This window comes from Anas acuta, chromosome 9 (assembly GCF_963932015.1).
Source record: "Anas acuta chromosome 9, bAnaAcu1.1, whole genome shotgun sequence".
Taxonomy (NCBI): domain Eukaryota; kingdom Metazoa; phylum Chordata; class Aves; order Anseriformes; family Anatidae; genus Anas; species Anas acuta.
Genome location: NC_088987.1, coordinates 23,468,592 through 23,599,786, shown reverse-complemented (window position 1 = coordinate 23,599,786; position 131,195 = coordinate 23,468,592). Strand labels below are relative to the sequence as shown.

General features: G+C 36.2%; 1 protein-coding gene across 1 annotated transcript; it reads left to right on the top strand.

The window, feature by feature from the left end:
- Window positions 1–9,839: 9,839 nt before the first annotated feature.
- On the top strand, window positions 9,840–130,497 carry DNER (delta/notch like EGF repeat containing). Its single transcript, XM_068692125.1, has 13 exons — window positions 9,840–10,222; window positions 55,975–56,271; window positions 67,107–67,201; window positions 69,438–69,604; window positions 82,922–83,067; window positions 90,878–91,031; window positions 94,536–94,649; window positions 103,854–104,078; window positions 113,572–113,694; window positions 115,719–115,832; window positions 117,001–117,132; window positions 122,054–122,300; window positions 129,369–130,497. The coding sequence occupies exons 1-13, from the start codon at window positions 9,980–9,982 to the stop codon at window positions 129,478–129,480; spliced, it is 2,169 nt and encodes a 722-aa protein (XP_068548226.1). The 5' UTR covers window positions 9,840–9,979; the 3' UTR covers window positions 129,481–130,497.
- The last annotated feature ends 698 nt before the right edge of the window (window positions 130,498–131,195 follow it).

The window sequence follows — 131,195 nt, the reverse complement described above, 5'->3', positions numbered from 1 at the left end:
GGGAATCATACTTCATTGCTTTGCAGAAGCCTGTCCTCCCATTCTGTGACTCCCCTTTCTTCCAGTTTTATCTCACAAGACTCCTGTGGCGACTTCACATGGTGGATGAGCTTAAATATTGAAAGGATTTGATGTAGTAGTTTCTGATAAAAATCAGGGTAAATATCTTAGATCTTCACTAAAGAAAAGTTTATTTCAGGGCAGATAGCAACCTTAGCATGCTTTGAAATCAGTTACGAAATAAGTCAAACGAGAAAAAAATAATTTATTTAAATTTTGTTTGGTGTAGGAAGGCCCTGACCTAGAATTGATGAGAAACAATATTTAAAGAAAATGTGTTTTGTTTTACTCTTCCTTCAGTTGTAGTTGCCATCCATGTGTTCTAGGCTGAATAGGCTAGGCTTGGTCTGACTGCAGCTGCTTTGTTCTTTGGACTTCTTGTATGCAGAAGCCTCTCTGGCAGGCAGGGGTGATGCAAAACGTGCTGCAGAAATAGTCTGTGAGGTGGCACTTTATTTCCCAGCTTTCCCCAACCTGATTCTTTCCTAAAACCAGCACTTCCCAGGAGCAAGCTATATTCTGGGATGCTAAAAACTACAGAAGTTCTTCAAAAGGCAGGAGGAAGGGGGAGAATACAGTGGGGAAAAGTAAAATCATCCCAACTTTAGTAGCGCTGACTTCTACGACTGGTAACTTCCAATTTAAGACCAGAAGCATCGTGTTCTTCTAGTAGACAAGGAATTAGAGACAAAAGGATTAACTATGTGGAGAGTAGCTCTGCTGAAAAAGGCTGAATTCAGGTCAGCATTGTGCCCTGGCAGCAAATAAAGGCAGTAACATCCTGTGCTGCGCTAACAGGAGCGTGGCTGGTAGACTGAGGGAAGGGCTTATCCCCGTTTCACATCCCCAGAGAGATTGTGCAGTCCCCATCCCTGGGTTTTTCAAGACCCAACTAGATAAATCAGTTTTAGTAAAACATGTTGCAGTTCCAAAATTAGCTGACTATATTTAGAATGTAAAATCAAAACTGCATGCATACATTTACTAATAGCTGAGAATCAGAAAGAAGTTGATATGCATCTTAAATAGTCTTGCTCTGTTTTGTGCTACTCTATCAATTTAAATAAGTTCAACAGAAGAAATTTATATGCAGAGAGGTTTGCTAAATTTTCCAATAAAATGAGTGGAAGTGACAAGGGTCTCTGCAGCTGCAGATCATGAGTAATCTTTGTCTTCATAGGACTCTGTTTCGACTGAAAGAAAATTACAGGCCTTAATTGCTTCTACTTCTCTTACTTAGAATGGGTTTTTATTTCAAAAATTTATTCTGGCATGTTATTTAATATTTAGTGAAGTGATATTTACCTGTGTCCAGGAGTTATGTTTCATAGTTTCTCTCTGTCCTAGCAGATGTCATCTCCAACTTCCTCCAGGATAAGTAGTTAACATGATTTGACAGCAATTATGGAGATGTCATAATTCCATATACAGGATTTTCTGGAAAGAGCAGTTTTTACAAGTATTAGCCAAAAATATCATCTAGACATTGCCTGAAATTTGAAAGATTAGGTAAAATGAAGACTGTGAAATGCAAAAGACTTACATATATGTATTTGTAACTCCTATCCCAAATGTGGAATCTGAATAGGTGAATGATGACAGTAATGGTTTGTATGTCCATAGTGGTGCTCAAGATGTTTCTGATGATGTTATGTAATTTAACCTTCTGTGTTATAGTGCTACTGGCTAACTTTTTAGTAACCTGCGCCTGCAAAATTCATCTTCTATATAGTCCCCTATGCAGTTTACAGATTATTTTAGATTTTATGCTATGGGTGAAGGAACAGAATGAGATGCTGCTTGATATGGGATGCATGTTTCTCTGAGAGAATTGTACATTCAAGCTCAATGACATCCGATACTAGTTTTGACAGCTGTGGGATGCCTGATCTTGAGCTGATACAGATCTTGCATGTCCATAATAGCATAAACAGAAAAAGGTGTAGAAAATTAGCAAATAGCTGAGATCAACTAGGATTTCCATGTGTATGGATCTTTTTTTTTTTTTTTTTGCATGTCTCTTAGCTCCCCTTTCTCCACCACATTAAACATAGTTATTGTCTTTCAGTGCTCCAGAAAGAACCTGTAGAACTTTGTTGAAGGGTGTGACTTCCCCTTCAGAGCAAGGACTAGGTATTTTCCATGTGCTGCTAGGCTGTAAGCAGCATGGATACGTATTGTGCTGCTGGTTTTCTAAACAACATGGTAGTCACGAAAGACTGCTACAGCACCTGTGCAAGTAGCTGAAACTGTCGTATGGATGAAAGATTATTTTTTCCCATGCATTTTTTTAATGTAGTAAAGAAATAATACCTTGCCTTTTGGACTACAGAGTGTAGAAAAAAAATCATGTGACAGTGGAAAATTTGGTCAATATGCATACATAAAAGTGCACTTTGGTTTTCAAGTTTACAATTTATGTATCTTTTTTGAAAAATCTTTAGTAAGCACGTTAATGTCAGTACTCAAACAAAGTTCCTTTGTTTTTAAATTGCTATGATAGATTTTTTATTTTTATTTATTTATTTATTTATTTTGTATAATTGGTAATGATGGAGGAAAGGAACTGTTTATTTTAAGGTAGGTGATCAATACCTTGACACGGTCATTTTCAAAAACCACCAGCCTTCCTCCCCAGAGTAAAACTTCATTTACAGAGGTATTACCTAATGGAAAAAATGCCTGCCTGGCTGATGAAGGCTATTTGTGACACTACAGCATATGCACACCAAAAATGTATGCATTTTGCTGAAATAACTAGACGCATCTTTGAGATAGCATGTTAAGTTTTTATTGCCTGGATTTCTCATTACTTGAACAAAACCCTATGCACTAGGGAATTCGGTATGTGGCCATGTACTCCAGAGAATCCTGTAAGTATACTTTCTTTCCTTCTAGTTAATAGGCATACATCCATTTTAAATTAAAAAAGTTAGAGCTGAATATAGAATAAAAATGAAAGAATAGTATTCCCTATTTTGAATCATTGACTTCTTAAACCATGTAAGAAATTTATAGACGCTTACTGAGCTACACAAGAAGACAAAGAAAATAAAAATTTGCTCATTGATGTTCTTAGTACTGCAGATTTCTATAATGTTCTAGTCATTTTCAGAAACATAAAATGTTAATATACAATTTACTCAGAACTAACAGTATAGGGAGTAATTCCACCTACTAATGTTACATAGGATCAGCTAGCTGAAAAAAGTTGGGCTGGCATATTCATGTCTCTCCCTAAGATTTTTGGGTTGAGTCATGATATGTCCTAAATCACTTTCTATCCAATTATCCCAAAGACTGAATTATTCTAGTAGTATTAAGGCACAGAATAAGGATGTCTGTATTTTGTGTGTCCAAGTCCCAAAAGATGTTCAGGGCCAAAGTGATACAGCCATATTTAAACCATACTGCAAACCATACTGCAGTTGACCTAAACACCTGCCTGACAACACCTGTCCTGCTATGATAAGTAAAAACAATAATAAGAGATGTTTGTCTAAAAGCATGTTAACAATTGCTTGATCTTAGTGTAGAATAACCTACAGAAGTAAAAACCTACAAAAAAGACTCTGATAGCATATAGCTCCTTAGTCTGTCAGGAAAAAAAAAGCAAAATGAGATCCAATGGATGACTGAAGAAACTAGATTGATGCAAATTAAAACTAAGATTGAGATTATTGAGGAAAATACACCTGAAGTCTTTTATTGCTTGCAGTCTCCAAGTAAGGACTGGATACTGTTATTCAAGCATACTTCTAGTCTTGGCATAATATAAATGAGGGAGGGTTTTTTATGTGGGAGGTCAAATGAAAATTGTCCCAGAAGTGTCTTAGAACATTACCATTTTGTTTTCAAAAGGTCTTAAGAAACACAATACAATATGTAACAGGCTGTCATTAACTCTGACCATTGACTGTGTGAAGTGCCCAGTGCACACCCACTCCCTCTGCAAAATGTGCTAGTACCTTGAATCCAGTAAGTCTCTGTTTCCTTAACTTTATTTGACATTAACAATGTATATATTAATTACACAGTGCCTCCTCTTTCGGTGTGTCAGTCAGACTGGCTGCATTTTTTTTCCCATAAATAGTGCACAAATGAAATCTATTCTTATTTTTTACAGAATTTAGGGCCTGGTTGTTTTATTTAGCAAAAGTTTTCATTGCTTAACTGAGCAGTTTAGAGCAATAGGATGAATTTTCTATTTACCACTGATTTCCTGTAGGATGCTAGGCAAGAATCCAACTTGTTGGTTAGGTGCCTAAATCGTTTAGAATCTGGCCTGGAGCTTCACCCGTAAAACTGCAATAGTAGTACTTCCACATCTCAGGGGAGGGTGGTGAGGATGTGGTGAGTTGTGATCAGCACTGAATAAGTTAGTTGGGAGCCTGATGATTCAAGGTATGAAGGTGTCGAGGTATTTTGTGGATCCCCATTGACTGAAATAGAGGTATACATCTCTCAATTGAAAGAAATGCCTAGGGAGAGAAGGAAATTGAAAAGAAAGTTTGAACTAAGGCATAATCTAGTACTTTAAAATGAGGTGTAAGAGAACATGGATAGAAAAGGCAATATCTATCTATGAATTCTAAATCTAGTGAGGGTAGTGTTACTGAGGAATAAATAAAAAAAAAAAAGGAAAAAAGCAGCTAGAAATAGTAACAAAGGAAAACAAAACAACACACCACCAATTAAGTTCTGTATTTGCTCTCAGATTTTGTGTTGAAATAAAAATGTTAATAGCTGCTCTCTTTAAGATGTTTTACCTTCCAGCTGCTGCCTTTAAAATCACAGGTGCTGTCCCTTTCCAACCACAAACCTTGAAACCTGTAGCACCACCTTTTTGTTTATTGCTCAGGAAGAATATCAAAGAGAAAAGTTAAGGCTTAATATTTTTCACTAGAACACCTTGTGATTTGCTTTTGTTTCAGTAAAAGGTCTTTCAGAATTTTATTTGTCCTTCTCTTCTCCTCTGTACAGCTTCTGATGTGGAAGTTTTTCCACTCAACAAGAATACAGACATCATGTCCTCTGACACATGCACCTTGAAATTCATATAAATAAAAAAGTCATTATTGACTATAAAAATAGCTCTTCAGATCTAGTACTTCAAATTCTCATGGTCAAATACTTATTCTGATAACTGTCATTAATCTGAGTTGTTGAAACATCTATGCAAATTGTAAAAGATCTAAGATCATTCTGACATTAAGATTGTGCTTTCCATTTGCTCTGTTTCTGACTGGAAAAAAAATAGTCTATGAATGATGCCTTAAATTATTTATCTCTATTGAAATTTTGGTCACATTGTCATCTTTTCAGAGCTAAAGACGTGGCTGAAAGAACAGAGGAAAGACTTGTAAATGCCAAAACCCATACATTCTCTCAATTATTTTATACCTATATTATAGGACTTAAATGTCTTAAGCTACAGTTCTGTGAATAGCACAAAACAAATGTTGAAACTAATTTGAGAGATTTTTCAAACAAGCTCCTTGGAAGTTGATTCAAGCCCAGTATAAATATGCATGATTTTACCCACCTGTAGCTTTATTTACTTAGACATGGGTCCAGATCAATCATGTCTTCTAAGTTTACTGTACTTCATGAAATAAGAAATTAATACTCCCTGTAATACCACACAACATGACACTAAAAACCATTAAAAGAGCATAAAGCACAGCTTTGCTGTGAAAGTCTCTAGTTTCAAATTACATATACAGCTTACTAGAGAAAGGTAGGGTAGCTAGTGAGACATTCATTTTTTCTGGTGACTTCCAGAGAAAGACTTTAAATTGCTGACAGTCATTTTGTTTGTAAAACAACTACGCTGTTTAGAGGTGTGGATTAATTTCAGTCCATTGCTCTAAATCTATAAACCAATACTCAGGATGATGAAAGTTTTTGTGAGTCAAAGAGATGAATATATGGGGAATGCTGCTGACTGTCACACTGATAAAAAACAGGTGTCAGGGATTTCCATTGCACAGTGTTTTTGTGCTCCCCAGTCTAAAAGCTTAACTTCTGCCATATGGATGCCCTCTTAGAACGTGGCAATCTCCCAAGACCTTGTGCTTCCCACAGCGAGGAATGTTTCTGTACCTGGGCTGGCAACTCTCTTGATAGTAGTTGCATTACTGTCTCTCTTTGTATTACAGATCCCCCTAAACTGCAAATGTTAAATAACAATAGATACTTTCACTATTGACAGTGGTAAACACATCATTATCACCAGTTTCCAAAATCAAAGTTAACAAACAAAAAAAACTTGCATGTTTCAAGCAGCTTAATAATACAGTGCAGAAAAATAAATGGAAATGTAAGGGCTGGGGAGGAAAGCAGATAAAACCATACACATTGTCATGGTGCAGGGTGTTTTCCAATCTCTGTCAAGATAAAAGAAAAATAGCAATTGTTCAGTTGTGTATAAAAATAAACCAATATTTCCCTCTCATCCAGCTATAGCAGTAAAGTATTTTTTTTTTTTTTTATAATTTTGTCTCTGTTCAGAGCCTTAAGCTAATCTCCTATTGTCACCAAAAATTCCCTTGGCAACGCAAACTCACGACCATCAGCCAAAATAAGTTCCAATGTGAAGCACTTGGTTATGCAACTTGAAAGGTCACTGGATTCTGTGGGCTGCTTATATGCTTAAGCAGATACTTTAGTACTTTGATAGACTGAAGCATGGGTCATTCAAATAGTTATAGTAATAGAATGTGCCTGAATAGAAGGCACATACTTAGGAAGGAAAATTAAAGGCATGTAGAAAACATTTTGAATGGCATTATAAGCCCTACAAAACACAACATTAAAAACCCACTAATAGTTTCAGTGACTGAGGCAATGATTTTCAAAAGGATTTTAGCTTTAGCAGCTATTGGATATGGGATTGGGAACATGATGAGCAATTTGGGGAATTTGACTCCAGTTGCATTAGTGGGACACTTTTGAAGTGTCTCATATAAAATTAAAACCCTAGTCCTTTTGATAAGTCCTTTTGATAAATTGGAAGTGAAGCACCTGAGATATTTAAGGTAGGCACAAGCTGAGGGAGAGATGAGGAAAATATCAGTTCTGTGCTCTGACAACCAATATCATAAAGACAGGATTGCAGCTTGACCTAAAACATGAAACAGAAAAGAATTAGTCCAGGTACTATTCAGAGAAGTCTCAACACAGTGACTATCTCATCTAAATAAGTCCTATACTATTAAAATAAAATTTAATTAAGGTAGGTGGTTTTAAAAGATTTCATCAATATTAAAAAAAGATCATTGTTGTTATGGGGAGCATTCCCCTTGGGAAATCAGAGATTTTTGTTCCTCACTAAATATTTGATCATAACAGATTAAAAAAAAAAAAAAAAAAAGGCAAAATCTCTTTTAAGTCACTAGAGGGTGAGCGCTTCTACATCAAAATAAGTAGTTAAGCTGCAGTGTAGCTTAGCTTATTAGCGTGTCTTAAATATTAGACGTAATACAATTCACATTCTAGCAAGTGTAAATGAGGCAGACAGCTTGCAATCCTTACTGAATATTTCAATTAGTAATTTGTTTGTAGAAAGCTGACTAAAATTATTTAAACTATGCATATTGGAATGTTAAAATGCATCAAAATACAAAAAAAAATCACTAGCTAATCACTAGATAGGCATAATATGTTGTGTTGCACAGTTAAATATTTTCTTATGAAAACGGCATGTATAATGCAAATGCTGCTTATATAATCTGTAAAACACAAAAGGAACATGTGATATAGTTATGTCCTGCTCAGGTGGGATGTGTTGACTAGCTTAATTTTTAAGTTGTTCTCTTTTCTGCAAATACCACATTCCTATGTGAACAGAATTCAGTATCTTATCTAGCTGTCAGTCTTGAAACCTCACTTCACAACACTTATTTAATTATATTAAGTATAAGGCCACTTAAAAGCCTTAGACATAGGTCAGAATTCCATCAGAATTAGTAAAACCTTTGGGGGTACAAAGACCAATTAAAAAATAGGGGCACTCCCTACCTAGCCTATTCAGGCATCCCGTTCATTACAAAGGTCCACCAGGAGCTCAAGCAAAAAAGAAAGATCAGGTTAGAGAGCAGAACATCTCAACTTGTCCTGATGATTTGCTCTAGAAGATGTTTAGAGAACAGCATGAAACTCTTTATAAACAGCTATCTTTGAAAACCACTGTGGAAGGGTGAAGTCCTAGGAGACTGGAACACAGCAAACATTTTTACTGAAAAGGTGGAAATGAAGAATTACAGCCTAGCTGCTTTAACATCAAATGCCCTAGAATTCCGGGCTATATGTACATTATTTCAGAGCATTTAGAAGATAACAAGGTGACAAGTAGAAACCTCTGTGGACTTATTGGGAATAAATCATGTCAAGCCAAATAATTTTCTTGTAGAACATGGCAACAGATCTCATGAATGGAATAGAAAAAAAAAAAGGTTATAACTTAATATGGGCATGGCCTTTGGGATTGTTTTCTATGACATTATTAAGAACAAACGGCAAATTAAGAACTTTTTGTTTTCTCATGGTGCACAATGGTTGTAAAAAATGCTTGGAAAAAAAAAAAAAAAAAAAACACCCAAAAACCAAACAACAACAAAAAACACAAACCCACCATACTTAAAGAACAGTAAGTCATAGTTCAGTTTCAAAGTAGAAGAATTCCTTCCAAGTTCCTGTTGTTTTGCAGAGATGCGACATTTGACAATGATCAGTAAGGAAGGGATGATGAACTCATCTGATAAAAGTACAGCAGTTTTTGTGTGAAGAGCTCTGATATTGAGAGAAAAAGTATCCCGAAGGAGAAGATAGTTGTAATAAAAAGAAGCAACTTGATTTGAGTTATGTGCATATATATTTAAAATTTACATTACCGTGGTACCATCAGGACCCACCGTTACCTGGGGTGAGAGGAGCTGAATCAGAGCCACTGGAACGAGCTGCTCCAAGGAGTTAGGGACGCAGTGGGAGCAGGGCCAGCAGAGGGAGCCAGTGTGGCACAGAACATGGGCCTGAAGGGCAGGGGAAGCGACCCAGAGCAAGGCAGGTCAGGGAACAGAAAGCAGGGACGCTTCAGCCTAGCAGCGGGGCTGCAGCAGTGCCTCCAGCCCGAGGGACGCGGCTCAGTCAGCGTTGCCAGGTGTTTCTGGCCAGGACACAGGTTTCAGCCTTCTTTGCACGGGAAGCTGAAGGGTTTCTAAAAATTGAGAGCTACTGCTGCTGCCCCCTCTCCTGCAACCCGCGGACAGAGATACGAAAGCCCATGAGTTACTGGAGGCTTCAATGCTCCTCTGCTGTGGGAGTGGCAGCGCGGAGGGCCAGGGGCCGTTCGTACATCACTCGGCTCTGCTCAGGGGCAGGGGCACAGAGACAGAGACGGGTTTAAAAAAACGGACTTAGCTAAACGCAAACGTGCAATTTCTCAAGTTTTTTCCCCCCGCTGTGAGCAAGCGCAGGGGTCGTTTCTATGCCCTTTGCCTCCTTTGTTCTTGACACACTTCCAGCCCCAGCTCCTCACTGAGCGGCACTCCCAGGCTCAGGGGCTGCTGCCCACGGCCTCAGCCGAAGCCAGTGGCCGGGGGGGAGCGGGACGGCGCCCCCGCCCCCTGTCCCCCTGTCCCCTCGTCCCCGTCCCCGTCCCCGTCCCTCAGCCCCCCATCCCCTCAGGCCGCCTGACGCGGGGGGCCGGCGGCTGCCCCCTGCCGGGCCGGCGGAGCGCGGCCGGCTCCTCCCCGCCCAGTCCCCGCCCGCGGGTTGCCCGGGGAACGAGGGCAGGGAGCTGCCGGGCGGCCGCTGCCTCCTCCCTCCCTGCTTCCACCCTTCCCTCCATCCATCCCTCCATCCCTCCATCCCCTCCTTCTCTCTCTCCCAGGCGGAGCGGCGCCCCGACCCAGCCGCCATGCCCCGAGCCGCCCCGCTGCTCCTGCTCCTCCTGCTGGCCCTGGCGCAGCGCCGCGCCTGCCTCCCGGGGCCGGCCACCGCCGCGCCCCCCGGCGCGGACCCCTGCCTCAGCCAGCCCTGCCAAAACAACGGCACCTGCTCCTCGGGGCCGGCCCGCGGCCCCGCCGCGCCCCGCCGCCCCCAGCCCCCGGCCGCCTACCGCTGCTCCTGCCCCCCGGGGGTCACCGGCGCCTCCTGCCAGGTAAGGGCTGTCCCCCCCGAGCTCCCCCGGGGGTCGCGGGGAGCCCACCGAGCCCACCGAGCCCACCGAGCCGGCCGCCGCCCTTCCCGGGGGGAGATCCGGCCCCGGAGCGCCGGGCGGCAAATCGCGGCCCCCCCCCGGGCATCGCCCCGCCAAGGGGGGGCCCGGTCCCTGCCGTGGGGGGGTCCCGGCACGGCCCGCTCCGGGTTGCCGGAGGGCAAAGCGCCCGGGAGCTGGGACCCGAGGCACCGCCACCGACGTCCTTCTGACTTGCTTGGTCATATCAGGGCTCCGTGACATCGGGATTAATTCTCACCGTCGTGTGGAGACGTCTTCTTGTTTGCCTCTGTCAGTGAGGATGAAAAATCCCCGTTATCGTGCTCGGAAATGCCCAAGTTCATCTTCTGTGTCCTCAGATGAGGAAAAGCGGGTGCAGGGACAAAGAGGTTTGGTTCCCGCACGCATACATGGTGCCTCGGGTTACCTTGTGGCAGCAGCGCAGGAGAGGCGGTGTGGGCTGCCTTCCATTTCCACGGACAGTGCCCTCTGTTTTACGTGGATTTGATGTAAAAGCAGATGAATTCAAGTAAAAGCAGTCAGTTTGACTATTTATTCATTTATTTATTCACCGCTCCCTGGTTGGGTAGTACCCAAACTATGCTGCTGAACAGATGAAAGGGATAATGCCTTTACTGGAGACTTCAGGTGAATTTGGAAGGCATTGTGAGGTACGAGTGCTTTGCTCCGAGCTCTGTGCCGGCCTTGAAGCATCTCGGATGAGTCAGTGTAACAGGGAAAGTGAAAATATTAACGCTAATGAGATTCTGCAAAATCAGAGAGATTAAAGAGGATTAAATAGAATTCTCTCTGGCTAATTTTAGCTGTTGGTCTCTCAAGAGTTTACTACATTTCTATTGCTACAAAGAGAGGGAGAGCGCGCTGAATGCTTGCCTCTGCTTGCTGCTGTTAGACTTGGTGCCTGCGATCCAGGACTGAAGGATTAATGACCCTTCTAAAGACTTAGTGAAATGTAACGCTTGCTGGCATCGTACCTCCTGTGAAGTGTTGTGTCTGGGGCATGGGGTTTAATTGTTTCTCTAATACAAGAGAGGCGATATTCTCACAGCAGTTACGCTTTTTATTAAGTAATAAGAGGAGGCTTTGAGTGTCATGCATTTTGTTTCTTTTTATGAAATACCGAGTAATGACCCTTGAAACAGAATCTGATAAACAAGTGAATGCCACTTCTGGCTGTTATGTCAGCAGCTGAAGTATGGATCTTAGTTAGCTGTGGAAAGTTAATATGGTTTTGAAATGCAACTTTAACTGTAGAGCAGGTGGGTGGTTTAGAATTTAAAGGGATAAAGACATCGCTTTTATCCACAGCTGAGGTTTTGCTCTTTCTATCAAAATAGGAATTTAATAAATATTGTGCAAATGCATTAATTCTTGTGTTTCGCTATTGTATTATTCAGTGAAAATAAATAAGTAAAAGGATTGTAACCCTTAGAGGATAGGAGGAAAACTATAGGCTAGATCAGGGGGACCATGGGGATATATTTAGCCAGGAGGTTTCCAACTTACTGCTGAGGTTGTTATGGAGGTTGGGCTTGGAGAAGTGACTACCAACAGGGAAATAAGAGCAGTAATTGTTTCACTTAAACACCCAGATCATACATGTAGAAGGTAAGTTTGAGGTTATACAGGTTGTGATGAAACTGGAGTTCTCTGGAACTACACTTGCCTAAAGGTATACAATCACTTTTGTGGTACTTCTTGTAGCAAAGGCAATATTTCTCTCCTTCTGCTCAGATGCATTAAGGCATGGAATGAGGGAAAAATGTTCCAAATATACCTGCAAGTCAACTGGGTGCAGTGAAGTTGATAATGTAGAAGGACTAATAACAAAATTGGAGATTGCCACAGATTGTGTTGCTGAAGTTTTTACTGTACCTTGCTTTGATGCACTTGGTGGAGCTGGTGCTGGCACAGGCAAAGTGGCAAAGAATAAAACTGTCATCACATGTGTGAGATGCTTTTAGAGGTCTAGAGCTTTCCTATCACCAAGTGAAGTATTTAACTTGGACTTAATCCAGTTCTATGATCTTATGTTATAGTTGTTTCAGGAACTCATTATTTATTCAACAAAAGCTATCTCAGTATATCCATGCCATGCATTATGCATGTCTATATGTATCACGTTACTTAGGGTTTGAGTGTACTTTGCTCTGCAGACTTCAAGATTGTGTTGTTATGGATTGTTTGGCTTCACGCTGTGGGACATTGCTGTACTTTAACTCCACTTCTTTTCATGGATATGAATTTTTTCCACTTCTCTGTGCCATGTTTCTAGCTTGTATAGGGAATAAATAGAATCACTGTATCTTAAACTTTAGTCTGAGCAGAGAAATTACACACATTATTTGTGAAATTGTACAAAAATTATAGTGAATTTGGGTGCCTTTCTGCAGGAATTTTAAGTTGTCCTATTCTCAGCTTTATTCTGAGAAAATTTGATGAAATAAATTGAAATAAACTGAGTGACAGATGTTAAAGTTATGCTGACACACACCTATTTTTTTTTTACCTATGTTTTACTCTGAAAAGCAATCTTTAACCTTTATTTCTAACCACTAGTCTAATGACTACTCTGTTATTTCCAATGACACGTATAACCTAATAAAATTATTTTATTGTTCAGGAAGGTTTTATGTAAAAATTGTTTTATCTGTGCCTTTTGAAATAATTTTAGAGACCTAAGGTACAGAATAACTAAATAAAAATTAAAAAAAAAAAAAAATCATGACAGACTTGATTGTTTGCTTAAAAAATGCCAAATCTGAACACAGTTAATTTCATTCAATCGTATTGTTTATTTGCTTCAACGCTAGTGCTAATTTCATTAAAAGACTATTGTGTGAAGAAACATTGATTTATTAATGATTTTTACCTACTATCATACATGCTTGATTTGGTTTTGATTTTTGTTTCTTCCTTTTCTTTTTTTCTTTTTTTCCTTTTTTCCTTTCTTTTTCCCCCCTTTTTCTCCTTTTGTTGACAATTTTCCCCACTGCTTATTTCTTCAGTAATTTTAATGTACTTTTAGTTACTTTATAGTTTCTGTCAGCAATTAAAGCTAGGAATCAGGTAGTATCTCTGAGCTGGCACGCACAGCTTGGAACCAGCCTTCTCGCTTGGCTGCCATCTCCAGCTCCCTGCTGTATGGTCTGCAGTGGTGGCACGACCTCCGTGTACTTCTCGGGGTGATGTGGTGGCCCCTGATGTAGCTGGTTTTTGAGTTAGTATTGAAAGTAGTATTTTAGTAGCCAAAAAATCTCATTAGTCTTGAGGAGAATTTGTTGTGTTCATTCTTATGGTTATCTTCCTGCGGCTACAGTGGAAAATATTATATATAATATTTTTAAATGTAATTGTGGACAGTTTAATTCAAATGGAATTTTAGAAAGGTGAAAGCTGAGCTTAAAACTGTCAGGGAAGGAACTCATAACAACTAATGCAGATGGACTGCAGGTTATTTTTAAATTTTCTTCCCAGAGTGACTTGTTGTTGTTGGTCATTCAGCTACATTAAGATAGTGCCTTCATTTAAATATAGATTTTTTTTTTTCAAAGCACCCTGGGAAAAATGTTTTTTTTTTTTTTTTTTTCATATTTTAGTCATCTTCTAAGTTAGAAATAATGGCAGGTTGTGCTCTTTTTCCTAAACTTTACTAGAAATAAACTTCTTGCTGTTTTATTTGGATTCCAGGTACTGTGCATTTCCATTATTTCCTTGGGGAAGTTCTGTTGTATGCTATTTTTCTTTTTCCTTGAGTTTCAGCCTGATTATGTTTGCCTTCGTTCTCTCCTTTTTTTTTTTTTTTTTTTTTTTTGTGCTTTTGAATACAAGGTGAATTTATTTTTGTCTTTTGATCATAGTATTTGAATACTTGTAGACTGTAATACAATAACTTCAGATTTTTACTCTGTGCCCCCTACTTCTATTCTTTAAATCTCCCGTTGGGTTTTTGTTACTTTTTCTTTGAATTCGTTCCTCTTCTCAGTATACTTCTGATAATGTGCTCTTTAATGCTAGATGTAGAAATCCAAGGCTAGCAAACTGAGAAGGATTATCATTTCTTGACTCAGTGGTCTACTTCTGAGCAAGCAGTAGGACTTTCATTGGCCAGGTTACTTCAGGTTGCAGTGGTAAAGGGACATCCTTTAATCTAACTGCTAATTCACCTTCATGTCACTATCCTGATTAATTCTTCACAAGTTCCTGTTTTCTATTAAGTGCTGACATCTGTACGGAAAGGTCTCTAAGTAATCCTTCACAATGAGTTCTCTAGCATATTAAAATGCTATTACTTTTTTGTTCTCTACTCATTATTCAAGGACATATTCTTAGATTATATGGCTACTGTGATGCAAGTGTTTTGCTATGTGACCATTCTGTTCTCTCTTTTATGAAATTGCGTAGCTATTAAGAGGAAATTGTATAGTTAGCAAGTGCCCTGGTGTTTTGTTGTTTTATTTGAATGTAGTTTAGCTGAGTTCTGAGGCACCATGTCATGTCCCGCTGACTAACTGTGCTAATGCTTGCAATGCCTTAAAGTTACCAACTTTAAATATTTGTATTGATGCATGAGAAGAGGCTCTGAGAGCTCAGTTTGCTCTCCTTGAAGAGGAAACTAAGTGACATCTCTGGCTACCTAATGGATGGCCGTAGGGAAGATGGAACAAGACTTCTCTGACATGCAGCCAGTGAAAGGATGAGAGGTGGCAGACAAACGTTACAGTAGGGGAAGTTTCCGTGAAATTTAAGAAAAACGTCGCAATGATGGTGATCAAACACTGGAACAGGTACTCAGAATGGTTTTGGGATCTTCATCCTTGGAGATGTGAAGGCGCTGAGTACCATGGCCTAGTGTCAGACTTGGCCTGAGCAGGGGTTGGACCCTCCCGACCTAAATCCTTCCGTCATTCTGTTCTGTGATCCCATATAAACATGTGTGTATGGTTTTTTGTTACTCTTGTCCTGTTCCTGTCTCCCCCTTTCCTGGATATTCTACTAAATGATTTCTATATTATTATACGAACGCATATTACTTGCATCAAGTCTAGACTATACCTTGATGGACTTGTGTGCAGTGCAGACAGGAGTTTTTACACTGCAATATTAATATTAGATAAGACATCTGAAAAATCTTTAATATTAATTTCAAATCACTGTGTCTACAGCCACTTTAGTCACAAATTATTATACTCATGTTTCTACCCACTTTATTTTAGCTATTTTAAAGTGTTTTCTGTAACTGTAGTAAAAACATATTTCCATTCAGAAACTTAAGCTTTTCAAATTAGCATTTTGCCTTGAAGCATATCATGTGAAAATTTGTAAGAGAACTGTAATTCAACAGTTCCTGAATCAGTTGATAAAGAATTGTGCTGTGATATTTTGCCATGGGATCTAAACAAATTATTCTAAATTTCTGTAGAATAGAACTGAAGTGATTTAATAATCCAAACTTTCTCAATTATATGCCCATTTCAATCTGTTGAAATAGTCACTTTAAATCTGTTCAAAATAGTTCCTCATAAATGCTAGGAAGGTCATTTAAGAACCAAGTAATATGTGCTTTGTAAAATTCCATCATATAAGTCAAGGTTTTAAGTGTTGGTTTTACTTATGTTTTTGTAAGTAAAGGTTGCAAAGAAACAGATCAGATATAGAGTAATTGAATAATAGTAGAAGATATGCCATACTAAGATGCTTCAGCTTTTTCATAGATCATATTTCATTGTATTTCAGTTTCATTTCATTGCATTTCTTATTTATTTATTTATTTTTTTCCTGAAAGAACTGCTTTGCAATGCTATCTGGTTAAAAACTACAATTGCTTTACCTTCTTTTGAAATACTAAAATCGATGTTACTGTTTGTATATATGTAGCTCTGGAAATGCTCTTTAATGGAGTAGACTCACAATGTATTAGGAGAATAACAGGAGAATGCCTTATCTTGAATACAAGATAAGAATGCAAGAGAAGAAATTGGATATGGACGGTGAAACACATAAACAAAACTATTGTTCAAAATAGTGGACCTGTCTGATGATTCACTATTGCAGGAGGCAGTTAGCCTCTCCTGAAGGGCTCTTGTAGAATCTTCTGCATATTGCCTTCCTGAGAAGAAGTATGAGTTTGAGGTTATTAATTTCAGAGGTGACATTTAGCAGAATTTCAGCTTCATCATGTCATTGGGAGACCAGAAATCTTAGAAGATGACGCAAGAAATTCCATTTTAATAGGCAGGCATGAGTCTGTGGAAAACACTGCCTGCTTAACCCTAATAAGAGTTAAATTAAAGTCTTAATTGGCATGGCACTTTCTCTCATAGCTCACTCTGTTCTTATCAAGGCCCTCATTTATTCCTAGTAACTTTTATGGCTGTGGTACTTTTGTGTTCCAATGAATCCCACACATTAACTGCATGGAAAAATTATTTTATTAGGTTTTATTTTCTGTCTTTCAATTTAATTGAATTTCCCTGTTTTTTCTTTTTTTTTTTTCTTTTTTTTTTCTTTTTTTTTTTCCCCCCTGTTAAAAGTGATTTATTCCATTCTTCTCTCCCTGTCCCAATAATGAATATTGGATACTGCAGTTTCCTTTCTGAGCTGAGTGAATTGAGTTAATAACAATACTCCTGTTGGTTACTGCTCGATCTTAATGTGATCTGCTTTGTATAATGCTGAATCTCATTCTTTATTTATGCTGAAAGATAACCTGTTCTTTTGACTACTGCATTTGAGAGTAGTCTTCAATAACCACACCCTTCACCTCCCTGCTTTTTTTCTCGTGTTATTATTTTTCATTGATATTGGTGAATAGAGCTCAATAACCTAGAAGTGTCTGCTTGTGGAGCAATGATCCCAAAACAAAAGCATCTATATTTAAAGTACATCCATGTCGACTGAAAGCACTGCGTTTGGTGAGGGTAGAGTTAACTTCATTAAAAATAACTTATTGGCATGTAGGTCAAAATCTGAAGGGAAAAGCAGTCCAGTATGTGCATTTGACATTGTAGAGCAGCGTTTATTAAGTCTTAAATTAGCTCTCTACTTTTTAAGCGAAAAAATAATTTTGTTCAACTTCTCGTTTCAATACGTTTTTGTAAATTTATACACAAGTAGTGTGAATGCTGAAATATATACTGTCTGGTCAGAAACTTGTAACTCATCAATATGAGCTGTATAAAACATAATTTTGAATTGGATCATTAGGAAAACAAATCTTAAAGAACAATACAATTGTTGCAGTTTCCCAAGAGTTTCGAACAGCGGAAATGTACATAAAGATAAAAATTAAGAAAAGAAATGTTTGCTTGATAGGAAAATTCATTATTTTTTTCTATTGGCAAGGTGTAATCTCTCTTGCAGAAGCACTCTTGCACTCAAAAGCTGATTTGTAGGCTGCAGATAAGCTGTTAGAGTTCAGCAATACATATTACTGCCCTGTATTGTTCTTCAGCTTTGCCTTGGCTTGGTTTACAGTTACACAGGTTGTATTAAGTGTTACAATTGTACTGTATTATTTTGCATTACATTCTGCTGTAAACCTGAAAAAAAAACAACAAAACACAAACATCTCTAAACCTCCTAGGGAAAGGTTTGAAGTGAAATATCATGGGTAGGAATTGGAGTATCAGGGCTTGGTGTTTGGACTTCTCACTGCCTGTCTGGGCCATACTGGGCAAAACTCTTACTTTTTTACTTAAATTTCTCCTCTATAAATTAAGATAATTTTGGATGTTCAAATGGTTCGTTTGTGAACGTGTTCAAAAGCTTTAAGAAAGTACAGTGAAAAACACTTAATTTAGTGCTTTAATACACTTATTCTGAATTACATGTCGGGGCCTATCAGACTATATTCAAGTTGTAAGGGGGAAAAAAGACCTTATTTAAAAAAAGTCAACCATTTATATTACTTTGTCTGGCAAAGTATTCAGGCTAGCAGTCTACTGATTAATTCAGTTCTGTAATTTTCTTTCCCTCTATCAGGGGCAATAGATCAGTGATCAGTATTTCAAAGACTTTTGTAGCAAAGGTGTCTATGAACAAGGTGTTCTTGAATAAGGTAAGAATAGGATTCAATTTGGCTGTGAAAGTAGGATTGCTACACTGAGTTCAGGACACTGAATTTTAATGATTTTGGGAACTTTGTTGTACTTGATGTATTAGTTACAGCAGCAACCATGTTACCAATTTGAGAAGATGTTTTTTGAGCATGTCAATGAATAGGAGCTGTAAAAAGGGTAACCAGATACAATTCCTTTTATTTACAACAAACTTCATTTTTCAGTCCAGGTTGCCTTTACGTGATCCTTTGTACTGTACGTAATAAAGTTGAAACTTGTCAAGAAATGCACAAGACAAGGAATCATTTCAGCTAACCACACATATTCTAAACAATGATTATCTGGGAGGAAGACCTATATGTTCTTGGTTTTATGTTAATAATAATCCTTAGTGAGCATTAGTGCTCAAAATGCAAATAATTTAAAGATGTGCAGATAATGCCAAGAGAAGCTGTTTAAGAATGCTGTTCTCTTCTAAGCTGAGTAGTACTTAATCCCTTGAAATCAACTCCAGGTGACTTCACTTACAAGATAAAGAGGGCAGAAATAGATAGGACCCAGCCAGAAGGGCAGCAAAAGTGATTAGTAGATGTGGAAGGAGTTGAATAATCTGGGAGAAACAACTCATTCACTTTCATGTTGAGAAAATCAAGATTTTGAATAAAAGGTATTTTTGGCCAATGCGTTAAAAAGCAAACTATGGGAATTGGAAATTCTTCAGGGCATCAGCTAGTCACTGACTAACATGGCTAAAGGAAGAATATGGACAATTTTTGGTGATTTCCACACCTGGTATGTTACTCTGATCTCCCTTTCAAGTGTTTGCTAGTGGCTTTTATCATTAATGGCAGTAGCTGTGACCTTGAATAACTGTAGCAATTCCTATATTTCTTGTTCAGCCCTAATGATTCGTGCTTAAAATTTATCGAATGTGTAAATTTGATTTTTATTTTTGTTACAAAGGTTTAATTTTTGTAATGGTTATGATGTATGGTTTCATCTGCCTAAGAAATTAGGTAAATTATTAAATACTATTAATCAAAAATAACTTTATAAATGAATCTCAGTAATGCCAAACCAAAATATATGGCTTAGGTTTCATATAGACTTAGCAGTCTGTTAACAACTTGTGAGAGTCTTACTTATACATGTACTTCTTTTGTAATCTATTTTTCAGGCAGGCTTAAATGAACATTAATAAATTAAAGGGGGTAAAGCTGGCCTTGTAGATATCTCAAAATTTGTGAAATAAGTACCTCCTGCATTGAGAGACTTAATTCCATAGTGTTCTGTTACTATGGAACATCAAAAAACCTTTCATGTATGTGGATCTGAGAAACTTTCTCATTTGAGTATACCTTTGAATTTCAGTAAGTTGAGTTACAAGAAGATTGTTGATATAGGTAGGATCTGTAAGACCAAATACTCGATGGTCATTTTCAAGGCTACAGCATACTGCATGATGATGCTGTATGTGACAATGAAAGGAAACGGTGTTGAGTCCTCAGGGAAATTAACATGCTTAATTGAGGGAGGGACAAATTAAAACTTAATTTACGTAACTGTAATAGGACTCTAATGTTAAAGTTTGGCTAGTTATTACCTCTTAAAAGGAGTAGAAAGGTACTGGGTTAAAGTTGTAGAAATGTCTGAGGGTGCAGGCTGGTAGAGAATATAAGAATGTGGAGCATTTTCTTTAAAGGGCTGCTTGAGGATTCATTTTGACATCTCTAAAAAGTGAAGTAAACTCACAGTCATTACATTTATTCCTTTTAAAGACCAAGAAAATTTAGAACTAATTATTTCAGTAACCATTGGAGCTTTGTTTTCTCTGTGCGAAGTGTACCAAAGAAATTTTCTAAGGTGAATGAAAGCTGGAGCAAGGTCAGCTCTGCCACTTGCTTACAAGGTGCTTTCCTCCCTAGTTAAACATCACCCCTTGCAACACCAAATTTTCACTCTTTTTGTAGACAAATGTGATAGATTAATAATTATAGTGGGTCTGCCTTTTCATGATCCCCTGATCAAAAACTGGGTAATTTATCACTTGAGGGTAAAGCCTGTGATTATTAAGTCCTGCTATTAGCAGCAAGGAGCAAACCCATGTATGGACCAAAGCTCACTGTATTTAATTTAGGGATATAGAGGGTTTTCTGTTATGGTTAAATTACTCATTAATATGTTGCACTGTTGTACATTTATATGAGATAGTCCATTGAAGGACACTCTGAAATGACACCTGTGCTAGTAAATCTTACTGTGTAAATGACATACAGGAAACTTAAGAACAGTATCTCAGTTGCCTTCTGCATGATATAAATGCTTTTCACTTTGTGAAAACTACTGCAGCAGCTTCCAACTTGAGGTTTCTAGTTCTGAGGTTAGTTTTCTTTTTAAAATTGAGTTTCCAGTTCTATTTTGTATTTTCAGGTGTTCTAGGCTCCTTGCCTAGGACATGAATGTAAACCCTGCTTGAAGGTGGGGCCTTTACTGCAAGCACCTGCTGGCTGATAGAAGTTCTGCCCAGTGTCAGGAGGCTTAGGGCTCTTCTGTGATGCTGGGAAGTCTTGAAAGCTTTAAGTTATCCTGGAAGTCTTTTGGCTTTTAAACTCTTTCTGGGACTTGGAGAGCAGAGCTTCAGGGTGTTGTTTCCAGGTCTTTGAGCAGAGCACAGGCAAGGTGTCACCAGAAAGCTTCCATCAGGTTCAGGTCTGTGGTTTGGCTTCCTGAAATGAGATGTGTTGGCACAGAACACTGTATTCAATGAAATGGTGTTTTCTGTTGAGCACAGTGTTCAGTCAGAACTTTCTACTGAATTTAAGAAGCATGGTGCGGTGGTGTCTAGTGGGAAAAATTCTCTAATATTTCCTTGTGTGCATTTAGAAGTTGATGCTGCCATTATCTAATCTAATTTTGGAGGTGATTAGAGCATCACTTGCAGATCTTCACATAGTATTTTTCTCTAATATTTTGAAGTAGTTGATGTTCTCTGTGTTTTTCAAGGGAATTACATCCACATGTTCAGCAGTGCTCCTGAACCACCAAGCTGCCCTTGTCTTTGACCTTCACAGTGTTTGCAACAATTTTCAATACTAGTTAGATGAGTAAACAGATAGAAGTGGCTATTAAAAGGCAATTTTATAAAAGGCAATTTTACTTTAAATAATTTCTATATACATTTTCCTGGTTTTATTCTATATACATTTTCCTAGTTTCATTCTACCTTGATAAGAATGACTTCACTTCAATGCCTGGTTCTCACAAGGCCCCTAGGGCTGAAAAAGCCTGATGGCTTCTTTTCTTGCTTGAATGCATTGCAGTGGCATTGTGGGATTTTCATTTCAGTACCAACAATTCTTTAGGTATAAGTAGAAATGATTGTTGGTTTGAATCTTCTGTGTATGTATAAGATGTGTATTCACATATCTTATTTCAGAGAATTTGACTGTTGGCCTTTTCTTCAGCACCTGCCTGTATTCCAGGTCTGGAAAAAAAAAAAAGTACTAATAATACTGCATAGTGTTCCAGGTTCCTTTATCTTACTCACACTCATGGATATAAAAAGACCAAATTTCTGTATTCCTATTATATGTTATGTACCATTGTTCAAGTGGATTCAGCAATCCAAATTATTTTTAATAGTTGTCTGTATGGCTTTCTAAATTTTACTGTCTCTTAAAACAGCCTGGGTTTATAATATAGGGTCAGACAGATATTTAGACATCTGTCATAGGATACATGTACAAGAATAGAAATAAGAGGAATAAAGTAATAATAAGAATTAATTTTGTCACTAGTGTATGAGTCTGAATATACAAGGAGTAGATTTGTGACTAAGATGATGCCATTTATTAACATACAGCATAAGGTATGAGGTAAGTGTTTATTCATTCAGGAGGCCATTTGGATATTCTCATGTTACTTCCCTTTAGAATTAGGTACAGGTAGAATTAGTTGAGTCTACAGATTGTCAGTGTAAGCGTAAAGAAATGTCTTTCAAGACAAAGGTAAATGCAAAACATATAATCATTTTAATAGTTACTCTTAGCTTTTAGGTAAGAGAGGGGAAAAAAAGTCATTTTTCATTGCTGATGATTCTCCAACAGTAATAATAGTTAATTCTTGCTCTCTTTCCCCCCCTCCCCCCCCCCCCAGCAAATATGATTTCCATTTTTATAGGGAATGCCAGAGAACTAACTAGAATGATCCAGTTAGTTTTCATTAACTCTTATTATATGCATCATGTACGTTTCATAGGTAAAATGATATTGTTCAGCAATAGTAATTACAACAATGGCTTAAAACAGTTAGAAGTATTTTACTGCATTGCAGATCTGAAGAATTTAGTAAAATTTGCTACACACTTGACAAATTTATAGAATTTCCATAAGTTTGCATAACTTAACCATGCTCAATTTTAAGCAATGCAGTTATTTATTTTCACTTCAACAGACAGCATCAAGATCTTATTTCCACTTTGGCCAATAACCATGCAGAAGTTGCATACTAAGGGCACAGTGCACAGTCACCTACATCAATCTGGAAGAGGGAGTGCATTGCTTCTGTTCTTATTCCAGATGTAATGAGATGATTCTTCAGGAAAAGTTTCTCTGAAATACAGTTTTGTATTTTTATTCCAGGGTACATTCTGTACCATTCTTCTCTGCAAATCTCTTGAGGGGTTCAACAGCTCTTCCTAATTTATTTTCATCTACGAATTTACTTACTATGCATTCAACTCCTGTGTCCAGTATTTTTAGAAAAAGACTGAAGAGAACTGGCTCTAAAGTGGAGCCCTGGTGAACCTCACTAGTAGCTGGCTGCCAGCTTGATGTAACCCCACTTACTATCACCCTTTGAGTACAGTTTTTCAGCCAGTTGTTCGCCCATCATATTATGTACTTCCTGGACTCCTTCCTGATCTGTTAACGTTTGCTTTTTCATCCAAAGGTTTGGAAACTTGATTTTGTAAAGCTTGACTTTTAGTCTGGCCTTAGGAAGTTTCTCAAAAGATTCTTCACCACCAGAAGTTTTTTTTTTTTTTTTAATCTCTATAGTGTTGAGAAAAAATGTATTCATGCTTCATTCTGCACACTGGTGAGGGGCCTGGAGAACAAGTCCTACGAGGAGCGGCTGAAGGAGCTGGGCTTGTTCAGCCTGGAGAAGAGGAGGCTCAGGGGCAACCTTGTTGCTCTTTACAGATACCTTAAAGGAGGCTGTAGTGAGGTGGGGGTTGGTCTGTTCTCCCACGTGCCTGGTGACCGGACGAGGGGGAATGGGCTTAAGTTGCACCAGGGGAATTTTAGGTTAGATTTTAGGAAGAACTTCTTTACCGAAAGGGTTGTGAGGCACTGGAACAGGCTGCCCAGGGAGGTGGTGGAGTCACCATCCCTGGAAGTCTTTAAAAGACGTTTAGATGTAGAGCTTAGGGATATGGTTTAGTGGGGACTGTTAGTGTTAGGTCAGAGGTTGGACTCGATGATCTTGAGGTCTCTTCCAACCTAGAAATTCTGTGATTCTGTGATATTATGAAGAAAAGGAGATCTTCAGACCACAAAGTGGTCTATGTAATTTTAATTTCAAAGAGTACAAACTATCTGGTACAGTCTCACAATCTGGTGAACCTTCACAGGTAAAGGCACTGCAGATCTGGTAATTACTGTAGCTTCTTTCTTCAGTCTGATACTAATTTACTTTCATTATAGCCCATTTCACATTTTCCTATAAGTTTTTTAGTATGTGATCAAACAGGATTTTGGTCCTGTATTTAGTTATGGCAAGGTCTTAATTTGATCCTTCTTTTATTTTTACTTTTCCTACTTTGCCTTGTCACAGGATGCTATTCTAGTAAATCGTTCATCTAATTTGTCTTAATTTCTGGGGATTTGTTCTGTGTCACTGGAAATGTTCCCCCCGTGTAGACTAAACTTCTGAAATGCTCAGTAAACTCTTCCCATTATAATGAAACATTTCCCCTCTATAGTAAGTAGCAAGTGCACTAAATGCACGTTTTATTTTTAATGATATTGCAGGTTTTATTTGTGCACCTGTAACAATGCTAAGGGCCTGCCTTCTTCTACAGGTTAATTTGGTTGACCTTCTCACTTGTATGTGTTTTTGGGGAAAGGAAGTGTATATAAGTGCACGGTTGAAATGAGTGGAACAGTTATGGCAAAAATCTTCTGCTCATAGACTACTTTCCATTGCCTTTGTTATTGGGGAAATAGAATACTCCACATGGAAGAAAGTCCCACGGTACTGATGAGGGTCATGTGGAGTCACCTACATTTGTCTATGTAGAGCTGAGCTTTATTTAGAAGGGCTAATGCTGATCAGGAGCTAACAAAGCTCCTGACTCCCTGCCAACTCTATGCACAATTACTCTGGTCCCTGGAGTGTGGTGCTGAGGCACTGCAGCTGACTGGTAATGCAGCATCCTGCCAGAATTAACCCTGCTGAGCCAGCTCCAGTGTTTTCCCCTTCCATGGTCTGGTTCATTTCCACACTGAAAAATCTGCTAGCAAGCAAAAATTGAATGGAGCCATAACAGGAGGAATTTTGTGTGGACAATTTACAATTTTATGTATGAATATGGTCTAGTTCTAATGCTATGTCCTAGGAGATTTCATAGTGTGCTCCTTACTAATTACAGTAACCTACAGATGCAGAAATATTTTTCTGTTCATTGCTCCTTGGCTGCCAGGTCGACTCATGATGGAGTTTGATTCACCTCCAGCTTTCTCCCAGCTGATTGCCTACTAATTACAAAAGTCAATATTTTAATGTCAGCAAATCACATTTTTTTTTGGACTTGGTTAAAGTTAAGAAGTCTTCCTTGTGAGTTGGCTTTTGCAAATAAGTTTTGGAAGTAAACTCATCGTTTCTGAGGAATCCATATTTGTGTCTGTTTCTTCTCCCCTCCCTGGCTATTATACCACCAATGACTTCTGTAAGTGCTGCACAGAACGAGCCTTCTCTGGGAGAGCCACCTTACAGTTCACGTGCTTATCACCTGAAAAGAAGCCAGTCTTGGTGCGCAACTGCTTGAACAGCTTTTCTGTTTGTAGATTAGAGACAGAGTGTTCATGGAAAAGGTAGATTTTGCTCAATTAATTGTTCAGTTTCTCTTGACCCATAATTAAACTGTTTCTTAGGAATTCAAAATCTTATTCCTATAAGATATATAAGATCTTATATATAGGAATATATATCTTATATTCCTATAAGGTATATATAAACGTCCTATTTTGTTCATCAACTTTTCCTTTTGTCTGTATATGTAATTCTGAAAAACAATTTTTTCTTTTGCTGTTAGGAATAGATGCACATGGTAATAGAAAGTGTCAAAAACAATTGGATTCCTCTAAAGAAAGATTAAAACATCAAAAAAATGGACATTGTGTATTCTTGTTGTACACCAATGGTCTTTGGACAAATTGTTGGTACTGGCTTAACTGAATAAAAAAGTCAGCTAAGAATTCAGCCATTATTATTATTTTTATTTTTAGGAATGAAATAAACTTTCTCAGATGTAATTCATTCTGTGGGAGAAGTTATTTTAAAAGTTCTGATTATATTGCCATCTGTATGCTAACTGTCCTTGTAGTCTTAAAATATAATTGAAAATATTAATTTCATTTTGGTAGTCCTCAAGTATAAATGTGTTGCCTTTCAATAGGGGAATGTTAAACCCTTTGAGCAAATGAATGTTGAAAACTAAGTTTTACGTGCCTTCTTTATTTCAGAAGACAGACTGCATGATTTTATGTTGCATGAGCTTAGTTGAGAATCATTGCTTTATATCACTCGATTTCCTTGGCTTCTTAATGAATGGAAAGTAATCAGCATCTCTGGGTCTTAATTGTTGAAATTGTCCGAGTATTACCCAAAGCACATGCAAAGCATTTAAACGATAGTGTAAAGTTGGTACAGCTGCGTTGCAAGTTCCTGGGGAGAAACTAAAATTGTAAAATTGAATAATAGGGAACCTGTAATAGGAAGACCTAATAATGTGGAACAATTCTTTACAAGGAGGGATTTCCACACCGTGCAAGGATCTTTTGATGTTGCATAAGATGGCTGCTAAAAACTAATCATGTACTGTGAGTCTTTTTGTAGACTCCCCTTTATTACAAAATTTACTTAGGCTGTGGTCCTTGATGAGGAGGATATGGCAGGAGGACCAATCCTACCTGAGCTCTCTGAAATAAAGCTGTTAGCAGCTTGCTTAGCAGCAGACCCTTCATTGATTCAACAGCACATTAATTTCCATGCTAGAATCTGTCACCTATCAGCAAAGATGATCCGTGACAAAAATGCCACTGATAATGGTTGGAAAATGAACGCTTCCCATGAGAGATTTCTGGCAGGGGAAGTGTTCATGTTTCCGCAGCTTTGAGCGTGCTGGTGTCCGTCGGGCTGCCCCATCCTGCTCTCCTTGTCCTTCAGCCTGGCCAAGGCTGCTTATTGCCACGGGATGAAGTTTTCCACCCTCTCCAGGGGACAGGAGGTAAGCAGGGGTGAGGGTACCTTGTTGGTCATGACAATGCAGCGAGCATCAAAACATTTCAGCCCAGGGCGCTCCGTCATCACTAGATGCTTTCTTGTCATATTGCAATGCTGTCTGCACCCAGTCTTTCCCATCTCCTGAAATATCCTTACCACATTATTTGCACTTTTTGTGGGGATGGGCTCACTTAATAAAGGAAATATCATGTGACCTTTTATGTTAAAATAAAATGGAAAAGGTCTATGAAACAAAGAAATTTGGAGCCAGAAGTTTTCTAACTTGTCTATAAGTAAGAGGAAACTTTTTTTTTTTTGCCAAATTTCTTTAATCTGGGATTGTAAAAACAGTAACAATAGGGCATTCTGTTATTGCTGCGTGCAAGGGGAGAAATGATTTTTATTCAGCTTACTTTTATGAAATGAAACAAATAGTTCTGGCAAATGGACACTAGAGTCTGCTTTGGGCTAGAATGCTACTTCAGCTGTCCGGCTTCATTGTTGTATTGTCTGACTTCTGTGGTCCCACTAAGAGTATGAGATATTTTACTGGGTTGCACAATTTCAGATAATAGTATTAGTCTGAGAATACCATCAACCATGCCAGACTATAGTGTTCTTTACCAATAAAATGACTTTCCAAGCTTGCACATTCCTTGCGTGTGCCTAGGATTGTCCAGATGCAGCTATGTCAGTGAATTGGTTCATTAATGTTGTAAAAAAAAACCAGCTTATTTCTTAGACGCTTTTAAAAATATGAAATCTTTGGAGTTCTATCCTAGCCAAAAGTACAAATTTAGGATTGCTTTTGTCATGAAACATGCAGTTCTTGAAATTGTGTGATTTTTTTTTCTTTCCTTTATTTTTCTTTTCTTTTTGGAACTGCAGAAAACCCAGTCTTTTTGATTCAAAACATACTGTTAATATTTTTTGAGTTCTAAAATGTGCTTTTCTATCTTGATGTCTAATAAGGATTTCAACATTTGCCTCATTGGCAAATTATTATTTATTTTTGGCCTCCACTAAAAGTATGTATGTAACTATGCTCTATATTATCTTAAAAAAAAAATAAATCATTTGTATCTTGCCTATCTTCTGACGCTTATTCTGTGCCCCATTGTTTTTTGTTCATCTGACAGATATGTACTTCTTAGTCTTTTGACTGGAGTGCTGGGCTGTCACTTTTTTTAACTCTACTCCTTGATTATGTATAAGGCATGCTAAAGGGATAGGATAGACAGTTCGAGCAAAGAAGTTAGTCTTAATGATAAGCAATATTAACAATTAATAAGTAATGTACAAAATGAGAAATGAAGGGTGAGGGTGGGAAGAAACTGTTACTTCTGCTTATAGTTTCCAGATATTATAAATAACGTGCATTATAGCTGTCTCCTCTTTTGAGCCAGTGTGGTGTCATGGAATAATGTCAGTTCTGGCATCTTCTACATTACGTGGTTTTTAAGATTCCACTTGTTCCATAACAGTGGTGGCATTTGGTGGTATCTCCTAATAATTCTCAGTTTATTTCTGGATTTGCTTATCGTCATTAATAATACTTAAACTCACTCCATGATAAGTAAAAAAAAATGCTAAGAAACATTCCTTGGTTAGTATTAATGACAAAATTTCTGTTGATTGTAAAAATAAATGTTAGTGCTCTTCCTGTCCCAGAATTATTTAACTCTATGGTGTTTTATGTTTGTTTGATTTTTAACTGCATACTTCCTCAGTATTTGAGGTAGTAAGCCTCCCAGTTTTATTGCAGTTCTGGCTGACTATCGCTGTTATCGATTGCTTCAGGCTTCTAGTAACAATGTGCTATTTTTCCATTTATCTCTTTGCTTTCTGCTTTTGAATAGTTAGGCACAGCATTAAATTTTAATGTTCCTAATAGCATGACAAGTTTGACAAGCACAGTGGTTAATGAAATCACAGCAAATATTTTCAATAACTTTTCAAGAAGGTATTTATTTACATAGGATTTGAGATCTTGCCAGTTCACATTAGGTCTGATTTTAGCATCATATTTCTAAATAAAAATGGCAAAATTGAAAGTTTATGAAGGTGCCTGTGTAAACTATGGAACAATTTCTAGAACAATTTCAACACTTTTTGGTTTAATTTAAAAAGTAAATCACCCTACACAGAACGTTCAATAGATAATGAATTCACAATTATACATAGTAACATGAATAGACATGGAGAGGTCTGGCATTATGCAGAAATTGAATCCAAATGTATCAGTGACCACTGGCACATACTCTGTTTAGTAAAATGTAAATAGTTACCCTTAATTATTTGTAGCTAAAGAAATGAAAAAGAATTTTTCTAGTTTTTAATCATCAATGTGCTTCAGAGCTCATTATTGAAAAGAAACTTTGTCTGACTAAAATACTGCCTGTTAGATGATTTTTTTTTTCTTCTTACATAATACTTTAGTACCAGGGAGTATTGTTTCACATTGAAATCTGGATAATTTCAATGGCATGCATTTTTTTTCATACTTGTAAAAAAGAATGTAAGTGTATTTTTCTTGTTTTAAGAGCCTTTGAACAGAAAAAAGTTGTGCTGTAGTGAAAACAGAAATAATTTTATTGACATAATGCAAATGGGAAAATTCATACTCACTTTTTATTCTTTTTATTCCTTTATTTGACCATCATATAGGTTTAAATATTGGGAGAATTCATAATAAATTACATAAAAAATTTGAATCATTTTTTTTCAAAAATTTTTGGGTCTTTTTATTTATAGGAGAAACTAATGGGATGCTAATTTAAATAAAGGATTTAAAAAGACAGCCTTCTATGTTGCTTTGTGTGCCAGAAGGGGTAAAAGCGAGTGTATGAAGATATTTCTCACATATTTTTCTTCTGTAAGTCATACTATTCCAACAAGAAACTAAAAACACTTTCAGCCAGTGAATTGATATTGTGGAGGGGACCAGGAACATGAAGTAGTATCCTGATTTCAACTCAGACACGTGACACTGAAAAGACATCTCATGGTTAATGAGTAAACCTTGTACAACAAGCCTCGAAAAATGTACTATTATTGGGTTGGTGAAAACTTAATTTAGAATATTAATCTAATAAACACTGTGAAGACCAATAATATTAAATGTTTGGATAAGAGTACGTAATCTTGTTTTATGTTATCATAATAAATCTATTTTCATTTTTGTTTCAGAAAGTGTATGCGTATTTTAATATTTTTTAAAAATAATGTAGTAGTGTCTTGTAACATAGCGTGTTTTCTGAAAAACCGAGTTCCTCCTGTGGGGGAAAAGTTAAAGAGAAATTTCTGAAGCTGCTAAATGCACAACCAAAGGCTGTTAAATACAATGTAGTCTTGCTCATGCTCACAGAGCATGCAGAGTCTATTAGGAAAAGTGTGTCTTCAGTTACCTCTTCTATCAGACTATCAGGATTTGATTTCTCCCAGACGTATTGGTTCATATATCAGGATCTAACTAATTAACAGAATGGTCTAAAACTGGAAAAGCAAACTCTCAGAGTAATATTAACCAACCTTGGGTAACGTTGGCTGGAGCTGTGGTTGTTATCCTGTATAGCTGGAGAGCAGCAAACACTGAAATATAGGTCTCTCTATAGAAACAACTAAATGTGACAGCAAAACTTCTGGACTTTTTTTCTTTCCACCCCCCTCTGCAGCATGCATTAGTATTCATCTCTATCTCTTTCGCTTTCCATCAGCTAGCTGTTCATTCTGGACAACAATTTAAGGGTTGAACACTATTTAATATAAACAGAGAAATAATTTTAGTCAGGTAAACTATTAGCTGTAAAAGGTATGCTTTAACTGCTTTGTTACTTTTCCACTTCATGTAGGCTGTGCGATTCTGGTTTCAAAATACAATGTTTTCCTCTGCAGGTTTTTCTTAGGCTATCTGAGGTAATTCTTGAGGCATCTGAGCTCCAAATATAGCATGGCCACAATAGAATTCCAAATGAAAGCTTCAAGTCTGTTCCTGCATGTTTTATTTAACAGCTTTTCAATTTAGGGTCACATGTTTTGGATTCCAGCTAGTTAAATTTTTAGCAGACTTTAAGGACAACATGAGGTACTACGCTCTTGCATCTAGGCTCTACGTAGATAGTCTCATGTGCAGTAGCTGAAAAGTGAAGTGTAATTTTTCCGAAGCCACCTCAGATAAAACTTTTGAGTTATTTAACTGCTTCTCCTGGATGTAGACTCCTTGCTAGATAACCGCAATCAGCAAAGGAAAGTATATCCTTCTTGGGCACATAATTTTAAGCAGAGTGTATAAAATATTCGCTAAAATGCTTACGCTTATGTTGAGAGGTGTTCAAGCTGATTATCTTCTGGAGAGACGGAGTTTGCATAGCCGTCAAATTTGGGTCACTTTAAGCCTGCTGCAAAAACCTCCCAAACTAAGAACATGAATTTGCAGCACTGATATCAACCAAGACCACCACCTGGTACTCTCCTGCTGTAGTAATTTGTGTGTGTCATTATAGCATCTAGAAAATAAGCCATGAATGAGGAACCTGTAGTACTTGTACAAACAAAGATGGAACGAATGACTCCTGTGTGAGAAATATTCCAGTTTGTCACAAATGAAAATGGATGGCTTGACATGGAGACTGATCAGTGTTTGCTCCATGACTGGTTTATCATCATTGTTGAAAAACATACAACATAGAGTTGAAGCATACAGCTTTCAACATACACTTGAAAGCTAGGTTCATAGGACACAAAAACAAAATATTTTGCTTTCTACTATCTACTGAAGGTACTAGGAAAGCTGCCTGACTCCAGTCTAATAACCTTGATCTGTGTGCCTACTGCCTTGAATCTGCCCAATAATAAAAGCAGAGGACTTTGAAGGTGAAAGTTGTCTTTACTAGGATTATGTACAATTCTCATGTGATGACAATAGCACAGCCTTACAGACGCAGTTTACATTGTGTCCTATCACACTTCTATGTCCTTACACAAAGAGTATCAGTTCAACCAAACCAATTTCAGTTAATGTGGTGTGATTTCTGCGTGTGGCCATCAACCAGATTCTGTGGTGAGTGCATGCATTCTGCAAGGCTGTGCCTGCCAGTGACTCATGTTTTCTGTTTAAATGCTGTTTTCTGGTTCATGTATTCTTCTTGAGTTCTCAGAGTTGAAGTTGCTATTTCTGGTGTTGCTAAAATACTAATAGAAGCTTACCTTTATCCCTTTCTGTCTGACATGTGCTAACCCAGCCGGATACAGCAGCACTTTGCAGGTGCTTTATCTGCATTTTTACCACTTTACTGAAGTAAAACAAGACCTGGTTGCCAGATTTATCACCCATCTTAATTCAGACAATAAATTTTTACAGACTCTAGAATTTTTCCTAAAATAAGTACCAAAGGTTGCAGGGTCCCAAACTACTTGCTTACTTTGCACTCTTCCAAAGGCTAACAGTCTGACTTGCAGTTTATCACTAAAATGCAAGGCTAAACGTGGGAGTGTGTGTTAAGAAAACATGGGGTGAAGGAGGCTTTCCACTGTCAGTCAGCACTATTTTCTACTTGTTTTCTGTGTTGGTGAGGTTTCAGGTCCATGCTTACACACACAGAGAAGTATGTTAGATTAGTTGCATTAATGAGTTAGTTATTAAAACTGTAGGGTTAGGGTTAGTTATTAAAAAATTCAATTTCTTCCCAGATGTTCTACATGTTTATCTACAGTATATTTGTTTAACTACATGGAATACTACCTTAGCATCTCACTTTGTACTTTATGTTGTGAAGATCCATTTCAGATTGGGAAGGGAAAAGACTGTTGATACCCAGTGAAGAAAGCATTTTGCAGGTTACTGTGTGTCCCCAGAGCATCCTGGGCTTCAGTTAGAGTCCAGTTTCTTATTCAGAATACTTACCCAACTCAGCTTGTAATGTGAACTGACATTACAGTGACAGAGCCCTGAACTGGTTGCCAAAACATGACCTTATATGCCAAAACAAGTCTTTACTGTAGACTTTTTATTTAAAGATTTTTATTGTTGCTGTCCATGTTTTTCCTTCCAAGTAGCTGTCCCACTGTGAATGGATAACCTCTCTCATTTCATTATTCACCTCATTGCTTCTTTCAGTACTTATCCTCAAAAGACTCTTTTTTGGAAGCATCTTAAAATCTTGCTTTGGTTAAAATATCTAACATATTTAAAAACATCAACAGTCTTTTTCTTCCCTACGTTTACAAAGTGTAGGGACATGACTGCTTTGGTTAGCCTTGGAATATGACAAGACAGACATTTCTATTGTAGTAGCAAGGTAAGTTTTTTTAAAAAAAAAAAAAAAAAAAAAGGCAAAATAATCACACACACACACACACACACACAGAGAATTTCTAGGTTGGAAGAGACCTCAAGATCATCGAGTCCAACCTCTAACCTAACACTAACAGTCCCCACTAAACCATATCCCTAAGCTCTACATCTAAACATCTTTTAAAGACCTCCAGGGATGGTGACTCCACCACTTCCCTGGGCAGCCCGTTCCAGTGCCTCACAACCCTTTCAGTAAAGAAGTTCTTCCTAACATCCAGCCTAAAACTCCCCTGGCGCAACTTTAGCCCACTCCCCCTCGTCCTGTCACCAGGCATGTGGGAGAACAAACCAACCCCCACCTCGCTACAGCCTCCTTTAATTGTTTCAGAGGTAAAAAAAGTAATACTATTAGTTTGGTAAATACTTAAACTTTTCAACTATTTTAGGAAAATTCTTTAAACACTTTAAGCTTTTATAAATTACAGAAAATAATCTGTTTTTTATGGGTACAGCTGTGGCTTGTGAGATTTTTTTCTTATTGCTTTTATCTCATGTTTTTTACTCTCATAAACCTTTGAAAATATTTTATGGTTTTGGATCATCTTTGTTTTAGCCACTGCTCTTGAGCAAATGTATGTCCTTTCTGGAAAGTACAGCACTCCTAGCACACTACTGTAATATGAAACATAGTTTTTCTGCTTTGGAAGAAAGAAATAGTTCAATAAAAATTACTTATGATTTTTGTTCCATTACTGAAAAAGAGTTGAGATGAGATCTTCAGAAATGTGCCATTAACACAAGAAAATGGGAGAGAAAATTATTAAAATTACTGAAATATGGTAGAAAAAATAAAATTATTTTTCAAATACAAATATGACTACAGGAATACGACTTGTACAGTAGGAATCAATCTGCATGCTGTCAGTAAGGGAGCTCTTCTGGAAAACAATGCATAGTTAGGAGCAGTGGTCTGAACTTACAGCATCTGCCCCTTCTGTTGTCTTATATTCACTTCCCACTTTCAGTTAAAAGATGAGAAACCCCAAAAGAATCACTTGTGGTCACTATTGTTAATCTTGAGCTGTTGCATCTTCAGGTTTCTGCATGGGAACCTAATGAACTGCATGCAAACTGCAGTATTGTTCACTAAATTTTAGGAGTGTTCATTTCTTATGATAAACATGCATATTTATGATAAGTAGTTCCTGTTTATAATACCTAAGTGTCATCCTCAATGTGATGATATGAAGCAACATAGAAATCAGCAGTTCATATTCTGAAAACACAAAAATACACTTGAGAAGTCTTCTGCTGAATATGATTTAGGAAGAGTAGTCTGGAATAAAATTGCTGCTGAACTCAGTGGAATTGGATCACATACCCAGGAAGGCATGTGCATATTTTCCTGAACTAAAGCTCTGACATTTTTTGCTAAACAGGTCATTGTAGTCCAAATTTTTTGAAGGGCTTTACACTTTCAGGAGTCTTGTTAGGGAAGAATCACTTCTTGTTTGCAGAGAATAAAGATTATATCATTTTATTAAAATATAATTTCTGAAAGGTTATTTTCTGGACCAAGCGATACCTCTCAGAAGCAGTAACTGTATCTAGAACAATTCTAGGATTTTATTTTCTAAAAAAAAAAACAAACCGTAAAACTATAGTGTTATGAATCCTTTGCTTCAGTACAACGTGCAATTCAAACTGAAAAAATTTTGTGGGCCAGCTCACTAATATTTTACACATAAAAAAGTATTTAAGTGGGAAAATATAGATAAAATTAATCTAATTTGATATACATATTGTGAGGCACAAAAGCTTTGTTTTAAATGATCTGTGACAGTGCATAGGTAGATGACATTTGTCTTATGATCTAAGGCTATGAAGCAAAATACGTCATGTGCCTGTTCTGACTGAAGTTTGATATTTTTATGTTGTTACTGTCACTACTGTTTTGTTTCAAAACAGTGAACATGTCAACATATCCTTTATTTTTCTTTTAACTCCAGTTATTGTATTAGTTACATGATTTAAAAACAAAACAAAGATATGAAATGAGTACATTTAAACCAGTGATGTAATCCTTTAGTACAGATTAAAGAAAACTTGAACAGTTCTACCTAAGTCAGTGTCAGCTAACAAAACCCCTGCTATTTCACTTTTTTACTTACTGATAACCCCAACAGTTTTGACATGAATGAGTTTGTGATGGCTCCAGGATGGAAATGTTTGCATAGCTGGAGGTTTTGGTGTCAGGTGTAGTCAGTTCGTATTGATGCCCGAGTAAGACAGCTCGTGTGTGTAGCTGCCTGAAGTACCACTGGGAAGACTGGGAAATTCTCACAAGCTGGTCACAACAACAGCTCTTCAAAGACCTGGAGGCCCATTTGACTTGCCAGTGCTGGTAGTACATGGACTTTGAAACTATAAAAGTTAATTCTAAAAGATAACAAACAAACCTCTTAAAACTGTAATATCAGCTTCTGTGGTGAAGTTGTGTTACTGCACCCATCTTAGCACAAAAATACCACGAAGTGTGGGCAGGGACCACTGGTTCCTTTACCCTGCAGCTATCATAGGAGTGCTCTGTGACACAAAAGTAAAAAGCTCAGCCTACAATTGTCAGTTTGGAGTGAAATTAGGAATTAAAGCTAAGCATTGAAAAAGGAAGTAGAACTAAATTGAAAAAAAAAAAAAGAGGTAGTAATAATAGGAAGACATTTAGTGATCTTTTTCTCTTTATCTCAGGTATGCTTAAAACTCAGAAGCTTGGAGAGGTTGCATCAGGTGTTCCTAAATTTTCTTCACTGAATTACACCCAGAGGAAAATTTTCTTTGGGGCGTAATACAGAACTCTTATAGAAGTGCAGTCAGGATGGAGAGAAAATGTAGGCACCAAATACTTGAAGACCAGCATGTTAGATACATCCAGGAGAACAGCTTTTGCACAATGCAGGTCCCAAGGGGGCTATAGATCTCAAGAGAATGAGGCAGGATGCCCGGATGACCGAACATTTGACCTCTCACTTTACAGTCAGTTAATGAGATAAAAGTAACTCTCCCATTTTAGTCTTGCTGAAATTTTTGTTCTCTCAGGCTTAAAATACTTTTTATTTTCTTATTTTTTATTTATTTATTATTCTTCTAGGCTGTGTTGGGCCACTGTGTTGTAAGCCCTTATGATTAACTATTTTTTATTGGATGATGCCTGTGTATATCCTTTATGGAGTTCTGTGAATTCCATTGCTGTTCTGTGATTACACTTAATCATTAAGGTTTTTATATGGCAAAAGACAGTATACGTCCGTGTTTGTGTGGCCAACCCTTGAACCATCTAAGCCAATTGTATCTTCTCCTAATCTTCTCCTAAGTGATAGCAAACACCTAGTTCAGTATGGAGCAACCCCTCCTTTATGCTGCACAATCAATGTAAAGAGAAATTGTTTTCTGTTTTTTTTTTTTTTTTTTGTTGTTTGTTTGTTTAGCCTTCCTCCCCTCCCCACAGGAGAAATTCCTTTCTGTTGTTGTAAATATATGAAATATATGAAATCCATAAAGAATGGTGATCCTGAATGACTGCCTGAACTCTGAGTTGCCCATATTTGTATGGATAGAACAGATTAGGATGATAAAAGTGTCAGTCCCCTAAATCCTCCTTATTTCTCTGTAGTAGAACTTCACATTTTTACCAAGCCTTGTTTTCAAAGCTGTGGTTTTTGGAATAACCTGTTTCAGTCTTATTCTGAAGGAATGGATTCCTGCTTGGCTTTGGAAATACAGGTCACTGTCACAGCTGTGGTTTCAGTTCATCCACTACAGCTAGTTCTGGGTGCTGTAGAATTCTGACAATGAGGTGTTATCATTTTCTATAGGTCACCTTGAGGATCCAAGAACAGAAATCAGATAAGAAGAAGCAGCTGGAAAGAAAATGTGAAAAGTGTATCTTTTAATAGCAATCTAATTGGGTAAAACCTCTACTGCAGAGGTAGCAAAGCCTCAATTTCAATTAAAGGCATAGTCTATGCCCTTCCATTTCTGGATATAAGATAATTTGTGAGGTTCATAAATTTGCATATCTTCATCAGAAGAATATCAGTCTGTTAAGCAGTGTAGGCTAACCATGTGTGCCTTTTTTTTTTTTTTTGTTGGGTGTAATCTTGGTGAAAATGAATTCTAGTGGATATGTATGTATTTATTTTTTTTCAGGGATAAACACCATGCAGGAGATTGCATATTGGAAAGGTTCTTTCCTCCTGCCTCTAATTTAAAGCATCTTCTAGTTAACTTAGAAATGTAGTACTTAGCAGCCGAGAATATCCTGCAGTATATGAAATCTCTTTTTCAAACAGCTCCAGCTGCAGCTCATTGTACAACTACAGATTTCTGAACTTGTTCTTGAATTACAGAAGCCTTTGCTTGAGAGTGACATGTTCCCTAACTACCAAAACACACTCTCATGTATTCTGTTGATATTAAAGGATTGTGAGTGGAGTAAATTCCTACTTAGTTAAACAAGCACTACAGTGAAATGTAATATTCTCCCATTTGATCAAGGTGAAAACACAGCTTGAATGTAGTACATGGAGAAAGATGTTGGAACAAAGAATGGAGCAGGTACAGTAAAAAGGTGGCTGTAAAATGGAGGCATATCTTCTCCAAGTTATGTCTCAACTACTCTTGATCCTGGAAGTGTAGAAAGAGCATATCTGAGATTTACATGATTCACCACTTTTTTCCCCTCTTGTGTAAAGATAACACCACCTTTCTAAAACAGTGACCCAGATTTTCACTATCTGTGTATGAGAGCATTTACAGGATGGGACCTACAACTTAAACCACAGGAATTTGCACTTTAGTGATGACCATGCATACCCTCTGTGCCTGGCTTTTTGTTTGTGGTTGTAGTGGGTTTACGTGGCAAGGTTTTGGTAGCAGGGGGCCATAGGGGTGGTTTCTGTGAGAAGGATCTAGAAGCTGCCCCATGCTTGGTATGGGCCCCACTGTTGACCTGAGCCAAGCCAATAAGCGATGTTGTTTTGCGCCTCTGTGAGAGCATATTTAAGACAGGGAAAAAAACGCTGCACCACACAGCAGCTGGGAGAGTGAGAGGAGTGAGGAACAGCCTTGAAGGTGCCAAGGTCAGTGTAGAAGGAGGGGGAGAAGTGCTCCAGGCACCGGAGCAGAAGTCCCCAGTGGCCTGTGGTGAGGCCCATGGTGAAGCAGGATGTCCCCCTGCAGCCCATGGAGTACCCTCCACCATGGTCTCCTCCACGGGCTGCAGCGTGGAACCCTGCTCCACCGTGGTACTCCATGGGCTGCAGGGGGACATCCTGCTTCAACATGGGCCTCACCACAGGCCGCAGGAGGAGAGGTGCTCCAGGAACCGAAAAGGAAATATTCCAAAAAGGACTGTCTTGGTTCCGCTTGAGTGGGCAGCCGAGCTCCACCACAGCCACTCTCTCATTACCCCTCCTCAAAGAGGAATGGGGAGAAAATATGATGAAAAGGGCTCAAAGGTTGAGATAAGGACGAGAAGATCACGCAGTAATTATTGTAACAGGCAAAAACAGACTCTGCATAGGGAGATAGTACGATTTATTGCTTCTACCATGGTAAGTATGTAACTTTTACCTTGGCGGGTTTGTAGAAGTGGTCTGATGTAGTCAATCTGCCAGGCCTCACCATATCGAAATCCAAGCCATCTCCCCCTATTCCAGGGAGACTTTACCCTCATGGCTTGTTTGATTGCAGCACAGGTGTCACACTGATGGGTAACCTGTGTAATGGCTTCAATGGTTAGGTCCACGGCTCGATCACGAGCCCATCTGTATGTGGCATCCCTCCCCAGATGTCCTGGTGTTTCATGGGCCCATCAAGCTACAAACAGCTCACCCTTACGTCTCCAGTTCAGGTCCACCTTCTCCTGCGTGGTCTCCTCTCCACGGGCTACAGGTCCGGCCTGGAATCTGCTCCAGCAGGGGTCTTCCACAGGCGGCAGCCTCCATCGGTGCAGGGCCACCTGCTCCACCGTGGTCTCCTCCACGGGCTGCAGCGTGGAACCCTGCTCCACCGTGGTACTCCCTGGGCTGCAGGGGGACATCCTGCTTCACCATGGGCCTCACCACAGGCCGCAGGGGACTTCTGCTCCGGTGCCTGGAGCACCTCTCCCCCTCCTTCTACACTGACCTTGGCACCTGCAAGGCTGTTTCTCACTCCCTTGACTCTCCCGGCTGCTGTGTGGTGCAGCGTTTTTTTTTTTTTTCCCTGTCTTAAATATGCTCTCACAGAGGCGCAGAACAACATCGCTTATTGGCTTGGCTCAGGTCAACAGTGGGGCCCATACCAAGCATGGGGCAGCTTCTAGATCCTTCTCACAGAAACCACCCCTATGGCCCCCTGCTACCAAAACCTTGCCATGCAAACCCACTACAGTGGTAAATATTGATTGTAAGAAAAACATTGAGGATGATCGTTTGATATTGGTATTTCATTTGATAGAACAAAGGGTAGTGGCTTTAAACCAAAGAAGGGTAGATTTAGACTAAATATAAGAAATTCTTTACTCTGAGGGTGGTGAGGCCCAGGCTGCCCGGAGAAGCTGTGGATGCCCCATCCCTGGAGGTGTTCAAGGTTGAATGGGGCTTTGGGCTTTTTTATTATTATTATCTTAATAATAAGCAGAACAGGGACTTATAAGATTAGAGGAAAAAAAAAAAAGTACTCAGTGCACTGGATTTGCTGATGTGTGGTAATGTAGCCTGGCTGTAGGAAGACCGATGGAGATACAGGATGTGTCTACTGGGATGGAAATAAAAAGATAATTCTGTTTTGGTAATACTTCTAAAATAATAAGAGAAAGGTAAATAGGTGGAACAGATTTAGTAATATGGTGAACTTCATAAAAAAAAAAAAAAAAAGGAGGGGATGGGTAGGGGGGAAACAAAACCAACCCTGGTAAAACAGCTAGTGCTTTGTTTTGGAAGGTCATTGCAGTTTGAAATCTAATAAGAGTTGATGATGAAGAACAGTAATAAATTTTCAAGCAGAATTTCCTATGTTAAATAAAAGAACAAGTATGGTTGCAGTAGGGTATTTCCTAATTGTGAGTATAATTTTGATTTCTGCACTCCTGCATGCATTTTTAGTTCCAAACTAATTGTATTATGGGACAAGAAAATGCGGTTAGTTACCAACATATGGAAAGTTATTCTAAAGGAAACAATAATTATTTTAGGCATTTTACCATATGGTTTGTCAAAAGCTGCTTTGCTTTACTTTTTTTTTTCTTTTTTTTTTTTTTTTCCCTCTAACTTTTGTCAGTGCAGACCTGAGGAGGAAGGGATCCTAAAGAAATTTAGGATGGGATAGTGCCATGCTTCAATTTGCCCCAAATACTTGCCGTCTACTCTCTACGCACTTATCTGGCAGATTTTCTTCCACGCTTATAGTGGAGTATGGCTGTTTTCCACAGTGCCCATGACACACCAAGGAACATTGCATGTGCTTACAACACGACTTGCTGTAATTCAGCTGGTTTTGTGAAGGGGAAGGTTTCTGTGGTTAGTTATGCAGTTAAGATCCCCCCCAAAATTTTTAGTTTTATTTCTGACATAAATAATACTGACCAATCTCCCCATGTGACTAAAATAAGTAGTTTGCATTGTGATATTTTGCTGTAGAGTGAGGAGGTATGTAAATATTTCAGTATTATATTTAAACAAATCACAGTGTGAGGAATTCATAAATCAGCCAGTCTAAAGGTGGTTTTTTTTTTTTTTCTTTCATTTTTAGGTTTTCTGGAGAAGTATTCTATGGCTTATCAACATTCAAATCTTGTTTTAGATCATTAATTAAAATGAAATTGCTAATTATTTTGTCCTTACTTGGCATTTTTCTGTGTAAGAAATTATTATTGAAAGTCTTTATGAAATATACAGTCTGTTCCATTAAACGTTAATAGAAAAATAACAGAGGTGTGACAAATCAAGCTGGAAATACATTGGCAAAGCTCTGTAGCAAAGCTTGAGCAAGAGCCACCTGCTTTTTTCTTATCTTTCAGTTTCTCACTTTTTCCAAATTCAATACTGACATAGAAGCCTAGAAAGACAAAGATCCCATAAAAATTTCTATGACTGTCTCAATCTGATAGAACCAGTGTGGCTGGCCAGAACTGGACTAGTAATAACCTGGCTACACGTAGTCACTCAACTCCAGTCAAACTGTCTTAGGCACCAGTTCATGGTATGCTTTTTTTTTTTTTAATTATTATTTCAAAATAGTTAAACGGAAGTGAAGTTAGAGAAATGATAGCTCTGAGTATAATTATTAGACGTTGTATATACCTGTATTTTAAATAGATTTGTTCTGGCTAATTATTTATGGAGTTGTTGATACTGGTTTGAGGCTGACTTCTTGTGTTAGGCTTTCCTGTGATCCATCCCTATTATCTGTTTGGTATGGTGAAAGCAGATAATGAGCCAAATTCAATCTTGCTGAAAGCAGTAATGAGCACAATGGTTTATCTGATTTCAATGGGAATTTAACGTTTTATTTGTCCTTTTATTGCCGTTGTTGTCACAGAAAGTCAGTGATTTGCCAGAGGAGGCCATAAGAATAGAAGTAACTTTTTATGTACACTTGACCCACTAATTTTAAGAACCAAGACCATGAAGGCTTAGTATGTGTCTGGTTGTCATAAAAATTGAAAGGAAAATACTATGAGACTAAGACCATTAATGATTTTTGTTTTCTGTCTTTCTTTCTTTCTGTCTTTTTTCTAGTCCCCTATGTGGTCCTGGAATTTCAGGAATTATTAACTGTGGATGCATATACAGAGCAAATAATTAAAACTGACTTGAGTTTCTCATAATCAAATGCAGGAAAAGTACCATAAAGAATTGGTTACTTCCAAGAGGTATTGATCCTTCCAGACAAGATTGTAATTAAACATCAGATCATTTGAGAAAAAGATTACATTGGTCTGGTAAGATAGCAAAGGTTGTAAAGAGAATGCTTTTTCTTCAGCCATTTTAGAGGGGAGAGTAGATTTTACAAACATAAGTGCAGTAAGAAGGCTTCAGGACTGCCTTGTAACCCAGGCTTCCTAGGATAGCCTGCAGAGTTGATGAGGAATTTTGCTCAGATGTTGTTGTTTCTCACCCAGCTGTACTTTTCTATCATTTTCTCCTGGTAAAGTAAGGGCATGTAATCTCAGTGCCTGAGTGTTAATTGACTTCACTGTCATTTCTTTGTTGGTTGCAAACGATGAGCTGAGCAAGTCCAGAGTGAAACAGCTTTTGAAGATACGAGAGAGTTTCTCCTGAAACAAAGTGCTTGGACAATTGGATGATAGTGTCCACCAAATGAGACTGAGAGGTTGGGGTCGCACTTGGATGTGTGCCTAAGAATTTTGACAGAGAGACAATATTAAAACTTGTACCAGCAAATCAAATGATCAAATGCTGCTGAAATCCAGGCTTCATTATGAAGGTCTGCATGTTTGTGAATATCCACCAGAACTTTGTGGGAGACATCAGAGTTGTTGACCACTTAATTCCTAATACCTTCTAGGTAGAGTAACAGTACTCTAGGATGGATATATATATGTATACAATATATATATTGGATGGAGATATATATACATATATGACACCTCCTTACTATGGGGTGATTAAGTCAATAGCTTATTAGCAGCTAAGTTATAATGTATGTTAGACTATCCATTGGATAATAAAAATAAAAGTAAAAAAAAGGAGGGTCTAAAGACCTGTAGTCTTCAAGGATGTTATTGGAGTAGGTGTCCTCTGATGGCACTGCAATCATAATATATTTCAGCTTTTATAGACACCTTACAAAACATTTGAACAAGAAGTAGTAGTGGAGTGTTGAAGATCATCACAAGAAAGCCTTTCGGAAGCTGAACAAGAGCCTGATTTTTTCCAGAAGAGGGGAAAGATGGGACTAGACCAGCCCCCCAGACTAGTTATTTCTGTTGCAAACAGGATGTCTCAATAATTCTAAAAAGACTTTCTGCTGTGTGCCCTGCAATAGATGGATTTCTTAATTCTTTCTAGTGTTAACCTTGTAAATAAAAGCAATGATGTGGATTATTTATACATGTATGGTATGTACGTATAAATAACTTTTTTGTCTTCAACTGGTTTAGAATTTAACTAGTTTTCCTCTGCATTCAGTGTCCAGCTGCCTCTTTATTCCAATGTTTCAGAAAGTAATACTCGTATTACAGTTCTTTCTTAGTTTTTCATTTTTAATGGTAGTAATTCATATTCTATGAGTGTCTTGCAGCTGAATGCTTCAAGGACGTGTCCTTAGGTGGAGATTTCAGGTTAAAGATACAGCACAAAGCCTAGCGAGTATTTAGTGCTGACTCATTTTTCATGATTTTACATGGGAATATGAAAACATAGAGTAATAGTTCTTTAATTCTATGATTTTACATGAGAATGTTAGCAAGCATAAAAATATACATAAATACTTGTATTTAAATACAAAAAATACTTGTATTCTTCTGTCTTTGCATCACAAATCGATTTCTTTGTGCTGAAAGCTGTACTGGCCATGTTTCTCCCTCTGTTTCATCTGTAACTGTCTTGTTGCTATAAAGAACTGAAACCCATGATTCATCTTCTTCAATGTTAGAAAGTCAAACAGATCCTGTGACTAGATGTTTTGATTAACATAATACTTCTTTCTCTTGTGTTGTCAAAATATATTTTAGCTCTCCCGATTAACTGCTCTGAGCTTCTTTTGTTCTTGTTCTAGAATCAGCATTTCTTTCCTGTCTGATTTCAGACTTGTCCCTGTCCCACACTATGAAATTTTTTTTTGAGAAATAAGGAATTACTAAACAGAACCTTTTATGAAGATAATTTTGTCTTAAATCTTATATCTCAGAAAAATATCTTAAACATCTTTAATTCAAAAAATTTCCTGTAAGGAAATTTGTCAGCTTTTAACCATTCATATGAATTAAAAGAATTTTTGAAGCAACTAACAATTCAGGAATAGGGACTAAATAATAATAATAATAATAATAAAAGCATAATGAGGTTATGTTGTTGATTGTCATTTTGCAGATACAGCATTAAGAATCTTTTCCTACCCCATTGTACTTTCTATCCTCAGAGGGAATAGCAGTTGTGTAGTATCTTAAAATATAATGTAACCTGACACAATAAGGTATGTAGGATATGGCACATCAGGGATTTAATGAATCATTTTTTTTCCTATCATCTGAAGCTTCCTATATGGCATGCCTGTAACAGAGGTTTAAAATACTTATGTTTCTTTTCCAGTTTTCCCAATTTTTTATTTAGTTTGTTTCAGTATTTATATGTTTGCTGAAGGTGAAGAATGAAATACTGTTGTAAGATGTAGAAGTGTAGTTTTCAATGATTTTCAAGACTATTTAACATGCATCAAAAGATTCTGTCTCATCCTGTGATGTAAATCCATGCATGTCCAAACTGAATTTTACCAAGTTGAGTGGGCCACTAGAGAGATAATTTTGTGCAAAACAAACTATACTGCTTTGCTATTTGTAGACTCAGTGCTTGGCTGCCTCTTCAAATGTTTCCTAAACCACCAGCTTTCAATGCAGTTACAACAGGAAATGTAGCATTTTTAATATTGTGATTAACATGAGAGAGAAACCTTGAGAGACATGAGGCATGCAAGTGCCTCATGAATGCATGTGACCAGGAGGCAATAGGCTGGCTGAAAACTACAGGAACAACCTGGGTTTCTTTTACAGTAGCAGGGAAAATTCCCTTGAATTCTTGCAGCTGTTTCAGAAGGAGATAAGGGCTTCAGCCTCTAAATGCCTGATGATCTGGAAGAAAAGAACATCTCTAAACATTTCTCCATATATTTTAACCTCTCTCAAGCACTCCTGTACAAGTCTCTTGCTGTCCATTATCATAAATTGTTATGGTAGTGTACCTTTCAGAAGCCCTGATGTTTGCCACCAAAAAATGATTGTTGTGCCAGAAGAATTAATGAAATCCTGGGAAAACAAACAAAATAAACCCACTACCAAACCCAACCAGAACAAGCAAATGTACAAAATCCAGAAAAATTAATAAAAAAAAAAAAAATGCAAACATGCATACTGGACTCCAGTTAACAAAAAGCTGTTAAATCCATCTTCAGGAGACAGCATCCTGCTGCTGTTGTCTCTGTAGTACATATAAAGCTTTCCAGCATAATCATGATCAGATTTGTAAATCCTTACCTTTTTGATTCATGTGGTAATTGTCATGGTGTATCCTACATGTGTGCAGGAGAATAATGTACAGAACCTCATAAAGTTTGTGCCTAACCCGGTAAAGGCAAAGAATATTTAATAAATCTCATGGAATAAGGGGTAGGGATATATAATGAAATTACCAGGCAGAAAATTTAAATCAGACAAAAGGAGTATTTCCTCATTCAGCACAAAAGTTCTACAATTTAGTTATTGCCATCAGTTTTTAGACGCAATGAAGTATTGTTGAGTTCAAAAAGTGATGAACATAATTCATAGCATCAAAACAATAAGGGACTGTGTGATTTGCATAACAGAGACATAAATTAGTATAGGGATTATTAGCTAAGATTGCAGGTTTGAAATCATACGAAGAAAATTTGGTGAAATCAAACCAAAAAACACATGGGGAATGACCCATGACATGTTTCAGCTCAGTTGCAATTAGTCTTTACTAATTAGTGAGGGTAATCGACCAAAAGGTAAATTTGTAGAAGTGATAGAAGCTCTAGAACAGTATTGTTTAAAAATAAAACAAAAACAACCCTCCCTTCCCCCCCCCAAAAAAAACAACAAACAAACAAACAAAACAAACAAAAAAACCCACAACTCTTTTCCCTTGGGCTTGTAGTGGACAGCAAAGTGTGCACACTGTGTAATTTGGTGACAATTTGATGACAGATATGAGTTTTTTTTTTTTTTTTTTTTTTTTGTAATATAGTGAATTCATAGAAGGGCTTGTTTAGGTCACAGACCTGCCTTCTATAGTCCTAGGAAAATGGGCTGTATTTTATCTGATTTTGTGTATTCCAAAGATTCCTAAGAGAGAGTTTAGCACAAAAGACCCCACTATAATAACTACGAACAAAGGGGAACATCTTCATCTAGAGGGGAGATAAGTCCTTTCCAGGCAGTGTTCATTAATATTGTAATGCGTTTGGTAACAGCTACATTCTTTAGGGCAGATTTGAAATGATAGATGATGAGTTTGGTTGCTTGGCACTACTTTACTGAAAGTCATCTTACCTTTTCTAGATGTATCTTTCATCGTGTTGAACAATGAGTATAAATGGTACCTTGGGCACGCCAGAAGGAAGATCTTATGATAAACAGCTTTCTGCTTGTTATCTCTGATGTGATCAAGAGGAACAAATGAATAAATAAAAGCACACTGAGGAGTAATTCTGTTATTTGTAATGACAGGTTCCCTGTAACTTGCTACAGGAGCCTTGAGAATGGATGCCACTGTTCCAGAGGCATGGGCTAAATTCAAAATTTCCATTTCCCTCAACCTGAGATTTTTGAGGTAGATTCCAGTCTGAATTTTCCTAGCGTGAAGACTGGGCCTCTGCACTAAAGAAATGAAAAGTCTGTAATTATAAATAGAAGACATGGGAGTGATCTAGAGACTGAAATTATGAGAAAATAATCAAAACCTGACATTAGAAACAATATATTGGCACTGACTAGAAAGATAAAACCCTAAACAATTGTTACTGTGTATGTTATGTAAATCATCAAGTTTATTCCTAATGAAAATTTAGAAGGTCTTTTGGAGTGCCAGATAAATTTGGTTTAAAAAAATATTCCACAAAAGGTTGTTCTACTGACTTTAATGATGACACAAAGAAATACTCTTTGGGCAAAATAACTATTTCAATTGAGGATAAAAAGGCACTACCTCTAGCCAGCAAATATAGAAACCTATTTTATGCATCTGAAGATTGTCTTATTCTCAAGGTGCAGGCATATGCTGCTGCTGTCATCTCTTAACAAGTTACTGTGTGTTAGCTGCCAGGAAGTAACCAAGTTCACTCAGCCTGTCACAAAATGTGAGATAAAATTTTGTAGTTCAAACTGCTTTCACAGAGCAAGAATCACAGGGCCACAGTGAGTGAGGATGGGAAGGAGCGTCAGCGGGACTGAGTGATGGAGTGCGAGCAAGGAGGAGGGGAGAAATTTTGGGCTCTTATCTCTGTTCAAATATTTAACCAATTACTTTTGCATTAAATGATAAATTCTTAGGGGATGTTGGTTTGAAACTCTTTGGCAATTGTTCTTTATGTGCAGACAGGCACTTTGGTTATGACACAAAGACACTGATTTTCTACATTGCCTCCGACCCTGATTTAAAGAAAAAACAAGTGAGTTAATCACTTGTAACCAGAAAATCTGTTTAGGTTCCCAATTCAAGAAAGAAGGCTGCAAATCCTACTTTCTGTGATGACCAAACTGAGAACTGAAGGCAACTACTTCAGATTGGCATCTCTCTTCTCTGGTTCCCTTTAAGATGTCAGTTCTGCTGAACTTGAAGTATTTACCCCCAATAACTACGTGCAAAATTTAGCTGGGTTATGCAGTTCTAATCCAGGGCCCAAATGATTAAAACCAAAATAATATGCACAGGAAAAAGTTTTAAAAATAGCAATAATGGGAAGTAACACAGCACTACAGCAATGCAGAGAATGCTGAGAGAACATGTTCATGTGTTGGCATGTGTTGACATACCTGAATAGAGGCTATATCATACTGTTGATGTTTATGTTGATTCATGATGTTTAATTTCAAAGTTAAGTTCATTTGAATTGGTTTATCTTTTGTTTTAAAAAATCTTCTAAAATCTTTGCATATGAGTTGGAATATTTGCTTGCTTCTTCTATAGAATGCTACATATTAAGATCAATTAATGACTTCTAGAACAACATGAGGAAGTATATTCTAGGAATGGCCTTTACTTAATTTCAGTGTGTCACAAGTGAATGATGTGTTTGAAACTAGTAGAAAGGTCATTCTAGAAGCAAATATGTTATGAATTTTCATATCATCGCATATTACAATTTCCTAGCATAAAAATATTTTGTGCACCCCGCTGTTACACAAGAAAAAAACACTTCTGAAAATGGAAACAATATTAAGAAAAAAGACACCATTGATGATTCTTTCACTGTTTGATGTTTTCATAATGAAATAATAGCATAAGATATAAACAAAACAATGTGTTGTGTTACTGTAATGAAGTTAATGGTTTCTGTTCAGAATTACCCGTCAGTTTTACCAGCAGTAATGTGAGTGCCACTGGGGTCCTGTTCAACAACGACACCGTAGGTTGCCAATACTTACTGAGAGTAAAATGAGATGATGCTGAGGTAAAAAAACTTCACCGCTAATCTTTACAGATCTATAGGTACTTCCTATATTCTTTCTGCCAGGTAGTTGACCTATTTTATCTTCAGAACGGATACTCTGACTTCATTTTCTTTTTAAAAAGCCATCTTGGCTACATGTAAGTGCAGGAATTGCTGAAAAACAGGGTAAGTTGGTTTAGCTTGTCTACTGGAAGTGTAATATTGAATCCATTGTATCTACAGAAATAGCAAACAATTTGAATGGCCTTTCCCAGCAGGATATAGGAAAATATACCAAAAACCAGTACTAACAATAATCTGATGAGAAAAGCTGAGGAAAAACTATAAAGTGCCTCTCAATAATTATTTATGTGTATGCTCACATCTAGCAGTACTCCATGGTTACTGTGAAGTAGATATTTTCCTTTCGTTGAGGCAGGCAGAAAGCGATCTCAATTTATTTTGTAGTTATTTCAGTATGCCTCAAGGTTAGACTGTGCCTGAGGATAGGTATAGCAAAGCAGCTGATGTATGGGAACTTATTATGCAAGGGTAGCTTACCCATTTGCTGGCACTCTGCTTTTAAAATCTATCATGTTGTTTAAAATTTGCCTTGTTATGTTTGCTGGTTTTCCGAATAGATTTGGGCAGCCATGCTTTTGGTCTCAATTAGACAGACAATTTCTTTAGGCATTTTTTTGCTGCTTCACTGAAGTAAAGAAAATGTTTTCTATCCATTTATTACATTCACTGGCAGTTTCATTACTCTGGGTATTCAAAACTCATAGGATGAGAATGGCAGCTTGGAAGCAATCCAGAATACTCACAGTTAACGGTGTTTCAAAGAATCATGTTCTGAGTTATCTGATAAAGGTTTCTCTTCTTTATTGCACTTATTGATGTCTTTCCTGATGGGCTGGGGCATTGAATGGAACTGCTGAGGGAAAATAGTAAATGTTTATTTCTAGAAGAATGTTGCTTACATTGTCACTTCAGCAGGATACTGTTTTTGACATTAGCTTTCTAAATTTTGATTAATTCCCACTGTGCCGCAGCTTGTAGTGAGTTTCTAATAAATGAAACTGATGTAGTTGCCATATTAATGTTTTATGCAATATATAAGGTGTTTTTTTTTTTTTTATTTTATTTTTTTATTTTTGTTCTCCTTGCCTACATGGTGTTCCAGGATGGGAAAAAACGCCCTGATTGTTCTGACTTCCAGGACTTTATTATAAAGCACTTTCCAATACTTTGTGGCCTGCCTATTCTTTAAAGTTGCAGATACCCAAGGCTCAGACTGATGTAGTTCACAGCAGGCAATAGCTACTTCTAGTTAGAAATAGTACCATACAGACATCTTTTATTTATGTATTTATTTATTTATTTTTAATCTGACACACTGTGACATTCTCATTCCTGTATGGACATGGTGGTACCTGATCAAGTTGCAAGTCATCACTGTGCCCTGTCAGGCAATGTTTCACCATGACTTAGTACTATATTTTTCCACATATGGTAGGAGAACTACTTTAATGTAGGTAGCCAGACTGTTCTTAAACACATGCAAAAGTGTTTGAAGGTAACTTTTCAGGAACAATTAAGGTGGAGAAGTCTGTGTGTGCCAAGGTGCTGATACTGGTTAATTTTTACATTCTTATGAGATGATCTTATTCATCCTAACTTTCTGAGTCCAGGGCATAAACCACTCTTTTATTTATGTATTTATTATTGTCATTATTATTAATTTGTTCATAATTGGAAAATTAATGTACTTTTCAAGCTGCTTGTTTTCAAGCAGACCTTGTTTTGATGATAAGCATAGTGTCTAAGCATGCAGTATTGATAGGATTTTGCTGTCTTTCAAGGATTAATTAGAAAAGAACATATAAACTATACATATTTACTGTAAAGTTTTTTTTTTTTTTTTTCTGGATATTTCTCTGAACACCTCTGTTTGTCTAAGCATACAAGTGTTCAGAAGAAACCTGAATAGCCATAGAAAGAAACAAGAAAGATGGAATAAGAAATAAACAAACGTGAATAGCCACAGGTCACAGGTTTAGCCTTGCTGTGTTTCCCTGTTCTATTTATTTGTATTTCACTCCCACCAGAGATTTCCTATCTGCGTTGGCCCTGTGCTTCTCATTGTGAAAAAAAATTGTTCTGTTCAAATAACACAGGGGATGTGAGGAAAGAAATGTAATCTCCATTTTAGCTAGAAAAGAGGTGGAGGTAATCTGACTGTTTGTTCCCTGGTCACGCAGGATGTCTCAGGGAGTCGGAAATTGAACCCACATTGCTTGCTTGAAGCCCACTAAGTCCCAAAAATGTATTTCCCTAAAATAGAATGGAATCATTAGTTTAACTTACTAATTTCCATACTTCTGTGGACACTCTTTGGAACATCTGATTTTTTTTTTTTCTATTTCAATTAATCCTGTTTTCTTGTCTTCCATTTCCTAGTTTGCATTAATGATTATTGTGGGATTTAAAAATTCAATGGACTGAAGGTTTGAAAAAGACTAACTTTAAATAATAGTTTGAACATAAACCATTTTTTCAAAGAGATTGCATTTCTAGATAATCTTTATTGTCATTGCTATATAAAAGATTTAAATCTGTTTCCATTTTTTTCAAAAATTGCTGCATATGCAAATATGGTAGGATATTTCAGATGTGCATATAAGAATAAAACAGTTGCAAGTTTTTATCTGCTTAAAGTATTAGAAAAAAATTGATAATATCTTAAGAGTGTAGGTTTTAATTATTTTCTTACTAAAGTATTCAGAATTTGGTAGCTTTTAATGTATAGTGCATAGATTGAAGTTGGTGCATTCAATCCTTTTTCTGGGCTGGTAGTACAGGGTGGATCTTCCCATGATCTATTCCTGTAGAGCAGTTGTCTGCTTTTGTATCAGGGCATTTCTTCAACAATGTAGGTGCCAGTTTCTTCTGCTGATTTAAATTTCTCTTAAGATCTGTTTTTAGCTGAACACATGAAGGTGAACATATTTAGTTTAAATCACAACCAGCTCAAATCAATTTATGTATTTGAAAACCATAACTTTCATCCTTTATGTAGAAAAAACATCTCAGGGATCCAAAGCCAGTGGCTTTTGGCCTCTGTTGGCTTTTAATCTGAAGATGGTTTTGGAGGTTTCGAGTGCTGCTGAACACAAATGTAAAATGCCAGCCTTTGACATTGTTGTGGCAGCTTGGCTTTGTTAGCAGATTAGAAATCAGAACATAGAATGATTTTAAACAATTAGCTGAATACCTAACCTGAGTACTTTTTTTTTTTTTTTCTTCCCTATGTTTCTTTCCATATTTTACCAAAGCTAAGTTAGAAATTGGTATAAGGTAATCTGTGATTGTAAGAAATGGTTATAAGAACTGAACCAAAATTTAGTTCTTACAAACGTATCTGAGAGGAGGCTTGCAAATGGGAGACAGGTTTTGCATAGTGTTTAGCAGCTCATTTTAGCCTTCTCTTTAGGTTTATTATTTTATTTTTTCGAAGCTCTCCCAAGAGTCCTTTCTGACCATGTTCAGGTAGAACAAGTGCAACCACCCTGGGGAGATACTGAGTGAGCATTAAATGACAAATCAGTGTCACCACAAAGAGTACTGGTGAAAAGATCTTGCGGATATACATCTTGCTGTGTTTTATCTGAAACTAAAACCTTAGGAAACAATTGGACTGACTTGCAAACAATCCATGTTTGTGAATGTGATTCTTAAACAAGCCTCGTTTTTGTACAGTACCTGTGTTAATATTCTATCTGCCTTTGGAAAAAGAACTGCAATATCAAGGTCACCTTGAGGTGTATCAATCTTAGGACTTTATTGGAAGAATACTCTAAAAATTACATCTGTTCACATAGAGATAGCAATTACATGAGCATAGATATTATGATTTTTAATTTAGCTTTGTCAGCTAACTACTGAAATGCTGAATGTACCTAATTAGTTAATGCATATATTATGAAAACAGACTATTAAACAGAGAAATTAGGATAAAACCAACAAGAGACTTACATACAAAATATACTTTATCAAGATTATTGAAATTCTACATCTTAACATCTGGATTTTTTGGTAGTCACTATATTACATTCTTATTTAATTAGTAGCTATGTTGATACCTGTTACTTGTGTCCTCCTTTTCTCTGTGCAGCAATATTTCAAAATGCTGTGAACTTCACAAGGAATGAAAAAAAAAAAAAAAAGATCAAGGAAGTTTTTTACTCTTTTTCTGTGGACTTCAAAAGTTCTTTGAAGGTTTAGCCCTGAAATTTTGCTACCTTTTTTTTTGTTCTGCTGTAGGTGTGTTGTCCACTGTGTCCTGTTGTTTCTCAGAGCCCTCCATAACCATTGCTGCCACCTAAGACAGGGCCACAGAAAGTCCATAACCAACACCAATTAATCAGTTTTGTTTCGTCATCTCTTTGTAACCACCAATCAAAATAAACATTATTTGGTTCAACAGAGAATCGGCATGGAAAATGAACATTTGTTCATTTTGACAAGCTTCCTGAAAGGAAAAAGAGCTTTAGAATTGACAGTAGCTAGAAAAAAGAGGAAAGGTATCTTAAAAATGCTTATGAAGTACTTCATAAAACTCAATTCTGAGAAAGCATGTAGTGAAGTTCTCTACCTATGCTCAACAATTTTAATTCTTCGTACAAACCAAGCAGTCTTAACTGTATTCACTGCGGTGTGTGGGGAATGTTAGTGGCAGCTCCCAAGGCTGGTGGTGTTCGGTGTGTGGCACGGGCAGCAAGGAGCAGTGCTTGTTGGTAAGCACATCTCCTCCTGCTCAGTGCTTGGCCAAGCTCAAAAACATTTACAGCAAGGAACATCCGTCACAGCACACTTCTGATTATTTTGCTTGTAAAATGAATGGATATATTGACTTGAGAGGAAAAAAGTGCCCTTTGTGACTGTTTGAAAAGATTTTTTGCTTTTGCGTTCCTAGGGTTTTCCAGTAATAACATTAACATTTCACGTGTGACAAAAACAATTAAATTTCCTCAGAGCAGAATGAATGTTGATTCATTAATCAAAACGAGTTAAGATGAATTTGGATTAATTGTGAAAGAATGAGTAAAGAGCTTATCTAACAATAGGAGAGCTGCATGCCTTTGAAACTCAGATCCAGTCCAAGCCACCAGAACATGAAAAACTGTTGCAAACAATAGTTGAACTGGGCTTTGTTCGCACTTGAACAATTTTATCTTCAACACTCTAAAAGGAAAAGAAAATTGCCACAAAAAATTATTCTACTTGGAACTGAAAGCAAGCTTAAAATATAGTTAAACTATAGAACAAGCTGGGTTTTGTCCCTTGCCCTTGTCCTTGTCCTTTCTCTCACTGAGAGGTGGTCTAGAAAGTGGTCTCTGACAACATTGATATTCTATTGATTTGAAGGACAAAGAGACTTTAAGGAGATAAGCCAACTTTACCACAAAAGTCAATGCTTCTTTGATTCTTGATATATTAAGTATATATAAACTCAATATACAGTTGGATTTTAAAAATTAAGAAGTCAGAGTTTGTGCCTGATGTCGGATATATCATTCAATATGTATGAGATGTGTCCCCATGCAAAGCAAATAACATTCAGAGCTATAACCGAGTGACAAGATAAGCAAGGATACTGTATATTTTGGACTGTCTTGCATGGCCTGTAACTCTCCTGCCTCAGTCAGTGCAAAATCTAACATTCATGATTAACTATTTCCAAAATTAACTTTTATAATAAAATTTCCTCTGTTTTCTGTCTAAAAAATATTACAGAGGCTGGGGTATACAAAGATTCTAGTCAAAGAGGTTCCAACCAAGGTCAATATTAGTACTGTTTCAGATACATGTAAAAAATGTAACGTTAGGATTTGTTACCCCTGATACGTGGCCTTTGAACCGGTAGAAAGGTAAAGTTCCTAAGGTAGTTTCAATACCTGTTTTTATCTCTGAGGATTCTGAGTTGGACTTGATGATCCTTAAGGGTCCCTTCCAACTCAGGATATTCTATGATTCTATGATTCTATGAAATTAGGGACTTTAAGTGACTGTTATGTTTTGCTATAAGTAAAGTTATCCCAGGTCATTTCTAGAGGGATGGCAATTTTCAAATTAATGATATATAAAGCTTCTGCAATTCCTATTTATTATTAAATACTTGTTAAGACTATCATAACTGTGGTGTTTTAGAGAAATATATTAAGAAGCAGCATTGCCTATGCAGGAAAGGACTGAAATACTGGACAGGAAAGAACTAGGTACCTTACAGTACTGGAACACTTGCATGAAATTTGCATGTAAAGACTGAAAATGTCTGTTTCCACTGATGGACTGATTATCATTTAATGTGAGGACAAACCAAGGGAACTGCCAGGCTGTATTGGTTGCTCAGATGGTGACAGTGAATCAGCAGTGTGATGTAGCTCTGACTAAGGCAAAAATTTCTTAGGTGGTATCAGGAAGCTATCTGCAGGACAGACAGAAGTGTTGATGCATTGGAAAGGCAGTGCTAGGCCTCGGAGTGCAAGTTGTGCGAACAGCCCCCTTAACACAGGGCTTGTCCTGCACTGGGAGACTGAGCAAGCCTGGCTCATATAGTCTATCAGGTGAAACTTGATATGAGTTTGTAAGCATATTCTGTAAATACCTTGTGAATGTGAACACTGGTGTGGAAGAGGGAAGAGACATTTCACCTAGAAGTCAATGATGATGTAAGAAACTGAGTTCAAGCTAGCTGGTAGATAAGGCAGAAATCAGAGGAAAGCAGGTGAGCATAAGACAGAATTTTTCTCACATCACTGAGCTCCCATTCTAATCTGTTACAAATGCTGTCTTAAAAATAATATTTTTTACCCCCTAATCATTCATGTTAGGAATTTTTCAGCACCAGAATGAGTAAGATTCTGAAGCTGTTGTCCTCTAACTGAAGTGCAGGCAAAAGACCTGGCTGTTATAAAACAGAATTTATGTCCGTAAACATGGCTGCATGATGAGGTGAACTCTGACAACACACAGCTACATCCTGAGCTGCTGACCTCTATGAGGTCAATGTCCCATTCCTACTTCTGTTACTGCCTTAAATTTCTAGGTTTTGGTCTTTTCCCTAGACAAGTTACTCTGCAGATTGTTTTGAAAATTACTGGTTATGAGCAGTGGCCAGGCTATTTCATGTTCATTGCTTTGCTCGCAATATTTTGAGAGCAGTGGTGAATCTAGATTAATTTATATTTTTTAATCCTTTAAATTTACTTTCTTTAAGATGTATCAAAAATGAGCTTTATTCATAAATATGTTTAGAAGACAAATACAGAAGGGGAAAAGAATCTTGTTTTATGGTATTTGTGAAGCATACGCACATCTTTTATATGCAGTAATTGACCCATATGATGTTTTTTTTCCTGCAGTTCGTTTCCGACCCTTGTGCCAGCAACCCCTGTCACCATGGCAACTGCAGCACGAGCGGTGATGGCTACCTCTGCATCTGCAGTGAAGGCTATGAAGGAACAAACTGTGAGCATTCATTTCGCAGCCTTCCGGCCTCTGAGCCAATGGAACCATTGCCACCAAGCCAAAGCAGGCCAGTCTCATCCACACTGGAGCCCGACATCGTTCTTCCGCACTCAAGAGCAACGGTGACGTTACCAACGTGGCAGCCGAAAGCAGGACAGAAAGTTGTAGATCTGAAATGGGATGAAATAGAGGTGAGAGTATTCTGTTTAAGTAAAAATGCACAGAAAGGAACTTCTGAGTGTTATCGTTGTTGGGTTGTCATTTGTGCATGACGTCATGGAAGTCTACATGAGAAGGGCTGAAGATACGGACTCTGCCTTGAGTTAATTTTCTGGTAAAATTAAATACACAAAAAACGTTATTTATTAAAGGTAATGGGCTTTTAATCTTGGCCTTTTTAAGATGTATTTTATTAGATAATTCTTCAAAATCAGATTTTTATTTTATTTATCTTTTATTCCAGTTATTCATATGACCCCATATCTCCAATTATATAAATTTAGGGAAATCAGAAGTTTAAAACAATACCTTTGACAAATATATATATATATTATAATCCCATGGTGTTTTGAAAACTGTCCCTGTAGTGTTAAGAAAACATAGCTACTTGAGGATTAAAAATGGCAGTCAGTCACTATATCCCACATCACATAACTGCAGAGATCCAATGGTGTTGAAGGAATAACTGAAAATTTTAAAAGTTTGTTGTACCTCTTAGTAAAACCATAATCTTACAATATTTAGCAAAACTACAACTAGAAAGCACAGAACATAACAATCCTTAAGAAGAAATGATCTTTATTTTCTACTGTTTCTGTGCACTCTTTGTTTTAAGAGCAGTTTTTAGATGTCTTACATAGACATCTGTAGAAGTAAAACAAAATTACAGACTTACCCAGTTACTCTTTAATATTTGTCTTTACATGTGCAAATCACGTGTAGGTGGGAAGTACATTTGTTCACCAACATGACTGAGAAGAATCAATTATTTATTTCTTGATACCTTTTCTGTGTGTATATTGAATTCATTCTGTCACATGACCATTCTTCTCCCTGCTGCTTTCACGTCTGTCACTGCAAGGATTTAGAACTGCATTTCTGTTCTCTTACTTGAAGATGTGAGGCCAGTGCTAATGCATATGTTGTTCCTACAGCAGTTGGTACTGGAAGTCTCCACCTGATCTGGAGATCAGCTATAATGTGCAAACTGCATCCCAAAGAACAGTCTCTGCCATAGATATGAACATATGTTTTGGGGCAGTGGGGCTGCAGGGAAGCTTGTTTGTGAAGAAATATTTTAATTTCAGTAGACAAAGAATTAAAACCCTTGTGCCATCTTTTTCTTAACGAAGAACGCATTGTAGAAGAAAGTCACTTCAATTGTGTTTATTCAGGATTAAATAAGTGAAATGTCAGCTGTCTCTGTTTCTAACGTTTCATGAAGCATGATACTTCCGAGGTGTATTGACACTCTACCTAATGAAAAAGTGAACAAGTTTGAGTTTAATTCCTGAAAATGTTAAATTTTTCATTATTCTTTGCTAGCCCAAACAAATATATTCCTGTGTCTACTTTAACATTTATTTAAATCAGCTTTTGAAAATAAAATCAACCTGTGTAAAATATATATTGGATATGTTATGACTCTCATTTTAAATTTGAGGTACAAGTAGTTATAGGGCTGTATCACATTTTGGTGAGAGTTTGGGTCACCAATATCTGGAGAACAGAGCTTTATTTCTTGAAATGCCTTTACCCATATCTATTATTTTACAGTAGAATATATGTCAGGTACTGAGGATGGGTTTTGGAGAGAAAGCACTGAAGCAGAAACAAATACTGATCTGCTTTTATTAGTTAGTTTAAATGCAGTGTCATCTCTGCGTGGGTGCTTTGTATGTCCTGATCAATTAAGGGCAAGCCATTCCCTGTGCCTGTCTTGCCTCGTGTGTCTTCCTCAGTCTGTGGTCTGGTATTGTATAAGTAACATTTCTGCCTGGTTTATGTTTTCAGATAGATTCACTAAGCATTTCAGCCAAACACATAGTTCACAAGTAGATATTTTAATAGCTGAAATTCATCAGTTCACAAGTAGGTATTTTAATAGCTGAAATTCATCCTTCTTCATGTCTTCTCTTACCTTCAATTCTTAAAATTGAATTTATCAATCACATTAGTAACTCTAATATGGAGATTAGTTGTCATACTATTAGAAATTACTTGCCCTGATATGTTTTTAATTCATTGTGATAGATCTTGTATTTATTTCAGTCTTTCTTATGTAACATAGTGATCTTGTGTTCTTTGGAATTCACAGTAAGGGAGAGGAACCTCTGCAGAAGAAAACTATTCCAGTTGCTAATACAGGACCTTTTCTCTGATCTATATTAAACCAAGGGGAGAACTGATATGCGTGAGGGTCTATATTCCAAAACCTCTTCGGAGGAGGCTTCAAGAGTAAAGGGTTAAATGTTAAGCAGGAAAATACTACCTTTCCTAGTAGCTTTAAAAGATTTGCAAAGCTTGATCCTTTCTTGCCCTCTCTTAAAAGAAGAAGAAAAAAAGTAACTGTAGGTTTTGTATTGCAAAAATCTACTCCTTTGATCTTCCTGGAGATTAAGAGGCCACAAAGGCTGTTTTTGTTTTTTGGTCTTCCAAGTCAGCCTGTTTTTCACCTTTATCTGTACTGATGCCACAAATGAGCCAATGTTCTTCAAACTCTTTTGTTTGTCTGTCTGCACAGAGAGAAATTTTGTCAGAATCTCTCCAAATGAAAGCCCTCTCAATACTGCAAGGATGAATTTTCCATGGTAGGTGTCTCAGGAAGGACTCCTGAGAGAAGTATATCTTCTAAGAGAGGCATGACATATGGTTAGAGTTGGAAAGTTTTCTTCATTCCTTAGATACTAGGATCATACTTTTCAATGCATACTTGACCAAGGTGTCTCAATAAGGCCTGAAGGAGTAAACAACATACAGAAGTCTTTGGATACAGTTTAATTTTCTAACAGAGTTCTAGCTATAACAAAATAATCTTTTCTTCATATGCAAATTTGCTAAAACTACAAACCATTAAGAGAAAAAAAAATCGTCTGTTGTTTGCTTTAATAGAACAGGGATTTATCTTTGTACTCAGATACTGAGAGATATTTTTTTCCCCACTTCAGGCAAGAGAGATACAAATAGCAGCCCAAATTTCTCCAGTCAAATGATCTTTCAGGTTACAATGTAGAAAAGATAGATATTAGCCAATAATAGAAGGAAAAAAAAAAAAGTTTTTTTTTTTCCATTAATACTAATCAAATAATAGATTCAACAAAGGCTGCAGTGTAAAAATCAACTGTAAGAATACCAGTATCCTCCTCCCGTATATTACTTTTCCTTAATAGTGGTCATTTTTTTTTCAAAGGAAATCAGCAGTATTATTCACATTTTACAGATGGAAACACTGAAGCACAGAGCAGTAAAGTGATTTTGCCACGTGCGCAGCCAGGAATTAGAATGCTAAGCATGTGAGTCCTAGTCTAACATTCATTTATACTGCAATACTACCGCTCAGTTTCTAGGTTTTGGAACCAGTGATTAGGGGCTACAGTAAACGTATAATTCCCCCTGTAATGGGGACAACATTTGTTTTACATGTGTTTCCAGTCAGTAAACTCTATACCTTTTAAAGATTTGTGGCTGGGCCACGTGGAAGCTCCTGAAAGAGGGTGCTCCTGCTCTTCGGCAACTGAATATGCTTAAGGAATAATTGTGCTTGAAACAGAGACCCTTGAATCTTTGAGTGCTTTCTGTGTTGCTAAATGTTCATTCGTCTTCCTCCCTTCCTTCCTTCCTGCCTTCTGTGGGTAGAGGAGGAGACCAAACAGAGTCATGGAGGAGAGATCCATTTAAGGTTAATAAACACATAGAAACTCCATCCTTAGAAATGAAAATTTGGGAAAACCTTCGGCTTGCAAATGAGTGGAGGCTAGTGGAAACATGCTTGCCCTTTTCTTAACCAGTTTTCTTGGCATTCCTTCTTATAACTGCTATTGGAGTTAAAGTATTGGAATATGTAGACTTTTAGTTTGACTTTGGACCTGTTCTCATACCTGTGTGTAAGATTTGTTTCAGAAGTCTGTATTACTTTTCTTATACCTTTAGAAAAAATTATCTTAGGAACAAAGGAGACTGGCAGAAACAAAGATTTCATTAGAATAATCTTAACTTTTTTAATAATCTGTAATTTCATCAAATTTTTCCTCTACAATATATGTGTATGGAACTTTTTATACAAATGCCATTCTAATAGACGACTTGGTATATGCATTGCTTTATAAGTGATACCCTTAACATTATTAAAAAACAAAAAAACAAAACAAACAAACCCAATGACTCCAAAACATCTGTAAAAGTATAGTATCCTCAAACAAAACTGAAGAGAAGCTCACAGAATTAATATTTTAATATACTCCATTGCTGAAAGATGTTTAATAGATAGTCATAAATACTAGCTTTCTTAACATCAAAATCCTCCTATCCCCTTGCAGAACAAAACTACCATATAGAAAATTCTTGAGAGTGTAATTATGACAAGATATTGAAGCCCTGCCGGTTTGGATCTATATTGATGGGTGGGGGGCTCAGGACTTATTTTTTTGATAGCATGATGCTGTCTTTAAGAAGTATCTGGATTCTTAGCTACTCTTGCTAAGTCTCTCTTAGCAAGAGTAGCTAAGAGAGACTTAACTTAACTCTCTTAACTCTCTTAACTCTCTCCAAAACTTTGAAGTTTTGGAGAGTCTGAGTGAAAGAACACCTGAAAGTTTTTTTTTTTTTTCTTTTTTTCATTGCTTTGATGTAAAAGCACATGGAGTAGAAGTATCTCTGGCTGACCTGACAGACTTCGGTGAAGTTTACTTCCTAGCTTTTACTCCAATGACCTGAGCTTGTAGTCTTCATGTAAAGGTTTGACGGTGTGGAGTTTTTGCTTTAAGAGCTTGTTTTCACAGTGCTTACCTCTATTATTCAGAACAGCTCCATATGCTCTGGTGTAAGAAATGACCATTACTTGTTCAAGGAAATAATATCGATCTAATGATTTACAGTAAGATTTTATGAAGGTGGCATTCATTTTGGTGTCCAGCTTGAGACAAGAAGGCATCTGACTAATATGATTACCCAGGTAATTTATCTGAGAAACTGTCATTGTTTAAGATAACCTACTATGCTTTCTAAAGCACCTACCGCTTCATGTAATATTGACATTAATAACCTTTGTCAGTGATACAAAGGTTTAGTAATGTTATCTAGAAGATTGCTGCACATCAGAATCTTCTGTTCCTGCATCTTCTTGGCAATGTGACTGCTGACTCTACAAAGTAGCTTTAGCTCATCTGAGCAAAGAAACACAAACTGTCTGTGACAGAATTTGCTGGGTAGATATGTAGACTTCCTTCCATTAAATTTCAGTGCTACAATAACTGGCAAGCCTTCTTCATCTGATACTGTTTTTGGATGCAGTCTGTCAGCCTTCCCTTGGTGCTCTTCAGGGAGGCACTACTCCTACTCTAAACACTTCTGCTTTTCTCTCCCACTGGTGAGATATGTTAGAAGGAAGCCTTTATTTTCTTTCTGTTCTGGTTTTCTTTCAGGCATCATCCCATATGAGGCTCTTGAGGGTAGAGGCAAATACACTTGTGTGGGGTTTAAGCTGTATAACACTAGCTTTCTGGAAGCAGTAGCTTTTTCATGCTGCAGGACAAAGGAACTGCTTTTCTTTTATAATTTTGTTCTGAATGAGGTTTCTGTGCCAGAAATGATCCTGGATTATTGCTTGGCATCGTGTTTAAAATAAGATAGTAATTGATCCCTCTCTTCTCATTCTATTATGTTGGCTTTTCCTACATCCCTTTTCCTTTTTAATTTTCTGCAGACAGCAGTTCAAGATCTTGTAGTCAATATCTAACCTGTTTAAATTCTCTACAGTACTTTTTCCCTTGCGTAAATGACAGCTGACAGACATGTTATATTTCTCAGAAAATAAAAGGTATTTCTTGTCACCCTTTGAGATTTGGAAAAGAAGAAATCCTGCAGGCTTTACCCTGATGGAAAAGTAGTTATATGTTTAGAAGAGGCAAATCTGGAAGTTATGAAACTTACTTTATTGAATTAAAAGTTAATATGCAATCCCTTGGAAAAAGATTTGAAAGAGTATTTGCAAGAACACTCTTCATAATGCATTCATCACGACTGTTTTTGTGCTTCTGAAGAAAGGAAAGGTTGTTTTTCTTAATGACCACATCAGTTTTCATGGGAGACCACCTTAATACAGTCTTGTTTTTCTCAAAGAACTAATATTCATACTTTCTTTATTAACATGATGTCTTTTCAAATATGCTTAAGCACATGTTTAAATTTTTAAGCCTAGAGCATTCTTTCCTTGTAAGTACTACTTTTTTCTTGACAATTTTATTGAAGATAAGTGTATATACAGCTCTTTTATTTAGTTCAAGAACAATGCATGGGAACGATGTGTTTGTTCATGTATTCTGTTTAATTCCAGACCAGTTTGCCCAACTTCACTTTGGCTGCAAGGCTGTGCAGGTTTCTTTCTTGCCTCATTAGGAGTAATAGCTGGAGAATGGTTTTTGAGACGGAAAGATAAGAGAATAACCAAAGAAGAGAACTTTCAGAGCTAATAGAGAAGGAAAGTGCCACTTCACATTGCATGATTGTTTGCACATGTCTATAAGTTTCTTTATTTGTGTAACCCTTGGGAATGTTTTCAAAATGAAAAGCACCTGTTTTGTATGCTGGAGTGGGGTTTTGTGAAAGCTGAGATATCACTGAAGTTACAATGACAATTTACAGGAAAGAGTTAGTAGACAGTTGGCTCATGAAGAGAATTTTTATTCACAGAATCACAGCATAGGTGAGATTGGAAGAGAACTCTGAAGACCACCTAGTCCAACTCCCTTGCTCAAAGCAGGGTCAACTAGAACAGGTTGCTCAGAACTGTGTTCAGCCAAGTCTTGGAATACCTCCAAGGATAGGGAGTCTTCAAAATTCCTGGTCAAAACGTTCTATGATTGGAAATATTCATTACTATTCAGAAATATTCATCACTATCTTATTAACAGGGTATTGTGAAACCACTAAGGCTAATGTGTTTGGTCATTACTTTTAAGTTTGAGGACAGTGTGGTGTGTTTTGCAGGAAGTAGAAGCTTTCTGCAGTCCTTTAAGCTTGGAGAGTTGAGATACAGAAGACGTGAACATTTATCACTGTAGCAGAATGACTGTGTTTTTGCATTGTTCAGGATTAGCCTACCAGTGGTGATAAGGCTTTGTAAAATTGCAAATGTCAGTGTGGTCAGCTTTCCAAGAAACATGCTTTGAAATTTAATTTACAACAAATATCTTCAGAGAACTATTATCAGTAGTGAAAGACTGCGTATATGTATGCTCTGTGGTCTTAGAATCTGTATGTTACTTTTTTTAGCCTCATCGAGTTAAAGATCAGTACGGTTAATCTACCAAAGTAATAAAAGGACCAATGTAAAAATATTCCCTTGGGATCTCTGTCCGTATTCCAGGACATGTTGAATTATGTGTGTTTATGGAGGTTGTTACGTGACTGTGTCCACAATTCACATTATTTAATTTTTTAGAAAAGGTATAATATGGAAGAGAGAATCTGTTGATCTCTTTCTAGGTAGTGCAGCTGATTTCCTTTTCAATCTCATCTATGCTAGTACTATGGACTGATGAGGTAATCACCTAGTCAAGTCACTGCTGTCTTTTTAATGTCCAGGGAGATGCTGTAGTACTAGATGTTCTTCTGGAGACTCCCCTCTTGCTTTCTCAGACAACGCTCTTCTTTTACTCATGTAAAGACTCAAAAAATTAACACTATTAAAACTGTTGAAACAGAAATGTAGTTTTTGTATATTGTGTTCTCTTTAAAAACAAAACAAAAACACAAAAACATGATTAAGACACAAATTTATGGAATATATATATACAAAGAGGAATGCTATATTTCCTGTCAGAAATTTGGTATTCAAAAAGTCTAAACTGTAAGTAATATATTGAAGAGCATAAGCTCTGTGCTGATGTGGGAGCTTATCTTTGTAAACACCTCCTAACCATACCTCAGGCTCTGGCAGGTGCATGAAGATTTAGTTTTCTTTGGTGACTATTTTTAAAATAGCTGCATCATTTGTGTTGTATCTGTAAGTCTGTTCCCCAAGGACCTTCCTTGCTGGCTTAACAGATCTGTACTACTGGATGCAGCAGGGGAGTATTGGAAGAGTTTGATCTCATTGAAGGCATATGTGTTCTTCTTTTGTTTTGTTTGTTTGTTTTTGAAAATTTATTTTTAAATGACTAAGTGGTCTGTTTGTATTTTTAACTATAACCATCTCACTTTAAAATTCTGGATAGTGATTAGAATAGGAAGTTGGAGTTTATCGTATGCTCTTCATTCTACCTTCTCTAAATTATTTCACTCTGTTCACTCTGTCTTCCAGTAAGTTCTGTTTTAGGCCTCCACTGGTTCTTTCAGTGCAATTTTTTTTTTTTTTTTGAATGAGACCCACACATTGTTGTAATCATTTGGAGTCCTTTATTATTGTAATGTATTTGTCTTCTTTGCCCTTATTCTTCAGTCTTTCAGTATTGCAGGTTGTTCTGTTAAGATGGGAGAGACATGCTTAAAAATCTTTATACGGATATCCCACAGATACAAAAAAAAAAAAACAAAAACAAACAAAAAAAATAATTTATTTGCTAATTCAGGTGTCAAAACTGTCATTTTTGTCTCCATAGTATTTGTCTGAAATAGAGTACTGCTGGCACCATTTTTTTGACTTTATGAGTGCCACTGTTTCTTCATTTTTTATTTTTTTATTTTTTTTGTCTGATCCAAGTACCATTATAGTAGTAGAAAAAAGTCAATTTTCAGCTGTTGTAAAATTCCTACATTTAGCACATTTAGCATCCTACTGGTTTGGATAATTATTTTATCAGATTCATAACAAATGACATCAGGGCCAATTACAAGGTGTTTCTACTTGGAGAAGGACACCAAACGTTACAGGTATTCCTAGCAGAGGAGTCAAACCCCTGTATTTTGCTTTTTGCTCTGCTGGTTACCAATAAAATATTTTCTACTTGGGCTTTTTATGCTGAATAATCCTTAATTCTGATTGCTTTGCAAACCATATTTTTTCCCCATTTTCACAGGGTTAACTCAGCTCTCATTATGAAGCCAATTTTTTTCAATTCTTGCTTTATAATTATTGTTGTTTTTGTTATTATAGTTTCAAAGATAGATCTACCTTTTACTTTACAAACTTCTAATATAGAATAGTAAAGTAAATGAAGAGCTTAAATTACTTTTTTTTTCCTCCTTGTATTCCAAGGTAAAAGATGCATGAAAATGTGGAACTATATAAATATTCTAATGAGTATATTTTTGGATATACTATGAGACTGTGTAAAAATAAAGATACTGATTTTTTTTTCTTTTCTTTGTTCCAGTAGGCATTAGATTCTCAAAGAAAATGAAAGTATAAATGTTGGCAAATTTAAGAAGAAGAGTGTTAACCAAACTCCTTTTTGTTTCATCATGCTTTGAAATTTTTACTTCCAGGATTCAGAAATTTTAATGGGTATATTACCCTTTAAAACTATTATTATTTCTTTAAGAAAAGAATAAAATTGCATCTCATTTTATTTTCATAAAGTATATGTATTCATATTATATAAACAAGAGAATTAAGTAAGGAAGAAGTAAGTCGAGTAATGTGTATATTTGTGGAGATGTGAATAATGAGCATTTGTCTTGCCTTGCCTGAATCAAAATCAACTAAGCCCCCTAAAAACAGTTACTTCCTTCATATTCTGGACTTCTATTTTTTGTGTTTTCACAGGTGTTCCACAGTAACATTTAAAATATGAATTTGAATTATAAATATAACTACAAATTAGATTCTGGCTTTTTTGTTAGTGGATGATTAATTCATGGAAGTGTGTCAGGTATAAGTTTTCACTTCGCTAATAAGGCTAATGTAAAAAGGTTGTACACACATTCCAGGTAACTAAAAAATAGCATGGCAAAATCTGCCTAATAATTTTATGATGAGATTGACTGATTTTTTTTTTTTTTTTCAATATAATGTGTTATTTCATAGCTGATGAAGATACCGGAGAACTACTTAATAGAAATAGAAAGAGGCAATTATCCTATATAAAATATTACTTATTTGAAATAAAGGTGTAATTGGAAATGGTAATGGTTCTCAAACTGCCTTTATGAAATTACTATTCCACAAGATGTGGAGGTCTCTGTGATTTCTCAGTGTTGTATGCCATCCTGCATGGTGTCCTGATCCAGCTCATGCAGTAGCTGATTTCCATGCCTACTAGTTGCTGGAGACTTGGCAAATAAGTCCCTTCACTCTTAACTGTACTCATCATTTTTCTCCATCTGAAAGCTCCATTTATTGAAGCAACTTGTATTTGGAAATAATATTAGCATGTTTTGTTAGAGCAAATGGGAAAATATTTTTAGAAGTAACCAGTCTGGAAAAAAAAAAAAAAAAAGAAAAAACACAAACATTTCAATATAGTAGAAAGACAGTATCAGTATCTGCTGTTATAAATCTTCCAGAAACGCCTATATTAATGATGCAACATTTTTTTGGATGTGGCAAATGTTAGAGCTTTATTTAATATTTCAAAAGACTAGAAGCCCATTTATCTTTTTCTAATGATGTGATCACTTTAAAAGGAAGATACCTTTAGAAGTCCACAGTTGTATGCAAGAAGGTTTTGTTAGAACAAAAAATTAAAAGGTTACTTAAATTAATTTTCATATTGTTTGCTTCTAACGTAAATATTTTGGTGAATGATTTTGCCCATCTTGAAAAGGTAGTTGCGGTACCATTGGTGCTTTTTTTTTTTTTTTTTTTTTTTTTTTTTTTTTTTGTCAGATTTTGTGGTTTAGTGTTAAATAAAGCTATTTTTATTTTCAGGTAACCCCAGATATGGCTTGTGGAAATGCCAGTTCCAATACCTCTGCTGGAGGCCGGCTTGTCTCCTTTGAAGTTCCACAGAACACATCAGTAAAGTAAGAATATTTGTCCTATGTGATGGAATTTAAAAATGCTTTTATTTTAATTCACTTTGCTATATTAGACAACTGTTTTTTGGATACACAGGTTTGTCAAATGGTTTAAAGTATATGAAAGAACTTCAGACAGCCTTCAGGCATCTAGCAGTGCCATGAAAGCTCTTTGCTTGATATAACTTTTCCCACATATTTAATGTTTTAGGAGATGCAAGCATGTAAACTGTCTCTGGGCCATCAGAATGTGTTAGGAATTAGGGCAGGCATGCTGAAGATGTCAGTTTGGAGAAGATGCAATGTTTCCTTTCTCCTTCATGCAGTGAACACATTTTTTCTTTAACCCCCAAATGCATTTCCTTATGGAAAGTGATTATCAATAATTATATAAATACACTTATTTCATGCATTTTTATTCAATTTCTGGAATATTGCTTTGGGTGTTATCAGTCAGCCATAACATTTTTGATGTGAATGTTCTACAAATAACATTTAAAAAAAATCTGAATTTCTTTTGTTAATCACTTTTAAAATTCATGCTTTTTTCAATAAAATGCTTGGTTTGTAACTTTTAATTAACAGAACCTGACTTCCTAGAAATATCTGATTCTATAAGCTGGTATAAAGCATTTCCTATTGAAAATATTATTTCAAATAAAAATCTGCCAACATAGTTCTTCTCTGGCTCACAGCTTTACTGCAATTTTAGACTTAGATTTTCCCAAAATAGCCTACTTTTCTCATACTGTCATCTTATCTTTCAGAATGCCAGCTTTCAGTTAAAAAAGGCCACGGTTACAGGAAAAAACAAACTGCTGCGAGCAGACAAGCTGCAGACAGTTTGGAGCAGTAACTGTAAACGTAGGAGCTGTCCTGTGCTTCCCACAGGACTTTGAATCATTCTCATTCATGAGCATTTAAGCCTAAGTAAGGAAGAGACCTGTGAGTGTGGATGCTCTAGCTGACTAGAATCTGTAAGCAAATGAGATTTATTATTATTTTTTTTTTTATTAGGAATAAACTGAAGTTTGTAGATTCTATAACTGTAAGACTCATGACGGAATGACCCCAATTTAAAAAGGTTTGCAGAGTATACAGGGTTGGTTTTGGTCATTTTTTATACAATGTACTTTCAATAGTGTTTTATTTTGTCAGTTAATCTGGACAGATAAATGCAGGTTGATATCCATCTTCATGACATTGTATTTCCTTTGTTAAGCAACAAAGTAGGACCTCTGGTGAAAAGGCTGCACTCATGACAAATATAATTGGAACACTTTGCATTTCTTGTTTTGAACTGTAATAATAATAATAATAATATAAAAAAATGAGAGAGACCACCCTGTATTCTCAGTAGGATTGAAACAATTTCATTATAGGAAATTGTGCAACAGAATTTCATCTCCTGGTATTTGGAGTCTTCTTTTTGGCAAGTGAGAATTAGCAGTTCTCAGCAGTGTGATGGTGTTGCGATTGAACTTTTGTGGGATTGTTCAAACTCATTTGTGATATCAGATGAAATTAGTGCAAATGTTTGGATTCTTGCCAGAAATACTACAGATTTTTATTTTGTCTTTATGAGTTTAGTGGAAGAAAGTATCCTGAGAGGGAAGCAACACCAACATAGATACAGTGCTCCCTAGTGGAGCCAGCAGTATATATGCAGTTGTAGATGCTTATCCAACCTGTCAATATTTAGGAAGGCACCACTGACTCAGTGACCTTGGGAGCATTACATGACTCATTTGATTTGCAGGAATAAATTGTTCTGAACCTTCGATCTGGTATATCAAACAAATGAGTGTTTCTACCAGGATCTATCTCCCTGTATTGAATGAACATTGAATGCTCTTCAGTAGGCAAGAGAAGAAAATGATAGTGTTGTAGTTGTAGAATGGTGGTACTATTCAAAAGCCATAATTTCAGCCAGTGAAGAAGGCTGCTGTACTATTATGTACTGTTTTTATATAAAACACTTATTGGACACTAAGATGGTGTCCTTCAAATAGTAGAAACTGAGACTCTGTACGATTAAATCTGCTTTTATGTATACTGTTATACAAATCTTACTGTTGAAGCATTTATTTATTTTATGGACACGATGAAAGCCTTCAGGCCTTTTTCTGGTTCCAAATTTGCTACATTTAAGTTCTTCTCTGATGATAAGCTTTTGTTTGATGTACTTGCTGATAACACCAATTTTCCTCGCAGTAAATATTCTTATTGTTTATTTTCTTAGAATAAGACAAGATGCTGCTGCTTCTCTTATCCTGCTGTGGAAGGTGACAACCACTGGGTTTAAGCAGTGTTCGCTTATTGATGGCAGAAGTGTCACTCTCCTCCAGGCACTGGGTGGACTTGTTCTTTCTGAAGAAATGCTTGCATTAGGAAACAACTACTTTATTGGTGAGTAGCAAACTGACTTTTTATCACTTCTACGTGACAGTCAGTAGCTTACCCAACATTTAGAGAAACAAAGAGATAATTGTCCTAATTTAAGTACTGCTGAAAAATCCAGACTTGATAGCATGGCCATGTTTTAGACATTGTTTCATTCAGAGCAGACAAGGTACACTAATTTCTTAACAAGTGGCACTATTCAGTTGAAATCTAGATGATGAATGATTTTGTATATGCTCTTTTATAATAAACTGTAAAATTTTTGGTAAATGATAAAGCAAAAAACTCCAACTATTCAAAGTGTACAAGGTATTCAAGCTTAAGCCTGTACACAGTAAAAAATATAATGGGAGATCTGATCTTCTGACAGCATTTATTTCCACCATTTTTAGTCATCAAGTTTTGCCTTTGTAAATATGACTTCAGATATACTGCATGTTTCATTGGGCAATTAAATGTGAAGTATCTTTGTAAAAGGGGTAGAATGAAAATAGGCTGATATGGTATTTTTAAGTGTATGGGAAATAATATTGATTTAAATGCGTTCTTTGTGCTAGACATAATAGACTTAATTAAATTGAGCTTTCTGGGTATATTGTTTGTTGTACCAATGACATGAAACGAAAGACACTGCAGTAACAGCATTTGTTGTAATGTTCTTGAAATGCTGTCTCTCTTTAAATGAAGCGTAAGCTGCCACAAATTGTTATTTAGCAACTTGTCATGCTAATAAATGTGAAATAAAATGCATTCTGATGCAGAAGTATTGGGACAAATTCTGTGTGTGTGTCTAATACAGAGAGAAACCCAAATGCAGTAGTGCCATGTTCTCTCATTTATGAGTTGTCACTTAACACAGACATTGCTTGAGGGTTGTTAGTGTAATCATTTATTAACTATCAGCTGTGGTTTCTTTAACAATTTTTTTTTCCTGCAAATAATTTTCTAGTTCCTTATGTTTTCATTATCCTTTACTTCTTTCCAAGAAGTAAAAGATTAATAATATTTTTTTTTTCTCCCTCCCTTTTTTTCCTTTTATTCTAGTTTTGATTTTATTTTATCAGAGTTAAAAGTGCCTTCCTCAGGGATAAATTTTTGCTTTGGCTTTGGGGTAGTTAATGTTTAGTAAAAATAAATAAAAGCTTGCCTGACATAGAATAATTTGTAACTTTCCTGCACTCACAAAGACATGTAGCTAAATGTATGTTTTAGTTAATATGCCCCCAGACAGAGGGCCTAAGATGCTCTGTGAATGTTCCACTGGGCTATAGCATAGGCTATTGATTTAGATACCTAAAATGAATATTGTCTTACTCTGTCATATTGTTTGCCTTGTCCTAGTTGCCCTTCTGTCCTGGGGGTTTTTGCTTTGAATAGTTTACTGTATGCTAGCTAACATGAGCAGAAAAGACACCTTTTCCTTAATTAATATAAAATCAAGTTTAGTTCATAAGCAAGACCATTAGTACAATTCTTATCTGATGCAGTACAAGTTTTCTGAGGCATCTTATTTTACTTTCACCTACTTTCTGGTATTTCTGTGGTCTCAATTTCCTGGTACTGAAATTCTTTGTAGTTTTTTTTTCCAGTCATTGTAGTGTAATTTGATTTATGTAAAGAACATGAATCATAAATGTGTATACAGGAACAGCAGGGAGACTCCAATAATACAGTGATACATTCATGAATGGGAGCATCTGAGTGCTTAGTGAAGATAAGTGCAGATACAGTGCATTTGAATTTTTAAAAATCTTAAATTTATTTTGTCAAATGGATTGATTACCCATAGTGCTTTTGATAGAAAATGAATATGAAATATTTTGTCTGCACACCTTTTAGTTCTGAGAAATTGTGACTCCATTCTATGAGATAATCAAGTAGTGAGATAACTCATCAGTTTTCTGGACTAGATTATTTTATGTGGCCTTAGTTTAGCTATAGGTCTTCCCAGAATTAACTTGTTTTAATAAAACACTTGAAAAGAAAAGGAGTGAAATGCTAAAGTGATAAGGAAACTGAAATATTCATTTGTTAGTTTAAAAGTGTTTGTGACCTATCACCATTTATTGTAAGAAAGAGAAAACAAAGCATCCTATAGATTTGTTTCTTGTTCATATAGAAATACTCTGCTTGCTTTCCATCACTAATTCTCATCCAATAAATTGTATGTCTTGGGTGTATAGCTTGCAAGCAAACTTAGTCAATTGGTGTAAAAAATGACGAATTTTATCTGAACTCCACTGAAATCCATAATTCAGGTAAGGTTTACATAATTAAGTTAAAATGGATGCTTTTATAAAACAAACGCAGAACAACAGTAATGTAGCATGTGTTTTTATTGATGATACTTAAGACAGAACAATTGAAGTGCTGTGGGATGCTGTAAGCAGAGCAATGCTTTACTCCTGGGACCATGCCAACCAATATATTTACTTTATATACTTAAAAAAACCAAACATTTTCCTTCTGTTTTCAAAGGATTTTTAAAGGGATTCTTCTATTAATTGGCAAATTCTGTACAATGCAACTTTGTTACCTCCTACAAATCTTTCTGAATAAGATGGTTATGTCAAAAATTGTGGGAAATATTGTGGGAAATATTACTTGGTTTGTGTGTTACCTTATGGCAACCAATGAAAAGAAACAACATTCATTTAAAGATGCTTTGACAAGATTGAAAAGAATTAGAAGCTGGAAATAACGTATGGATTTGTTGATCGTGTGATCTAGGACACAATTTTGGAGACTGGAAATAATGCCATCTCTGAGATACAGAAATAGAGAATTTGATTATCCTGGAGACAGTCGAAATGCCTGTACTGTGAGGTGGAAGGGCTTGAGGGAAGGAGAAGAGTTTAAGCACAATTAAACCAAAAACTTTGGTCTGTTTTCCATGATGTGATCTATGAAATGGCTGCTGCAACTGAACAGACTTAGGCAGAGCAGGAAAGGACCTGTGATGCTAAGAGTGTGCAGTATGATTATGTTGTTAAATTACAACACTTGTCCCCATTAACATCAGCCCCTGCAGATGGGAAAGGATACTGAGCTGAATGAAGCCCATGCTTTCTCACTCTGCCTGCTTTGCATAGAGTACTTATTAATGCATTTCTGGCCACAAATTGGGCAGTCTTCTGAAATAATGTATTAATTTTTATTAGAAAGTTTACTTATCAGCCAGTGCAAAAAAAAAAATGCCCAATATGGTTTAGGTCGTGAAGTGAAAAAGACCCTGAGAATACTGATTCACTCAGGAGGCTAATTGGGTTAGGTGGAGGATGAAGCATAGAGTATATCCCAAGGTGCCAATGACATTTAAAACCACACTAATGCTAGACAAAAGTAATCTGTAGTAAAGGCCAGGTGAACTGTCCATCTCTGCCCATCTGTTTGCAAGAAAAATGCTTCATTTGATGCCATGAAAATTAAAAAAGTTTTGTCCCCAAATTCAGGACTTTTTTTTAAAAAAAAAAAAAAAAAAAGTGTTATTAAAGGCATTTTGGATTCTCAGAATAGCACCCAAAATAACTATTGTGTAAAGTGAAATGCTAAGGGTGGATATCAAGATTTGGAAAAGAGATAGCTGGGAAGCGAACGAGAAGGTAGAATTCATTTTTAAATAAGAGATGAAGAGATGGTAATAAAAGAATCAAAATTTAAACATAGTCACTCATGGAAAGTCTGCCTTTTACAGAAGTTAACAGCTTCACACTATTTGTCCCAATATTCTTTGAAGGTAATGAGTCATTATTTGTAAGCTATTTGTCATGTTTACAAAATGTATCATCCATATTGCTTTTAATTCAGAATCTTTGTATCAACATTTGTACTAGAATATATGAAAATGACTAATTGCAAAACCTAGTCTTGTTACAGTGGCATACCTATTCTTTATTGCAATGTATCACAAAAAATGAAAATCAGATGAAAGGCATTTTACAAGTCTGAAAAAATGAGATAAGAGTGCCCTGATGCACTGTCAGTCTGTGCATCAGTCTTTCAGACTGAAGTTATCCTGAATATTATTAGGTTACAGCCAGGGTTCTCCATAGTTGAAAGTGTTGCTTGCTATATGTTTGATGGGGGTCTAATACACCTAAAATTATGCACTTCTCTCTTTCAGGGAATATATACTGCATCTTGGAATAACTACAGGAACATGTATATCTTTTTCTATTCAAGTTTGTTGCAAGTGCATAAGATTTACTAAATTGATTAAATAATATCTCTCATGAGAAAATAATGCATTAATGATTTCCTTTCAAAAATATAAAAAGGCCTTGTTAATGGATGATGAAGGATATTTTCAGCTTTTATAGCAACTCTATTGTAATATTCTATAATTTCTTGCATGCATCTTATTTATCCAAACATGCAATCACCCTCTAATTGAAAACTAGAACATTTATTCTGGAAATACGGTCTGCTATCCAAATGGTCGAAAAGCAAAACCAACTCCCCAAAAGCTTTAAACTCTTTATTCTCTTAATGCTGAGTTATTTAGAAGTTCTATAGAAACTGTATACCATCTATTACATATCTTAGTCTGTTAATTTACTCTGGCAATAAATTCACATAATGGTTCACTACATGAACAACTCCGTCCTTCATGACTAAAGATGCTTCAAGTCTAACATCCACAGGTGTCAGTTGTCATTTTCCATTTTCAAATTTATCTTGTAGTCTGGTACAGGTAAACCTGTATTGGTATACGTTTAGCAATTGTATGATTTGCTATTGAGTTTTTGCATTAGAAAATGATATTTAATGCTAGTTATATGATACTTAACAGTCCTATTCTACTAATAATCAAAGCCATTGTTGCTAATATTTTTTGGTGAATTTGGGTATTAAAATTACATATGTGATAATCACTTAAGTTTTAAGAAGTATGTATTTTGAGGTTTTGGGCATAAGGTTAGAACAGGGAGTTGGCATTACTGACTGCGCAGCAACAGTGTCCTTCCTTTCTCCCCCTCCCAAATGAAAAAAAACCACAATTATTGTTTCACTAGGAAAATATTTTCTACGCTTTCAGGTCTTCAGTATGCTTATTATGATATTGACAGTGTTGACAAAATGTGTTCCTCATCAGGTTCTATGATAAAATGTTGAAAAGACTGCTTTTCTGCCTTGTTGTGCCTGCTGCTGAAGATACAGTGAGGGGACATGTTTCAGAAAAATAGCAAAGCAAGGACAGATTGGTTGGTGTTAGTGTTTAGCCTCCATTTCCCCATAATTAATACACTAGAAAAGTTTGTATATCTATATCTACCTATAATTGTTTAAAGAGAGAAAAAAAACATGTAAATAACTTGAAATTATTTGCTTTGCAAATTTTTGCTCTATGTAGCATTTCCACGGTGCAGCATAAAAGCAGTGTTCATGTCATATTGCTACATTAGCTTTTAGATTGTCTGGTTATAAAACGAGGAAGAAATTAATAAGCAAAATTGCTATTTGTCTGTTAAGACATTGCAAATAATAAGGCAGAAGGTTTAACATGTAATATGCATGAAAACAACATATTTTTATATGAACAGCAAATAGATTCTCCAGAAAAATCTTTAAATTATAATGTTTATTTTAAACTGCTATTTCCACTGCAGCAAAGAAGTCTGATGCAGACCTATAGTAGATCTGTAATCTGTTTTCCTGCAAGATGCCAAGTCTTTTTTGATAATACAATTTAACTAGTTTAAACTGTAACTACAAAGGGTTTGAAAAGTGGTCACTGCACAAACTCACTTGAAAGTGGATGCTATAGCATCTTTATGGTGTAATGAAAAACACTGATTATTTTCAAATGCTGTCATCAATAAGGCAGCTTGCTTAAATCACTTTTAAAAGTATTTCTTAGAAAGGAAAATTAATGCTTGGATACTCAACAGAAGCGATCTGGTGAATTTGTAAAAGAATGGGATCCATATGTACATATGTACAGAGATGTTTTGCTATCTGAAATGCTGTCCTGCCTCTCTAATCGAGCAAAGTCCTGTCTTTAATATTTTTTACACTGAGCAGTAGGGCATCTCTCTTTTTACATTTCAATTATTTGCTCTTTTGATGCACTTTAGTTCACTTCATGAATCTCCTTGCAACATCTCATCATACATCAACAAATGGTCACCACTAATACAGACTGCAGGGATACGAATAGCCAAAATGAAAGTTAGTGTACAAAATAATTAAAATAAAGAATCTAAAGAGATATTTTGAAAAAAAAATCTTTTACCTGTTTTTATAGTTTTTATCTGTTTTTATAGGGATTCAGATTAGGATGCAAATTTTACTTCTGTCTTTTAGATGGTAAGTTTTGTGTAGTATATGTTTAAAACATGCATTTTTTTCCACCAAAAGAGAACAATTTGCTGCATATTGAAATTGTATTTGCTTAAGCAAAACTGAAATAGGACAAATTTATTTCGTAATAGGAATGTGTGAAATGAATTCACTGAAAACTACGTAGTCAAGTTACTCCAGCTTTAGCAAGTTACCATGTGCCGGCTGAGCGTCTGTGTGAGCTCTCAGCCCATGGCAGATGTGCGGTCATTTGACTGAACTCTCTTTCACTCTGGACTAAATTAAATCCCATTGCCTTGCACGTGCCACAGCTGGAGTGTTTGTGCTGCTGTACCAATGTGCAGCTACCTGAGCTTCTGTGACTGGAGAAGAGGAGGCTCAGGGGCGACCTTATCGCTCTCTACAGATACCTTAAAGGAGGCTGTAGTGAGGTGGGGGTTGGCCTGTTCTCCCACGTGCCTGGTGACAGGACGAGGGGGAATGGGCTTAAGTTGCGCCAGGGGAGGTTTAGGTTGGATGTTAGGAAGAACTTCTTTACTGAAAGGGTTGTTAGACACTGGAACAGGCTGCCCAGGGAGGTGGTGGAGTCACCATCCCTGGAAGTCTTCAAAAGACGTTTAGATGTAGAGCTTAGGGATATGGTTTAGTGGGGACTGTTAGTGTTAGGTCAGAGGTTGGACTCGATGATCTTGAGGTCTCTTCCAACCTAGAAATTCTGTGATTCTGTGACTGTTTAGTTATTTAGTGCAAGTCAGCATTACTAGTGGGAAATTTGAAAACAACTACTCCAGTTAATGGGATTTTCATTTTCATGTGCACAATTTGCCTGTAATGGCCCTACTGCAGGCTGTATTGAGTATTGTCCTTAGCTGTGAACATTTCCCTGGGGTTCTGGGCATAAGAGCTAACCTCATGGAAAATGGCCTTTTGATAAACAGTAGCAGCAGCAGCAGCGTGAGCAGCACAAACAGTTCAATGAAGTGTTGATTTTAGTGACTTTTTCAAAGGATGGCCTTACACCTTATACAGCAAGAAGTTAAGCATCTAGCTAAAAAAAAAAAAATAAATCTGAAAAATGCTGTTATGCTATACAAGAAAGGGTATTTTAAAAAGTATATAAAAAATCAGTATCCTGTCCTGCCCATCATGATTGAGTTATATGTGTCTTGTCTAAACATACACAGGTGTAAACATATGGCTATTCACTTTTTTTTTTTTGGTAGATCGTTTTAAGCTAATATCCAAATAACTTTTACTCTTTAATTAATAACTAATTTAATTTAAATTAAATTAACTAAATAACTTTAACTTCTTTAATTAATTACTAAATTTTTAGTATTTTTATCCACTGCTGCTTTTACCAAATAATGGTGGGAAATATTTCTTCTAGTCTATATCTGGAGGTTTATATGCTCAAATTGGTAATACTTGGCAAAATACCTTCAGTTTTCTTGTTGTTGAAGATTTCTCTTTATTCAAATACAACTCTTATGACCAGTTCACAGATAATTACATTCAGTTGATCATGTGGTTGTTTGCATTATGAGACCTTGGACAGATTGTTTACCATGATCTATAAAATGAGGATACTAATGCATAATGTAAAAGAAAATGTGAGACATATTCTAATAAAATGTGTAAAGTGCTTTGAGATCTTCAGCTGGTAGTGTAACAGTAAGTGCAGTGTATTTAAATATAGGGTAGCTACTCTTCTGTTTTTAAGTTGAGACAGTTGCTATAGATAAATCCTAGCTGACTATGCCACCCATGCAATCTACTGCAGCTCCTCTTTTTGCAGTCCTAGCTATGTCATTTGTATTCCATCACTTACTGCTTTTGTTAAGTGTGATATCAGAAATTCTGGTGGTCTACATTTGTGCCCAAAATAGTTCGCTGCCAGCTTGGCAGCACTGTGGAGATACTGATAAATAAGCACATAATGGGGAAATTGTGATACAGGAAATCTATTAGTGGATTAGTCTTGTCACTCTTCCCTGTGCTTTCACCATTATCTTGGACAGTAAGCAGAGTCCTTGAAGCCATGATAGGTCACACTCTAAACTAGTGCCACATCTCTTTAATAAGCTGTATGCAAGTGGTTTTGTAAGTGTAAGCATACTCTTGCTAACTGACTATTTCATAATCCCATCATGGGTTTTGGTCCAGCCAAAAAAAATTGGTTATTTTATTTTATTTTGTTTTATTTTATTTTATTGTTTAGGAATAATGAAATTTTGAAATTGCTGTTTGTTATAGAGGAGACGCAGCAGATCATGTATTTGAGAATTTTTGTATGGTACGTGTATCCAACTAACTTGCTGAGTTCATAAATGTACTTTAACTCCCAGTCCTGCATTACTCAGCTCCAGCTTGAAAGTCAAGCTGTGTGCTGTTTCTTCCCAAAGTTTTGCTAACAATTTTCTGACAACCAATTTTTGCTTTCTGTTACACCCGCATATGCCTACCATTGTCAATCTGGTTCTTATGGCACTGCAGAAATGTTACTGAGAATATCACTTGACCAACACAATGCTTATCTTTATCATTGTAACGGTGATTGCGAACAAAGTGTATGTTTGTTTTTTCAGAGTCCAGGATGACTTTTCAGTGCTGGTAGTGAAAGAAGAAAGTATACCTATTTTTAAACAGAATGTGACTATGATATCAATTGGGGTGAGGGGAAAGCAATGAGAAGTTTTGCAGTCCCTTGTCAGTGAAGAAAATACTCTTTAAATGGCTGTGTTTCATGTGATGCTTTGAAAAATAAAGTATTAAAAAACCATCTCTTGCACTGATTCTCACTGAAGCCTATTTATCGCAATGGGGATCAGATACAATACTTTTAAAAGCAGTATCTGACCAAGGCTTTAGTGACAAAACACAGTAAGCATGCTGGTTTGTATTGAAGTTGGGATATTTGATTAGTTGTATCACTTTTAAGTAACACTATTTGTGGCCAAAATAGCAGTTCTGTTATTGCAGCTGTATTTTTGAATCCCCAGATGCTGTGTATCATTAGTATCATTAGAGAATGATTTTAGATGTTCTGTACAATCATCCTATGGCACTGATGTCCCAGAAGTACTGCATCAAAGATTATCAATGTCATTGTCTACCTGTTTCTCACTTCTGCTTAATCATTTGGAGTGGGCAAGTGCAGAGGGAAAAAAGAAAGGACAGATAGAAACTGATAGACATTCCACTGCTGTCTTATTTCCTTAGGAAACCAGACTAAAAATACTTTGAAATCTTGTGACTGATGCTTCATAAGTGTCCTAACGCCTTGGCAATCACTCTTTCTCATTCAAAGAATCTTTAGGTGGAGTTAAAGACCTATTCCCTAAGTGTGACTTAAAAGACTTGCATACTTTTGTGAATCAGAACCTTGGTGAAAGGAACTATTGCTGTATTTCTGAAGTAAAATTATAATCTATTATTTAGCAGTAGGTAAATATCTATTAAAATTGCAATAGAGAAAATACATTTGAGCCAATTACAATAGGAGATTGGTTACGATTTGTAGTACGATCTTATGTGTCACATTATCATAATATGCAATAAGATAAGAATAAATGCATTGCAGGAAGATATTGTTCAGAAATGGATGCTGCTAAGGAAGCAAATCAGTTTGTGTAGCACAGCAAAATCCACAGTCAATCAGTACATGAGTACTTTTGTAAAATAAATAAATAAATGAATAAATCCTTCATGTAGTTGAAGTGAAATTCAAAATCTACAAATGTACTACTGGTGATCATAAGTATGGAGGGGGTGGGGCATTCTGCATGTAAATAGTAGCACAAGAAAGTAGTCACTCCTTATTTACTTTGTTGTGCATATGGATGCTAACTTAATCTACAGTCTTGACTAAATACAGGTGTAAGGAAATCATATGTGACTGGGACAAAAGATATAGCAGTAATCTGAATGGCATAATATGATCTTGTTGAAAGTAGCTGAATACAAATAATATTGTCAGCTTTTATTTTACTTTATTTTATTTTATTTTATTTTATTTTATTTTATTTTATTTTATTTTATTTTATTTTATTTTATTTTATTTTATTTTATTTTATTTTATTTTATTTTATTTTATTTTATTTTATTTTTTCCTTATTTTTCATTCTCACCTTGTTGACAGTGAGAATCTTGGAGAAACAGGAGTATTCATGCTTTGTGCTTGTGGGTTTAAGTAGGTGAATCTACCAGGATGGAAGGAATTGTAGCATATTTTACCATGAATACTGCCAATGAAATCATTCAGGCACTTCTCAGACTATCAGCTTTGTGTGCAGAAAGCTTGAAAATGCCTCCTCTGCAACATAAATGACTTGTCACATCATATTCTGATTTATTAGGTTTTAATAATTTCTGTAATGGTACTGTAAGTAGTTCAACCCTGAATTCTTCAACTTAAGATACCCTGATGTCATTGTTTTAAGTAGATTTAGAAAACCAGTAAGATTTAACTGAACTTTTGCTATGAAAAACTGTAATATTTTTCTCCAGACCTGAGATGAAGGGAGCTCTAAATATGCTTCTGAAAATGTTCTCCTAGCTAGAAGTTAAAAATAAGCTTAAAACTCACTCTAGTTTAGTCACTGTTACAGAAATTGGAGAAGGAATTAGTTAACCTGCATTAAGCAGGGAGTCACATTTAGATGAGCAAACAAACTTCTTCTAGCCTTAAAACTTATAGATTTCAGAAAGTTGTGTGCAACTTCCATAGAAGGAAAATAGATAGTCATATTTTTATCTTTTTGTATTTAGAAATTAGGTGAGATAATTAGAAATTACAGGAAACTGTTTGGCTTTCCGGTGAGAATAATGATTTCTTCAGTGTTTTGCCTAAGGGGTGTTGATACCAAAATAGTAACAAGACTCAAAGTAGAAGGTTGATTTAATACTCCTTTAGGGAACTGTCCTGAAGAATACATAACAACCTGCTTCAGACAAGCAAATGTGAACCCAAAGACATTTTCTAAATATCACATTCTTCTGAGCATTCACATATAATTGCATGACTGTCTGTGACAATCACATTCAATTGTTAAAGGAAACAATTCTGGCTGCATGTTTGAACAGATGGGTAAAAATGGGGTGTGTAGTGAGGCCAGAATTAAATGGCTGTCTTAGAAGAGTTCAACAGATTACAATAATCTCTGCTAGCCAAAATGGACCATTAGATGTGCAACTGTACCTTATACAGTTTTAATCTTATTTTCTTGAATATTTAGATTTAGCTAACTTGTGGCAGCTGTACTCAAGCCGCTGATAATTGTATTGGACATGTGATTTTCCTGGTTTGAAGATATGATTTAGTGTTTCTAATATAGACAACTCTTTGTTCAAAGGATGCAGCATTTTAAAAAGCAAAATCTAAAAATGAAGAACAGAGAATGAAAGTCTTCCATACAATTTTCTTTGGAATTTGTAGAATTATTCATGCTCGACACTTTTATATGCAGAATGTGAGTAATTTTTAACAGCTGTTCTGGAAAGAAAATTCACTTGGAGTTCAGACTATTTCCTGAAACATTGTTCATTGTAAATATTATATTGTACTCTTTTTTCTATTTGACCAAGTATTGTTCCATCTCTAGTCTATAGCACAAGAAGCTGGACTGCATCCTGAATGCTTCTTTGAGGTTTATGCCATAAATGTATCCTAGAATTTAAAGAAGAAAATATGAGAAAAAAAGTCATACGCTTCCTGCATGCATTTGCTGTCATACTTTATGAAATTACAGCTATTCGGATTAAGAAAAAGCATCTATTTTTCCTTAAGTTCTCTCTATTAATTTCTGAAGTATAATCCTGCATTCATTCTCTGTCTGCAACTTTCCAAACAGATACTGAAACAATCTTAGAACATTACAAGTCTCCCTACGTTAAGAGTAGTGAAATAAAATAAGGTTCAACATAAGGTTATAGAAGGATTTTTTTTTTTTAATTAATTTATTTTTTTTTTTAATGCATGTATTCTGCATAAAATATACACTGTAACCACACTCGTTATGTCACTTCACATATATTCTGCTACAAGTTCCCAGGTCAAAGCAGAAACAGCTAACTGATGCCACAAGCAGACGGCTGTAACCCAGGAGTCTAATCACAGTGGTGGAATGGTGCAGTTTGAGCACAAGTGAAATGGACTTTATGTATTTCTGACTTAACTGTGTATGTTATGGGCTGTGTATTTCCTTGTTTTGTCTTTCCTGTTCTTGACTTTTTATTTTACAGATATTTCTATTAGAAATATAGGTGAAAATGATGTTGTTATGCTCCAGTGCATTTTAATAGCTTCCAATTTTTTTTTAAAACTTTCATACAACTGCAGATGCTAGCCAGAAATTCATGAATTTTCCTTATCAAATGTTATCACTTCCGTGTTTTGTTCACCTTTATCACCTATGCCTAGAATCACCTTCTACAGTGATAAGATCTGACATTCAGTAATACTTGTACTGCAAATATTCAAAATAATGCCGTCAAACTGAGCATGTATGTATTTACATACCCCATGAGAAACACAGCAAAGAAACTGTCCATCTTTTACTGTAATGCTGTTTATGATCCGTGTGCTTTCTAGTTCTATCTAAAGTAACTGTTGAAAATTCAGGTAAACGTTTTTCTCCACTGAGTATGTTTTTAATATTCCTTGCCATTAAAACTTAGGGAAATATAAACGATCAAAAAGCAAATAAAAGTGGTTAATTATTAGAGACCTAAGAAATTATAGCAGATTACAGTCCGGGAGGTAGATCTGTTTCACCAGCTTGTCTGCCTTTTGTTAATCAATATGATGACCGGTTCTTTCCAGACTCCATTCCAATTTGCATTTACATGCCTTAAATTTTGGTAGGTCTGTATGAAATATGAGCAATGATCTTATTTGATAGTTTCTTTCAATTCTATTTTATTTGTTTGTCTAGCATCAACATATATTAGCATAACTTCTTGTATTTTCTCATATATTAAGATTATTTTTTTTTTATTGTATGTTTTTTATTTTTAAAGGTTTTTTAAATGATTCAGTTACAAAGTGCATCGTGGCTTTACGCTTGACTGTGATAGTGAAAGTCAGTACCTGCATGCCTGTGGGAAGCCATTCAGATAAATTCCCATGTTCGGGGAAGGGAAAATGCATCACCAAACCAGACAAGGTAAGGTGAACTTATCAAGATCTTTGGGTAATGTGGAAAGTCCATGCCAATATAAATACAGGGGTCCTCTGAGTGTGCATATACCTTGATGTTATGAAATAGGCTTCAAATGATCACTGATGTTACTAAATAATAACAGTGTATTAATTACCTATTCATAAAACTGAAGCGGTTAAAAAAAAGGACTGATAAGAAATGCAAAGAGTCAGACACTGACCTGACAATAAAAAAACAATTATTCAAAGCAGGTATATAAGGTAATGTATACTGCATCTGCCTGTTGTTACACAAGCATAATTCTTTTTGAGATGAGAAGATGTGGTGGGCACTTCGTATCCCCAGTCTCCAGAGTGGTGTGCTCCAGTTTGTGAATCTTCAGCCTTTGTTCTTCAGGTCTGATTTACTCTAAACTTACCTCTCCACACCTCAGTTGTTCACAAATCAGTGAACAGTATCATGGAATTCTCTGAGCATTATAATGAGAAGTAATAGAATGGAGTAATTTGGTAATGTCTGAAAGTTTTCCTGTATAGTTCTTTCCTTAAACTAACACTATTGGGAGACTACAATGGTGACAGGAATTCCACTGGCCACTTTGTGGTTTTTGATTGTTTGTTTGTTGTACAATCTAGTAACACGAAAAAAATAAGAATCAGATGTGTTAAATTTGCATTCTATGTACCGCTTTGGCAAAACCAGAACCTGTATGCTCTGCCACATTCTATATGTGTTGATTTTATTTCTTGGATTAAAAGTCATTTGCAGCACAAATATGTGCAGTTAATCTTTGGTTTTATTAATATTCATTTGGGAGATAAAAGCAATAGTAAGTGTTGAGTAAATATTAACAGCTGTGAGCCTGCTGCGAGCACAGAAAATTTGGCATATTTAGGGAATTCACTGATAGTTCATCTGCTACCATTTTCTGATTTAAATTCTCAATAAGCGTGTTTGATAGAAAAATGACAATTTGAATTGTAACAACAATAATTAAATTGCTGCAGTAATCTATATATGCATGGCAATGCTAACATCTGGAAGACAAGAAAATCTTTATTTCTTAAAGATAAAAATTTAAATTGCTTGAGGTAATGTGTGAACACAATTACTGCAAGATGCAGTTAGAAGTAAATGATACTCTACCATAACAGTTGACTGATATCCCCAGAATTTATTCATTCATAGTGTACTATTTCATAGTTCAGTTTATTTCTTCCTACTTTACTGTATTTAATGTTTTTCTTCACGCATTTTGAATTTGCATTTCAGCATTTTGAATTTGATTAATGTAAGTAATATGTTCAAACATATTATATGTAATGGCATATCACAATGTCTTCCCTTCTTTCATTTTTTTTATCAGGTCGTGAGTTAAAGGCTTTGATAAATAGTCTTATTTTCTGTTTTTTGTGTTAGTCCTTTATTATGTCTCTAATTTCTTTCTTTTACTGCAGGCTATATATCACAAAGAGAAAATCTGTTAATTCTTGTATGTATGCAGAAGAACTAATACATTTTTATACTAAGGAAAATGCATATATTGCTTTTAATAATCACTTATGTTTTAAAAATCTCTGAGACATGGCATTTGACTTACAAGGAAAATAAAATAATCTTTAAAAAGACAGACAAACTAGCTTCTTGGCCGCAAAGGGGAGCTGTTATTTCACTCAAAAAAAAAAAAAAAAAAAAAAAAAGAGAACTCAGTACCTGTACTTCCCCACCTTTTATCATCACATTGAAAGTATTATAGGTTACAACTAGAACTGTTAGTGACAAAAGAACTCTCTCATGTGCATGCAGTGTGTTCCTTTCCATGGAAAATTAACAGGAAATTTTTTCCTGTGTTTCCACCTACTTTTCTCCTGAGGATTAATAACAGCAAACTTTATAAGGTAGTATTTTTGACATAACATCCACAAGGTTGTAGTTGATGGACACCCCTGTAGCTGAAGCTATGAGATGTAGAAATCATGCTGAAGTCCATTTCTGAAGAGGCATCTACCAGTTCATAGTAGTCAGTGAATTGGTTTTTGTGGGATTCTTTAAATCTTGTCTCTTCAAATAAATTATTAACTTCAGAAGTATATTTTTTCTCACTGCTCCTGATTTTCCAGACCTTCAACACATGAAGAATGCCCCCAGTGATCCTCTGCAGTGTCATCAAACCTATGCCAGGTAGTGATCTGGCTGGGGGTAACTCAGTAAAACTTCAGTGTTTCCAAATGTTGCTAATTTATGACCAGACTCCTACTCCAGGGAAAGTAAAAATCTTACGTTGTCTGTCCAGCCATAATGATTTTTCAAATCTGTCAGTTTTCCTTACTCTTCAGCTTATTAGTTGCATAATAGAATTTCAGCCAGGAAACTAATTCAGGCCCAGCATAAGCATCATAGTTAAAAATAGAAGGTGAATGTTTTGTTAAGCAGGATGGTTTTGCTATTGTTTAACTCATTTTAGGTGAGATATACCCTAAAATGTATTAGTCATTTCCCTAATGACAGTGCAAACAACTGCCAAAACTACATGCTTGACATGTACCAACTGCTGTATTGGTTTACCCCAAGACGCGTCCTCTGCATCTCTTTTTTCAGAACTGAAACTTTATTTTTCTTTAGATTTCCAACATGCCCTTTGTGATTTGGTGTTTGTTTTTATCTGCAACTCACTCTGTTTGCACAATTTAGTCATGCAGGATGAAAAACAACTTCTTAGAAGAATACATAAAAGTCCTAATGTGGTGAATGGGCTCGGAGCTGTGCTGGCTGTAGTCATTTTGTTTCCAATGCCAAGAAGATTAATGACTGTCTTTGTGTTTTTATGTACTTCATAGTTTTATTCCATATCGAGTTTAATGTAATAGAATGTAGTAACACATCTGTTTAATGGGAAAGTTAAATGTAATTAAAAATCTGCAGTTATATAAGTGCAGTGGCATACAGTCATCTGTGGAGTGCATAAAACCTGTAAACAAATGAATTCTAGTCTCACCTGGAAGTTCTGGCCAGTTTTCACTCATTCCTTACTGAGAGTTAAATGTGTTTTTTTTTTTTTTTTTTTTTTTTTTTTTTAATATAGAATGTGGACATGCAATTACATAAGGACAGTTTCTTTTTTCTATAGTAGTTGTCATTGAACATAAAATTCACAGCTTTGAACTATGAACTTCTGTGAAGTGAGGTGATGCTGAACCAAAGTGACACCTTTTCCTTCTTTTGTACAAACGTACCACAGCTTTGCTGCCATACTTGCTGTTTTTCCACAATGGAAGAATGAATGTGTCAAAAAAATAAAAGATCTTGGCATCATCACCATATAAATATCAGATATGAAATTATATACTCAACTTTCATCCAAAATAAGTTGTCCACAAACAAGTTAGCTGTGAATAGAAGAGAGAAATCTTAGTACAAATCTAAAGTGAGATATATTTAGTGTGAATTTCTGATTCGGTGCAGGTTTTTAAAGTGAACTGTGGGCATCCATTGGATTTGAGAGCCAAAATTTTGCTAACATATAGAGATATAATGATTTCTTTCACAGATTGCTCTGGTCCATAACTTCAGCTCTCCTGTGTAAAATATAGAAGAGCAGATTGTGTAAATATGAAATTTTATTGCTAGAATTAGAACCCTTGAGATTTATACAAAAATAACTGGCCTCTGCCTAAATTAAGAAATAACAGATTGAACTGAATAGTGATTGTTTCCATGTACTCCATATGGGTTATGAGTTCACGGGGTAAGTCCACTTGATTATATTTGCAGAAAGGTGTGGTGGTTTTACAGTGCTAGGCAGCTAAACGGCACAACCACGCGCTCACTCCCCCTCCTTAGATGAAGAGGGGAAGAGAAGTAAAGTAAAGAACAATTCACGGGTTGAGATAAGGATAATTTAATTAAAGGGAAAAATAACAATTATTATTACTATTATTAAGGAAAGGTTATTATTAACTAAACAATTTAACTAAAGGGGAAAAAAAAAGGAAAGGGGAAGGGAGGTGGGAAAGGGAAAAAAAGGAAAAACAAACAAACAAAACAAATAAAGGCTATGTGGAAGTGCAGAGGAAATAAATTACTCTCTACTTCCCACAAATGAGTAATGGTTGACCACGTCCTTGCAGCAGGGCCTCAATGCATGTAGCTGGTATTTGGGAGGACGACCAAGGTTTTCATGAGAGCCCACCCCTCCCCTCTTCTTCCTGTTTCCACCTTTTATTGCTGAGTGTGACATCATGTGGTATGGAATAGCCCTTTGGTTGGTTTAGGTCAGTTGCCCTAGTGATGTTTCTTTTCTCACTTTTTTGCCCACCCCCTAGGAGGGTTAGAGAGTCCTGATGCTGTGCCAGCACTGCTCAGCAGCAGACACAACCCTGGTGTGCTACCACTGCTGTTCTAGCTACAAATGCAGACCACAGGCTTGGATGGGCTGCTGCAGGAAAAGTTAACATCCCAGCCAGACCCAGTACAAAAGGCTGATTATTAAATACCCCGCTGCATGTCTAAAGGCAATTTCTCCTGCATATGAACTTAGTTTCCAGGATATTCCTAAATACAAAATATTTATCACAGTTATGTTTTGCCCGGACAACTTACTGTAATGGTTCAACGAATGCTGAAAGTCTTTCTCAATGAGAGAAAGCCTAGACATTCATTTTGTTCTAGTCCACTTACAAGCTTCTTTGCAACAGAAGAAGGAAAAAAAAAAAAAAAAAGTTGCGGTCTTATGGTCTCTCTTCAGTCTGAAATTTCTGAATCTGATGAGCACAGTATTTCACAGTATTTATAAATCTGCTTACTTATAATAGAGAAAAATACACTGTATTCCAACTACATTTCTAATATTGTGTCTTAGACACAATTGGCTTGGGTAAAAGCAAATTATTTTAAATAATTTATGTTACCATCCAAAATAATACACATCTTCAATATGATAGATCTGTAATTCCATAATCAAGTAAAATACACAGATGAGCTGTCTACTGATGGACAGTCATGGAATTATCAGATAGTGACTTCAATAGTAGCATTACAGCAATGTGTAGTTTCTCCTTGACATAGTTTTCCTGAGTTTGCTAGTACATGTCATCTAGTCAAGAGAAAAAATAATAGTATAATTTGGAAAAAGTGAAGATGACATGCCTAATAAAACCAATGACACCTAATCTTATCTACAGAATAACTTGTCTGCATCTCATAACTATTATATGTCATTAGGAATTTCAGTTTGAAGTGTTACAACGCTTTTCTTGTGCTGCCTTCAAAACCCATTTTGTTAACTACTTTTTAGGGTAAGTTGATCCTTATATCATGCTCTTAGAGAGATACCAGTATTATCTGAGCTTTTTAAAAACTTTTTATTTCATTAATATTGTTGAGGCAATGACATCACTGCACTATTTAAATATGTTGTTAATACTTACAATATTAGCTACTGTTGCTTTGAGATGAGATTTTAGTGAAGGCTGAGCCATGCTGTTTGTGTCTGAGTGGACAGTCCAGACATCTGTCATCATCCTCCTCTCTGATGAACTTTTCACATAGTGAAGTACTTTGTATTTTACTCTCAGACTTAACATAAAGCAGCCATAAATTGAACCTTCCAAACAAACAGGTACCAAACTCGCTGTTTTGATGGAGTTAACTCTGATGGGATGTTACACTTGGATGTCTTGCCAAAGTGTGTCTCTAGTGACAGATGTGGATCAGCCCATTCTAATTTTCAGTGCATATGCAAGGATGAGACACACATTTAAATAGGATCAAGACTCTGATCTCTGAAGAGGGCACAGAATCTAGGCACAGTGCATGTATCTTTACTGGTACTCTCTTCATGTCCATTTTAAGCTTTAACAATTCTTTCAATAGCACAAAGACAGTAGTAGCACCAACACAATGTCTTCAGTGTATTTGTATTTTTTATCTCTATTAATGAAAAGATCCCAACAAGCTCAGAATGTTAACTGTTTAAATGAAGGTATTAGTCTAAGAAAAACTGAATGCATATGGCTACGTGAATGCAGAGAGAATCTGTATTTCAGTGAGAAATATGGGATACTTAGAATAAATATTCACAACAGATCATGGCTAGATATTTGAATATAAGGTGAAACTGCAGGTGGTATCTAAAAATTATTAGAAATAAGGTTTTAACTTTATAATGAATTACTATTTTCTGATGCAGAATTTCCCATTTTAATCATACTCCTGGTTATACTCTCAAGAGTATATTTGTTTAGATTTATTTTCATTTTTAGATGTTGCTATTCTAGGTTTCAGTACTGTATTTATCAGATATGAGATTTGTACTACCTGAAATACTATTTTTGATAGGAAAGATAGTTCTATAATTCAGACCTGGCCTTTATTTCTATAGGGTGAAAAGCAAAATTATTGTATACATATTTGCTTCCAGCAAATTCATAATCAGTGGCAAAAATAAATAAATAAATAAATAAAATAAAATGCATCAACTAGGAATAATCTTTAAAGGTATAAAAAACATACTAGATTAATAATGATTTTCAGAGAAATAGATACAATTGAGACTGGAGTTAAAAACTGGAGGTTTATTCCTCTCAGCTCCTCTATTTGATTCCTTTGACATGACATTGACGGTAAGGAAGGCACACAGTGTAGGACTGGTGTCCTACAGTAATTGTTTCCACTGTAAAAGGAAGTCAGGCTAGGTGATTCTTATGTGTTTGATGATGAATTGATAATGGGGATTATCTTTATAATAATTTTTTGTTTGATTGTTTTTATCCAGGTTGTCTAGTTTATACTTCTAGCTGCCTAATGTCTATATTCCACGGCCATTATCAATATTGATGTAGAAAAACATGTCATTTTTGAAACTATTTATTTCTACTTCCATTAGCATTAGTCTAGCCATCTGTATCTGTCTCCAAGTGCTTCATAAAGGGGAGAAGGGGAAACAGGACTTAAGATGCATCATGCCATGGAGCACAATTTTACCTGCTGTGGTATGATGTACATACATTGGAAACACAACCCAATAGCCTGGAATAACAGCAATGCTGCCTTGGTGGCCAGTGCAAATCTTCAACTGTTTGCCCATCTTTCCTTTCTGTTGAATTACAGCCTCATAGGGAAACCTGGTACTGATAACATGAGAGATTCAGAGCACTTTTGTGAACAGGCTTGGGTAAATATCATAACATGCATAGGGCATGTGCCTAGCCGGTACTTTCGGTGCTCCTTATAAATACACATGTCGTTTTGAGTTTTGGAAATGTATAATGTTAATCCTTGTTTAGATTCTACCAGTGTGGTATTTTTAAGGAAAAATGAAATCTGTGTTTTACTGAGAACATTTTTTTTTCTATGAAGATTTTCTTTTCTCCTTAAGACACAGCTTTATTTCTATGAAGCAAACAGAAGTAAAAATAGAAGATAAAATACTAACCCCATCTCTTTGTTCCATGCACATCCTGTACTTTGCATTACAATGTTTGTGCATGAGACAGCTGCATGTTTCTAGCCTAAATGATCTGGCTTGCAAATGTGTAAGAGAGTGAATGGGGTTGCCATCTAGTGTTTAATGAACAAAGAAAGTAAGGTATTTAATCTAAATGGATAGAACAGATGAGAACTTTTCTTGCTTCTGTCTTTTGAGACAACCTTAACAATCTCAGCAATATAAAGATTTTTCAAATCTAATATTAATTATTGTACTACTAACTAAGATGATGAATGACACACTATGCCTACAACAGGCCTTTTAGATTCATTGTCAAGTATAGATTCTGTTTTTTTTTTTTTTTTTTTTTTTTTTTTTTTTTTTTAGGCAACCTTTTTCTGTGACTGCGAGGATGAGTACCAAGGCTCCCAGTGTGAGGAATTTGATGCTTGTCAAAGCCAGCCCTGTCAGAACAATGCAACCTGCACCGACCTAGCACAGAAACACGATGGGAACAATTTCACCTGCAGTTGCCTGGCTGGTGGGTATCGTATTGTGCTGTGAATAATGCATTTTGTTTTAACATTTGGTGCATATCTTCTGCAGAGCAGTCAACTGTGTGTCTTCAGATAGCGGAGAGGAGGAAAATAAAACCACATAAAGGCAGTTTTAAAAGGCTGGAAGACTCTTCACATGTGAATAGTGCCACAAAAGCACACCACCACACAGCCAAGCCATAATGTAATGAGGGAATTGTTCATAGCTGATAGAACTTTACCTAGTAAGAAAAGATGACCAAAATTAGTAGTTGGTTTGCTGCCTAACATCAGCTTTCTCTTAATCTTTCTCTTATTTTTTTTTTTTTTTGCAAATTTAGGTTTTAAGTATGCGTTGTAGCTAACCCTTCAATAAAGATGCCTTAATTATTACTAGTAAACTCTTTTCTTCAGTTACACTGGTGACACAGAACAATGTTTCTCCAAACTATGCAGCTGTTAAATTACCTTAAATTTTTGAAAACTTTTTTAAAATTCAGAAACTAAACTGAGTAACTTGTGGATTTGATTAATGATCAAGTGCCTGAGTTCTCTGAAGTTATTTTAAGAACATTTGCCATTAAAATTTGATCAAATGAACATAGACATCTTAATTGAAATTAAAATTAAACTAAATATGATGGTCATAGTTGAATGCTGGAGGATAAATTAATGTTACATGCTGATGGAAAAACTTTACAACATGACTGTTACAGAAAACTCAGTGCTATCTCAAATCTTACATTTCAAAGATAAGCTCTATTATTGTAATAGAATGTTTACTTTATTTCTAAATAATTTTAGAAAATTAAAGTACAATAAAAGTTGTATAAGATTAAGATAAATATCAGGTAATTTATTTTGCCTCCTACAAACATTTTACTGTACATTTTTATTTCTGTCAAAAAACTGAGCAATTTACTGGCTAATGAGTTATGAAATCACTTACTGGTCACTTGACATAAGAGAGAAAGGGGTCTTATCTGGGAAAAATGAAAATGGAAGATGCTTCTGGAACAGATCATCAGCTCTGCAGAATATAAAAGCCATTTAATAAAAAGCAGATGGAGAAATGAATAATTTGGTCAGGCTTCCAGTGGTTGTCTCTAAATGGTTGTCTAAAGATACACATTAATGCTGGGTGGCTATTTATTTGTATGAATTAAAAATAAATAAATATGAAATATATGGTAACAACACTTTATTCTGACCTAAGGTGAGATCATGGAGTGGGCATTCTTACAGTCTCTTAGAGATGGATATATTCTTATTTCTTACCCCTATAAAAATAAAAACAAACATGAACAACAATAACAACAACAAAACACTATTTTTTTTGTGTGTGCTTGTTTGTTTGTTAATAGTGAACAATAGTCTATTCAGGTGGCCTACTCATTGTTAACTTGTGTTTCTACCCATTAAAAATAATGCATATAGAAAAATATTAAAGATGGGAAAATAAGAGTTTAATCGTACCAACAGTAGTTTAATTATTGTTTTCTTTTGCAAAATTCAGAACCATTCACTGTATGAACAGTATTTTGTTTTCCAAATCTTGCTAGAAGGAAATGATATGAAAATCTATAACAGCACAAAATGAATAGGTGTAATGATTCTTTAAGTATTTGACCAGCAAACATTTTTTTTCCTACAATGATTGCTTAGCACCTCTAAATTTGTAGCACTTGCAACATACTTAGTATTAAACTCCCTAATTGTATTCTCTTGCAGATGGACAAAACATGCCCTATAGATAATATTAAGATGGAACATATTTATTTTCATAAGGCTGACATAAAATATTATCTCTGATGAGTTTTGCCTCAAGCTATAGTGACATTCACAAGAAGCCAGAAAATTCATTCAGCAAGCTTCAGAGCAACAAAACCTGTTATGCTTTTCTGTGCTAACATTCTTTTGGATGCACACTGAATTCCTGTGTAATTCTTAGCTCTCACATACTTATAATGATTTGAAGATGGAAAAATGTTTTAATGATTTAAGTGCATTAAACACTTCATTATGATTCATAAAAATAATCAGCTGAATGTGAGAACTGGGAAGCATATAGATGAAACAAATCAGTTGATGTAGTCTCTAGTATTTCATTTCTGGTTTTGTAAATGTTATGTTAATTTAAGACCAATTAGAATTAGATAAAATCCCTGACTAAGAATAAGGCTGAGGTCTCTCCACATGCCCCCTGGTCCAGAGGAGCTATCTCACAAGAGCACAGTTCTGGTTTTCAACCTTATTCCTCTTGAGTTTAGGTTACTTATGGGCATTAATCTAGACACAACAGAGTTTCTTTTTCCAGGTTTCACATTGCAGAAAGTAGGATCATAATGTAGTTCTCAATAGCATATAAAAGCGGTAAGGTACACAGAGAAGAAAGTCTTAGAGATTCTTTTCTATAGTAGTGCTCTAGCAACTCCAAATATAACAATCTGTGTTGAGACCTACTTTCTGGTGATATGAATAGATTTGAAAAGACAACTATTAGCCAGATGAAAAGGTTTTAATTAAATACAATTATTTAATCCCAATAACACAAACACACACACCTTTTTTATTATTTTTGGTTTTATTTTTTCCTTTCCTGCATAAGCAAAATCTTAGTCCAGGCATGTCCTCTGTCTCATTTTGGAGTCTGTCTCAGATACCTGCTCACAACAGTGTTCTAACAGTGTCATCTAGTCGTAGCTTATGGGTCTTTAACACCAGTCATGGTGCTTATGATTTTATTTATTTATTTTTAAGTAAAACACCTCGTATATAGTGTGTAGTTTCTTCTGTTATTGATTCAAGACAGTTTCTAGGAAGTAAATAAAAATTAGAACAGGAATTTGTGTTGTATTTGTTAAGGTATTTAAGTTAGGAGTATTTAATGATTTAGATTATGCTTTGTAAGTTTGTTCATTTTTTGGATGTTACAGACTTCAGACATATGGAACAAAGCAAACTGATGGTCAAATAATAGAGTACACACAATCTGTAGCTTGTGAACTTACAGAAGCTTATTTGGAAGAGTTTGCAATTGTGCTGAGCAGTTCTTCACAGCTCCCACTTAAAATAAACACCCTCTCTGAAGCCCAGAAGTAGGAACAAATAGCAGTCATTCAGCATATGCACAAATATTTCAGATGACAAGTCTTGTTTGAAGTCTTCCTAAAGATTTTTCACTTGAGATTCAAGATGCATTTGAAAATCATTCAAAATGACTTTTTTTTTGGTTGTACGGGTCCTGATGAGAACCCGTCACTGGTAAAATGCAATTTGATATAATCTCTAGATTTCTACCACTTACTTATGTTTCTCCAGTGAAGTATAAGTTCTTATTAAAAATCTCATTTTATAAGAAATTAGGAGACTGTCCCAGTTTCTATTTATTACTTTGGTTAATTCTGTTTAAGGAAACTAATATTAGTGTTTCGGTGACCTAATAATACATTTAGTGAGAAAATCTCATTTTCCCTAAATTTTCTGAATATTGTGTGCTGTTTTTGTAGGTTACACTGGAGAGCTGTGCCAGTCAGAGATTGATCACTGCATCCAGCAGCCATGCCAAAATGGAGGTACCTGCTCATCCAACATCCATGGATTCACTTGTCAGTGTCCAGAAGGTAAACAGTAATGATTTTTCTTGTACCTTGTACAAAGTGGTGTTCCATAGGGTGTACTTAGTCTGAACTTTCAGTTACATGAAAATACATTCAAAGTTAGGCCATAACTATAAGCAGAAAAAAATCCAGATGAGATATCTCTGTGTCATCAATAACACAGAGTATGGTAAGAGCTTAGTGTTTCAGGGCATATGTTGCACAGAAATGTTCTCTCTATTTGCTTTCACCTCCACAATAGAAATTAAGCTCTGGCACTGTGAGAAAGATAAGACAATCTGAGGATCTAGCGTTTGTTCTGATTTTTGTGTTGTCTAGTATATGTGTGACAAAAGCTGCCTTCCATGCATTATTTGCATTTTTCTGGATCTGGGTCAGCTGGGTAAAAACTAAATGAATATTTTCAGTCCCCAAAATATTTAGTTCATTTTCCTTTCTATTTGGATTTGTTTCTTTTCCTACATGATCCTTTCAGTGATTCTCATTGGTAAACTTTGTAAATGTAACTATGTGAGATGAGGACACTGTGATGGTGATGTGCATGCTTTTGTAAAGTTTTGCTGAATGGAATGGCAGATAAGTTATCAGGAGTGAAAGCTCTCAATTATGAATTATTCTATTAGTTATTTATAATTAAGATTAAAACCTTGAACTAATTATATTTCTGATGGCAGTTAATATGCGGATGTTTTTGTCATGTCAGCACCCTGTGTTTGCTCTAAGGGTATGACTCTGATAACTATTCTGGTAATGCATAATTGCTTAATAATGAAAGATTATTTGTAATTTCTTTAGACTGATTCCTCACTTTTCTAGATTATTATACTTTAATGAGTGACCTACTTAAAACTGTGTTGAAACACAGACGTGTTTTGACATCAGGGCAGATTTTGCATTTGGAAGAATTTTAGTGATTGTCTTACAACTAGTGGTGAAATTCAGCGAGAAAATTTTTCAATATTAGGCTTGGTCAGTTATTTATTTGCATTTTTCTTAGGAAATCAGTTCAAGGGCTTCTGTGTGTCATGTAACTTAACTCCTTGCTCCTAATGACCTTTTAATCAATACGACAACCAACGCTCAACTTCTCTTACTGCTGTTTGAGGCTCTGGCCATGACAACAGGGCTGTGTGTGGGTCAGGGTCCCCATGAGCCACCCTCTGCTGTGTGAGTGCTGTGGTGCTGCAACTAGGAAACAGTGCTCAAAGAGTAGCTGCTCGGTGCCCTGCTGAAAGTCATTTATACCTTGATTATTGTGTGGGGTTGCGGCTGCTCTTCTGCCCAGGGAGCTCATGCCAGCAGTGGGTCATCCACGACGGAGCCGGGGCAGGCCCCGGTGCAGGCATCAGGGGCAGGAGTGCCCGGGGCCTTTGCAGCTCCTCTCTGTGGTGTGAGAGAGCCCCTTGGCTGGGAGCAGGCCCAGCACAGGAGAGAAAAAGCCTCTCTTCATCCCTCTCAAGAATTGTTCTACCTGAAGAGAGGGATGGAGAGGTTATTTGATGTGCCATTGCTCAATGTGTAGTGTTCTTCTTATTAATAGTAGGTTTTCTGCTGCAGGAGGACCAAGTTACTTGTGCTTCTCTCTTATCCTCAGTCTTATTTCTATTTGGCTATCTCTGTTCAATGCCACTTGGTCCTACAGTCTTGTTGGCTGCTTTGTGTCTCCAATATTTCCCAGCATAATTTCTGTGATTCTAAGAGCAGCCACATTACAGAGCCAGGACGGAGTTGCTGAAGGAGCTGTTGCTCTGATTACTTATTTATTTGTCTAACATGCTCACATGCTATAAATATTCTCCTCCTCAAAAAGCAATGGGTCATCCCAAGGTAAAAATTGTACTGAAATACATTTACAACTCTTGTTAAAATCAATTTTTGTACATTGACCTGAATTATTCCCAATGTAGGGGGAAAACAACAACAACAACAAAAAACACTTTTGGAGAGGAGAGAAGGTTTCAGGAATCACCTTCTGAGGAATCACTTTCTGGACTGGCCAGGGTTATTCTCCTTGGAAAGAATAGTCTTGTATACTTCTGATTCCGAGTCCCTTGGAAATTAGCATTTTCCGAGAAAATCGTTCTTAGGCTTGTAGAACACATGCCATCTTTTGTGCATGGTTGCTTTTCTATAGTGAGCCTGTGATAGAATAACAGAATGGTTTGGGTTGGAAGGGACCTTAAAGTCCACCGAGTCCCAACTCCCTGCCAAGGGCAGGGATAATTCCCACCAGCCCAGGCTGCCCAAATCCCATCCAGCCTGGCCTTGGGCAGTGTGAGGGGTGGGCCACCCACAGCTTCTCTGGGCAGCCTTTAACAGTGCCTCACCACCCTCGTAGAGAAGACTTTCTTCCTTAGATTTTATCTAAATCTACCCTCTTTTAGTTTAAATTTACTACTTGTCCACTATGCTCCCTGACGAAGTGTCCCTCTCCAGCGTTCCTGTAGGCCACCTTTAGTTACTGGAAGACCATTGTAAGGTCTTCCTGAAGTCTTCATGATAACAGCAGCTCCAGGGGTTTTCCTTGACTTCCTAGTAATTACTGCTGTTACAAAAGGTGAATACTTCTGATGAGGTTATGTAGTCGTGTTTCCTGCTTATGTCCTCGCCATAAAGAGAGAAGAGCATTGCTGCAGAAATGACACTTGGCATGTTTGCAAGGGCCAATGCTGCTGCTGTGGAGTAGCCAGTAGGCTCTTAGATAGTAAGGTGTTGCTTTTCCATCTTGTTTTGGAAGACCTACTAATACCAACAAGCTCAGGAATTCATGTATTGTGGTGGAGGGTTTCATTTTTCTAGATGCTTTTTGAGACTTTATTCTCTCACAGAGGCATATTTTGAGTGCTTTTGATTGGTTTGGAAGAGATTTGGTTATTTTTGTAGATACAACAAAAAATAGTTAATTGAAAATTACAGGTGCTGCAACTTGCAGATTTGCTTTTTTTTTTTAGTGTGCTCAAATTTTCCATTAAAAATAAAACACACACACAAAAACCATGACAGATTTTCTAATTTAAGTAAGATCTCTAGCTCTGCTGCTGTTCTCCTGCTGTGTGTAATAGCAATTGCTTGTTGAGAAGAGGCCTTTCTTTCTGTAGTGCTAATTCAGCACAGTTGGGGAAAACTAGCCAAAGAGCTTATACATGTGTAAAAACTAAAAACTGGAGATATAGTGTGGACAGGCAGAAAAGGATAAGAGCAGATGGAAAATATCACAAAGGGAGAAGAAAAAGATGGCAGAAAAATGAATGAGATGGAAACAATGAGGAATGTTCTAGAGACTGTACAGTTCTTTTAGAAAATGAGATCTGTGGCTCATGAAAGAGGCATGTGATAACTTACAGAAGGTGAGATTTGAGTGAAAAATCTCTGAAAAAGAAGCCTAGAATGAATACAAAAATGTCACGATTATTCTTTAGACAAATTTATTCTCTTAATAAGGTGAAGTTTTTTACACTTGAAGGTTCCATTTTCTGTGACACATTGTAGAATTTAATGTGTCCAAAATGCTCACAAATAAATTGCTATATGAAATTTGATGAGTAACCTTTTATTAAAGAGCAAATTGTATTTTATGCTCAAATCTGTAATGAATAAACCTGAGCAATATTAAGGACTGAAAAATGTATTTTAAAATTTCACATTATTATTGTGAAGGGGTTATTCATTGCAATATTTGTTAAAATAAATAAATATAGAAATAATAATCATTTGTGATAAGGAAATGCAAGTGTTACTAATCTGCTATCACGCATGCAAATCTTGTCAAATTGGTAGAATGAAAGACCTGATATTTTTTTATATATAATATGTATGTATTTTATGTATTTTAAACATTTGAAGAGCCTTTGCCAAGTTCATTCATAAGATACTATTAAATCAATAGTGGAATATGATAGATAGATATATTTTATCTGAACAAAGCCAGATAAAAAAAACAACAGAGTGGATCAGTTATAAGAAAGAAACAAACTCCTGTAAGATGTTTAGATGTTTCTGAAATTCTCTTATATGCAATTTCAATGTCCTGATAATATCTGCAGATGAACTTTATCCAGTACTGTAGGAATATATTGATTTTCAATTTAAAAAAAAAAGAAAAAAGTCATGTAGTTGACCAGCCATGTGAAACCATCTTAGATTCTTGGGATTTTGCTGCTTCCTCTATCTGGAGGTTACCGGCTCTGATAGGAGTCACAGAAAACTTTTAATCCAGATTAACATGAAATACTCTTCAGCAGTAAGTTTCATAACCAGTCTGTAGAAAGAGATAGAGAGAAAACAATGTTATGTTTAAGAGTTAAATGTTTAGATTACTTGAAATTCACGTTTCAGGACTGATTTTATTTTACTGTTGTCAGTTTGATTTGTCTAGCTGCAGGTAATTATAGCTAGGTAACATACAGAGCAAAAGTGCTCTGAAACACCTGCTTATAATTGGAAAACAGCAAATTAATGTTCTTATTGTGGTTTCTGCAATTTACAAAATACAGAGCTTGACAACTATAGAAGATGCTAAGCTGTGATTCATATGTGTTGATTTGCAACAGCAGCTAGAAAATGCACATTATCGCCATGAATTTTAAATGACAGGGAGAAAATAAGTTATTTGCCTATATTAAGAATTAGTTTTTACGATTTTCACTTTTTCTGGGCTTCATTGTTCATGTAAAAGCCTTTTTCTAGATCATATCTTGCAAATGTAATTCTAACTTCTTCAGGTTTACATACCTGAACCTATTTATTATCTTGATTCCAGGAAACTAGGATACACAGCTGTTGTATCTGTAAGATTTCCCAAGGTTAGCAGTGATTACAGAATGCAGAATACTTCATATTACCAGAAGAGAGTCTAATTTACCTGTAGAACATTTTGTTGTTAATTAAAAATTTTATGGCTGTTTAGTTTCTGGTACTTTATGCTAATCCAACGTTTTTACCTGGCATTGTCCCAAATTGACCCTATTTTTAGTAGACTTCTTGTTAATTTTTTAACATGTTTAGCCTCTGTTTGTTGAGACTTAGCTAGGGTGAATTTCAATCAAAATCTTGCAACTACTTTTTAATCATTGCTTGTTTCCTTATGATATGTTTTTCCCTTTACAGAATCCTGGTTAAATTCCATCAGACATCTTGTATTTCCTCATAAAACAATTTTCTGTAAGGAAAGTAACAAATTGCTTGTTTTTCTTTCAGTATTTATCCCTGGATTTCAAACCTAAATGTTTTCTAATCACTAGTCATAGCAATTCACAAGTTTATATTTCCACATTCGTGTTTTTCTTGGAATTAGGTCTAAGATAACATTCAGGCAATCTGGTTGTTTCGCAGACTGTATAAAAAGCAGTTGTACAACATCTTCAGAAAATGTTTGACTTCCTTGATTTATTGCTTGACTCTTGCTTTCAATAGCCAAGTAATTAAAATCTCACCATGATGAGAAATCTGGCTTTTATCCAGAGCTTTTCTATCTCTGAAAACATTTTCTGATCTACTTTCTGTCATTGCCCTGGAGGTCTGTAGCAATATAGAAAGAATATCACCTGACTGGCTACCTTTATTCTTGACAACTAACCACATGGTTGTTCGGTGTAAGCACAAATATTGCATTGTGTCTTTGAACAGTATAACTCTTTTCTAATATTGCCTTTCCCCTTTGCTTTCTGTGTTATTCCTTTGGTAAATTTTGCTTCCAGAAATTTTAAATCATCAGTAGTCTTTACATTTTAGTCACGTCCCTGTTACATGAATAATGACCTAGATGCAGGGTTGTGTTTGTCAGCTAGCTGAAGAACAATTCAGGGGATAATCTTCTGCCATTAAATGTAATCCTCATTCTTTTTTCTTCCAGCATTTTACTCTGCTTTCAATCAATACATCTCTGCATTTGATTTTTAAATTTATTGGCATTTTTTGTTTTCAACAATTTTATTGATATGGACACAAAGGTACAATCATAAATGTTGAAATAATACATGTTTGATGCAGATGTGTGACTACTGTTGATTCTAGTACTTTCAGATACTTAACTGGTACCGTAAGATTTAAACTTCCAGAAGAACTGCACATTTCACAGTGCAGTCAAAGATAGCACAAGGGCAACATGTTTTAGTGTATTTTAAACTTGCATATGTTCTTGAAGTGCTTTGTCACTTGAAACATTAGCCATCTGCCAGTAAGCTTCTCTTTGTAGGGAAGATTATGGCAAAGGTTGGAGTGAAGCAGCATTAGTGTAATGTGTGACCTCAGATCTCCTTGATCCTTTTTAATCCGGTTTCAGAGTTAGTGTAGAGATTTCCCCAGACTCATTGGCTGATCTCCTCCTGGTAATACTTAAAAGTCCTTGCAGATTCTTTTAAATCCATCTAGGGTTTTATGGTAAAAGTAAAGGCTTTTCTAATTTGCCAGCAAACTGTTGCTGGAATTAGAGATTTGATTTTAGGGTTTCCATTCCCTTCATTTTCTGATGGCTATGCAGCTACCATCTACAGGAGGGACCTCTACTACAGGATTCCCCAATATCTGTTTTTAGGTTGTCTCTTTTCCACATTAGTGTGCAGGTGGTACTGATAAAGCCCGTGAAGCAATCTGAGCCATAGGACATCAGAGAGGGAAGAATAATGTCCTTACCTATCTTCTTTGCCAGAACACTGCCATATCTACATTTCTTTCCTGGTCTGTAGCTGAGGTTAGGAGTTATTTATAGTTAACTGTTAATGATTTCAATCTCTGTTTTTTTTTTTTTTTTTTTTTTTTTTTTTAAACTCTTCATTCCATATGTCTGGCATGAGTTGTGAACATATGAGGGAAATGTGGCTTTTTCAGTTCCTAAAAGTCTCCTGCCAAAAGTGTCCAAGAATATGTTGATTTTGTCTAGAACTCACAGGGCAGTTGTTACCTTTCCATCTTTTCTGTAGCTACAATAATCTGTGGTTTGTTAATTCTCTGAATAGAGCCCTGTATTACACTCTGTGTAGGTTACTAATTTTTTTATACCCATTTTCCCCTCTTTCTCACATAGTTCAATGAGTTTTTGTGGATCTATAAAATAGTGTGCCTCTCTCTGAGGGAGCCCTCAGGAGGTTTCAAATTAATTGCCATTTTATTTTATTTTATTTTATTTTATTTTATTTTATTTTATTTTATTTTATTTTATTTTATTTTATTTTATTTTATTTTATTTTATTTTATTTTATTTTATTTTATTTTATTTTATTGTGTGTGCTGGAAACTTTAACATCTTTAGGTTAGTTATCTCAATTCTAGCTCTTCAAGTCTTGGAGGTCAGTCGAGTTGACAGACCATGCTCATTTCACTAGATCTTTCTGGACCAGGTTTTTAACAAACCTAAATAAGAACAAACTAGAGTTTGAACCTGTTCACAATATTTTTGTTACGCTTTAAAATGCAAATTGATCTATTTCTTATATATTTGTTTTCAGAAATGCAAACTTCTTGACTTGCTATCCATGATTACAGTGCTGGAAATACAGTTAAACAAAGTTCTAATTTAATTCACCTGAATTTCAATTGTGAATAACTAGAAAAAGAAACTCGTATGCTCTGAAACTAACGCATCTGTCAAATTTAACTTAAAACCATTTCCTCATGTATCTTGCTTGAAATGTGAAATGATACTGTTTAGAACAAAAAATATTTACACAGTAAGATAATGAAACGCTGTAAAGTTTATACTGAATATAGTATTTTGTCTCACTTGCAATATTCATCATATGCTTTATGCCATAGAGAGATTCAGTTCTTGTACATTTGTTTTTAATCCAACATTGAGGCTTTATAAATATAAAACCTATAGATATATGGCCAAAAATCCTCTTCATTCCATCAGGGATAAGATTTAAACATTGAGTGTTAATCCAAAGTGTCACCTGTCATTATTTGTCTTCATGCTCTGAGATGTTGGCAGGCTGCTATAGAACAGAGCCAGCTCCTCCATCTTCGTCGCTCCTGTCACCAGTAGGCAAATGCTGTGGGATTTCTGTTATCATTATTTCTTTTTATTTCATTTTCTATTTTTCTGATTAAATATTTTTGATCTGTTAAAATAATTTTTCATGCGTTTGCTTATTTTCTTCTCTTGTTCTGAAGGGTGTCTGAGATGGGGCTGCAACCTCCTCAGTAGCTGTGGCCATGTGGCTTTGTGGCTTGTTCTCTTTTAGACTGGCACAACTGCCATGGTTTATGCTTTCCATTAGAGTAGATTTGTTCAGCTGGCTTGATGGGTCTTGAGTGGAGGCTGGCCTGATTTGCTCCTGATTTGGCATTCCCAGTGATTACAGCATTGAAATTTTAAGAGCTGTTCTACGATGTCAGATATGCCAGGGAATTTTGACCAGACGTGTTTGCTGAGCAAAAGTGATGATCTGTAAGAATGGGCCATACCATTTCCACTAGGAAATCGTTTAAAAAAAATAAAAATAAAAATTGAAAGGATGGTTTGCTCTTTTATTTGGACGGGTAATAGAATTTGAATATTCTTCTTGGACTTGCTTTACATACAATAATGTTACTATGTAAATGACGTATGCATATGTGTGTGATACAAACTATAGTAAATAAAATAATATTTCATAATAATTATGAATTTTATGCAAGTATTATTCTTTTCTACATTTAAAACAAAACAGAACTCCTCCCTTGCAATGATATTCTTTTCTTTATGCTGAATTTTACATGGTGTTGCTTCAATAAATCGTTGTCAGCTAATAAGAGGTATGTTATTCAAAAAATTAATTCTTTTAAATTATTATAGATTAGTTAAACTCATGGGGTCCTTTAGAGTTGTTATTCTTAACCAACACTTTAACAGTAATGAAAAAAGATCAATTTTGGCTTTTTTTTTTTTTTTCTTCTTTTCCTTCCAGGCTAGTCTGTTAATAAGTTACTGATCCCTAGAAAATTTCTTCCACTTTTCTAGCCATATGTACTTAAAGTGGATAAGCCCTGTCAGAATCAACAAATACGTTTGGACTTCACTGTTTTAATCATGTGATAGTATGATGCTACCTGAAATATCTTGTATCATACAATGTTAACTGGTAAAATTAGAATTTAAAGTATATAGGAAGTCTGTATTTTTCTAATTTTCATAGAATAAAAAATGTAGATATGTCCATGTCTTAATTTTAACTTGGTTTAATTATTACAATTGTATGTTTAACTATCAAAACCATTTATTTCTTTTAGGGTTTTTAGGAACCTCTTGTGAAGACAAAATAGACCCTTGTGCATCATCTCCCTGCCAGAACAATGGAACCTGTTATGCCGATAGACTTGTCTTCTCCTGCAGTTGTAGTCCTGGATTTACAGGACCTATGTGTGCTCAGCTGATTGACTTCTGTGCTCTGAATCCTTGTGCACATGGCATTTGTCGCAGTGTTGGAACCAGCTACAAATGCCTCTGTATCCCCGGTTTGTACCAAACAATTACATTACATGTTTTATAAATCTATCAAGATTTTATACATAGATTCCAATATATAGTTCATATATAGTTTAAATATATGTAGTTTAAAATTAATTCCTCTTTTCTTTTCAGTATGTAAAACACGTTGAGCAGATGTTCTATCTGTTTAGAATAACAATAGGAATCTTTTGATTTAGAAAATCAAAAATTGCAGGGTAAGCACTGAAAATACCCACTGAGATCCATATGGCTTGGTGATATTTACAGCTGTGTTATAAAAGAGTATTGTGCAGGATAAACCTTTCCAAGGTGAGGTATTGAAATTACAAAATTTGATAGAGAGAATGGAAAACATGACAGCAATGTTGGGGAAGGAATGGAAACAGACAAGGTAGTTCAACAAAGGAAGGAAAAAAATGGTTACCCTAAAGGGTTTAGTTCTGCCATGCTTGTATAAATGATCTCTCTTCAGAAGTTCCAGTGCTACTGCTCAGGTGAGTACAGCTGGTGGGCTCAGGTGGTACCTGCTTGATGACACAGCTTGTCTGTGCATGGTGTCTGGGTTGCGTTTTTCTTAGTTCTAGATATTTTTGTCTTTATTATACCAATGTTGTAAAGTATTGAGCTTTTATGGCCCCTTTAAATATTTTAGCCCTGAAAACTAATAGGTAGAGTAATTGAATGAATTATACCATATGTGTAGAAAAAGATTATATTTTAGTGCACACGCACTACCACTTATGCATTTACAGGGTAAAAAACAATAATCTTTCTTTTGGTTTAAATAATTTTTGCACTATTGTTTAAAAGAAAAAAAAAGTTCCTATGCAGCTATAAACTTGAAATCTGCAAAAGTTAAGTGGAAAATAAATCCCCAGTGCACAAGAATGAGTTAAGGAGTGAAGCTGGATAGTTAGTAACTACATAAATGTGACACTGCAATGTGCGTGTTGTTTTGGAAGCTCCTTTTGGAGAAATGCCTGCTCTCTGCTTTGACTTGTCTTCTGGGAAGCCAGTCGCAAGTCTCCATCTCCAGCTCTTTTCCTTGTTTCCTCAGTTAGCAAGTTGTGGAGCTACCCTACCAATCACAAAGCCTGAAGTAGATTGCTAATCTGAGTATTAGTATGTACAGCATCCCAATGCTTTCTTTTGGCTTGTACATAGAAAGAAGGTGGCTTCTTTCTCTTCCAGAGAAGTTTCTCTTTCTGCTCCCTAGAAGGAGAGACAATCTCCTTCTCCCACAATCTGTTCCTATAATGCGTTTCTTCTCAGAGTAGTATAGTGAGTATTAAGACAAAAACAAGGTAAAAATAGCTGTTTCATTTGACTTTCAAGTATTGTTGGCATTTTGAGGAAGAAAGATCCAGTGTCCCTTCTTGCTGCTTGTGTTTCTTATGCCTTCTTAGAGCAAGGTGAAATATAGACAACTTCTATTTTCCTTGACAGGAGTGAGGTTTTATCTAAGATTCCGTAGCCCATAAAACTGGTATCTCATCTGAAAAAAGATCTCGGAAGACACAAGTAAGAACTACCAGCTTATATTTTGGATAGTATATTTAGTGCACACTTCAAAGTGTTAGTTTCAGTAACTGATATATATGATCATCAAGGAAGTTCCATATGTTGAGAAGAAAGTTTGAAACTGGTCAAGGATGAAAGCATTCACCACTTTGTAGGAATAATGGATTGATTTTTGAAAATAAGTTATCACTCATTAAATCAATAGATGTGGAATGAACAGGTTTCAGCATTATGAATACTTCAGCATAAGGAATCGTGTTGTGTAGCAAGATTCTTGCTGATGTATGCTATCCTGAGAGGGAGGCCAAAATATGGTTGTATAGTCTCACAGCTTTATTGCTGAGATTTTCTTCTTTCATTGTGTTTTGATTTTGGGAAGAAGACACTTCTGGTAATAGGTCAGACACTAACATTAATCATTGCTACTTAGACACAATGAAAGAACCATCAGAACCTTTTTTTTTTTTTTTTTTTTTGAGAAGTACTCACGAATGAACAGAAGTTAATGGAAATTACAGGTTTATAATCAAAATACATTCTACATTCTGCTTTATAAAAGGAGAAAGATATAAATGTGAAGTGCAGACTCTACCATAGCAGAATAGCAGTGTTATAATTTATTTCTTGTTCAGGAAATGAGAAATTATACCTATGGTATTATGAAAATCTCATGATATCATATAGGAACTTCTGTAAGCATTGAGACATATTACCTCATTTAAAACAAAACAAACATCACTAACCCCCCCCAAAAATAAACAAACAAATAAATAAAAGCTTGCAGCTTTTCTGAAACTAGAGTGTAGGTAGATTTGTTTCTTTGTTTGTTTTGGTGGCATGATAGGTGAGGATATTTAAGTGACTTCAGAATACAGAAATAGTATGACCTATCATTTGGTTTCTGTTATGTACTTCAGGAAGTGAAGATGACAATTCTTTCATTTCAAATTATCAGTCCTCCTTTTGGACGCATTTAAATGCTTTGCCATTGTATTGCACAACAGAGGAACCCCTAGAGAATAGAACTGATTATTGAGATGAAAAGCAACATACTTAATCATATTTAAATAGAGCTAGCATACCTGTCTTATTGAGAGAACAAGCTAGAATTCATATAAGTTGATAATTAGTTCCATGTCTGAAAAAATATCTTTTTGATTGCAAGTGGTTGAATTTTCCAGGTGATATTTTCCTAAATTCTTTATTAGAAATAATAACTTGATAGTTTAATATTTACCCATTCACTGTTCTTTTCCTTGCCCAGTCCTCAGAAGGACTAAATAGCAGAGGGCGTGAAGAGGAGAAAACGGGTTGCGATTCTAAATAAATAAATAGATACACCTGTAGGTATGATGTGGAGGGGAACACTTGACAGGTAGGAATATGAAAGTTGCTTGGTAGCATCAAGCTATTCCTTGCTTGGCTAGTGTGTATTTTGTTAACTTGTTCAGATTCTGAATAGAAAAGGGCTGTTTTTCTAGCTGTTGCATAGTGCAAGCAGTTAGGGCATGGTCAAGAAAAATCTCTACAGAGGATGGTGAAACTATTGAGATGAGGAGCTGCCTAACTCTGGAGGACATGGAAAGTGATCAAAATATATCTATATGGTTTGATTCTTCAGTGGTTTTTGATGTATGACTGAAACCAGAGTTAACTGGGGAAAAAAAAAAAAAAGACTCACAAAGAGTACAAAGAGCACTTTTAAAAAAATACCTGTGCTGTGTATGCTCTGGAAAGTTCTGAAAAGAATAGACAGGAGACAAATGCTTTGAATTATAGAAACTGAAAAACAAAGAAAGATATTTTACCCTTGGATAACTGATGCATTACGTCATCCGAAGCCTGAACTTCCCAGTTAGTGTCAAAATTTTCTCCTACGTTTCTAGCACAAAAAGGGAGTTCCACAACTTGGAACTGGAGTATCAGGAGCTGTCCAGCACAAGGGCTCTCCTGAGGCATCCCTGAAAGGCAATGCTAGGCATTTCTTGTTCTGGGAAAACCAGAGAAGGCTTAAGAATCTTCAGTATGTCTTCTACCTGTCTTCTACCTCTCATATATTATGGAAACTTATTTTTATTTAAATAATATTTGTGATCTTAAAAGTTAGCCAGGTAAGAAGTCATAGAGGTTGTATCCAAGATCCTATATTACCCTTCTTAAAGTTGTACTTTTTTGCATTGCTCCACATGTGAAATTTTATTAGAAGTATTTAAGAAAATGATTTCTTTAAAAACCTTAAAACCGTTGTTTACGATTGACTGCTGCAATTTCAATTTTAAAATGATTATTTGTTTTAGAAGGACTTCCCTCTAAATAGGATTACCTGCTTCATATAGTGGTAAAACTAAAGGCCAAATTATGAAATTGTTCTTTTAACTTGTCAATAATTGAAAAATTTGGATGATTTATTTCTGAAGGTCATTAGAAGAGCACTCAAGATGTAGGAAAATAGGAATAGTGAAAATTGTTTTCTTGTGCCTTTTAATTGTTATGAATATTTTTTGCTTTTTTTTTTTTTATATATATATATATATATAGATTATCAGCAGAATTTTAACAAGCTACTTTCAGAGATTTTCCCCATAGTTTAATGGCACAGCAGACAAATGGAAATTGAGTTCTTTATAGTTCAGTGTTTAGAAGTCACCATAACGCAAACTTTGCAAATGGTTTCCATAATTTTTTTAAAGACAGCCAAGAACAATTAAATTTTAGGATTTCAATGTTACAACTCCTAAAAAGCTAAAGTAGAGACTATAGAGCATGGCCCAACACGTTTTTGCTATCCTCATTAAAAAGCAGTGTGATAAAGTGGATGAATTAGGCCTCAGCTGTATTAAAAACCTGGATTCTATTTACAATATTGCCTGCAGAGATTTTGATAGTCTCTGCTACATTACTTGTAAAGTGGGTGAATAAAATTTGCGTGCGGTTTGGTAGCATTATCAAGGTTTAATAATAAACATTCTGGACTAAACGGAGATGTTACAATATATTAGTAAGAAAGATACGATCCCTTCTTCTTGAGCCTGGGGCTTTCTGACTTGCAGGCTCTCAGCATCAGTGTGCCAGCTCCAGGCCTACAAACTTCTTTCTGAGGGTGTCTCTCACTTTCAAACATATCACTGAATTCATATACGTGATGTAGAAACATTAATGGTAGGATTATTAAATTACATTTTAGATCTCTCTTCTGTCTTGGTTGTACAGTATATCTGGAACCTGCTACTTAAATTAAAAAGGCAAAGCAAACAAACAAACAAAAAAAGGAAATAAATAAAACAAAACAAAACAACCCATAACTTTAGAAGTTGCCAATTTCACTTTTTGTGTGTGTGTTCAGTCCTAGGATGCCATGTTCTTTTTATGAGGTATTTGGCAGGGGATGTAATTTCTTATTACAGAAGCAAAGCACTGCAGAGTTTTGCTTGTATCTGTGACCTGAATGCCATCCTTCCTTTATTCACAGTTTCTACCAGCAGGCATACAGCGTCAGCTGGATTTTCATCTGTGTTACTTCTGTCTCAGAAATTAAACAGGAGAGGAATTTTAAACAGTTCCAATCAGCACAAGGCCTGCAAGACTCCTTGCTTAGTAGGCAATTTGGATTCTTTTTTCTTTTTTTTTTTTTTTTTTTGGCCAGTTTACAGATTTAAAGAATGATAAATGATCATTATTGAACTTGCCTATCTGCACAATTTGCAGAACACACACAACCAGGCATTTGATACTGATTTTCTTTTTGTGTTGGCTCTCGTGAGCATGGTTATGGATAACCTACATCATCTAATAGCTTGTATAGAAAAGCTATTTTGTATAAATTAACTTGGAAAGCTGTCTAATGCTTTTGAATGCTCCCGTTCCCAAATGTAGTGGGTAGGAAGCATAAGTCATCTCTAAATTGAACATGTATCTTTTTCAAATGTCCTGCTGAGAGGGTTAGTTGGAACTTAAAAGCCTGTGCAACAAATTCTAAAACTGTTTCTTATTTATGTGTAGTTTCTCAATTGTATGTGAAATCTTACATTTCACATTTACATTTATTTAGTCCCTGAATCCCAGAGCTGTTTCTTTCTCGTCTTAAGCCTTTCCACCTCTTTATTCTCTATTAATTTAATAAAGCTGCTTTTGCTAGTTTCAAATGCAAACATTTAATATATTCTTTTATTATTTTTTCTGCCTCGAAGTGAAGAAATCTATCTAGAAATTGAATAACTTACTATTGCAGCAAACTTTTGCATTTGGCTTTTTCTTAAAGACATAGGAGTAAGGAGTTTGAAACTGCAAAACACACATGCAGACATAAACACTTCTCCCCTGCTTTGTAAGCATATATGATAGCAAAAAGAGAGAATTTGAAAATAAGAGGAGTGGCAGAAAAAAATCCCCAGGGTATGAAAAGTGGTGGCAATTTCAGATGTAGTGCCTTGGAGTATTTCGTCTGCACTTGGCTTTTTGCTCATGTGTCTAAATAGCTGGGCGTGGGAGCGTAGGTTTATCTTAGTGCATCTGCAGAGGCAGGTGCCACACTTGCCTGCAGCAATAGCAATTTTTCTTTTCTCTGTCTTTTCCCTTCCCATATTTTGGAGCTGGGGTGGGAAATGCAAGCTCTGGCAGAAGTGACTTCAGGTTAATTCCAGTTCCAGACTCTCTGTGAGCCCTTTATTGCCTCTGGTTCCTCATCTTGTTTCCACCTCTACTTTAAGACAGCCCTGAATGCAATCTGCCCATGGCAGGCTGGTAAGCATGCCTCCCTACCTTCCTGCCATCTGGAGCAGCTTTTCTCTCTTTCTCACTTATTTAATTTCTATATAAGCTCAGGTTTTAACCGATCACATTTATTTCTTGACCATATAATAAGCAACTCTGTTAGTGAGGGGCTGTGTATGAACTGATGTTCCCTGTGAATTAGAGCACTCTATTGCATTTTATCCCATTAGGCCTTCCAAATAAAGGTGATTTTTTGTCTTGCTGTCTTGATTTGCTGAAGTGTTAAGTGTGAATAAGCACAGGGAATCACTGCTGAGGGGCTAGTGTCTGAGAAAGCGTCAAAAGCTTTCAACTTTGTTCTTTATTGATTTGTAAAGGGAGAACAAGCATTTCTCTCTCCCTTTTGTTAACCTGTTAGTGCAGATATTCTCAAGAGGTTGGCAAGCACTGCTGTACTTTTTGCCCCATCAACTGTTCTTCAGGGCTTTGATAAAACCCATGGCTTCTTCTCATCAGCCTGTTTGACACAGATTGTGTGCTCCCTTTCATGTTTTCTCCCTTTGCAATTTTTAACACAGACATGTGAAAAACTACCTTGGTGTACGTAGCTGTCTACAGCCCAATCCTCTCAGTTGCTTCACAGAGAAGGATTTGGGAATCCATAGGAGGGTGGCAGCCAAAAAAACAATAACAGAAGGACAGTCATGTAGAGGGAGAAGGCATAATGTAGGGACACTTTATTTTAATTAAATTTTAATTATTTTGTATTTTTTAGTTTCCTTGTCCCTTCCCCAACTCTCTGAAGAGCGCATATCAAGTCAACTGGCGAGTTCTGCTTGCGTGCATGAAGGCACAGTTACTGAAGGCATATTCGCTTTGTAGTGACTTGGAGAGAAAAAAAAAAAAGTTTAATAATTTTAGGTGCCCTTTTTGAAGCTGCAATGTCAAATGTGCTTGTTTTGTTTTGTTTTTGCTGCCCAGGACACAGAAGCTAGAGTAGTGTTCACAGAATCACAGAATCACAGAATTTCTAGGTTGGAAGAGACCTCAAGATCATCGAGTCCAACCTCTGACCTAACACTAACAGTCCCCACTAAACCATATCCCTAAGCTCTACATCTAAACGTCTTTTGAAGACTTCCAGGGATGGTGACTCCACCACCTCCCTGGGCAGCCCGTTCCAGTGCCTAACAACCCTTTCAGTAAAGAAATTCTTCCTAACATCTAACCTAAAACTCCCCTGGCGTAACTTCAGCCCATTCCCCCTCGTCCTGTCACCAGGCACATGGGAGAACAGGCCAACCCCCACCTCGCTACAGCCTCCTTTAATGTACTTATACAGAGCAATAAGGTCACCCCTGAGCCTCCTCTTCTCTAGGCTGAACAAGCCCAGCTCCTTCAGCCGCTCCTCATAGGACTTGCTCTCCAGGCCCCTCACCAGCTTCGTCGCCCTTCTCTGGACCCGCTCAAGCACCTCGATGTCCTTCTTGTAGCGAGGGGCCCAAAACTGAACACAGTACTCGAGGTGCGGCCTCACCAGAGCTGAGTACAGGGGGACGATCACCTCCCTAGCCCTGCTGGTCACACTGTTTCTGATACAAGCCAGGATGCCGTTGGCCTTCTTGGCCACCAGAGCACACTGCTGGCTCATATTCAGCCGACTGTCCACCATCACTCCCAGGTCCTTCTCTGCCTGGCAGCTCTCCAACCATTCCTCACCCAGCCTGTAGTTCTGCTTGGGGTTATTGTGCCCCAGGTGCAGGACCCGGCACTTGGCCTTGTTAAACTTCATGCAGTTGACCTCAGCCCATCGGTGCAGCCTATCCAGATCCTCCTGCAGAGCCTTCCTACCCTCGAGCAGATCGACACACGCACCTAGCTTGGTGTCATCTGCAAACTTACTGAGGGTGCACTCAATGCCGTCATCCAGATCATTGATGAATATGTTAAAGAGGACCGGCCCCAGCACCGAGCCCTGGGGGACGCCACTAGTGACTGGCCTCCAACTGGACTTGGCTCCATTTACCACAACTCTTTGGGCCCGGCTATCCAGCCAGTTTCTAACCCAACGAAGCGTATATACCCAACGACATATCTTTTCTGTATGCTTGTTCTTTGTGAAATAGTGTTTTTAATGTGAAAGCAAATCTGAAACTGCCTGTTTCAACTGCCTGTTGATGGATTAATTACCTACAAATGTAGATATCGTTTCTGGAGCTGGAAAGCCCCTACTTAAAAAAAAAAAAAAAAAAAAGAACAAGAAAAAAAAAGTACAAAGTAGAAGGCAGAAGAGAGGAAGCTTTTCATTAGTAGAAGTATAACCTGAGTTTATTGGAGAAATTAAATAAGCTAAGGCAACAAATATAATTGTCTTCAAAATGACCAGGATTACTATTCTTCTTATTTAATCCTAAGTAACCAAAATAATTAAGAGATTATTATTACTGCATTGCAGTTGGTTTATTTCAATTTTTATACTGTACTAATTTATATTATTGCTTAAGAATAGGTATTGCTTTGATCTTATCTACTATATCTAGAAAGTTATTTCAACTACTGTTAAAACTGATGATCATATGATAAGCTGAATCATAAGAAAAGCATTATTTCAAGCAGATTAATTCCGTATTTCTTATTTCATGATAGAATTGACTTAGTAAGTGGCTATTAGCAGGTCTTGAACATCTCTTGTGCTCCTGTTTTCTTCAGACCACAATACCTGCCTACTACTTGTGAATACTGCAAAAATAATATATCTTAATGCTTCTAAATTGTTTTGACATAGTAGAGCATTAAAGTTGAAATACATAAACTATTATCATTCTAACTACAGTTATACAGTTATCACCTCATTGCTGAAAAGCCTCTTTGATGCAAGGATTCAAGAAAACTCAAAGACATGTAGATAATAGATTATTCTATTTTGCAGAGTGCAGTTGTTTGCATTGTCTGTAGTGGCCTTGGCCAGCTGCCTTGGTGCTTACTGCCTTGCTGTGGTTCATCGCATTGGGATTGGCTGGGGCATCTCTCAGAAAATTGTGCTTCCTTTTTTTCTTTTTTTTTTCTTTCTTTTTTTTTTTTTTTTTTTTTTTTTTGATAATTTTACCTGGGGAGCAGATGCCCTTAAAATCAATGTCTTAACATGCATCTGTCTGTACAGTATATTTCAATTAACACGTGTCTGCCTGCAATCTATAAAGACTTAGTTGTTAATTTTTACTGGGAAGTGTTTCGTTGATGGTTTTATTTCCTCTTCACATGATTTAGGTTACCACGGCCTTTACTGTGAAGAGGAATATAATGAATGCCTTTCTGCACCCTGCCAGAATGGGGCCACCTGCAGAGACCTCGTCAATAGCTACGAGTGTGCGTGTCTTGCTGAATATGAAGGTAAAATGGTTTTTGCCTCTTGTTCTTTGAATTGTTCTTTGTTTCTTATAATAGGTTCTGCTACAAACGGATATAAAATATCCTCCATTGAGCAAAAAGAAAACCCACATGTGAAATTAACAGAAACAAACTCTAACGTAGATCCTGATCCCATAGTCTTTATTCAAGTGAGTCATTCAGATGCTGCCGACCTATTACAAATGTATGTCCTTGTAATGCGGACAAATAGTTTGTCTGTTCTTCTTAGGTATTACTTCTCTTCCCCTTCCCCTTCTTCTTTTTTTTTAATTTATGTTTTTTATATATTTTTAAGTTGTTTTTAAGACATGTTAGAAAGTGATACATTTCTAAAAGACATCATAACAGTTAAATAAAATTTTTCATCACCTATTCTTGGGAGACATGATAAGGAGGTCTTTCTAAAAGATTTTGTATTTTCCTAGTGAAGGGAAATAAAAACACAGTACTAAAATATCAGTATTTGAAACAGATCAACATAAAGGAGAAAAAATGAAAGTTTTTATTCTGGTTGTTCATTTAGAAGACTGTAAAGCCCAGAGACAGCAGTAGTTCTGTGATTTCTCCTGTTAACCACATGTAGTCCTGGATATATTTGAATGGAATCTTTCTTCAGTTCTTCATAAGTAATTTATCAAATACAGCAGAAAAGTGTGTGTTCAGCTGTAGAAATTTTTTTATCTTCAGATAGATTTCAGTTTTAGACAGCGTAGTACATATCGGCTCTCTGCAATACATCCCTTTATGGAGGGCTAAAATGCTACTTCGTTTTGTGTATTCAGTTTTGAATCATGCTGTGAGAAATTTTTGAATTTATATATTATTGCTATTAAAATAAATATATTTTACATTGGATGACTATGTTCTGTGGAACATTAACCCAGCATTTTTCTCATTAAGAGTACCAATCCTTATCTGTGTTGATAAGTAACACTCACTCACAGCTTCATTTCGTGCTGGCTATTGCACTGTTCTTGGACAATAAAGAATTCATCATTTCAGAGGCTTAGTGAGGAAATGACCCTCAGCTTTTCATGACAGTTTAAAGAGCACTTAACCATAATGTTATGACTTCATGTTCTGTTTTCAGCCATCGTGTACACGCAAGTGAGAGCACTGTGTGTTCAGCACATTGTGCTTCAAATGAAAGCAGGGGACCTGGTCCTCTGAACAGTTTTTCCTGATAGCTGAGCTTCCGTCATTCCATACCTAAGGTATTCAGTGACACTAATGAATGGAGCAGAGGTAACCAGCTCAAGATATTATGTGGGCTTCAATTTTACTAATACCTGCCCCTGTCTGCAGTCCCCAATCCTGCCTCCACACCCACTGCCTTCCCCTGCGTGGGCTCCAGGCTGTTAGCACTGCTCTGGACTGCAGCTTGGGCCAGCATGCACGGGTGGGCTTCTGGCTATGCTGGCTTCTGCTGCTGTGCTGCAGGACTAGTGGCAAGAAGCTGATTAACTAAACTGAGCTGTTTACTTATAAGTATACATTTGAATAAATTAATGTCTCCTCTTATTGACTTAGCTGTACTCCTCAGTGTCCTGCAAAAGTCACTCAGAGGCATCAGAATGCCTATTAAAGGAATTCTTACATCACATTACTACTGAAGATGATTATTGTTTAAATAATATCTTGAGGAATAATATCATACATATATAATATAAAAACAAATTTAATAAATAATGAATAATATATTATATGATATGTATCATATTGAGGAATGTTACATAGCTGATCAGATTATGCTTTATTGTACCATTGGTTTTTCATAGAAACTCCAGCAGTTCTTGGTAGCAGAAACTTCCCTACCTCCCTTGGTGGGTCAGAAGGGAAGCACATGCATTAAAAGTTTAGCCAGCATAAAATACAGGGCTTTGGTTTTATGGTAGGCTTGACAGCTGGACGTTGTTGTGCTCATCCAGATGAAGTTATCACCTGTTCTGACTTCAGACTGTCAGCGTGGGTAAAGTTAACAGCAGTTACTAATTTTTCCCATTCAGGAAGGCACTGTGAATTATACAAAGACCCTTGCATTAACATCAACTGTCAGAATGGTGGCACTTGCGACAGTGAAGGACTGAATGCTACGTGTATTTGTGCACCTGGATATGCAGGCAAGTTAATTTGTATATTACACAGGATGTCAGTGTTTGCGGTGTCCAAGACAAATACCATGTAAAACAACATCTCTTCAAGAAAACAAATTAATTTGGACATCGGTGAATTGTAATCAGTCTGGTGAGAATGAAAAGTTATTGATATTACTTGCAACTGCTTTGATATTTAATAATTTTGCAGAAAAAAAAAACAAACAACGAACTATGGCTAAAGAGAATTTACTAGACTAAGAGCTGTTTAATATGCTTTCTGACATTTCTGCTTGAGACTAGATTACATTTTAAAAATAACATTTTGAAGAATTTCAGGTAAGTTACCGTACTAATTGGACACTGTTGAAACTGGAGGATGTTTTAACCTTGACCTATTAGTTATTGTGAGCTGAAGAAACAGCTCATTCTGTTACCTGAATATGCAATTGCTAAAAGCCCTTAAGTGCTTGTTACAAATCAATTTGTGCTTTCAGAGTAATGGTAAGCAGCCCATTTAATCCTTTGGCCTTGTATTTAAATTGACATGATTGGTGTAATCCAAATATCTGCTGTCAAAATAATTTGCAACCTGATGTTCTGTTAGTCATATAAGGTAATAGACGAGTCATGGGAATAGATGAACCTGTTCATAGCCTTTTTGTACATCAAATGGTGCTCTTTGTTCTGTGCTTGTTAAAGGCCATTAAAAAACAAACAAAAAAACAGAAAAACGTAGCTTTCTCTTGCACAATGGCTGTTTCTTAGAGGCACTGATTACTTATATTATAATTACTCTAGCACTTCAGGATATATATATATATATATATATCAAATTATATATATATTTGATATATATATATATATCAAATTGTTATATCATATTTGCTTTGGAAGGAACTCGTATTTAAAGAAAGGGGAGATGGATAATCTAAGTGAGGTCAGTTGAGTCACTTAGCCCTCAGGCTTTGTTTTCACCTGTTTGAATGAGGATTTTTCCTTTTTAGGGGCTCTGTGAGACTGACTTCTTGAAACATTATGGAATACTTCTGATGTTCTGAGACTAAAGATGCTATTGAGCTATAAGGTGTTATGCAGTTAGTGAAAAATCAAATTACATTGATGACATACCTGATATACAGATTATATACTTGCTATATAGTTGTTTTTTTTTTCTTTTTCTCCATTATATAAGGTGAAGAATGTGAAATTGATATTAATGACTGTGACAGCAACCCCTGTCATCATGCTGGAACTTGCATAGATCAGCCCAGTGGTTACACCTGCCATTGTCCACATGGATGGGTTGGTGCAAACTGCGAAATACGTAAGTTTTGTAAAAACTTTATAGAACTTTTTAAAATTATATATGTAGTAAAGTTTGTAAAAACTTTACATAAGTTTTATACATATATAGCTATGTAGTTAGTTGTCCTAAAAACTTCTAAAAGTGATACAGATGTTACAGAAATTTACACTTGTCTCTAAATATCTGTCTGCTGCACTCTAAATCATCTGTAAATCATCAAAATTCTGTTAAATGTGTTTTAGAGGAAAATGCTGAACCAGATTTGGATGATAGGGATGAAGCATAAGGTTGATTTGGATGAAGGTGAGACTGTAACTGTTCAAAAGTGTCTATGGAAGATAGAAAATTCTGTTTCTGGGCACCCTGCTTGGTTGAGGTGCTGGACCAGATTGTCAGAGATGCTGTTTCACAGTTGGGCACTAAGCAGTTTGCCTTTTAATTGCATGTATGCCTCAGAGCTTGTTTTCATACTTGCCTTGTGTAAAGGATACTTCCACAGAGCCATAAGCAAGGTGCTAACAGACTGGTACCAACTTCTGAGCACCTGCAGTTCCAGCAGTGTTTCTGCAAAACTGTTTTGAACTTGCTTACCTAAGGAAACAAATCCTGTGTAATTCTGCTGACTGGTGTATGCATGCTGTCACTGTCTTTTTCAGGACTAATTTTTCTAACCCTAGGCCAATTTCCACTAGGTTTGTTAGAAAGGTGAAGGTCTCCAGAACAAAGTATTTTCTAATATTTAGTAAGACAGAGGTTCCGGGGTTGGGTCTAGTAACAGCTCCAGTGTAATCCTTCTTAGCATGGAAAAAGCTTTAGTGTAAATTCACACTAAAGCCTAATTGTGGAAGATTTAAAACAGAAATTAGACTTCATTTTATTTCTGCTGCTTTGAGAGCTGCTTTGGATTTCACTGATGGCTTGTTTTGGGCTTCAGATGTCTTCTTTATTAGAGAGTTTTGCCATGTATTTAACTGCTTCAATACTCAGATACTGTGCTCATGGATCCCCTCGAGATATTACACAGATATGCACGTTTCTGTGAGGGGATTTACACCTGTTAGCACAGCTAATGTTGCAGTGATATGCCACATATTAAAAAAAAAAAATAAACAGAAGGGACTCAGGACTCAGAAAACTCCTATTGTACACTCATGAGAAAATGCCTATGTAAAGGATGGAATAAAAATATTTTCCTTATCTCACAAGGAGGATATGAAACTTCTCTCTTTACTTACACATTACTTAAACATATCAACTGTTTTTTAAGTTTCTTTCTATTCTATTCTGTTGCCCTACAGTCACTAAGTTTGGCTCTTTGCACCACATATACCTGGTGTAAACACCTGGGAAGATGGGTGAAGCAGAATGTTTTCTATTGCCCAGCTGCTCAACTATTCCTGCTTGCACCTGTAAGGGATGCATGCCCCTAAGCACTGTGTAAGGCAGGTGAGGTTCAGGCTTACATCTGTGAGTAGTCAACACCAATTCCTTTCTGACCCCATTAGTAAGTTGGCTGGAGGGAGAGTGGATAAAACTATGCTTGAAATTTCATTCTCTTGAGGGAGGAGATGTCTCTGCTTAGTGCATATTTCTCTACGTGTAGCATCTGCTTATACTTGAACTGCAGTGGCCTTGTCTGCTGCTCAGGAACCTGGTGTTTCTGCTCATTACACAATCATAAACTATGTAAGTTTAAATGATGGGAAGGAGCAATAGCACATAGTTGTTGCTGTTTTAAGCCTTTCACTACTGATTTTTCTTTTATCCTGTGATTGCAGTAGTAGGAGGCAGAGAATTATCTAAGTTAACTGGCATCGATAATGATGCAAGTCTGATTCTCAACAAGAAATACTGGACCTTTTATTTTTTCCATCTCAATATTTGGAGAAAAAAAATCATGTAGTAATTTTCATGGCAATTGCTCTCAATTAAAGAGGTTATTGTTTTTTTTTTTTTCTTCTTTTTTTTTTTTTTTCTCTCCAAACAAATCAGGACAGCTACTAGAGTGTGCATATGTAATAATAATAACATAGCAGATATTAAAAATCCAATCTAAAATTTCTTGTTTGGATTAGCCTTAAAAGAGTGAAAATGGGAAAAAAAAATCTTTGCATAATCATGCAGAGGTATATTTTGAAGGACAATTACATTTAAAATTTACCAAAAGTTTCTTCAATAAGCATAACACCAGCAAAGGTCACACATTCCCTTGCTATTAGTTACTTTGAAACAGCATCAAGGTAAAGTGCTGTGTTATTAGGGGGCCCTGTGATGCTTCACAACAGTCAGATCTAAGTATGGACATGCAGCCTCTCTAATCAATGCAGTGGCTTATACCCAAAGCTGTGGAAGCTTTCCTAAACCATCTGGATTTTAACAGGTACATAAAGGATTATGCAAATAGACAGGGACTGAGTTTTGAAGAAACCACTTTGCAGAAGGATTTGAAAGCATTTTGATCTGCAGATTTTTCTAGAGAACTGTCTATTCCCAGGAAGTTCTTTGTGCTGGCTCTCTCCTGCACTGGGTTATCCAGCTGTTCCGAACCCAATCCTGATCATGTCCAGAAACGCCTTTTCTAATTTGTCTTTTCTAACCTGGTGCAGTACATCTGGACTCGCTGGAGTTCAGTCAATGGTGCATTGGATTCCTGTCCACCTCTAAAGATTGAATCTTTTGGTATTTCTGCTTCTGTCAGTCTCTCCATAGCCCCTTGAAATATTTATCATATTGCTCAGCATTTTGTGCATAATGGTTAATATTGTATTGGAAATTAAATTTAAACCCTGTGCACTGGCTTCCTCACTGGATCATCCCTCTGAATGCTGGAAAAAGACAGGATAAAGCCAGGCTTCAGGCTGCTCAACAGGGGAACAGTCAGGGCTGTAGGAGTCATTTGACTGGGTGGGCCACGTTTTATCTTAGGTGATATTCTGTTAGGAGCCATAAAGCATGAAAGAGGGTGATATACTGATGTAATTTTTTTTTTTTTTTCCCCTGAGAAAAACTCTGTAATTGCTGTTAGTAGTTCCCAATTTTTTTCCACTAGCTGTCTGTTTTATGGGCTTGAAGTGACTACCCTAGCAAGATTTCAGGGTTATCTTTTTGTCAAACTGCACTCTTCAATTTTCAAGTGCTGTATATACAAAAAAAACAGCCAAGTGAAATGTAATGTGCCTAGGTGAACTGTGATATTTATTATATCATCTTATTGTTCTTACCAGTGTTAGCAGTACTGATCAATTATGATTAATTTGATCTTAATTGTAAAGAGTAGATTTTTCTTTTCAAGATGAACTGTATTTGCCTAAAAAGTTAATGGAGCATTCAGTGTAAAAATGCTCCAAAACATCTCTCATGAATTCCCTAATGCCTGCTGGTTACTTGTTAATATCATAACCTTTGCCACTTCTTAATTATTAATGTGGTTACCAAGGTAAGCCAAGCCATGTGGTTGCTTGAGCACTAATATTAAAAAGTATTTATAGTGTAGACTGTATGGTGCTCATTGAAATCTAATTCTTAATTAATTTTATTAATATTACTGTGACAACTGAGTATACAGTAATTTTCAGCTGTCATGTGTTCTTTCTAATCTTTGGAGTATGAGCTGTTAATCTTTGTATTTTTATTTGCTGGAGAAGCAAGGAGGAAATATCTCTCATACTTATCATCCAGAGATGGAAGACACAGAGTCTAAATCAGAACCGTCTTCCCATATATCTGCTCACATTAGATCTGATTTGGCTTAGTCTGACAACCTGACAGAAACCACCATGTGTGACGAATGTGCTGCAGAACAAAAATAGAAACCCATCCCAAACTGCAAGGAGCACAGCTGCATTCACTCCTCAGAGCCTGACTGAGCAAATCGCAGTAACAGCACTTCAGAAACATTAAATCCCCGAATGATTCAAGCTGATCAAAACTTCACTGATCTCTGAGGAAGATAACACAAACAAGGGGTCCTGTAAACTCAGCTCATGTTTGTGAACAAAAAGTCTAAGCCATTCCAAGTGCAGGGGTGCATCAGGACAGCCCTTTACTATTGGAAACAAAAAGCAGCTATTTGTTCAAACTGCCCAGATGAATCCCACATGTCAAACTTTCCGGCTTTCTCCCTACCTTACTCTGAGGACTTTTTTTTTCTAGTCTGACATTGATAGATGATAGTTTGAATATCAAGAATATTTGTAAAAAAAAAAAAAGAAAAAAAAAAAAAGAAAAAAAAAGAGGTTTGGAATATTTAAATGTAAGAAGCCTCTTCTAGATTAGCATTACTTTAAGGTCTGCTTTGAGACACTTTGAGACCTCTCAGGGAAATTATGCTCTAGAGGACTGTAGTGCTCTCAGTATAATGAAATGCCCTTTTTGTCCTTGAAATGATGTTCTCTAGAGATGATTCTCTAAGACATATCTGCCCTCTGGGGCTTTCCAGAGCACTATACACCTTACAAGAAGAATGAAAGAGGCACAGATTTTCTTGAGCACAACAGTTTTATGTGAAAGGACCCAAACATGTTCATGTCCCAATGTGTTCCAAAACCAAAATCTTCCAAGTCTTACCACACATCATTCAAAGAGTGAATCCCAAACATAAGGTCTTTGGCAGAATGAAGTTGGAAGATGTTAGTGCAAAATGTAATAGGTTTCTTGAGCAAAGCATCATGCCTACATGTAGGAGGAAACTCCTAGACCTGTATTGTCATATTTCTGGCTTCTGGAAATATTGTCATATTACATACTTCTGGCTTCAAAAGCCTGCACAAAAATATGGAAAGTGAAGAATATAATAAAATAATTCTATTCAGCAGGAAGGATATAAAATACTATTGAATACTACAAAATACTATTGAATACTACAAAATACTATTGAATACTACAAAATACTATTTAATACTACAAAATACTAATTATACCTTTTATTTCTCATTGGCAGATCTGCAGTGGAAGTCTGGGCATATGGCAGAGAGTCTAACAAACATGCCTCGTCACTCCCTCTACATCATAATTGGGGCTCTTTGTGTAGCATTTGTCCTGATGTTGATCATTCTGATTGTGGGAATATGTCGCATCAGCCGCATTGAATACCAAGGCTCTTCCAGGCCAGCCTATGAAGAATTTTACAATTGCAGAAGCATCGACAGTGAATTCAGTAATGCAATTGCTTCTATCCGACATGCCAGGTTTGTTCTGGGGATGGTAACTTTAACAAAAATCTGTTATGAAACGTAATTTCAGTCCATGCGTATTGCAGCTAACCACTGCTGGCAGAGAATGGGCTGCTTTGTTGTGAAAAGACAGGATCACCGGCATTGCTCCTTGTTCTTTTTGATCCCTATTCTGTTCTCAGCTCAAGTATGATAATCCAGCACAACTCCTTGAAGACAGTGGGAGTTATTCTGATCTTATTTGGTGTGACTGGTGAAGAGAGACAGATGCAGTTCCTAGCCTGTAAGATTTTTGGGGGATGTAAACACACTCTAACAGATGCACACAAATAATTTGATTAGACAGCAAAGCCACTTGTTGATTTTATGACTAATTTACCAGGCTATTCAGTGAGACTCTTTTCAAATCACTGATTTTTTGTGCCCCTGTTTGCCTCCAGATGAGGATCTTTCTTACTTGCTTTTCTAGAGATTGTAATCTCTTGACATTTAATTTGAATGGAGCACTGGCAAGCCAGGGCATTGGGTGTCAGAATAATACAAAAGTAGGACTGGAATGGATTCAACAACTACAGTGCAAGCTATTGTACTGATGTAACATGAATTATATCTAGCTCCATTCCTCCCTTTCCCTCTAAACAAAGCAGAACTACTTTTTTAACTCACAGACTAAGCTAACCCATTCTTTCAGTATCTTCTCCTGGATCGTGTCAGCTTCTTCACTGGTTCTGTCACATGTTCTGGATTGTCTTTTCTTTTCTGAAATATGGTCCCCAAAACTGGAAATAGTTCTCCAGCTGAAGCTTTACCTGTGCCAAACAAACTAAGCAATCACCTCCTGTATCTTATGTCATTACTGTTCATACATTTGAAAATTAAACTTTTTTTTTTTAATTAGTATTACACTAGGGATGTTTTAATTTTGTGACCTGTTAGACCCCTTCCTCACCCCCAAGATCCTTTCCGCCTTGTTGCTTCCTAGCCAGTGCTATTTTTTCAGTATTTGACATCTCTCTTAATAGCTTTGATATTTCTTGTTTCTTTTTCCCATTTCTTCAATTTGTCAAGATCACTTTGAATTCCAACAAAAGCATTCATATGTGTTACCATTCAAATGCTTTTAAAAGAATGGAGGGAGACATGTTCCTGTGCAGTGACATGGAGAAATGTGCACACGTTGGTTGGTGATTGCTGGTAATTCATTTTCTGAATGCTCTATTTCTGTTTCAGTGCAAATTAAGAAGGTTAATTTGTACCAGCACTGAAGTTTTCTAAGTTATCTGAAATACATGTAGATGAGGAATTCCCACAGGCTCAGTTAATCACATCGCAGCTTTGGGCAGTAGCTCTTTAAACTGGTCCAACTAGGTTTACACTAAAACATTTGTTCATTGTCAACACGTCAGCCAGTAAATGTTTTAAAAAGACAGTTCTGTATAGTTTATTTAGCATAACAATCTAAATAATATGAGTGTTCTTTCAACTCTTCCCTTGACATCTCCTTTGCCACTAACCCTTACACCTCTTCTACTCAGCATCTCCACACCATACACATCCTGAGAAGTGGTTTTTCTTTCAGTGGTGTATTGGAAGAGGAGGAAGTTGCTTTATGGCCCATAAAAAAGCTTTATAGCTTTTTATTATTTGGCCTTGTGCACGTCTACTGTTATGTACTGCTCATCTCCAAGGGTGGAGAGCAAGGTGCAAAATGATATTGTTAATCTTTCAAATCAGACACCTCTCTTACTACAGCAGCAGTGACGAATGTGTCATTCCTGTTCAGTTTCTACTCACTGAGGTGGTACTTTGTGCTTCCCAAAGGCTGGGAATGGTCTCCTGAGGAACAGTGGGAGACACCTGAGTTTTCTTAATTACTTCTCAAAGCAAATTTGGGAGCTCTCTATCCAAGGGCACCAAGGGAAGAAATACCAACAAGACAGGATCTTTAGGATCTGAATTCTCCCTGCTTTTTAGAGTTTTGCTGGCAGGTAATGGAAATGGTAAAACGTTTTCCTGTATGAAACCTTTCAAAAAGAAATTGGGCAAGGTCAGGTCTTTTCACTACTCTCTGGATTACTCTGAATAAATTGCCACTTATAACAAAGGGCAGAAGTTTATAAAAAAAAATAAGTTCGCATAAGGGTTAAATAACTTCCAAAGAAGTCTTTAAAGTGGGATGCATTCATGATGATTTTTCAGATCTATATTATGCAGTTAAATATCATGTTATTGGAACCTGTCAGTGAAGGCTTTCCATATCTTGGGAAAGGTGTTTCTATGTAATGCAAATGAAAATAAATGTTTTCATTCCAAATAATAATTCTTTGACTCTCAGAAAATGGATGCAGTATAAAAAGCCAAGATAGAGCTGCCAAGTCAGGTAATTCAAAGAGATGTAGCGTGAAGATTATTGTGTTCATTTTGGCTTCAGGAACATATTAAATACTGTTTTGGTCATTTCAATCCAGGAAAAGATGCACAACTTTTATAGTTATTTTTGCATAAAACTACAAATCTGCATACTAAGAATACCCAAGTCTGAATTTTCAGTTATCATATTTAAGAGACTTGACTTTCAAATAATAGGTTCTCAGCATTTTCTGAAAATCATCTCCCATTCTCAGTTAGATACCAGAAGTTATTAGTAATTTTGGAAAATGTAGGTCTTGAGAAAAGTGGATAGATTATTTCCTTTAAATGTAAGATTTCTGTCGAAGTCAGTAGGCATCCAGGGAGTGTGGATGCCTGTTGCATATTCAGTAAATTATTTTAAGATCACTTGTTTAGTTTTCTCAGAAGATCTTTAACCAGATCGCTTTTTACAATTTGATCTCTGCTAATCAAGGTGCTTGCTGTAAGCAAAAATGAACATGATCATTAATAAATGTCTACTTTTAGTGAATGTTCTTAGGATTAGCAGATAGAACTAGACAGTATTCTAACAAACTGAAGCACAACTGTCTTTACTACTAATTAAGCAGAGTAAATAAATACTCCAGTTATATTCATTTTATCTTTAAAGCTTATAAATTTTAAGGCCAAAGAGAATGTTGTTATGAAATAATTGACCACTTGCTAATGCAGATTTAAGACTTCACTAAGTAGGAACCAGAAACTGCTGCTGAAACTGGATCATTCACTTCAGAAAAGCATCTGTATTGACTTCATAAGATATCCAGTCTCAAAGATGGAACTGCTGTAAATTTTTCTTCTGTTTTGATAGCATTAACATTAGATTCCAAGCACTTCTTCCAGTGTAGTTTGCTTAATTCTAACTTCCACATGCTGACTCTTGTTCTGTCTATGTGTGGGCTGGAGAGTCTGGTTCATCAGCCTCTGATTAAGTCATCTTGTCACAGCGGGGGGTAAGCTTCCCCCCACCACATGTCCTGTGCATGTTTCGTGCAGTGAACATGCTTCTATGTTTGAGTCTGCTGTGTCAGACTGCAACATCCGAGGCTTCCTCAATCTGATGAGTTTCAGTATATTCTCTTTTTTTATCCTCTACCAGTGTCTCAGCTTTGTGGAAACTCTAGGATTACAGTTCAGTTATATTAAGGAATGCACAATACCACTTGTGCACTATTTTTTTTCGGTGAATAATGCAGAGGAAATTATTTTCTCATTATTCTCCTCCTGTGGAGAGAAGAATAATCTCTTCCTCCTGTGGGTATGGATTTTCTTTTTCTGATCTCTCTCTTTTTCTTCTCCTGTTTAAACTTATTTGTGGACTCCTTATATGAATTGCTGTTTTTGAGCAGAGTCACAATGTGTGGTTTCTTTCTTCTGCTTTTGGGACCACTCCAAACTCCAGCCTATCTCACAGAAGTTGGAGGTTATCATTTCCTTAAGGCTTGGCCATAAATTTTCTCAAAGTTCGACTTGAATGGAATTGGAGAGGTTAACAACTCTCCGTGGTTAGCCATCTTTTGAAATGCCCTTTAAGAAGTAGATAGACAGCCCTGTGCCATGCTTGAAGTAGAATTTGCAGACAGACAAACAGGGAGCAGCCTGTGCCAGGAAGAATTCCTGCATTGAATAGGATGTCCCCAAAGTTGTCATGGAGCCCCCAGTCTCTTAGGCAAGTTACACAGGTTGATTATACTCAGTGTTTCATTATGAAGCGTATTTTCCAAATTTCATGCTCTCTATACCACTAGGAAATATCTCTGATACGTACATTGGCACAGTATCATTGCTGATGAATAGTCATGTCAATGCTAATTGTAGAGGCCATAGAACTTTCCCAGTCCTCCTGATATGCTCTGTTTATAGATCCAAACTAAAATTTGTTCTTCAGATGCACTGTCATGGTAAAGCTAATGTTAAAATGATTATCTGTCACATCCCTTCTGTCTTTTTCCAGTATGTGTGCATCTCAGGACTGAGGTTTAGCCATCTGGTGTACAATCTTTGCTCATAGATGAATAATCTTGTATTTGGTCATAGTTGTCTATTTCATTTATTAGTGGTTTTTTTTGTTTGTTTGTTTTTTGTTTTTGTAAGCAGTCTATTAATTGATCTGGTGCAGTTTGCAGCAGGAAACTGTATCTTTTCACTATTTATAACCCCTTTAATAATTGTTTTTACAGATTGTATTCGCAATTGTTTTATGTTTTTGTCATCAATTAAACTGTGCAACAGCATCAGATCCGTGTGCGACACTACTAGATATGCACCTATTGAAGTAGGATATCCCATTTAGCAACTCTGCTTTGAGACCTCCAAGTTTTGTGTTAACTATGTTTAATGTTACAAGCTGGGACTGGCTTCTGAACCGCCTGATCAAAGCAATGTGGTCTACCAGTTAGATGGCTCAGCCAGGCCACAAACAACTAGCATATGTTGTGGTCTTTCCTCAGCGTTTTCTAATTAGGGGCACATGTCAACTCTGACCTGCACAAGAGAACAGATTTTGTACTGTTTCACCATATGCAACAAGCCATGTGTTCTCTGTACCTGTCAAAAGGGCAAAATTTTACTTAAATCCCTGGAGAATTTTCATCATCATTTGTGTCTGTGAAAAAAGCTCTGTTTCCTTTAAACCCTTGAGAATGATGCAGAAATTCAGAATTCACTGCTGCCTTTGATTGGTAAGATGCCATAACTTGATTCCTTGATTTGATTCTTGGAATTTCATCCTATATATAGAAAAACAGATTTATCAGTTATGAAGCTGATGAGGGAACATGACCTGTCTATATTAAAGTAAACTATAGAAGAAAGCAGACATTCCTGCATGGAAATGTTATCTAGTGTGGCCTTATTGACAGCTGAAATACTTAGAAGAATGAGATTACCAACAGATAGATCATAATACTTCCAGCAATTTTATCAACAATTCTAGATCATTTAAAATAGCCCAGAATTAAATTGGAGTGGTCAGGAAGTTGAATTAAAATCTTGGAAGAAAATCAAGTTAAATTTGTTTTCATAAAAATATTATCCTCAAAATCTGAATTTTCTGAACCTCACCTTCAAATGTGCACAAATTAAATTAACATGGAGTTAACATGGCACATAGGAAGGGAATAAAAGGAATCCTTTGTTTGGATCACTATACAAATAAGTCTTTCTGTTTCTGTGTTAATATTTTTTTCTCTGCATCAGGTCTACAGGGAAGGCAGTTTTTGGCACTCTTTTGCCTCATTTTTATATAATCCTTTTCATTATTTATAATTCCTGTAATTGTATTCATTTTTAACACATAGGTCATGTTTCTGCATTCAAGTTGCATTTTAGCACTGTATCTTAATAAATGATAAGATGCGTGTGTCGTGGTTTAACCCGGCCGGCAGCTAAACACCACACAGCCGTTCGCTCACCCTCCCCCCTCTCTCTCTGGGACAGGGGAGAGAAATGGAAAGTGAAGCCCGTGAGTTGAGATAAAGACAGTTTAATAAGACAGGAAAATAATAATAACAATAATAATAATAATAATAACAATGATGATAATAGTACTACTACTACTAATATGCACAAACAAGTGATGCACAATGCAGTTGCTCACCACCCGCTGACTGATGCTCAGCCTAACCCCGAGCAGTCCGGCCCCCTCCCCCCAGCTAGCCACCCCTATATATTGTTTAGCATGACCCCAGATGGTATGGAATACCCCTTTGGCTAGTTTGGGTCACCTGTCCTGGGTCTGTCCCCTCCCAGCTCTTGCTGCACCCCCAGCCTGCCTGTTGGCAGGACAGAGCAAGAAGCTGAGACGTCCTTGGCTTGGTGTGAGCACTGCTCTGCAACAATTAAAATGTCGGGGTGTTATCAGCACTCTTCTCATCCTAAGCCAAAACATAGCTCTCTACCAGCTACTAGGAAGAAAATTAACTCTGTCCTAACTGAAACCAGGACAGCGTGACAGATTGTCTATGCAGTGCAAAGGCACCTAGATGAGTTTTGGACGTGCCGGCACTACTGGGACCACAATGATACAGCCACAGGAAATGTCTGTACTCTGTTGCTTATGATGCCTTTGCAAGACTGGTAGGTTTATGTAGCATTGCAATAATCTAACGGCCATTAATTTTGTCGGTGTTGCAAATAGCATGCTGAATATTGATAATTTCAACTTGCTTCTCAAGTGGATGTCAGGTGAGCAAAGTCTTCAAAAAATTTTTTTAATCCTTTATCTACAGTTTGCAACTCAATTCACTGCACAGCTGTTGCTTTTTTTTTTTTTTTTTTTTTTTAATATATATGACCTGACCTTGATGTTGGTTGTTAGCGTGGGCTCTAAAATAAAATTCTGGCCTTGTTGAAATTGTATCAGTTTCACTCTTGCCTTCCACCATCTTCCCAGATTCTGGTACTGCTGAATTTCAGGAGCTAAGTTCCTGCAGAATTCCTTTGATACGCAACCTGTTTATTGTGCTGTTGTTATTATTAATCTGATGCATTTATTTTCAAAATTACAGTTCAGATATTTAAATATTTGTACTTCCAGAATATTGCAATGCGATTTATAATTTACCTAGGCTCTCTGGGTTTGTTTCTCACAACATACCATCACTCAGTGGGCTGTTGCCATTAACTTGTTCATACTTCTGTTTGTCACCACAAGCTTTCTTTTGTTTCCAGGTTCGGCAAGAAATCCCGACCTGCAATGTATGATGCAACCCCCATTGCCTATGAAGATTACAGCCCAGATGACAAACCTTTGGTTACACTGATTAAGACAAAAGATTTGTAACCTAGTGTATCTTTTTTGCATTATTTTTCAAAAGGATGGGCTACTAACCTAATTTAAATATTTTTAAGAAGAAAGCATAAGTAATTTAAAAACATTAGATGCTTCAGAATTTTCTGTAGAATATTTAAGAACCAATTTTCTGCAGCTTTTAGTTTGGAAAAATATTTTAAAACAGAATTTGTGAACTTCATGAATTACATTTTAATGTACCTTGAGCTCTATAAACTATAAGCTTACGATAGTGTGTGCTTTTTTTCTTGGTAGACACTATTACTAAACCCAGATGAGTTTCTTGTGGTTGTTACAGAACAGAAAACAATAATTAATGAGGAATTCTTTATGACATGTCAGTGCCAGCTTTCTCAGTAGAGGTAGGAAAAATGTGAAGCATAATATGATATATAATATATCCATTAATTAAAAAAGTCTAAAATGTTTGTGTTGTGAAAAAGAAACTAGTAAAAATTATTATTCCTAATCTGAATGAATTAGCTTTTGCCTTATTCCATGCATGGATAGACAACCTATTTCTCCATTATTTCCTGAAAGTTGCTGGAACATATTCTTGAGTTGATGTTTGACATTTTTGTAATAGTATTCAGGCTAGGCCTTGTAAAATAATTAAAGTGCCTCCTGAGGCAAAGTAAGGGCATGATCCTTTAAGCATTGAAATCAATGAGAACATTTCCATTGAGTTCAGTGGGCATGGGATTAGATCCTACAATTGGACTGAATCTATATTTTTCTTTAAAAGTTAAAGTTTTTTATATTGTGAGTAAACTAAGCATATGGTTTGAGTTGTTCGTTTCCTAAGGTTGTTGATGTACAGTATCGTTTCATGAAATATTGTGTATTTCTCACAGTGCTTCTAATTTAGGATTAGTATATTTTTTGTTTGGTTGTTGTTTGTTTTTTTTTTCCTTTTTTTTTTTTTTTTGTGGCTGTATTTGATTGCTTATGGGCTTCTTAAAATTCTTGCTTATTTCAGAAAATATCAAATAAATGTTATCAAGTGAAGACTGGAGCTGTTTCTTTTGTTTTTCTTAATTTGAAAATGCAATGTTGTCTATAAATTTGAAAAGACATTCATGTATGTGCTATAAGTAATGCCTAAGAAGATATTCCAGCTGTTAACCTGAAAAATAAAACAAAAAAAAAGTTTACAAGGTAAGTTATTTTAGCAAAAGTTAGCTTGGAGAATGGCGGAAATTGAGAACTATGTGATATTTCTGTTGAAGTATCTGTTTAAGCTTTCAGTACAAGATAAAGACAGGTGAGTGATGAGGTTTCTCTGTTTTTAGGTTTAAGGAATTGGGTCAAGGAGGAGAAAGCTCAGGTTCAAATCCCTGATTAGTTTAGGATGACCTGCAATGAACTATTCTGGTTAGCTCTAAAACTCTAATGCTCATTTTGGTGTGGAGATGGTAGTAAACCCGGGAGTAAAGCCTGTAGTAAATGACTTAGTAAAACTGCTCCCTGTTATAGAGAAGCACTGCTCAAGATAGTCTCTTACTGTTATGAATGGCTGGATGGCTGAATATGTAGGTTAGTAACAGCACACTGTCTGAATTATGTAAATGCCAAATGCATGTCTGAAATACAGAACACCTGCCCTCACATCCTGTATCTGCTACCATGGGTTTTCAGTGATGTTGGCATAAGACAGTAATTGATACTAAGAGACATAAAGAAACTAGACTTAAGCCTCCCTTTCA

Excerpts from the sequence above, each read along its gene's own strand:
- DNER (XM_068692125.1), top strand. The coding sequence starts at position 9,980 with ATGCCCCGAGCCGCCCCGCTGCTCCTGCTCCTCCTGCTGGCCCTGGCG. Across the intron at positions 104,079-113,571 it reads CAAATGCCTCTGTATCCCCG|GTTACCACGGCCTTTACTGT; the intron begins GTTTGTACCAAA and ends CACATGATTTAG. Across the intron at positions 113,695-115,718 it reads GTGTCTTGCTGAATATGAAG|GAAGGCACTGTGAATTATAC; the intron begins GTAAAATGGTTT and ends TTTCCCATTCAG.